At 44.2% G+C, this 128,580-nt stretch overlaps 6 protein-coding genes and 4 pseudogenes across 6 annotated transcripts; 4 read left to right on the top strand and 6 right to left on the bottom strand.

Moving 5' to 3' along the window:
- LOC121541345 overlaps positions 1-4,481 on the top strand; it is a 5,112-nt pseudogene extending 631 nt beyond the window's left edge.
- Positions 4,482-13,362: 8,881 nt separating this feature from the next.
- Positions 13,363-15,669, bottom strand: LOC121541990 (claudin-4). Its single transcript, XM_041851405.2, has one exon. It carries the CDS (start codon positions 15,234-15,236, stop codon positions 14,280-14,282), a length of 957 nt encoding a protein of 318 aa, XP_041707339.1. The 5' UTR covers positions 15,237-15,669; the 3' UTR covers positions 13,363-14,279.
- Positions 15,670-54,099: 38,430 nt separating this feature from the next.
- LOC121541344 (claudin-4-like) lies at positions 54,100-59,609 on the top strand. Its single transcript, XM_045208178.1, has 3 exons — positions 54,100-54,714; positions 58,618-58,619; positions 58,737-59,609. The coding sequence occupies exons 1-3, from the start codon at positions 54,232-54,234 to the stop codon at positions 59,371-59,373; spliced, it is 1,122 nt and encodes a 373-aa protein (XP_045064113.1). The 5' UTR covers positions 54,100-54,231; the 3' UTR covers positions 59,374-59,609.
- A 4,406-nt stretch (positions 59,610-64,015) lies between these two features.
- LOC121541985 (claudin-4-like) lies at positions 64,016-84,269 on the top strand. Its single transcript, XM_041851402.2, has 2 exons — positions 64,016-64,615; positions 83,349-84,269. Exons 1-2 carry the CDS (start codon positions 64,133-64,135, stop codon positions 83,979-83,981), a joined length of 1,116 nt encoding a protein of 371 aa, XP_041707336.1. The 5' UTR covers positions 64,016-64,132; the 3' UTR covers positions 83,982-84,269.
- Positions 77,885-78,854, bottom strand: LOC121541986 (claudin-like protein ZF-A89). The gene has a single exon (XM_041851403.1). It carries the CDS (start codon positions 78,451-78,453, stop codon positions 77,896-77,898), a length of 558 nt encoding a protein of 185 aa, XP_041707337.1. The 5' UTR covers positions 78,454-78,854; the 3' UTR covers positions 77,885-77,895.
- On the bottom strand, positions 80,458-87,300 carry LOC121541989 (annotated as a pseudogene).
- A 3,539-nt stretch (positions 87,301-90,839) lies between these two features.
- Positions 90,840-100,271, bottom strand: LOC121541987 (annotated as a pseudogene).
- Positions 100,272-112,660: 12,389 nt separating this feature from the next.
- On the bottom strand, positions 112,661-113,474 carry LOC121541343 (claudin-4-like; the record flags this gene model as incomplete). The annotated part of the gene is made up of 2 exons (XM_041850320.2): positions 112,661-112,862; positions 112,960-113,474. Coding segments are annotated over 2 exons (717 nt in total), but the record flags the coding sequence as incomplete, so codon positions are not given.
- Positions 113,475-115,486: 2,012 nt separating this feature from the next.
- Positions 115,487-116,303, top strand: LOC121541983 (claudin-4-like). Its single transcript, XM_041851401.1, has one exon. The coding sequence runs from the start codon at positions 115,507-115,509 to the stop codon at positions 116,140-116,142; it is 636 nt and encodes a 211-aa protein (XP_041707335.1). The 5' UTR covers positions 115,487-115,506; the 3' UTR covers positions 116,143-116,303.
- A 3,851-nt stretch (positions 116,304-120,154) lies between these two features.
- Positions 120,155-122,461, bottom strand: LOC121541342 (annotated as a pseudogene).
- Between the last annotated feature and the right edge of the window lie 6,119 nt (positions 122,462-128,580).

The raw sequence follows: 128,580 nt of genomic DNA, 5'->3' as shown, positions 1-128,580 counted from the left end.
ACCGGAACGGTCGCATCACTGGTAAAACACAAAACCACACCCACTATGTTAGGACAGTAGGAGGATGATTGACAACACCTCAATTCAAACATATCTTCTTCCCACTTGCTGTATAACTTGTATTGCAGCTTTGAAGTGAGTGGTGATGTCTGGTGTCTGGTATGCAGCTGAAGAAGATGGGCTTCAGGCATTTTGTGGGCATTGACGGGAGCAAAGGCATGCTGGAACTGGCCAATAAGATGGGCCTCTACCAGGATCTCAAGCAATGCATGCTGGGAGACTAACCACTTCATAAACAAGCTGGTACCACACAATCTTGAACTTGATATAACTTTAAAATATGGGTGAAATCTTTGAATTGAAACAAAGTGGGACACAGAAAAGGAAGGAAGCTGATGTGTTGATTTGAACGAGCTACACTTCTCTTCCCCCTTTCATTATTTTAATCTCTCTCTTCATCCTCTTGTTACATGCTATTCCCACTCAGAAGCGAGAGCTATGGAAGTTTCCTTCCAAATTATCCCATTCACTCTTTAAAGGGGCGATCTGCAGTTGCTACATCCATTTTTTGACGTATAAATGAAATTGGTCCTTCAGTCAGAAGAGCATGTCCTCTGGCAGTGAGGCCTCTCCTTACTGCTTCTCTCATCATCCTCCTGTCATCCTCTGGGCCACAGGCAACTTTAGCCTTCATCTGCCTAGAGTGGTACCTTAGGTGTTGCCGTGGTTTCACAGGATCTTGACACTCTCCTCCCTCTCCCTCTCTCTCCCCCCTCTCTCTCTCTCTCTCTCTCTCTCTCTCTCTCTCTCCCTCTCTCTCTCTCTCTCTCTCTTTCTCCTCCCTCTCTCTCTCGTTCCTCTCTTCTACCTCCCCTATCTCTACCACTCCCTGCAGGTGTGTTTGATGTGGATGTGATCGTCGGAGCTATGGCTCATGGTTATGCACCTGTGAGTGTCGTCAGAGAGATGTGTGAGGCCCTTAAACCAGGTGAGATTCCTCGTTATACTTTACTCATTCTTCTGATTTGTACTGTAGGCTTTATGCTGGAGCTAAATAGATAGATGGAACAATGCCGATAGAAATCAAAAGAAAACTCACAACGTCGTCTCTCTCTCTTGTTAACGTTGTGTTAGCAACGGTCATCAAAATTGTTTAAAAGGTTTTTAAAACAATTCTAATAAATACAACAGTTGGACAATGGATGAAGATACTGCAAACTTTTAGAATTGTTTAAATCCATCAGACATTGAGTGAACTATAGCACATAAAACATTTAACTGGCAAGGACAGATTTAGCCCAAGATGTCATCTTAAGGAGCCTACCGTTACTCCTTAAGGTCCAAGGATCTCATGTTATTTTCAGAGGTAGACTGGCTCTGGCAGACAAAACAGCCAAATACTCCATCTAAACCAGTGGAGGCTGGTGAGGGGAGGACGGCTCATAATAATGTCTGGAAAGGAGCAAATGGAACGGCATCAAACACATGGAAACCATCTGTATGATGTATTTGATACCATCCCACTAATTCCACTTCCAGGTGTTACCACGAGCCTGACCTCCCCAATTAAGGTGCCAACAACCTGTGATCTAAACATGAATCGATTCTAAACTGCGATCCGATACACACAGGTGTTCGGGGCATTCTGGATAGCTAATTAGCACAGGTGGTCCCTCTGCCTTCCGTAAACACGCACTGTAACATGGAGCCGTGTGGGGACCCTAAACCCTAACCCTATAAAGGTGTGTATCCATTTGTGTATCAATTTAACCAATTGAAATAATTTCTCGCTGATATGAAAGATAAGGTCCTTTTGCTTCCACAACCCGTACCGCAAGCGATGCATGTTCTGACCGAGCGTTCGGGCATCTTAACAAAACTCCCCGTACAGCAGACGCCTTCGTCCAATGACTCTTATGTGTAATGTAATGGAACTGAGAGTCGTGATCAAGGGCTAGGACTGATAATGAATTGAGTTCAGTGATTTAGGGGAGAATTCAGGTATTCAATGTATTGTCATATACAAATATTTTTTAGAACGCACTCATGTACAGTATACATTTATCTAATGGTATCAGGTATTTCTTTAAATATATTGTCTTAAAATAAAGAAAATGTTGCCTAATTTGCGTAAATACTCTGGGTGTAAGTTAAGATAAAGGGAGGAACAGGGCTGCAACCACCAAAAAACATGTTCTTTGTAGGCTTACCTGTGCTGTCTAGACTGCCTCATTAATTACTGTTGTTGTCACGTTCTGTTGCATAATTCAACAAGTGTGTCAATAGCAGGATACCCTCAGATTATTTATCTTTATTTCATCAGGGAGTCACCATTGAGACCAGTGTCTCTTTTACGAGGGAGCCCTGCTTATACAATTTAATAAAATACCTCAAAAATAAAATACAATATGAAACTAATAAAATACAGCATAACACATATTGCACATTTTTTTTAGTAGATTTTTTTATTGATGTAGTTCTGTCCTTGAGCTGTTCTTGTCAATTATTGTTCTGTATTATGTCATGTTTAATGTTTTGTGTGGACCCCAGGAAGAGTAGCTGCTGTTTTTGCAACAGCTAATGCGGATCCTAATAAAATACCAACAAAAATACCACAGACAAACATAAATATATACAAAACACAGTCAACTAAAACAAACACATTCTTCGTTATAAAAATCCTCTGTCTGCTTCCTTAACTGCCCTGGGGACACTAAAGCATCTATTTTAAATGTATTTTGGAGATCATTCCAAACGTGTGGAGCAAGACAACTAAAGGCTGACTTACCTAACTCTGTAGACACCAAAGGAGTCTCCAGAGTTAACAGACCCTGTGAACCGGTTTGATACCATGTCATGTTAAATCTTAACAGTGAAGTTACGTATGTCGGAAGTTTGTGGAGCAGGGCTTTGTAAACAAAAAGAGAGTAATGATGTGATCTACATGACTTCAAAGAGGTCCAGCCAAGCTTTTGGTAAAGAATACAGTGATGAGTAATACAACTGTCTCGTGTCATAACATTTACATTTTAGTCATTTAGCAGACGCTCTTATCCAGAGCGACTTACAGGAGCAATTAGGGTTAAGTGCCTTGCTTAAGGGCACATCGACAGATTTTTCACCTAGTCGGCTCGGGGATTAGAACCAGCGACCTTTCGGTTACTGGCACAACGCTCTTACCCACTAAGCTACCTGCCGCCCTAAAACGCCATAAAACGAAGGCCGCTATGAAAAATGAGAATATAAATAGTATCACCATAATCAAGAACAGGTAGAAAGGTTGGCTGCACAATCTACTTCCTGCTGACTAGAGAGAGACATGATTTGATGCTGTAAAAAAAAGCCCACTTTAAATCTTAGTTTCTTAACAATCTCATTTGTATGTTTTTTAAACTATAAATCATTGTCAATCCAGATTAGCCTCTACGAATCCGAGAGTGGAAGACTCCTCTCTCGTCTGTAACATGTAAGCTCACTTTTTGTGAACAGTCCCATCAGACTGTTGAATAAACTTAATTTGAACGTACTTTACCTGTGGTCTGCTAATTTTGTCCTTATGTAGGAGGTAATCTGAGACAAAATATCCACAGAATAGTGTTATTAACCCGACTTTCAGTACGCTGGTCTGAATGTTGGTTTCAATTTTTTTTGAAGCAATTCGCATTCCACATGCACAATATGTCAACAATTAACCGAAGCACAGACCAAACGTTGTCCCACGCAATCAGCTGGCAAATTTCACAAGCACTTCCAGCTGATTGCGAGGGAACGCGCTTTGGTCGACAATGTTCGGTTACATTTGGCTATTGTTTACATATTGTGCATCACGTGAAATGCGTCAGGAGATTGAAATACAAGCAACAGAAACTACCGGCGCGGCAAAAAGTCGGGTAATCTACACTTTCCTGTGGTTACCCTATCTCCACCTCCTACGCCAAAAGGACCAACAGCACAGACAACTGGTAAAGTATGTTTAAATATCATTGTATTCAACATTCTGGCTTGTAGAGACTATTGCATCTTTTTTACAGCGACTTCTTTCAGACTGATATCCATGGAGTAACCATGGTAACAGTTTAATGTTTAGACAACCCTCAGATAAGAAATCTACATGCCTGGCTCTAGGTTACACCTATCTATACATACTTTACATTGTTTGCGAGATCAGACCTTATATCACTATAATCCGAGTGTTCATTTTCGGAAGTTACTTTCATTTCAGCTAATCTAATTTGTAAACATTTCAACTGTATTAAATAATTACTTTTGTCAATTCCACAAAAAAATTAACACCCATCAAAATAAAGTTATCTTTCCTCTCTTTCTTGTGATGTAAGTGTCGAGATGATGCGTTAAATCCCCCTTCAAACACAGGAAATAGATGGCTGAAAAAGACAGGCCGGGGCATGCGCGTTGCTAGCTACATCTGCATGGCGATGAAAGCCAGCTGGGACAACATGAGGTGCATTCAGTTCGCTTGAACGTTTGCTGTGCTGCGTAATGGTTTGTACTGTCCCTATAACTTTCTTGTACGTTCTTGAACAGCCTTTGAGGTATGTTTGCTCCCGTTTGGTGGGTGTGGCGAGGTGTGTCTGTGACACTCTGGCTCCATGGACTTTGATTGTTGAGCCAGGGTTGTTCATTTTCATTATTTGGGGTGTATTTCTATGTTGGTAGTTCTGTTGTGTGTATTTCTAGGTTTGCCTTTCTGTTGGGTTCATGTCTAGGTTTGGTCTATGACTCCCAATCGGAGGTAACGAGTGTCAGCTGTCGGCTCGTTATCTCTGATTGGGAGCCATATTTAATCTGTATGTTTTCTTGTGGGAGTTGTGGGTTTTTGTTCCGTTTCAGTCATAGTCACTGTTGGACTTCACTATCGTCTTTTGTTTTGTATTTTACGTGCTTTTTTTCAATTAAAGTCATCATGTTCACTCAACGCGCTGCGTATTGGTCTGCTCCCTTTATAGACGATCGTGACAGAAAAACCCACCACAAAAAGACCAAGCAGCATGTCAAGCGGCAACAGGACCTACCTACACAGGATTTATGGACTCCCATAAAGGATTCATGGACATGGGAGGAGATTCTGGATGGTGAGGGGCCTTGGGATCAACCGGGAGAATATCGCCGTCCTCGTGAAGAGCTGGAGGCAGCTAAAGCCGAGAGGCGGCGATATGAGGAGGCAGCACGGAGGCAAGGCTGGAAGCCCGAGAGTACTACCCAAAAATTTCTTGGGGGGGGGCTAGAAGGGAGTGGGGCGAAGTCAGGTAGGAGACCTGCGCCTACTCCCTGGACTGACCGTGGAGAGCGAGAGTACGGGCAGACACCGTGTTACGCAGTAGAGCGCATGGTGTCTCCTGTACGCAGGCATAGCCCGGTTCGGTACATTCCGGCTCCACGTATCGGCCGGGCTAGACTGAGCATTGAGCCAGATGTCATGAGGCCGGCCCCACGCATCCGGTCACCAGTGCGTCTCCTCGGGCCGGCTTACATGGCACCAGCCTTACGCATGGTGTCCCCGGTTCGCCTACATAGCCCGGTGCGGGTTATTCCACCTCCCTGTACTGGTCAGGCGACGGGGAGCATACAACCAGGTAAGGTTGGTCAGGCTCAGTGCTCAAGGGAGCCAGTACGCCTGCACGGTCCGGTATTTCCGGCACCACCTCCTGTCTCCAGTCCAGTACCACCAGTGCCTACACCACGCACTAAGCCTCCTGTGTGTTCCCCGAGTCCTGTGCGTCCTGTTCCTGCTTCCCGCACTAGCCCTGAGATGCGTGTCCTCAGCCCGGTACCTCCAGTTCCGGCACCACGCATCAGGCCTACGGTGCGTCCCCAGGGTCCAGCATGCCCTGTTGCTTCTCTCCGCACTAGCCCTGAGATGCGTGTCCTCAGCCCGGTACCTCTAGTTCCGGCACCACGCATCAGGCCTACGGTGCGTCCCCAGGGTCCAGCATGCCCTGTTGCTTCTCCCCGCACTAGCCCTGAGATGCGTGTCCTCAGCCCGGTACCTCCTGTTCCGGCACCACGCACCAGGCCTACGATGCGCCTCAGACAGCCAGAGTCTGCCGTCTGCCCAACGGGGCCTGAACTGTCCGTCTGCCCAACGCCGTCTGAACTGCCCGTCTGCCCAACGGGGCCTGAACTGTCCGTCTGCCCAACGCCGTCTGAACTGCCCGTCTGCCCAACGCCGTCTGAACTGTCCGTCTGCCAAGCGCCGCAGGAACTGCCCGTCTGTACTGAGCCTGCAAAGCCGCCCGTCTGCCATGAGCCTTCAGAGCCGTCCGCCCGACCGGGAGCCGCTAGAGCTCTCCGCCAGACAGGAGCAGCCAGAGCCTTCCGCCAGACAGGATCAGCCAGAGCCTTCCGCCAGACAGGATCAGCCAGAGCCTTCCGCCAGACAGGATCAGCCAGAGCCTTCCGCCAGACAGGATCAGCCAGAGCCTTCCGCCAGCCATGAGCAGCCAGATCCGTCAGCCAGCCATGAGCAGCCAGATCCGTCAGCCAGCCATGAGCAGCCAGATCCGTCAGCCAGCCATGAGCAGCCAGATCCGTCAGCCAGCCATGAGCCGTCCAGCCAGGATCCGCCAGAGCCGTCCAGCCAGGATCCGCCAGAGCCGTCCAGCCAGGATCCGCCAGAGCTGTCCAGCCCGGATCCGCCAGCCAGCCAGGATCCGCCAGAGCCAGCCAGCCAGGATCCGCCATTCAGTCCGGAGCTGCCCCTCAGTCCGGTGCTGCCCCTTAGTCAGGTACTGTCCCTTAGCCCGGTGCTGCCCCTTAGTCCGGTGCTGCCCCTTAGCCCGGTGCTGCCCCTTAGCCCGGTGCTGCCCCTTAGTCCGGTGCTGCCCCTTAGTCCGGTGCTGCCCCTTAGTCCGGTGTTGCCCCTTAGTCCAGGTGGGGTTAGTTGGAGGGTGGTCATTGGGAGGAGGCTACTGAAGCAGGTTGTGACTGTGGTGGGGTGGGGATCACGACCGGGGCCAGAGCCGCCACCGTGGACAGACGCCCACCCAGACCCTCCCCTAGTCCTTATGTTGGTGCGCCCGGGGTTCGCACCTTTAGGGGGGGGTACTGTGACACTCTGGCTCCATGGACTTTGATTGTTGAGCCAGGGTTGTTCATTTTCATTATTTGGGGTGTATTTCTATGTTGGTAGTTCTGTTGTGTGTATTTCTAGGTTTGCCTTTCTGTTGGGTTCATGTCTAGGTTTGGTCTATGACTCCCAATCGGAGGTAACGAGTGTCAGCTGTCGGCTCGTTATCTCTGATTGGGAGCCATATTTAATCTGTATGTTTTCTTGTGGGAGTTGTGGGTTTTTGTTCCGTTTCAGTCATAGTCACTGTTGGACTTCACTATCGTCTTTTGTTTTGTATTTTACGTGCTTTTTTTCAATTAAAGTCATCATGTTCACTCAACGCGCTGCGTATTGGTCTGCTCCCTTTATAGACGATCGTGACAGTGTCTTGAAGCAATGAGTGACATATCTAAAGGGAAGTGGCCATGCTGTAAGCGTTCCCCAACCCACAACCCAACCCCTCCACGTTTTTCAGCTGGTCGTTCAGTACAGCACCATTTCCGTTCAATTGAATGTTTCAGAACATAAAAACATACTGAACGCAGCCCTGGAATACAAGGCGGCGCTAGGGAGCATGAGCTGGAGCTGATTGAGGGGATGGGGCTCTGGGGTCGTGTGGAGGTCAAGGAAGGGTTATACTGGATGAAAGGAGTCATGGGTAACTGCATACATGGCGTGGGAGAATCAACAGAAGTGGGTGTATGGAAAGCAAATCAGCTAATTGGGCAGATTTGTTGCGAATCAAGACTGTTTTGCGTGGCTGATTGGGCTGCACGACGAGTCGATTGTTGACAACTGTAGCATTTTAGCTAAGCCTAATCCTAACCTAAACCTCATTCTCCTAGCCTTTTCCTAACCTTAACCTCATTCTCCTAACCTGCCATGTTAATTATCCTAACCTGCTACGTTAGTTCTCTTAACCTGCTATGTAAACATGAAGCTGACCTGCGGTGCACCTGACTATGGCCGGTCTAACCAATAATGGAGCTCTGATGTTACACCCATCGCTGTTGATCCACCCACTGATGTTACACCCATCGCTGTTGATCCACCCACTGATGTTACACCCATCGCTGTTGATCCACCCACTGATGTTACACCCATCGCTGTTGATCCACCCACTGATGTTACACCCATCGCTGTTGATCCAACCACTGATGTTACACCCATCGCTGTTGATCCACCCACTGATGTTACACGCATCGCTGTTGATCCACCCACTGATGTTACACCCATCGCTGTTGATCCACCCACTGATGTTACACCCATCGCTGTTGATCCACCCACTGATGTTACACCCATCGCTGTTGATCCACCCACTGATGTTACACCCATCGCTGTTGATCCACCCACTGTGTGGTCCTCTGTAGCTCAGCTGGTAGAGCACGGCACTTGTAACGCCAAGGTAGTGGGTTTGATCCCCGGGACCACCCATACACAAAAATGTATGCACGCATGACTGTAAGTCGCTTTGGATAAAAGCGTCTGCTAAATGGCATATTATTATTATTATGTTACACCCATCGCTGTTGATCCACCCACTGATGTTACACCCATCGCTGTTGATCCACCCACTGATGTTACACCCGTCGCTGTTGATCCACCCACTGATGTTACACCCATCGCTGTTGATCCACCCACTGATGTTACACCCATCGCTGTTGATCCACCCACTGATGTTACACCCATCGCTATTTATCCACCCACTGATGTTACACCCATCGCTGTTGATCCACCCACTGATGTTACACCCATCGCTGTTGATCCACCCACTGATGTTACACCCATCGCTGTTGATCCACCCACTGATGTTACACCCATCGATGTTGATCCACCCACTGATGTTACACCCATCGCTGTTGATCCACCCACTGATGTTACACCCATCGCTATTGATCCACCCACTGATGTTACACCCATCGCTGTTGATCCACCCACTGATGTTACACCCATCGCTTTTGATCCACCCACTGATGTTACACCCATCGCTGTTGATCCACCCACTGATGTTACACCCATCGCTGTTGATCCACCCACTGATGTTACACCCATCGCTGTTGATCCACCCACTGATGTTACACCCATCGCTGTTGATCCACCCACTGATGTTACACCCATCACTGTTGATCCACCCACTGATGTTACACCCATCGCTGTTGAATATAAAATTGACAGCATATCAACAATTCCCTCTGGGCAAGTCTGGAGAATATATCTAAGGATAACCACACAATATCAGGTGAATGCAGATGCTTCTGAAGCTGAGAAAAATGAGTTGGCATGTGGGAAGAGTCTGACTTTTGGGAAATGCCAGTTAAAGACAAGTACACTGACTTAAGACTACCAAAAGCCTATTTAGACCCAATCACCATCTCTTCAAAGTAAATTACTAAATGTAGTCCAGTTTTTAACATTCTCTATGAAATGGGCTTTGAAATTATGTGTAATTCAATGTAGTGAGCTTTGAATTTGTTGATGTATGTCCATTTTAAAGTGGTTAAAATTCATAGAAATGTATGATAAACTAAAGAAAATATAAATTTTCATCAAGTTTTTGACATTTTTATGTTTACTTTTTGAAAATATTAATATTAATACGTCACTCATTGCTTCAAGCCACACCCTGCCACACCCACCAAACGGCGCAAACATACCTCAAAGTCTGTTAAAGAACGTTGAAGAACGTTTTGGGTTGATTGTCTTTGCAGGGTGTTCAAAGATCTTACATGATAAATGCCCATTCCCAAACATATAGATATTTGCTAACGTAGATACTATTCTTTAATAATAATCAAATAGATTGATCAAAACAAAACAAAAAAATACCTACAGTATATACAAAAGAGATTTAGCAGTAAGCCTATCTTGTTTTGAGGTTTTTGGACTGATGTCATGTCTATGCAAATATGGCTTCAATTTGCTAACTAGCTAACCAACAACTGTAACAATGTATTTGAGAGAAAACAAAATATACGTTTTTATTGTCACATACTACAAGTGCTCATTGTGCAAATATAGTTTACATGTCGCCAACAATCTAAGCCAACCCTGTCTGTTTTGCCCCATAGTTGCGCACGCGTCGGTTTTGTTACGAAACAACCAACCCGTCTGTGCTGGGAGGGGCATGTATCTGTCGTGCCTTCATTATCTTAAGGGGAAGACAATATTGATTGATTCTTGTTGATTCTATTCAATTGACAATTGAACAATATGAAAATAGTTCAGAATTTCCTGATGGTAACGCTTTGTTCAAAATGTATAAGTGAAAAACATCTGAATGTACTTTACAAATAGTCTCATTGAAAAATAATGACCTCAAGTATGGCTCGATCACCAATTGTGATTACAGCATTCCCAAGAGTCTAGATCAGATATACAATAGAAATATACTGTGCACACATCAAAAGATCTTCTGAATGTCCAGATGAAAAACCATCAGAAGATCTGACATTCTTGTCTCATGGCCTGATTACCACCTAACCTGGACTGCGTCAGAATGGGCATACTATCTTATTTAACATGTCACACCATGGGGACGGATGCAAAAACTCACTATATACTGTATATTCTGTGTCACTGCCATCTCTTTCCTGCCAAGTCATGCAGCGTGATCACTTGATGGCCCGTGGAGTACAGAGACTGAGCCTGATTTTTTTGGTCTGGTGATGGCAGTCTTCGGCATTTTGGGTTGCTTGGACATCAAGGACCACTATACCTGGGAAGTCACACGTGTTGATGGTAACATTGTCAAAGCACAGAGCTCTTGGAAGACCTGTGAAGCTGAAAGCTCCGGAGAACCGAAGTGTCGAGCATGATCCTGAAGCTTCCATCGTATGTGCGCAATGCTCAAGACTTGATCAATATAGCTATCATTACAGGTGTCAGTGGCATATTGTTTGGAATATGTGCCTTTGCTGAAGCCCAATAGAATTGAAGAAGAAAACATTGGTCTTACAACTGCAATTCATTTCATGCTCTCTGGACTCTGTGTCCTCAATGCTTCCTGCTGGACGGCCAATGGCCTCTCGAACAACCAGCATGAGCCGTCGGTGGCTGATGGTCAGATGTGGGAGTGGGGGGAACTGTCTCTACATCGGCTGGGCGGCTGCAATCTCACTTATCCTGGGAGGGGCATGCTGGTTAATATGCCACTTTGGACATTAAAGCATGCTTTCATTCGTTTCAATTATGTTCAGTCTATTAACAGTAAAATACATGTTGTCGGTGATGTAAACCTGCCAAGGACCGCAATACCTGGGAAGTCAAACGGGTTGATGGCAACATTGTCAAAGCACGGAGCTCTTGGAAGACCTGTGAAATTGAAAGCTCTGGAGAACTTTGTACAGAATGTGTTTTTGAGAAAAGATTTGATTTGTACTACTTTGTAAACAGTTCATCTACTAACCAGGAAGTCAGAGCAAAATACGTCACGGAAAATCGTATTTATTCTTATCTGAGTTTCAATAATTTAGGTAACTTTATGCATTCATTTTTTAATGTATTGTAGTCTCTTATATTGCTATATAATTTATCAAACATGGAATACAAGTACTTGTTTTTAATTTCCTTCCATCAATTCCAATAGTTTGTGGCTAATGTTACTTTTTGCCAGTTTGAAATCTACCCAATTTGTCAGATGGTTCTTATCCATACATAACAACATGGCAAAACAAATGAAAATCGTCGATGGTATTAGATTTAAATCATATGGTGTTGCTATAAGTCAACTCCTCTGTCCTTTTTTTCTTGTTAAAATATAAAACAAGTAACAGAATTTCATAACATTACTCTGGTGCATTACTCTATGTTTGAATTAATTTGCAGTTTAGTGTCTTTTCAATTTTACGTTGTTAATAATGTCCGAAAATGAATCTCATCTCTCAGAAGACCACAACAACAACATTCCCTAAAGTCTACATCAGATAAGTGAATACAGTAGATACTGTACATTCATAGAGAATGTATTTTCTCTTATCTAACACCATTCAGACAGAGTTGTACCATACTGTACCTTCTTCTTACAGGTTCAGTTTGAAAGGGATATGGGTGGTTAAAATATATTGTGTTTTTTTACCCCTTTTGACTAGGGGTTGCAAAAATCGATTAACTTTCCTAAAACGCCTAGGTTTTCCAGAAATCCTGGTTGGAAGATTCCGGATTTCCTGCTTATTCCCTCTTGATTACGGAAATCCACTAACCAGGAACTCTGAAAACCCTGGGAATTTTGAGAAAGTGAATTTTGCAACCCTACCTTTGACACTGAAACCCTGACTATATGTGAAAACAACCTTCTGTTTTGCCTTCTCTCAAATTCATGTTTGTCAATGAAGGGGTAGCTCACCCAAATTACTACATCACTTGTTTCCTTACCATGAAAGCAATATATGGACAAGGTGAGACCACATGTGGTTCCAACCATTTATTAATATTGTACATTCAGTCCTTGCGGCCTGAGGGCTTTCACCTGCTCATGAATACACCCATTAGTCAATGAGAGTTACTGTGTTTACTGTGGTCATGTACAAACCCATCCAGACACCAGAGGGCGCTCAATCCTACATTGTCATCCTAATTTGGCAAAACAGAGCTTGCGTTTGTAACATTCAGTTTAGTAGGCTAGAAGCATGTAGGCCAACAGCACATTTGATCCCCAGCTCATAGTAGATATATAATCTTCAGGGTAAACAGGAAAACATCCGTATTTGAATAAACAAAACCCAGACGTCACGTGTGCATCCTGTGTCCATGATCTGGTGAAACTCACATTTGAATCCTTCACAAACATCATGGACTGCATCACAAATGGCACCCTATTCCCTAGGGGCCCTGGTCAAAAGCAGTGCACTATATAGGCGATAGGGTGCCATTTGGGACACAGTCATGGTTTATCGCTCTCCAAAACAATGCAAACCATTGGTGTGAGCTCAGCCTCAACTCACTCTCTGTCAAACCGGTTCGTCCCGGCTGGGGCTTTCAATAGCGTAGCTGGTCTGGAGTTACAAAGCCTGCTGGGGGGTTCCTAGCCATATGTGCTTCTGCCTCTGCATTGCTTGCTCTTTGAGGTTTTAGGCAGGGTATCTGTAAAGCACTTTGTGACGTCTGCTGATCTAAAAAGGGCTTTATAAAATAAACGTGATTGATTGATTGATTCCTATATGAAGGACTCTGTAGCAGAAGCAACTATCTAGCCTCGTCCTGGTCTATTTGTGCTGTCTTGCCAACACCGCCAACTCCTATGGTCATTGGCTTGACAATGACCATAGTCAATGACCATAGGAGTTGACAAGACAGCACAAAGAGCTCTGGGGCCAGGCTACAGTCTACACAGAAACCTGATTCTGAGGAACAGTGTCAATTTTGAAAGTACTCGACTTGCTAGGGCACAAGGACAGTGTCCATTTTGAAAATATTCGACTTGCTAGGGCACAAGGACAGTGTCCATTTTGAAAGTACTCGACTTGCTAGGGCACAAGGACAGTGTCCATTTGGAAAGTACTCGACTTGCTAGGGCACAAGGACAGTGTCCATTTTGAAAGTACTCGACTTGCTAGGGCACAAGGACAGTGTCCATTTTGAAAGTACTCGACTTGCTAGGGCACAAGGACAGTGTCCATTTAGAAAGTACTCGACTTGCTAGGACACAAGGACAGTGTCCATTTTGACAGATAGTGCATGCCAGGGCCCAAGCACATCACACAGGCATAACATTTCTGAATTCACATACAAATTCATATTGAACTGACTTTGAGTGTTGCATGTGAAAGAGCTACATAAAGAGGAAATTGTATTTTAAATGTGTCAAAATGAAGCTATGTAACGAACTCAAACTGCAGAACCAAGAAGCTTCATATAAACACAAATCAATAGTCTTACTGTATATCATGTCTGGTTATTGTTAAAGGTACTCAAGGGACTGAATACATATTCATATCAAGGGGAGTAGACTTTTCTTTATATACATTATTACAGCAACAAAACATGGAAACGCTTTTACATGTCACAAACAAACCCAACTAGTAAAAAGCTAACCTAACTTTCAGTGCCAGTTATATCCTTCATCTAATATTAAAATGTCTAACATCACTTTACACACGAAACAAATAAACAAGTAAACATGTACATATAGGCAGAGTTAATGTCCATATTTGCCATAAACCATGCTGTGTGTGTGTGTGTGTGTGTGTGTGTGTGTGTGTGTGTGTGTGTGGTCTCAGAGATAGGTCTTAGTTGGGTTTGAGGATTCGTCCTCGCCGGGTTGAGACTTGTCTGCTAAACTCTCCTGAGACTCCAGTCTTTTCAGCTGAGACTTTGTAGATGGTGCCTTACTCCCCCCAGACTCCGGCCTGTAGCCCTGCTCCACCCCACCCAGCCCCTCCTCCTCCCAGGGAGGCCTGGTGTTCACCACTCCCCTGGGCTGAGACTTGGCAGATGCTGCCTGGCTGCTGTGAGACCTGGTGAAGGCCATTTTGCCGTTGGGCTGGGACTTTGTGGACGATCCCCTGCTGCGCTGGGAGGCTGCTGCCTGGCTGGAGGCGGCCCCGTTGGAAGAGCGAACCACCAGGTAGCGGACAGAGGGTCTCTTATCCTCATCGTGGGCCCTGAGGGGGAAGGAGGCGCTGATGAACAGCCCCCCTCCCAGGATGAGAAGGATGGATGCCCCCCAGCCGATGTAGAGACACGCCCCGATCTCCCTCCGCTGAGCGTCGGTGGTGGAGCTGTAGAACCCCTGCACCACCACCCCGGCAGCCCACGAAGTGGGGATGAGGCACAGCAACCCCGTGGCGATCAACACCGTGCCCGCTGCCACGGCAACCCGGTCTTTGACCCCGCCCCCTTGCTCATCCAGAAACCGAGTGCACTTCCCCCCGACGAAGGCCAGGAGGAGCCCGGCGGCGCCCGTGGCGATGGCGAGGATGGTGAGCGCTCTGGCGGCTTGGAGGTCGGAGGACAGGGCCAGGAGGGAGTCGTATGGTTTACACTGGATCTGGCCCGTACTCTCGACCACGCAGCTCATCCAGATACCCTCCCAGATGGTCTGAGACGTGATGATGGTGGCTCCTATGAAGGCCGTGACCCTCCACATGGGCAGGACGCAGGTCATGATGACCCCCATCCAGCCCAGCAGGCTCAAGGCGCTGCCCAGCATCTGGATCCCCACAGAGGCCATAGTGGTGGGGGCAGAGGAGAGAACACACTGGCTCTCTAGCTGCTTGCTGGTTGTTGTCAGTCAGAGTCCTTAGAAAGTCTGAAGTTCGCCCGCCTCTGTCTGTCTCTCGCGGTCCCTATCTACTTTATTGGCACTCCCTGTGGATCGTTCAGGGTCTGTGAGTCCTGAACTGAAACACTCTTTAGTCACATCCCTTTTCCTCCAGTCTCTCAGCTCTTTAATGGCTGACAGTGTCTTTTTTTCAGCTGACCCTTCTTCAGTTGCAGCCTCTTCTCTCCCTCCGCTAAGCTGCTGTTATGTGTAGTGAGTCACCAGAGATGACAGAGATTCCAGATCGCTGCCCTGCCCACCTGTTACAGGCCTATGCTCCTGCGTACTGTACCTACCTGACTGCCTCTGGGTGTATCTGTATCTGTATACCTGTTCTGCTACACCTGACTCTCTCTCTCTCTCTATTTTCTCTTTTTCTCCCTCCTCCTATCAGTCTTTCCTCTCTCTCTCTCTCTCTCTCTCTCTCTCTCTCTCTCTCTCTCTCTCTCTCTCTCTCTCTCTCTCTCTCTCTCTCTCTCTCTCTCTCTATCTCTATCTACGGTGGCCTCAATATTGTCTTCTCTCTCTCCTGAGTATCCACCTTGGTGACAGTGAGCAGGTGTATATACCCTACCTCCCTCTCGGGGGTGAGTGGGGGAGGTAGAGGTGCCTGTGACAACATTGACATCATCTTCTAGCCCAGCAGGGCCACGTTCAGTTGAAAAACCTTCTTGAACGTTGCAGATAGAAATGCCATGAATAGAGCCGACGTTATTCCTTATTCAACATGTCAGAGTGGCATGTTTGTTCTACATAACCAATTGCTATCTGATTGTTCCATAAAGTTGTATCCTGCTGAACGCGCCCCAGGTTCTTCTCTGGGCGATTAGGGCAGGGCATGATGCAAAGCATTATGGGTCGTGGAACATGAAGGACATTTAACAAATGCTCTAGATTAAGATAAGATAGTACTATTCAGTTAGTTGATGCCTTCATGAACATCTTATGCATTGTAACGTTTCTGATTTTGCCAGACTTTTTGATTTCATAATTTGGGTTTCATTTGATCACAACTATTACAATATGTGAGGGACAGAATGTGTGTCAGATTTTGCATGTGTTACGTGTATGTGTGGTGTGCATGTGTGGTGTGTTTGAAGGGACATATTGAGCAGAGTGTGACAGGCGCAAGAGTGATGTGACAGGGGGAGGAGGAATGTGACAAGGGAGGAGGGATGTGTGTAACAGGATCGGCTGAAAGAAAAGGCTTTTTGTTCAAACAAAAAAAATGGCATCTAGGAAAAAACTGTTTGTAACCATACTCCCCCACTCCCAGACTTCAGAAACACTTCCCTTTCTTGTGGAGCTGTGAAGGAGGCTTTGTGTGGCCAGGTTCAGATTACATGCTGTCAGTTATGAGATTATAAAGGACCATAGGAACTGGTATTGTGAATTACTGTAATTTAAAGTGTTATGGTGCAAATAATCTGACTGCTGCTGATGGTGATTCAGACAGTATGTCGTGTTTTTAAAGCTGCAATATGTAACTTTTTGGGCGACCCGACCAAATTCACATAGTACTGTGAGTTATAGATCTGTCATTCTCATTGAAAGCAAGTCTAAGAAGCGGTAGATCTGTTCTATGTGCGCTATTTCTATGCTTCCCTTTCTTAAGTTTCATTGTTGCATCTTTTACTTTCAGTTGTGTACACCATCTTCAAACAGCTGAAAATACAATATTTTTGGTTATTGAAAATATATTTCACAGCGGTTTCGATGGTACAATGATTCGCTACACTATGTATTGCTTGTTTTGTCACATAAACGGAAATTAGGCTAACTTTTAGAATTATAGCAACCAGTGATTTCAGCATATTGCACCTTTAACTGTGTTTGTGTGTGTGCCCTTATCTGGTAAATCTATGTTGTTGACACTGAAAACAGTATCCTGCTTGTTGCCAGTGTAATGCAAGGGACAGATCTAAATGTAAGCTGTGTAATGTAAGGGGGGAGGGGGGGCTGGTCCAACTCAAGGTGTCATAATAAATATGCCCCCCCCCCCCTCCACAACGTAAAAAATATTTTCACTTGACCCTCCCCTTGTACTGTAAAATATATTGAAAACCCTCCCCCTCATAGAATTAACTCAAAATAATGTTTACGAGCACAAATAACAATAACTGTAGCGACCCTGTGTTAATAAACGTTGATATTGACTTTGCCACTTCAGCATGCTTTTGTGGCACGGTCGATGCCAAGCAGGGCTACGGACCAGGAGGTTGAGAGTTCGCTGACCACCACAGCGAGCTCACTCTTCCTGCCTGTTTCATTACACTATGATCAACGATCAAAAAAAGGGGAAATTCGATTTTCTACATGATCAAGAAAAAAAACATACATTATTTTATCTTTCGTCTCTCTGTGTTTCATAATTTTCCTTCAATTCGTAAGAGGCTGAATGTATCTCACCGGAGAAAGCATCCGAGCGAGCGAAACAGCGCCCCTCTGTCTCTCTATGTGTAGTCCATCTATCCGATGCTGTCTGGTCAAAAAGAGTATGACATTGTTGCCGCCCGTAGCATTGAACGCAAGGGAAGCCAGCGAGCATTTGGCCTCCCTTGATAAAAAAAAGTATACAATAATAGCCAATCAACAAAGAGCTAAACTGAGTGAGCTCAACTTTTAATGGTCCTGGCTCACCAAAAAAAGTGTCAAAGGAAGCCAGTTTGGATTTGGCTTCACACAATCACATCACATCAAGCTAAATGTCACTGACAAAAAAAAATAACATTGAATTGTTATATCTCATTGTGTTGTCCTCCAGTGGCTAGCTAGCTAGCTAAAAGTGGCCCTTTCCTAAATTAGCTAATTATGGAGATAGCGATTTGGACTTGTGGTTTTACTTAATTCTCTGTACTGGCCAATGATTATAATGGTGATTCTGATCCAAGTGGTTTTATTTAATTCTCTGTACTGGCCAATGATTATAATGGTGATTCTGATCCAACCATACATTGTGCCCCTGGCCTGAGAGGATGGAAGTTCAAAATGTAGCTAGATGTAGTAGGCTAATGTTAACTAGCTGGCTAACCGTTGCCCATGAAATGAAGATGAAAGGAAATTGCCAGTATAATGCAAGCGAAGATCTAAATATAAGTGGGGCAACGATTAAATTGAATACCCTCCGCCTCAGAATTAACTCAAAATAATGTCAATGCAACACAGGTTGTAATATGGCTTTTTTGTATCCTGTCATGATTTCACCTATGCACCATTACTGTGGCACAGTAAATCACTCTAAGACGTGCTGTGAAATTGTATATGGTTATATTATGTAAGAACAATGGTGCAACTAGGGTTGCAAGATTACTGGAACTTGTAACTATGTATTATTTCACAGTTTTGATGTCTTCACTATTATTCTACAATGTAAAAATAAAGAAAAACGCTGGAATGAGTAGGTGTGTCCAACATTTTGACTGGTACAGTATATGGAAAAATACACGTTTAAAGATTTGATTGCTCTTAAGAAGAGATGACTCTCGGTCGACCAATATTTTTTGGGGTCGAGGACAGCCATACTCCCTACCTTGTAGGATTACCCATTATGGAAGGCTTGGCTTGATAATCTCCCAATGTCATTACATTTTTGGGTGTTTTGTAACAGATTAATGTCATTAAACTTTTGGGTGTTTTGTAGCAGATGTCTTCATCAAATGGCCACTTTTTTTGGGGGGAGGGGGTAGAAGGATTACTTTATCCTATCCCAGGTATTCCTTAAAGAGGTGGGGTTTCAAATGTCTCCGGAAGGTGGTGAGTGACTCCGCTGTCCTGGCGTCGTGAGGGAGCTTGTTCCACCATTGGGGTGCCAGAGCAGCGAACAGTTTTCACTGGGCTGAGCGGGAACTATGCTTCCGCAGAGGTAGGGGAGCCAGCAGGCCAGAGGTGGATGAACGCAGTGCCCTCGTTTGGGTGTAGGGACTGATCAGAGCCTGAAGGTATGGAGGTGCCGTTCCCCTCACAGCTCCGTAGGCAAGCACCATGGTCTTGTAGCAGATGCGAGCTTCAACTGGAAGCCAGTGGAGTGTGCGGAGGAGCAGGGTGACGTGAGAGAACTTGGGAAGGTTGAACACCAGACGGGCTGCGGCATTCTGGATGAGTTGTAGGGGTTTAATGGCACAGGCAGGGAGCCCAGCCAACAGCGAGTTGCAGTAATCCAGACGGGAGATGACAAGTGCCTGGATTAGGACCTGTGCCGCTTCCTGTGTAAGGCAGGGTCGTACTCTCCGAAAGTTGTAGAGCATGAACCTACAGGATCGGGTCACCGCCTTGATGTTAGCGGAGAACGACAGGGTGTTGTCCAGGGTCACGCCAAGGCTCTTCGCACTCTGGGAGGAGGACACAACGGAGTTGTCAACCGTGATGGCGAGATCATGGAACGGGCAGTCCTTCCCCGGGAGGAAGAGCGGCTCCGTCTTGCCGAGGTTCAGCTTGAGGTGGTGATCCGTCATCCATACTGATATGTCTGCCAGACATGCAGAGATGCGATTCGCCACCTGGTTATCAGAAGGGGGAAAGGAGAAGATTAGTTGTGTGTCGTCAGCGTAGCAATGATAGGAGAGGCCATGTGAGGATATGACAGAGCCAAGTGACTTGGTGTATAGCGAGAATAGGAGAGGGCCTAGAACTGAGCCCTGGGGGACACCAGTGGTGAGAGCACGTGGTGCGGAGACAGCTTCTCGCCACGCCACTTGGTAGGAGCGACCGGTCAGGTAGGACGCAATCCAAGAGTGAGCCGCGCCGGAGATGCCCAGCTCGGAGAGGGTGGAGAGGAGGATCTGATGGTTCACAGTATCAAAGGCAGCAGACAGGTCTAGAAGGCCAAGAGCAGAGGAGAGAGAGTTAGCTTTAGCAGTGCGGAGAGCCTCTGTGACACAGAGAAGAGCAGTCTCAGTTGAATGACCAGTCTTGAAACCTGACTGGTTTGGATCAAGAAGGTCATTCTGAGAGAGATAGCAAGAGAGTTGGCTGAAGACGGCACGCTCAATAGTTTTGGAGAGAAAAGAAAGAAGGGATACTGGTCTGTAGTTGTTGACATCGGAGGGATCGAGTGTTGGTTTTTTGAGAAGGGGTGCAACTCTCGCTCTCTTGAAGACGGAAGGGACATAGCCAGCGGTCAAGGATGAGTTGATCAGCGAGGTGAGGTAAGGGAGAAGGTCACCGGAGATGGTCTGGAGAAGAGAGGAGGGGATAGGGTCAAGCGGGCAGGTTGTTGGGCGGCCTGCCGTCACAAGTCGCAAGATTTTATCTGGAGGGAGAGAGGAGATTGAAGTCAAAGCATAGGGTAGGGCAGTGTGAGCAGGACCAGCAGTGTCATTTGACTTAACAAACGAGGATCGGATGTCGTCAACCTTCTTTTCAAAATGGTTGACGAAGTCATCCACAGAGAGGGGGGATTCAGCAGGGAGGAGAATGTGGCAAAGAGCTTCTTAGGGTTAGAGGCGGATGCTTGGAATTTAGAGTGGTAGAAAGTGGCCTTAGCAGCAGAAACAGATGAAGAAAATGTAGAGGGGAGGGAGTGAAAAGATGCCAGGTCTGCAGGGAGTCTAGTTTTCTTCCATTTCCGCTCAGCTGCCCGGAGCTCTGTTCTGTGAGCTCGCAATGAGTCATCAAGCCACGGAGCTGGAGGGGAGGACCGAGCCGGCCGGGAGGATAGGGGACATAGAGAGTCAAAGGATGCAGAAAGGGAGGAGAGGAGGGTTGAGGAGGCAGAATCAGGAGATTGGAGGGAGAAGGATTGAGCAGAGGGAAGAGATGATAGGATGGAAGAGGAGAGAGTAGCGGGAGAGAGAGAGTGAAGGTTGCGACGGCGCATTACCATCTGTGTAGGGGCAGAGTGAGTAGTGTTGGAGGAGAGGGAGAGAGAAAAGGATACAAAGTAGTGGTCGGAGACTTGAGGGGAGTTGCAGTGAGATTAGTAGAAGAACAGCATCTAGTAAAGATGAGGTCAAGCGTATTGCCTGCCTTGTGAGTAGGGGGGGACGGTGAGAGGGTGAGGTCAAAAGAGGAGAGGAGTGGAAAGAAGGAGGCAGAGAGAAATGAGTCAAATGTAGACGTAGGGAGGTTGAAATCCCCCATAACTGTGAGGGGTGAGCCATCCTCAGGAAAGGAACTTATCAAGGCGTCAAGCTCATTGATGAGCTCTCCAAGGGAACCTGGAGGGCGATAGATGACAAGGATATTAAGCTTAAATGGGCTAGTGACTGTGACAGCATGGAATTCAAATGAGGAGATAGACAGATGGGTCAGGGGAAAAATTGAGAATGTCCACTTGGGAGAGATGAGGATTCCTGTGCCACCACCCCACTGACCAGATGCTCTCGGGGTATGCGATAACACATGGTCAGACGAGGAGAGAGCAGCAGGAGTAGCAGTGTTTTCAGTGGTAATCCATGTTTCCGTCAGCACCAAGAAGTCGAGGGACTGGAGGGTAGCATAGGCTGGGATGAAGTCTGCCTTGTTGGCAGCAGAACGGCAGTTCCAGAGGCTGCCTGAGACCTGGAACTCCACGTGGGTCGTGCGTGCAGGGACCACCAGGTTAGAGAGGCAGCAGCCACGCGGTGTGAGGCGTTTGTGTAGCCTGTGCGGAGAGGAGAGAACAGGGATAGGCAGAGGCATAGTTGACAGGCTGCAGCAGATGGCTACAATAATGCAGAGGAGATCGGAATAAAATGAACTAAACATCTGGGAAAGGAGAGAGCGGGGCCTCCCTCACCACAACTCCCAAATATAACTCTCCCAACTTCCACCTCAGAAACTATAATTGTTGTAAACTGTTCTTGAGTCTCTTTCAAAAAGTAGTGTCGTGGAAATTCACCACTAAGGACTCAAACTCAACGTAAATGAATCAATCTTTATTATCATGGCCGGAGAGGTTCACTAACTCTGACAAGGGCGTTCTCTTTCAGTCCTTATATACGGCTACACAAACAAGTCATATAAGCATGATTTACATTATTCATTATTAATGTTGGTTCCTGCATGTGACTGAGACGTTGAAACTGAGATACTCCTTTTGGTCCCCATAGCAATGTTCTGGGCATACTGCCAATTGGTCTGAGGAGGAGGTCACAGTCACCTACATGAACCAAGATGGAATGAGAAGAGATGCTGTGTACAATTCAAGGCTATCTCTTCAGACAACAACATTTTCCCTCACATTCCCTCTTTTAATCACTCTGTGATAATTATTGTAAAATGTTAAGGTAAGCATTAGATTATGGCTTAAACTATCAAAAGAGGTTATATACTTCTATTAAAGTAAGTGAAATGAACACATAAAACCATACACTTTATCGTTTCAAACCCTTCACTCTGGGTTGTACAATCTAAAATACACACATACACAAGGGATCTGTAGACTCAGAGGTAAATACATCTCTCAATGTTTAACCATTGTTTCCATAGCTCTTACCACAATCAGGTTGCATTGACCTGTTCTGTACTAACTGTCCCTGGGACATCGACTAGTCAAAATATAAAAACCTGTTGTTTAACAAATACAATAGGGCCTTCAAAAAGTTGGTGCTGACTTATCAGCTCAGTATTCTGTACTAAAATATTTACTTGGATCTACTTCAATTCTGGACAATGTTCCACGTAATGGAAACAGATTATTGTTTTAGATGACATTACCTTCTTATATAAATAACTGGTATATTCAAACTATCAAATTGAGAAATAATAATTGGAAATTGTCAAAAACGTAATTTACTCAATTATTCATACCTGTGTCCCTTACAGCCTGAGTTCAGTGAGTACCACTCACTTTCACTGGCGGCCTATCTATTGGTCCACAGGAAGCTTATCTTTAACCCAAACACCAGATGGCAGCCTCTAATATAATATCAGTCCCAAGGCTCAATCCCGCTGTTCGTCAAGTGACCTTGTATTGAAACATTTACTTCTTCAAATTACTAAGATATTGCATTATTAGAGTGCGATCTGAAAGCCACTAATATTAGCATTCACATACTGTCAACACTCATTACATTTGACATCAACTGACTGACCATGAGTACCATGAATACTTTCCATTTTACTGTATTTATCCCTGTCATTGTTACTTTCACTAGTCTCTACATCGGTTTCCTTCAACTAGAACCCCTCTACTCTTCCCAATAGGAAAACCGTCTCAATCACTACTGCTAATGCACACGGATCACTCTCAAACTATGTTCTGCTTTTACCCCTATTGTAAGGTTTAAAAACAAACAAAACAAACATAACTTTCTCCTTATTGGAAGGCATTGTTTGCATTTTAGTCTACCCTAACAATGTTACTCTTAATATTTAATACCAATTTCCGTTGGATATGCACTTTCTGCTTCACACTCATTAAATGTCTTATTTTGAGATTCATATGTAATGCTCCAAAATTATAAAATACATCGGCCAATTCAGAAGGGGAAAGAAACTTTGGAGGGAGCTTCCTTTTTAAGGTACTGTAGCTCTCGAGACTAGAGTTTCTTTCTGGGATCAACAGTTATTATAACTGGGCTAGCACTGCCTATCAGTTCACTGTGATTGGAATCTTCTGTCCATAAGATTCTGGCACCTGAGACAGAATAGACTGGGAGGCAGTGTCAGACCCCCACTTCTCCTGGGGGAGTGGTTCAATTTGCCTGCTTACTCATTGGTTTAATATCTCATCGTTTGGGATATCAACAAAAACTCCAACTGGGTACAATACATTTTAGCATTAAGTTTAGTTAGCAAGTCTCTACCTAGCAAGTTAAACGGTTGAGTGGTCCTAGTTAAACATTCATTGGTCCTATTGAATAGGGCATGGGTTTTGTTTCAACATGTATTACCGGGGTGGAGGAAACCCCATAATAGTTTAAGCACCTGTATCTACCAACATAGGAATTCCCTTTCCCTGTATGTTTACCATAATGTTTGGGCCAGATTGGTTTGCTTTTATCTGTGGGTATTGCTGTATTAAAGATGTTGTTTCCCCTGAGGGGCATCCCTATTGTGGCTGGTTAATTTCATTTAATTCTTGACGAAGCTACTGATTTAACATGGTGATAATTTTTTGCGTTGGAAGCTGTTTTAAAAGCATAGCAAATATGCCAATCTTTGTCTGAGGCTTTATTTCCCAGACCCTTTAGACAGTCATACTCATCAGAAAACTTGGTAGTGGCCATTCCATCAGTCCTCTTGGTTATGAGGGCCCAGCAGGGCTCTCCTTCTCCGATGACCATCTACTTCTGGGCCACTACTCCGGGCCTGCGTTGGTCCCTTTGGCTCAGAGTCATCTCACCCTCTGTCAGGTTTCCGCAGTGGGGGTGGTCAGAAGAACTTGGTACGGCCCTCTCCAACGGGGGTCCTTCCAACTCTTTCTCCTGAAGTCTTTGACCACCATGAAATCACCTGGGTTCAAACAGTACTCAGCTCCACCTGCCAGGTTCGGCAAAGACGCCTTCACCCGGGGGGAAAGAGTTTTAAGAACACTGTTAAGGGTGACACAATGCTCAACCATGTCTTCCTCCATTCCTTGCAGGGACAACCTGTTCTGGGGAAAAGGTGTATTAGTCATCCTAATGGGACGGCCAATCAGTGCCTTGTGTGGAGAGAGACCAGTGACTGTGTGGGATCCGCCTCTGATACTCATCAATGCCAATGGAAGCACCTTTACCGATGTCAGGCTTGTTTCACCAATTAGTTTAATCCATTTTATTTTCAGAGTTTGGTTCAACATTGTTAGTCATGCAAATCAAACATTGTACAACCCCACCACCAGAGAAATATTCTGCAAACACAGTAAAACCTGCTGTACACCAATATTTATTTACAAGATCCACCATCCCTCCTTTTGACACATGATTTTGACCATGTGACAATTTGGCAAGGAAATGGAAAGTACAACGGGGCAAGGCTGGTCTGCTCCACTCATCCAGCCATACACCCGAGGCGTCCTTCTCTGATGCATCAGCCTTTGCCTGCAGAGCAACAATGTCATTAACAGAGAAAGGGTTAGTGGAAGCAGGAACTGCTGCCATCTGTAGGAGGGGGGAAACAGAAGACGAAGCAGCGAATTTAGCTGCGCAGTCAGCCTTAGCGTTCCCCAGAGAAATGTTATCTTCAGAGGAAGTATGTCCCTGACATAGCATGTAATAGACTAAACAAGATTTCTGTGTGCAATCTGTTTTCCAAACAAGGTCAAAAACCCTCTATTCTTCCACAATGTTCCAAAATCATGCGCTACACCAAACGCATATCTACTATCAGTGTAAATGTTAACAGAGCTGTCCTTTGCCAAAATACAAGCTCAAGTCAAGCCAAATAGTTCTGCCTGTGTAATCTACAAAAAACTAAAAGTCCGGATTGTCTAACCGGGGTCTCACAAGTCCAACCGAAGGCTACAGTCAACTTCAATAGCTAAGTTACAGTCATGGTCTTCACCGGCATCTGCTGTAGGGAGAAGAGTTGAACGGTTAAGAATTTTACATCGTATCAGAGTAACATGGGACATTGTCAACAGAATGTTCTGATAGTCTAGCACTCTCTCAGGCGTCAAATGAGCCGTTCTTGCCTGTGTAATAATTGCATGCACAGCACGGGGCACATGTAACTCCTGAGTGGCGCAGTGGTCTAAGGCACTGCATCGCAGTGCTAACTGTGCCACTAGAGATCCTGGTTCGAATCCAGGCTCTGTCGCAGCCGGCCGCGACCGGGAGACTCATGGGCGGCGCACAATTGGCCCAGCGTTGTCCAGGGTAGGGGGAGGGAATGGCCGGCAGGGATGTAGCTCAGTTGATAGAGCATGGTGTTTGCAACGCCAGGGTTGTGGGTTCAATTCCCACGGGGGGCCAGTATAAAAAAAATAAAATAAAAATGTATTCACTAACTGTAAGTCGCTCTGGATAAGAGCGTCTGCTAAATGACTAAAATGTAATGTAAGGTTAGTGGAGACATTGCCACAATATCAAAACAGCTTCAGTAGCAGCCGCTACCGATCTGATCACAGTCTCCAGTCTTTTAGAATAATAACCAACAGGTCTATATCCCACACCATGATACTGTGTCAATACTGCTGACATAAACCCACCCGTCTCCGAAACAAAGAGGTGGAAGGGTTTAGTATGGTCTGGCAAACCCAAGCAAGGGGTAGACTTTAATGTTCGTTTCAATTTTACCAATGCCACCTCGGGCTCATCAGTCCAAACCACAACTTCACTCACCCTCCATCTTTCTCCCATAAATACAATCCTGCAGCGGTTGAACTCTCTCTGCATAGTCTTTCAACCACAGTCAACAGTAACCAGCCACACCCAACAAAGACATGTGCTGCTTGGTAAAAGTTTTAGGCAAAGCTTTAATTGCGTGGCTTTAAACGTCTAGGGTGGATGGACAAGAGACCCATAACATAATTCATGCAAATTAGAATCGTGACAGGGAAACAGTGAGAACAAAAAAATACACCGACAACCATAAGCTACCGTCAAACATAAAATGTTTATTTTGAACACACGGTAAAGGTTTGGGAAAAAGGGCTGAGCAGAACCCAAGGAATGAAACAATAATGCAAAAAAAACCTAAACTGATCTTGCCTGTCTCAAGAACCGCTAAGCTACTGCTAATCATACAAAAATTACAGTGGGTGGTCCGCTCAGGTCTAACTAGTGTTTTTAGACAATTTTCTTCCTACGGGTAATGTATGCCCAAGGGCAACTTGCTTAAATCCCCCTTTCCCCAGAAACATACAGCAAAGTTACCAAACAGAGTAACCAGCAAATGAGTGAGTACACAAAACACAGGACACCACAGTATCCATACTCACATACGGAAATAGTCTCTTCCAACAAACACAACTGACTGGCTTTTAAACAATGGGAGATGTAAGTGGGAAACCAGAAACAGGTGGTGCAATACAGAGGAATGTCCACTGATTGGTCCACCTTAGCAATCAGCAGCCAAACGGATGTCGGACAGGTGGGACACCCCAACGACCACCAATCAGGAACATAAAGGACACCTGTGATTAGGGCAGAAGGAGAGGAAAAACACAAAAACACACACAGGATACCTGTATCCGTAACGCAACCTGACAGCAGAGAAGAATGGGAGAAACTCCCCAAATACAGGTGTGCCAAGCTTGTAGTGTCATACCCAAGAAGACTTGAGGCTGTAATCGCTGCCAAAGATGCTTCAACAAAGTACTGAGTAAATGGTCTGAATACTTATGTAAATGTGATATTTAAGTAATTAATTTTTTATAAACTTGCTAAAATGTCTAAAAACCTGTTTTTGCTTTGTCCTTATGGGGTATTGTGTGTAAATTGAGAAAATAAATAATGTATTACATTTTGGATTAAGACTAACGTAACAAAATATGGAAAAAGGGAAGGGGTCTGAATACTTTCTGAATGCACTGTATCTTACATTTACATTTACATTTTAGTCATTTAGCAGACGCTCTTATCCAGAGCGACTTACAGGAGCAATTAGGGTTAAGTGCCTTGCTCAAGGGCACATTAACGTCATTTAGCAGACGCTCTTAGCCAGAGCGACTCACAAATTGGTGCGTTCACCCTATAGCCAGTGGGATAACCACTTTATGGATTCCTTTATCCTATCCCAGGTATTCCTTAAAGAGGTGGGGTTTCAAATGTCTCCGGAAGGTGGTGAGTGACTCCGCTGTCCTGGCGTCGTGAGGGAGCTTGTTCCACCATTGGGGTGCCAGAGCAGCGAACAGTTTTGACTGGGCTGAGCGGGAACTATGCTTCCACAGAGGAAGGGGAGCCAGCAGGCCAGAGGTGGATGAGCGCAATGCCCTCGTTTGGGTGTAGGGACTGATCAGAGCCTGAAGGTACAGAGGTGCCGTTCCCCTCACTGCTCCATAGGCAAGCACCATGGTCTTGTAGCGGATGCGAGCTTCAACTGGAAGCCAGTGGAGTGTGCGGAGGAGGGGGTGACGTGAGAGAACTTGGGAAGGTTGAACACCAGACGGGCTGCGGCATTCTGGATGAGTTGTAGGGGTTTAATGGCACAGGCAGGGAGGCCAGCCAACAGCGAGTTGCAGTAGTCCAGACGGGAGATGACAAGTGCCTGGATTAGGACCTGTGCCGCTTCCTGTGTAAGGCAGGGTCGTACTCTCCGAATGTTGTAGAGCATGAACCTGCAGGAGGCGGGTCACCGCCTTGATGTTGGCGGAGAACGACAGGGTGTTGTCCAGGGTCACGCCTAGGCTCTTCGCACTCTGGGAGGAGGACACAGCGGAGTTGTCAACCGTGATGGCGAGATCATGGAACGGGCAGTCCTTCCCCGGGAGGAAGAGCAGCTCCGTCTTGCCAGGGTTCAGCTTGAGGTGGTGATCCGTCATCCATACTGATATGTCTGCCAGACATGCAGAGATGCGATTCGCCACCTGGTTATCAGAAGGGGGAAAGGAGAAGATTAGTTGTGTATCGTCAGCGTAGCAATGATAGGAGAGACCATGTGAGGATATGACAGAGCCAAGTGACTTGGTGTATAGGGAGAAAAGGAGAGGGCCTAGAACTGAGCCTTGGGGGACACCAGTGGTGAGAGCACGTGGTGCGGAGACAGCTTCTCGCCACGCCACTTGGTAGGAGCGACCGGTCAGGTAGGACGCAATCCAGGAGTGAGCCGCGCCGGAGATGCCCAGCTCGGAGAGGGTGGAGAGGAGGATCTGATGGTTCACAGTATCAAAGGCAGCAGACAGGTCTAGAAGGACAAGATTGTGAGCAAACCAACAAATCATCAACATACTGAAACAAAATACTCCCTCCAGGAGCAACAAAAGAAGAGAAGAGAAAAGAAAGAAAGCATGAGCTAAATCAATTACTGAAAAACCTGGAGGCACCTGGGATAAAATGGTAACAGTGTTAGGCACCATGTGTGCTCTAGCATGTACAGCATTGTTTACTAATCTAAGGTCTTGCACAAAACGATAATCACCAGATGGTTTCCTAACAGGTAAAATTGGTGTGTTACAGGGCGAATTCGGGCCGGGAACCAGAGCGCCTCTTTCAACTAACGCACTATGAATGGAAATGATACCCCTTTTGGCTACTTTGCTAAGAGGGTACTGAGCTTTTTATGGTCTGTGGGTGCTTTTTGGAACGACCACAATTGGCACAGCTCCTTTCATGTGTCCAATGTAATTATTTGATTTAGCCCACAGTTCTTCAGGTACATATTTTAGCCAATCAATGTGTGAATTATCTTGTAATACCACAGGCATGGTTTCAACAGGAATTGGTTATTTTACATTTACATTTACATCATTTAGCAGACGCTCTTATCCAGAGCGACTTACAAATTTGTGCATTCACCTTATAGCCAGTGGGCTTTACGATATGTTTTATTTGGGGGGTGGGGTGGGGTAAGGGGGGGTAGAAGGATTACTTTATCCTATCCCAGGTATTCCTTAAAGAGGTGGGGTTTCAAGTGTCTCCGGAAGGTGGTGAGTGACTCCGCTGTCCTGGCATCGTGAGGGAGCTTGTTCCACCATTGGGGTGCCAGAGCAGCGAACAGTTTTGACTGGGCTGAGCGGGAACTGTGCTTCCGCAGAGGTAGGGGGACCAGCAGGCCAGAGGTGGATGAACGCAATACCCTCGTTTGGGTGTAGGGACTGATCAGAGCCTGAAGGTACGGAGGTGCCGTTCCCCTCACAGCTCCGTAGGCAAGCACCATGGTCTTGTAGCAGATGCGAGCTTCAACTGGAAGCCAGTGGAGTGTGCGGAGGAGCGGGGTGACGTGAGAGAACTTGGGAAGGTTGAACACCAGACGGGCTGCGGCATTCTGGATGAGTTGTAGGGGTTTAATGGCACAGGCAGGGAGCCCAGCCAACAGCGAGTTGCAGGACCTGTGCCGCTTCCTGTGTAAGGCAGGGTCGTACTCTCCGAATGTTGTAGAGCATGAACCTACAGGATCGGGTCACCGCCTTCATGTTAGCGGAGAACGACAGGGTGTTGTCCAGGGTCACGCCAAGGCTCTTCAAACTCTGGTAGGAGGACACAACGGAGTTGTCAACCGTGATGGCGAGATCATGGAACGGGCAGTCCTTCCCCGGGAGGAAGAGCAGCTCCGTCTTGCCGAGGTTCAGCTTGAGGTGGTGATCCGTCATCCACACTGATATGTATACAGAGATGCGATTCGCCACCTGGTTATCAGAAGGGGGAAAGGAGAAGATTAGTTGTGTGTCGTCTGCGTAGCAATGATAGGAGAGGCCATGTGAGGATATGACAGAGCCAAGTGACTTGGTGTATAGCGAGAATAGGAGAGGGCCTAGAACTGAGCCCTGGGGGACACCAGTGGTGAGAGCACGTGGTACGGAGACAGATTCTCGCCACGCCACTTGGTAGGAGCGACCGGTCAGGTAGGACGCAATCCAAGAGTGAGCCGCGCCGGAGATGCCCAGCTCGGAGAGGGTGGAGAGGAGTATCTGATGGTTCACAGTATCAAAGGCAGTAGACAGGTCTAGAAGGACAAGAGCAGAGGAGAGAGAGTTAGCTTTAGCAGTGCCTCCGTGATACAGAGAAGAGCAGTCTCAGTTGAATGACCAGTCTTGAAACCTGACTGGTTTGGATCAAGAAGGTCATTCTGAGAGAGATAGCAAGAGAGTTGGCTAAAGACGGCACGCTCAAGAGTTTTGGAGAGAAAAGAAAGAAGGGATACTGGTCTGTAGTTGTTGACATCAGAGGGATCGAGTGTTGGTTTTTTGAGAAGGGGTGCAACTCTCTCTCTCTTGAAGACGGAAGGGACATAGCCAGCAGTCAAGGATGAGTTGATGAGCGAGGTGAGGTAAGGGAGAAGGTCAACGGAGATGGTCTGGAGAAGAGAGGAGGGGATAGGGTCAAGCGGGCAGGTTGTTGGGCGGCCGGCCGTCACAAGTCGCAAGATTTTATCTGGAGAGAGAGGGGAGAAAGAAGTCAAAGCATAGGGTAGGGCAGTGTGAGCAGGACCAGCAGTGTCATTTGACTTAACAAACGAGGATCGGATGTCGTCAACCTTCTTTTCAAAATGGTTGACAAAGTCATCCACAGAGAGGGAGGGGGGGAGGAGGATTCAGCAGGGAGGAGAAGGTGGCAAAGAGCTTCCTAGGGTTAGAGGCAGATGCTTGGAATTTAGAGTGGTAGAAAGTGGCTTTAGCAGCAGAAACAGATGAAGAAAATGTAGAGAGGAGGGAGTGAAAAGATGCCAGGTCCGCAGAGAGTCTAGTTTTCCTCCATTTCCGCTCGGCTGCCCGGAGCCCTGTTCTGTGAGCTCGCAATGAGTCATCAAGCCACGGAGCAGGAGGGGAGGACCGAGCTGGCCGGGAGGATAGGGGACATAGAGAGTCAAAGGATGCAGAAAGGGAGGAGAGGAGAGTTGAGAAGGCAGAATCAGGAGATTGGAGGGAGAAGGATTGAACAGAGGGAAGAGATGATAGGATGGAAGAGGAGAGAGTAGCGGGAGAGAGAGAGCGAAGGTTGCGACGGCGCATTACCATCTGACTAGGGGCAGAGTGAGTAGTGTAGGAGGAGAGCGAGAGAGAAAAGGATACAATGTAGTGGTCGGAGACATGGAGGGGAGTTGCAGTGAGATTAGTAGAAGAACAGCATCTAGGAAAGATGAGGTCAAGTGTATTGCCTGCCTTGTGAGTAGGGGGGGACGGTGAGAGGGTGAGGTCAAAAGAGGAGAGGAGTGGAAAGAAGGAGGCAGAGAGAAATGAGTCAAAGGTAGACATAGGGAGGTTAAAGTCACCCAGAACTGTGAGGGGTGAGCCATCCTCAGGAAAGGAACTGATCAAGGCGTAAAGCTCATTGATGAACTCTCCAAGGGAATCTGGAGGGCGATAAATGACAAGGATGTTAAGCTTGAATGGGCTAGTGACTGTGACAGCATGGAATTCAAATTAGGAGATAGACTGATGGGTCAGGGGAAATAGAGAGCATGTCCACTTGGGAGAGATGAGGATTCCTGTGCCACCACCCCGCTGACCAGATGCTCTCGGGGTATGCGAGAACACATGGTCAGACGAGGAGAGAGCAGTAGGAGTAGCAGTGTTTTCAGTGGTAATCCATGTTTCCGTCAGTGCCAAGAAGTCAAGGGACTGGATGGTAGCATAGGCTGAGATGAACTCTGCATTGTTGGCAGCAGAACGGCAGTTCCAGAGGCTGCCTGAGACCTGGAACTCCACGTGGGTGGTGCGTGCAGGGACCACCAGGTTAGAGAGGCAGCAGCCACGCGGTGTGAGGCGTTTGTATAGCCTGTGCGGAGAGGAGAGAACAGGGATAGACAGAGGCATAGTTGACAGGCTACAGAAAATGGCTACAATAATGCGAAGGAGATCGGAATGAAATGAACTAAACATCTGGGAAAGCGAGAGAGCGGGGCCTCCCTCAATTACGTTTCACTGAAACACCCAAATATAACTCTCCTAACTTCCACCTCAGAAACTATAATTGTTGTAAACTACAGCGGTTCAATGTTTTCTAGGAATAGACTAACTTAGTTTATTCAGCTAGCTAACTTGGTACAGTATTATTCCTTGAAAATCGTCCAGGGCACCTAGTCATATGACGCCACAGCCAACTAGCATGCCGGACTCCAACAACACGGTTTAGCACCAATACTCGGCCACAACAAACCACCAGTGTGTCAACACGCCAAACAGATCATTTGTGTCCGTGTCTAACGCTGTGGGTTAGTCCCGACAGCTTGAGCGAGTCCGTCGTCAACTTACTCAGCCAGTTAGTTAGCTAGAATAGTTAGCATACTAGCTAGCCATTGCTTTCAGACAAAGAAGAAACCCCTCCTCCCACGGCACGAACACACAGAGAGAGCCAAGCTAACGTTAACTAGTCACCCATGTCCCGAATTCCCTTGAACGACTCTGGCTACCAGTATGTAAAAACAAAACACAAATGTAGGTTATAACTTACCCCTAGCAGCTACTGTTAGCTAGCCAAGTGCAAAGCTAGCCACTGAATTGACTCAGCCAGTTCGCGTCTGTTCGCTAGGTCGTTCCAGCTATTGTTTACTAGTAGCAATCCAGGTAGCAACAAGCTAGCTAAATTTCAAGCACAGTAGCCACTTACTACCTAACATTAACACTTCAGACAATGAGGTTAGAAAAACAGCTGAATGGTAGGCATTATTGTATGTAATTATTCTAGGCAGCTAGCTGGCGTAATTACAGGTACTCTCAGGCGTGAAACAACTATCCACAGTTGCTAATAGTTACCAGTAGTTACCCGCCAGCTAGTCCAGGTAGTGGGTTAGCTAGCTTCGTGCTTCACCGGACTCAGCCGAATACAATACTAACCTACAATAATTACATACAACAACCCACGATAACTACCTACAATACCTAACTACAATCTAAATACATAGTTTAAGCTTTACTCGACAAAGCCCAAACTATGTATATAAGCCATATAAGCCAAGCTTACCTATCGCCAGAGAGAGACACAACCTCACCCGACGACGACGACTACCAGGTATTGTCATTGCAGTAGCCCAGTATGGGGAATAGAAAGTTGCTGTTGAAGCTGACCACTTTCCGTCTCCCTTCCAGGCCACCCGATCAGTTGCTTCCATCACTTCATCCAAATACCCACATCTTTCCATTGTTTTCTAGGAGCTTTTGATAAGCTACAATGGGGAGCAGAGCCAGGGACTTCATACAGACTCATACTAGCATCCATCAGCAACACTTCAGCTGCTACCAAGTCTTCTCCTCTGTATATCCCATTCATGGTTATCTCAACTTTGTCTTTTTCTTTACCCTCTCTGTTGGTATTCAGGGTCATCTTCGCATGAGGGATCAGCAACAGCACAATGTAGGTGTTCAGACACTTCCCAGTTAGCATGCAACGGGGAAAAGAAGGATTGCTCTCTCAGCTCACCCTCAACATGTTGATCATTCAGTTGCCAAGCATAGTAACAGTTCATCAGGCACGGCAAGATTCCATTTTCTCTCGATCCCAATGACAATCCTTCTTCAGGGAATTCCATATGTTCCAGCTGTGTGCATTGTTTTCTTTAAGGGGGGGGGACAGACAGGGCAGACATTTTCAACACTGAGACCACGTCCCCGTTGTCCACCAAAAATGGAATTGTATGTTTATTAACTAAAATGTCAATAAGGGGGTTTTGGGTTGACAAGGTGGTCAATTTTAGCATGACAGGTTTTTCTGGTTCTTCATCATTGTTTTCATCGTTAGTTACGTCTTCTGTTTCTGCCTCATCCTATGTTTGGTAGCCCCCTCGTCCACCTCCTATTCCAAATGGGTTGTCCACCTGCACGCCAACAGGTGGGGACGGCCACACTCCTTGGCCTTCTCCTGCTCCAGGACAGTGTCTTGAGAAATGCCCTAACTTCCCACAATTGTAGACAGCTTCAGTCTCTCCCTCCGTCAGCTCCAGCAGAAGCCCCTCGTCCTCGTCCTCTTCCTCTGCCTCTGCCTCTTTGCTCTGGTTCTTGTCTTGACTGGTTGCTTTCTGTCTTCAGCTCCAGCACCTTCTGCAGCTCCTCCAACAGCTCCTAATCTCACGGCTCCTCCACCTGGCACAGGCCCACCCCCAAATGGGTTATGAGGGGGTTGGAAGCCACCATCTCTGTATGCTGGTGGAGGATTTGGCAGTAGCGGATACAAGGGCGCCCCATGAAAGGGTTCCCCTTGGAGAAAGGCCAGCCAGGCTTCTTCTTTTTATTTTGTCCTTCTTCCTCTTCAAGTTGGCCTCTCACAGTCTTTTCTGTCCTCAGTGTCCCATCAGCAGGGAAATCTCCATCTGTCCATCTTGTTCAGTATTCTGTTTGGTTCAGTACACCCCAACCATTTTTTTTTTTGCCATTACATTACACGCCCCTTTTGGTTCCCAGCATGGATCCTCCATCCTACTCTTACTTATTTCCCTTTCCCATACTAAATCCTTTGTTGAACTCATTAAAAAATGAATAAGCTTAATAAGTCATCTCACACAACTCTCACACCGGGGCTAAACCCCTGTTCAGTCAATTAGTCAATCACACAATACTCACATCCACATTCACTTAGTACTATTCCCAAACACACTCAGTAATCTCCCTTATTACTCCTTATGCATCTTCAATGATTCTCTTGTTGTTTCCTCCTATGCATACAGTGAGGGAAAGAAGTATTTGATCCCCTGCTGATTTTGTACCTTTGTCCACTGACAAAGAAATGATAAGTCTATAATTTTAATGGTAGGTTTATTTGAACAGTGAGAGACAGAATAACAACAACAAAAATCCAGAAAAACACATGTCAAAAATGTTATAAATTGATTTGCATTTTAATGAGGGAAATAAGTATTTGACCCCTTCTCAATCAGAAAGATTTCTGGCTCCCAGGTGTCTTTTATACAGGTAACGAGCTGAGACTAGGAGCACACTCTTAAAGGGAGTGCTCCTAATCTCAGCTTGTTACCTGTATAAAAGACACCTGTCCACAAAAGCAATCAATCAATCAGATTCCAAACTCTCCACCATGGCCAAGACCAAAGAGCTCTCCAAGGATGTCAGGGACAAGATTGTAGACCTACACAAGGCTGGAATGGGCTACAAGACCATCGCCAAGCAGCTTGGTGAGAAGGTGACAACAGTTGGTGCGATTATTCGCAAATGGAAGAAACACAAAATAACTGTCAATCTCTCTCAGCCTGGGGCTCCATGCAAGATCTCACCTCGTGGAGTTGCAATGATCATGAGAACGGTGAGGAATCAGCCCAGAACTACACAGGAGGATCTTGTCAATGATCTCAAGGCAGCTGGGACCATAGTCACCAAGAAAACAATTGGTAACACACTACGCCGTGAAGGACTGAAATCCTGCAGCGCCCGCAAGGTCCCCCTGCTCAAGAAAGCACATATACATGCCCGTCTGAAGTTTGCCAATGAACATCTGAATGATTCAGAAGAGAACTGGGTGAAAGTGTTGTGGTCAGATGAGACCAAAATGGAGCTCTTTGGCATCAACTCAACTCGCCGTGTTTGCCTATGACCCCAAGAACACCATCCCAACCATCAAACATGGAGGTGGAAACATTATGCTTTGGGGGTGTTCTTCTGCTAAGGGGACAGGACAACTTCACTGCATCAAAGGGACGATGGACGGGGCCATGTACCGTCAAATCTTGGGTGAGAACCTCCTTCCCTCAGCCAGGGCAATGAAAATGGGTCGTGGATGGGTATTCCAGCATGACAATGACCTAAAACACACGGCCAAAGCAACAAAGGAGTGGCTCAAGAAGAAGCACATTAAGGTCCTGGAGTGGCCTAGCCAGTCTCCAGACCTTGACCCCATAGAAAATCTGTGGAGGGAGCTGAAGGTTTGAGTTGCCAAACGTCAGCCTCGAAACCTTAATGACTTGGAGAAGATCTGCAAAGAGGAGTTGGACAAAATCCCTCCTGAGATGTGTGCAATCCTGGTGGCCAACTACAAGAAATGTCTGACCTCTGTGATTGCCAACAAGGGTTTTGCCACCAAGTACTAAGTTATGTTTTGCAGAGGGGTCAAATACTTATTTCCCTCATTAAAATGCAAATCAATTTATAACATTTTTGACATGCGTTTTTCTGGACTTTTCTGTTGTTATTCTGTCTCTCACTGGTCAAATAAACCTACCATTAAAATTATAGACTGATCATTTCTTTGTCAGTGGGCAAACGTACAAAATCAGCAGGGGATCAAATACTTTTTTCCCCTCACTGTATAAGCATGTATATAAGCATTACGTTATTCATTATTCATTATTAATGTTGGTTCCTGCATCTGACTGACGTGCCTTCTTCTCTCAAAGCTGAGACCTTGAAACTGAGATACTCCTTTTGGTCCCCAGAGCAATGTTCTGGGTTTACTGCCAATTGGTCTGAGGAGGAGGTCACAGTCACCTGCACGAACCAAGATGGAATGAGAGAAGATGCTGTGTACAATTCAAGGCTCTCTCTTCAGACAACAACATTTCCCCTCACAGTAGTATCATGTGCACATTGCGAAGGCGAGGGTTGTTAGCGTTCCTCTGCTGGAAGCGTTCTAAACATTACTATGTCTGGCAGGGCGAAGACATAGTCATGCTAGGGGGCAGAAAATCCCAGTTCCTTCTTGATGATTTGTCTGCTGAAATGGACTCTGTCCATCTCTAAGTTCTCTTGAAGTTCAAATTCCACTTTGACATTATGGGGTATTGCGTCTAGGCCAGTGCCAAAAACAATCTCAATTTAATACATTTTAAATTCTGGCTATAAGACAACAAAATGTGGAAAATGTCAAGGGGTGTGAATATTTTCTGAAGGCACTGAATGATTCGTTCAGAATTTGTCTGGTCCGGATCGACCAAATGTGTACTTGTTTGGGGGCAGATACCGTTAGAATAATACCTGGCATGCATTACAAGTGTTTGATTTAACATTTACATTTTGGTCATTCAGCAGATGCTCGTATCCAGAGCAACTTACTGTTATGTGGGCAGCTTGTCTCTCCCTTTTCTGTTTCCCTTCCTCCTTGTTTTGTCCTTGTTTTGTCCCCTCTTTGTCTGTTGTATCTGTATGTGTGTTTGTCCCCATTATGTTGGTGCGTCTGCCGGTGTGTGTCTGGAGTGGATCGGGGGGCGTGCTCAGGATCTGCCTCTCCTGTGCAGCTGCGGGTTGTTTCCAGTGATTCCTGCCTACGCAGCTGCATCCTATTCTCTCATCAACCTGCACTACTAATTCCTGGGCATGGCTCTCCACCGGCGCCAGATCGTTGTTCTTACTAGATAACTTGGCTCACCAGTAGAGTTAAATTGTCTTTGTCTTCAGCCTGGCTCTTTACTCTCCTTAACCTGTCGTTTGTTTTGTCTTCAGTTCAGACATACCTCCCAACCTGCCTGCCTGCCTGCCTTCCTGCCTGCCTGCCTGCCTGCCTGCCTGCCTGCCTGCCTGCCTGCCTGCCTCAGCCTCTCCTTCCTCCGGCGCCGACTAGCCCACTCTGTTCCTTTTCTTCAGTTGTTTTTGGACTAAGACAAATTGAACTTTTATTAAAATAATTTTTGTTTCTTCCACTCCCTTAGTCGTGTTTTGTTTCTCTGAGTGCTGGGTTTAACCATAGCCTAACAGAACGATCTGGCCATGGACCCAACAGAGAAACAGCACGGGGCAAACAAAGACAGCTTCCAACAAGCTATCCAGGCTCAAGGAACGTTGCTAGGACAGCATGACCAATTGATTCGGACTCTTTTGGAAAATAATCATCAACTGCTGAACCAGGTGACTCAGTTAACAACACAAGTCTCTAAATTGTCTGTTATCAGTTCTCCATCTCTCTCTGACCCCCAGTTTGATGCACCCCAAGTTGTTTCCTCGGACATTATGCAGGCTTCGTTCCATCGGGAACCCCCTGTCACTTCGCCTGAACCGTTCAATGGAGAATTGGACAAGTGCCGGGGATTTTTGCTTCAGTGTGACTTGATTTTTCGGCAGAGACCACTGTCGTTTTCTACTGATTCCTCTAAGGTACATTATGTTCTGGGGCTGTTAAGAGGGAGAGCTCTGGTTTGGGCTGAGGCTGTGTGCTCAAATCAAACTTTGACTGGATTGACCTTTGCTGATTTTTCTGCTAAATTGAAGACTGTTTTTGACCATCCTGACCATGTGGGTAATTCCTCCAAGATACTTTTTAATTTGAGGCAGGGTTCTAACAGTGTGGCTGAGTACTCTATTGAGTTCTGGACTTTGGCAGCGGACTCCAAGCGGAACAATGTGGCACTTCAAGGAGCATTTCTAAACGGTTTGAATGAAGCCATTAAGGATGAACTGGCTGCTCGTGACGAGCCACATGATTTACATTCTCTCGTTTCCCTGTCCATTAAGCTAGACAACCGGTTGCGGGAGAGGCGTCGGGAGAGAGGCGGTCGGCCAAATCTAGGAGGACGAGTTCCCCAGCCTTCAACCACTCGAGTCTCGCCTCCCCGGAGCCGGCAGCTTCTTGTTCCTGATCCCATCCCGAGCACAGAGGAGGAACCAATGCAAGTGGGTCGAGCTCGACTACCTCCAGCAGAGCGGCAACGGCGCCTCCAGGCGGGTGAGTGCCTGTACTGTGGAGACGCCACACACATTCTGGCTACATGCCCTAAGCGACCAAAAGACAAGGCTCGCTCGTAACGGTGGGTCTACTTGCGAGCCCAGAGTTAGATCCTGAACCCATCATTCCCCGATTACAAGTACCTGTAACCTTACGTTTCCAGAGTCATTCCCTGCCACTCTCAGCTCTCATAGACTCAGGTGCAGAAGACAACTTTATTAGCCACCAGTTCGTTACACAAGCTCGTATCCCCGTGGAGCCACTACCTACCCCCATTCGAGTCACAGCCCTTGATGGGCGCCTCCTCGCGGAGATAACTCATCAAACCACCCCCGTTTCCCTAGTGGTTTCTGGCAATCATTGTGAAAGCATTCAGTTAAGAGTTATGTCTGGCTCAGCTACCCCCCTAATCCTTGGCTTCCCCTGGTTGGCTCTTCACAACCCACAAATTGATTGGTCACGTCACACCATTCTCAGTTGGAGCACTAACTGCCATTCAGAGTGCCTTAGGTCAGCGGTTCCCCCCACTAAGTGCAACCCAACTCATCCCTCAGCTCCTCCCGATCTGTCATCTGTCCCCAAAGAATACCATGACTTAGCTGAGAATTTCAGTAAGGACAAGGCTCTGTCTCTACCACCACATAGGCCTTGTGATTGCCCTATTGAACTGCTTCCTGGTGCTCCCTTGCCCTCTTGTCGCTTATACAATCTGTCCCGACTGGAAAGAGAGGCAATGGAGCAGTATATTGGTGATTCTCTGGCCTCGGGCATAATCCGTCCCTCGTCGTCTCCTTTGGGTGCAGGTTTCTTTTTCGTTGAAAAGAAAGACAAGTCGTTACGCCCCTGTATCCATTTCAGGGGTTTAAACAACATAACTGTTAAAAACAAGTATCCCCTTCCACTCATCAACTCAGCTTTTGAACCTCTGCATGGCGCCACAGTTTTCTCCAAGCTCGACCTCAGGAACGCTTATCACCTTGTCAGAATCCGAAAGGGAGATGAGTGGAAAACCGCTTTCAACACTCCACTGGGGCATTTTGAGTATTTGGTCATGCCCTTTGGGCTCTCAAACGCCCCTGCTGTATTCCAAGCCATGGTGAACTATATTCTTAGGGATTTTTTGAACCGTTTTGTCTTTGTATACCTGGATGATATTCTTGTTTTTTCCAAGTCACCCGAGGAGCATGAGTCACACGTCCGTCAAGTCCTTCAACGGCTCTTGGAGAATAAGCTGTACGTCAAAGCAGAAAAGTGTGAGTTCCACAAACAGTCTACATCGTTCCTTGGTTTCATCATTGAGAGCGGGCAGGTGAAGGTGGACCCCGAGAAGATCCGGGCAGTGACGGAATGGCCCACACCCACCACCCGTAAGCAACTTCAACGATTTTTGGGCTTTGCTAACTTCTACCGTAGATTCATTAAGGGTTTTAGTAAAGTGGTGGCACCCCTTACTAGACTCACATCCCCAAAAGTCCCTTTTCTGTGGTCCCCTGAGGCGGAGCAGGCGGTAGGGGTTTTGAAGGAACTGTTTTCCACCTCCCCCGTGTTGATACACCCCAATACCTCTCTGCAGTTTATTGTGGAGGTGGACGCGTCTGACTCAGGTGTGGGAGCAGTCCTCTCCCAGCGCTCCCCCACTGACCAAAAGCTTCACCCCTGTGCTTTTTCTCCAAGAAATTGTCACCCACAGAACGGAATTACGACGTTGGAAACCGGGAACTGCTGGCGGTCAAGCTAGCACTGGAAGAATGGCGGCACTGGCTGGATGGAGCTGAACTGCCGTTTGTGGTCTGGACAGACCACAAAAACTTGGCTTACATCCAAGCCACTAAGAGACTCAACTCACGCCAAGTCAGATGGGCCCTGTTTTTTAGTAGGTTTAACTTTATTCTAACATACAGACCGGGGTCAAGAAATGTTAAACCAGATGCTTTGTCCCGCCAGTTTGCTGACCCTTCGGAGACCAGCGACCCTGAGGCAGTCCTACCTTCCTCATGCGTCGTGGCGGCAGTACAATGGGAGATCGAGTCTCTTGTGAAGACTGCACTTGCCACGGATCCGGGACCGGGTGATGGACCTCCCAACCTACTCTTTGTTCCCGAGACGGTCCGGTCTCAGGTGTTGCAGTGGATTCACACCTCCCGTTTTGCTGGTCACCTTGGGATGAGACGCACGTTGAGCTGCTTAAGAGACATTTTTGGTGGCCTTCAATGGAAACTGACGTTCGGGCTTTTGTGGCAGCCTGTTCAACCTGTGCTCGGGGCAAAGCCTCCCATCAGTCCCCTTCGGGGCTGCTGCTACCCCTCCCAGTTCCCAGCCGTCCCTGGTCCCACATAGCCATGGATTTTGTCACCGGCCTACCCAAGTCTGAAGGTAATGATACTATACTTACCATTGTGGACAGATTCTCTAAATCTGTTCACTATATAGCATTACCAAAATTACCGTCTGCCAGTGAGACAGCGGACCTCCTAGTCCAACATGTATTCCGTCCCCATGGAATACCTGTGGACATCGTATCTGATAGAGGCCCACAGTTTACTTCCCCGTGTTTGGAAGGTTTTCTGTTCTGCTTTGGGTGCTTCCGTTAGTCTGTCCTCAGGGTTTCATCCCCAGACCAACGGTCACACAGAAAGAGCCAATCAAGACCTCAAAGCAACCCTTCGTTGTGTGGCTGCTCAACATCCATCATCCTGGGCCAAACATCTGCCTTGGATAGAGTACGCCCACAACTCCCTCACCACCTCTGCCACCGGCCTTTCACCCTTCGAAGTAACCATGGGTTATCAACCCCCTCTGTTTCCTGCTCAGGAGAAGGAATTGGCTGTTCCTTCGGTTCAGGAGAACCTCCGCCGCTGCCAGAGAGTGTGGAGCGACGCTCGGGAAGCGTTAGCCTGACCACCGACAGGAACAAGACGACAGCGGATAGGAGCAGGACTCCCGCACCTGTGTTTCATCCTGGTCAAGAAGTTTGGCTGTCATCAAAGAACGTACCTCTTCGTACCAAATCACGCAAGCTGTCTCCTCGGTACCTGGGTCCGTTTGTGGTGGAGTCCATCGTTAACCCCGCTGCGGTTCGTTTGAAGTTGCCTTCAGCCATGAAGATACACCCTACTTTCCACGTCTCCCAACTGAAACCTGTGTCCTCCAGCCTTTTGTGTCCGCCGGCAGATCCACCTCCACCTGTTCGCCTCATTGACGACCATCCGGCCTACACCGTCAGTAGGCTCCTGGACTCTCGGAGGCGGGGTAGGGGTCTCCAATACCTAGTCGATTGGGAAGGTGATGGACCAGAGGAGAGGTCTTGGGTCCCTAAGCGTTTTGTGTTGGATCCTCAACTGATCACGGACTTCCATCACAACAACCCTGACAGGCCTGGTGGGTCGCCAGGTGGCGACCATTGAGGGGGGTACTGTTATGTGGGCAGCTTGTCTCTCCCTTTTCTGTTTCCCTTCCTCCTTGTTTTGTCCCCTCTTTGTCTGTTGTATCTGTATGTGTGTTTGTCCCCATTATGTTGGTGCGTCTGCCGGTGTGTGTCTGGAGTGGATCGGGGGGCGTGCTCAGGATCTGCCTCTCCTGTGCAGCTGCGGGTTGTTTCCAGTGATTCCTGCCTACGCAGCTGCATCCTATTCTCTCATCAACCTGCACTACTAATTCCTGGGCATGGCTCTCCACCGGCGCCAGATCGTTGTTCTTACTAGAGCGGTAACTTCTTACTAGAGCGGTAACTCACCAGTAGAGTTAAATTGTCTTTGTCTTCAGCCTGGCTCTTTACTCTCCTTAACCTGTCGTTTGTTTTGTCTTCAGTTCAGACATACCTCCCTGCCTGCCTGCCTGCCTGCCTGCCTGCCTGCCTGCCTCAGCCTCTCCTTCCTCCGGAGACGACTAGCCCACTCTGTTCCTTTTCTTCAGTTGTTTTTGGACTAAGACAAATTGAACTTTTATTAAAATAATTTTTGTTTCTTCCACTCCCTTAGTCGTGTTTTGTTTCTCTGAGTGCTGGGTTTAACCATAGCCTAACACTTACAATCAGTGCATTAAACTAAGGTAGATGAACAACAACATATCACAGTCATAGCAATAAATAATGAACTCTGTAACTGTTACTGAGAATGTTATTGTAGTTAAAGTGGCCTGTTGGTTTATTCAGTAGGCTACTTCAAACATCACTGCTGCCAGTTCTAAAGCTTTTGTAAAAAGTTAAAATAAGTGCATGTGACAGATGGGATAAATAATACAAAATTGTATGTTGCAATCTGAACGACATCTTTTCAACTTACATTCAAACCTAAAATGAACCTAACTTCAACGTCTGAAAAATATGTATTTTAAATGTAATTTTGCTTACTGGGATGGCTCTCTGAGATGTGCATGCCAGAATCTAAGGAGGAGGCTTTAATGTGTTTTTCCTCAGGGCTGCTAACACTTAAACACTCTTAAAACGCACGTATATGGACGCACGCATGGACACACACTCAAAGCCCCTCTCCCTCTCCCCCTCTCTGTTTCTACCTCTTCTTCATCTCCCCCTCTCCCCCTCTACCTCTTTTCCCTCTCCCTCCCTCTGTCTGTGGTTTGATTTGTAGCATCCACTCTGAAGTAGGCCACATTGTCACATCTCTTAGTAACATACAGTGGCTTGCGAAAGTATTCACCCCTCTTTGCATTTTTCCTATTTTGTTACCTTACAACCTGGAATTAAAATGGATTGTTGGGGGTTTGTATAATTTGATTTACACAACATGCCTACCACTTTGAAGATGCAAAATATTTTTTTGTGTGGAACAAACAAGAAATGAGACAAAAAAAAACAGAAAACTTGAGCTTGTGTAACTAATCACCCCCTCAAAGTCAATACTTTGTAGAGCCACCCTTTGCAGCAATTACAGCTGCAAGTCTCTTGGGGTATGTCTCTATAAGCTTGGCAAATCTAGCCACTGGGATTTTTGCCCATTCTTCAAGGCAAAACTGCTCCAGCTCCTTCAAGTTGGATGGGTTCCACTGGTGTACAGCTATCTTTAAGTCATGCCACATATCCTCAATTGGATTGAGGTCTGGGCATTGACTAGACCATTCCAAGACATTTAAATGTTTCCCCTTAAACCACTCAAGTGTTGCTTTAGCAGTATGCTTAGGGTCATTGTCCTGCTGGAAGGTGAACCACCTCTGGTGTTCTCGGGGTGATGAGAGGTGTTGGGTTTGCGCCAGACATAGCGTTTTCCTTGATGGCCAAAAAGCTCAATTTTAGTCTCATCTGATCAGAGTACCTTCTTCCATATGTTTGGGGAGTCTCCCACCTGCCTTTTGGCGAACACCAAACGTGTTTGCTTATATGTGTCTTTAAGCAATGGCTTTTTTCTGGCCACTCTTCCGTAAAGCCCAGCTCCGTGGAGTGTACGGCTTAAATTGGTCTTATGGACAGATACTCCAATCTCCGCTGTGGAGCTTTGCAGCTCCTTCAGGGTTATCTTTGGTCTCTGTGTTGCTTCTCTGATTAATGCCCTCCTTGCCTGGTCTGTGAGTTTTGGTGGGCGGCCCTCTCTTGGCAGGTTTGTTGTGGTGCCATATTCTTCCATTTGTAATAATGGATTTAATGGTGCTCCGTGGGATGTTCAAAGTTTCTGATATTATTCTTTATAACCCAAACCCGATCTGTACTTCTCCACAACTTTGTCCCTGACCTGTTTGGAGAGCTCCTTGGTCTTCATGGTGCCGCTTGCTTGGTGGTGCCCCTTGCATAGTGGTGTTGCAGACTCTGGGGCCTTTCAGAACAGGTGTATGTATACTGAGATCATGTGACACTTAGATTGCACACAGGTGGACTTTATTTAACTAATTATGTGACTTCTGAAGGTAATTGGTTGCACCAGATCTTATTTAGGGGCTTCATAGCAAAGGGGGTGAATACATATGCACGCACCACTTTTCCGTTATTTATTTAGAGAATTTTTTGAAAAAAGTTTTTTTTTTCATTTCACTTCACCAATTTGAACTATTTTGTGTATGTCCATTACATGAAATACAAATAAAAATCAATTAAAATTAGAGGTTGTTGTGGTGTCGAGAAAACTATGCTGAGATGCTGTGAGAACAAGAATTCCGCTGACACTGTCCTTTGATTATAAAGGTTTATTATATTAAAGTATTTCAGCGTCAATTTACAGATATCTGCAGACATCTGGAGAACAACGACCCAATCTGTAATATGTTGTTTCTGTCCTCCTTTGTTTTAACCGTGGTATTTATATCCTATGCCCTATGTAACATAATATGGGTGTTTTCCCTACAGACCAATCCCAGGAGGCCACCTAACATACTTCCTCGGCTTTAGGGTGCCCCTATAGAACTACTCCCCAGATGCTCCCTTTAAGCTGAGTCAACATCCTCTAAAACCATTTGAAACCATTAGCAAAGTCATAAATTTCTCAGATACCACATATTTCCCCCCTTCGAGACAAATTAAGTCTCGAAAACAAAAAGAATAGGTTTATGACAAATAACAATTTTTCTCTTATTGAGTAACTTTAACAATAAAGCAAAAACACATTTTTCTATGGAGTGTAAATACATTTCTATGAAATATGAACAAATCTCTATGGAGTGTGAGAGCGAAAAACCTGTCTGGCAGCTTTCTTTCCAAATATCCCTCAATCAATCAAGACAGTAAAATTCTCTCACGGCCCCTCTGCCCCAGGCAACCACTTAAGTACTTAAATACATCTTTATCAATGCATTTTAAACTATGATGCAATTTGAATACACATGACAGCCTCAGCAAACGAAATACAATCAAAAATGTCCACATTCAGGCTGGTCAACCCATCGGACCCTCCTGTGGATTCTCTCTATCCCTGCCTAGACCCAATATCCCTAAGCATCCACAAAATAAACAAAAACATCTGAGATCCCCACATGTACCCAATAACAGCAAATATAATTCTTCAAAAATTAATACTGAAAGAATATGACACAAATTATGTATTACACATGCAAATATGTCTATATATCATTGCAGACACTGGAATGTAGTCCACTACACTTCATCTCCTCAGCAGTGTCGACTTCCAATGCAACGTCGATGGTGGAATCTGAACATTTCCACACCTTCCTTGTTCCACTTCCTCCAGTCCCTTCATATTGTCCCTTCATATTGTCCTTTCATATTGTCCTTTCATATTGTCCCTGTTTGAGTATTTGAATCCACTCTACACATTCCCCCATATGCTTCTGGAAGAAAAGAAAAGACCAAACAGTATCTTTTGCAAAACAACACATTCAAATTAAAACATCAATATCAACTAAAAATATAAAAATGATACATAAAATGAATCACATACCATTTCCCCCCTTTGATTCATCACAAAATACTAAAATCACCATAATATTTAAAACCCATGTGAAATTATTGGATATTCAAAATGGATATCTATCAATACTCCTTTGAGTCTTGACAGAAGGTTAAACCCTCTTATCGTTTCATTTGCAAAACCCTTCAAATTATAGGTAATATTATCTATGTTATCTTCCCAAATTTTACACCATACCATGGAAAAAATCCAAGTCCCCACTTCTCTCCTAGACTTATCCTCCAATGGTAGGCTTCCCAGACTATGAAACTTCTCTCTTTCAGAATCAGATTTATCTCTTTCCCCGTGCTTCCCCTCTTTTAATTTTAAAACCCTCATATGGAAGCTTCAACTTCAACATGTAACAACATCCTTTCCATCCATAGGGTAAGAATATATTCTCTCTCACCACAAACCCCAGATGTTTCTAAAATCCCCAATAGTCACATTACCATGCAAAACTTCTCTCTCCATCAAAGTCCTTCTCTTCTTACTAACTGGAACATCAAAAGTTACATTATATTTCTCATTACTAACCTTATGTTCCTGCGTACCCCAAAGTCATCATATAATCATCACCATCTGATATTCCCCTAAACATCCCCTTTCCATCATATGTTTTATTTCAACAAAAACAGCTTTTAGCCCTCACTGGTTTCACCTCCAATGCTTCATGAAGCGCTGTTAACTGATTTTCCTTCCCATCTAACAAATTCACATAGGTTAATTCACTTAACCAAGAACAATTAAACCTAGGCCTAAACAAATGTTTCCACAACTACATTATTTTCTCTCTTAATGATTGTTGCTGATACAACAGCCATGATAAAGCATAAGATTGACACATACTTGATAGAGGTTTAGCTACCTTCTCTAAGATTCAACCCCATGTTCCTAGTGCTGGAATTCTCAACAGACATGGACCCTCAAGATTCCTCACTGATCTTACAGTATGAGTTAACTTCTCGAACCAAAGATTCCTACCTGCCCATCCATCTTTAATTTCCAAACAGAAAAATCAAATCCATATGCCTTCCATTTAGTTTCTCTCTTCCCTAACGAACAGTATTGATCAGATATATCTTCTTGTCTTCCATCAAAATCAAAGAACTCATCCTGTATCTCCATGATAGTATTATCCCTAATCTTTCCCTCTAAAATTACTCAAAATAAGTTAGCAATCACTCATAACCCTCTTCCACTTCATATCATTTTACAAAATATACTTCCTTTCACTAGGTGAAACAGCTTCTACTTCTTGTCCTCATAACAACACTTCTTCTCCATAATTATCTCTCCACATGAGAGGAATATCACCTCTACACATTCCTTCTCTCACATCTACATGGAAGATGAGCTGTACCACCCATCCTAACTGTAAGGGATCGGGGGTTGGCAGGGTCTAGACAGAGTCTGACACTTCCCCGATCTACAGAGAGGGGGAGTCATCAGACTTGTTCTGAGCACACCTGTCAGTAATTAGTGTAGGATTTAAGGTGTGCTCAGAAGCTCAGTCGGCGCGAGGTATTGTTCCATTGTGACTTTCTAAGCGTTTTGTTCCGAGAGAGAGAGAGAGTTTGTTGTTTTTGATTACCCGTGTATCCGACCTGTGCTTTGTTGTTTGACTCCCCGAATTGCTTAATCCTCTGCTTGTCTACCCCAGTGATTACCGTCCTCTGATCCTGTGCCTGTGCCCTCGACTACGACTAAGCCCGCTCCATTGGTACCTCTGCCTGTCTATGCCTGGCCTGGTTTTGACCACAGCCCGCCCGACCACGATTAAGCTATTCCCTTTTCTGTACTCTAATAAAGCATCGCTATTCTGCGATTGGATCTTACCACTCTGTCCGAGTATTCATTACACTAACCCTAATGACAGTCTTTTCCTCTAAAATTGGTGCTGGAGCAATTGGCTCCCTTGTAATCAAATGTGATACATTTATAGCTTTAATAACTGTCAATGTTGAAAGAGTTGAATTGCTTCTCACTGTTGTTATAATATGCTGAAGTGTTGATGTTATTGTTGTTGATTCATCCATTCTCCCTAAAGCTTTGAACTCTTTACTTGTATTTCCATCTATCACTACTAGTGTCACTACATCAACTCTCAGTCCCAACTCTAATCCCTCACTTTCAAACTGTTGATTATAAAAAATACATTTATAATCACCTTGATCCCCCTGCTGGGAATTGTAAATATAGATACTGCAATCACCCTCAATCTTCACTCTTCTCTTATCATTCAACAACGCATACTTTCTCAATGCATCTGCTCCTAACAGATCTAAACTCCTACCATATCTATCTTCCCACTGAACTCTACATTTCCCTTCACCACTGTTCTCTCTCTCTTCCTACTAACATTGAAGCTTAGCTGACTGTCCTAGAGTTCCTTCAATTCTAGCTTTCTTAACTTTTTAATCTGACTTTTCTCCTAACTTTTAAAAACCATTTCACTGATTTATCCACAAATTCCTTTCCCTCTAATTTTAGGATATGTGATCGGGAAGTCCCCACCTGCTTATGACTTCTTTACACAAAAACTTGGCAAACGATTGAACATGTTTTAGCTTAGTTTGAAATCTTATTCCCCTCTTGGTGTAGGAATGTAACCAAGAATAACAGTCACCCCCTGTAAACATCACTTTTCAGACAGATTGTCCTCCTTCCTATGATATAGTCAATATTTTCAAGCAAATCTGATTCTCAAAAAATCCTACTTCTTTATGATCTGTCTCCTAATCTCCCCCCTTGCAACATTAGCTAACCCCTAGCTTCCTAAATCATCAGACCTAATAGGTCTAGAGGCGCTACTATCAACCCCTCATGGTTTCTCCCAAAATAATAAACATTCTTACTCTAAGGATTTTTTCTATTGTCTTCAAAACACCTGCTTTTGAAAGCCCTTCAATTTCTGGTTCAATCCCTTGGATTGCTTCATCTTTCAATGGATACTGATTCTTCCAAGGAGGTCTGCCTCCTCGTCGAAGTTCAACTTTCACCTCAATTGGGCTGATTTCACAAATCCAATATCAGTACTACTTTGATATCACAAACATTCTTGAACTTTTTGCAACATCTCCTCTTTAATAGATTCTCAATCCATCTTCACACTTCAAACAGATTCATTTGTCTTCCGTACAGCTTATGACTCTCCTTGTCCTTGAGCCAAAATCTTCATTTTCAGAAAACGCTGATCTTCACTCCTCCAAATCCCCCAATTCTCTTTCATCAGTACAAAAACAGCTTTCTCTGCTTCTGTCTTCATTTCTCCTATTTGCTTCTGCTCATGGCCTTCAGAAACCAACTAGATTACATGTTGCACTCTTCTCAATCTCCAATTCTTTATCCAGATAATAATCTGTGTTTATCTTCATAATTGCTCCTTGTGGTCCTAAATTATTCAACATAAGCTGAGTTGAACTTTCTTCAGTTGATGACTCAACCATTCCTCTGAGTTCAATTCGGCAGCATTCTTGAAATACTCCAGCTGAGTTGAAATGGATATTCCAGAAGCCTCGCATCTGGCATTTTTCCCCTTAAATTTCTTCCATATCTTAGCCTGCTTCAAAAATCTTCACTGAGATTTCCAATCCAGAATACTGAAGACGAATCCATTTCTGTCATCATCAACAATTGGTAAACCTTTTCCTTTGGCACTTCTACCAGACAGCCGTCTGGTGTACATCTTATTTTACAATTCAATTTCCACAATGCATCTCTTCCCAACAATGCAATAGGTATATGTTCTGATACCAGTATGGGTATTGTAATTTTCTCATTTTCATAGCAGAGCTCAATTGGTTCCTTAAGAGTAATCAACTGTTTTACTCCCTCAAATCCCTATCCTAATTAGTTAATTTTACATAGTGATATGTGTAACCTCTTCAGGCTGAACACAGATAAAAGCCTTTCCGCTATCCATCATCACTTCCCATAGTCCGTTGTTTATTTTCACTTCAATTGTTGGATCTTTTTTCCCTAACTTGGTGCTACCAGCTGACACCCCCATTTCGGATCTTCTAGGCACCCCTAGAATCCTTGCTCCTTGCCCCTATAAGGGTTCACCTGTCCTCGAGATGATCTTACACTCACAGCAAAGTCACCAACCTGTCCACAATCATAACACACTTCTTAAGATTGCTGGAAGTATGGCTTAAATATTCCTCCTCTTCCTCTTTCTAAGCCTTCTCGTCCTCTTCCTCTCCAATTCTTTTTCTTTCCAGAAACTATCTATGGATATGAAACAACTTGTACCACTAGTTGTGGCTGGTACAATTGCATTTGACCTTGTTCAGTTGATGCTGTGGCAGTGATTGTTGATTTGGTGCACACTGATTCTTCATAACCAAAGCTTTTCTTCTCCCCCAGTTGTATTTCATCAAGTTTTCTGAGAGTTTCTTGGTCCTGTTCTTTCTAGTTGTTGACATATCGGTATTCTTCAAAGGCTTATATTCTAGGTTCTGTCCTCGAATGATCACTGGCATCATCTTCTTACTGGTGCCCTCTTTCCTTGGCCTCAATGTATACTTTTTTTCAAATTCTTGGGATCCTTTTCTCAGCAGTTTTTCTTCTCTTCTGTATCTTCAGCATCTTGAGTTGTTCTTTGCAGTTCTTACTTCTTCTAAATTATTCCCCTTATCCAGGCATAATACGCATCAGTCTATATCTCTTTTTATTTATTCTGTGCTAGTCATTGTAGGATAAAATCCTCTTGAACATAAAGCACCTTTAATCTCCAAATCTTCATTGCTTTCTCCATCTTCACTTTCCTAAGAGATTGAATCTCTCTTGCAAACTTCCATCTGATCACAGAATCATATCCACCCATGATCTCTTCTCAATCACTCTGATCATCATCATCATCATCTTCTTCATCTTCAAGTTCCATCTTCCTGAACTTCACTCCACCCTTAGTTTCCAGACATCTCGTTTTCTTCCTACTTTTGGAGTTTTGGATTCATCTTTATGGTCGTTTCTGCTTTTCCTCTCTCTATTATTCAATCACTTTCATCATGTTGATGACGTCAGGGTTAAAAGTCCCTTCCACTAGCCATGGTTGTTCAATGTCAGGCCAACGTTTATTCCCTTTCCAGATAACCTTGCAATACCATTAACTAAAGGATTACTATTTTCTACTACATAAACAGGAGTAATTACTTTCATACTTTTTATGTCCTTTTTCCCCCTTGTAACAACTCTTTTATATTCCTTTATTGTAACTTATTTCATTATTTTAGACTATATAGCTTATAGTTCCCTCTTTTTTTTTCTTCCCCAAATTAATTAATTAATCAATTAATTTATTACTGTATTCATCAATTTATTTATTTATTCATTTTATTTTATTTTAATTTACAAAATTTTTGGTTAGTGGCAATCTTACCACATCCAATCAGGAAAGTAAATGAAAGTAGTCAACTTCAGAGCAATCCAAAAAAGAAAGACCTCTAATCCAGCAACACTACAGTACTCACAAACCCCATTGCTTAATAAGCACCCAATTACCTTAATTTTACAGAATAATGTCAGTACTCGATTCCCCCTCATCTCTAATCAAACCCACTCATGCACAAAAACTCCAAAATGCAATTCTTATTTTCATCAATTGATCAGTCTGTTGCCAAGTCCTTGTCAAATTGTCATAACATCAAATATGCTAGGCACCCAAAATATCCTCTATGGGAAGGTAAGTTTTGTAAATAGAACAGTACTAGCCTTAATTTGACTTGATCCGTTGCAGCACACCCTGTCGCATGATGCACTCGTCAGCACTTCCTCTCTCTCTCTGTCTCCTCCTTCTTATCGTCTCTCATATGACAGAAGAACAAAGAAACAGACAATAATTTAGTAGTTTATGCACTCACTGAGTTATTTCAACCATTCAATATTCCTTTAGTCACATTCGCTCTAAGAAATAAGCAAACAACTTAACTCAAGAATAGTATAAATAGCTCAATAACATTTTATTTAATTTCTTTATTTAATTTTTTTATTTTTATTAATCCGTCAACATCTCTCTCATTTATCAATTCAACAGCCTATTTAACAAACAGAACATTCTATTCGTGTTCAAATCCCCCACTCCTCTCTGTCTGCTCTGTCTGTTCTGAGTCTGCGTCTCCCAGCAACTCAGTGCAGGCAGAGGAGTGGCACATTTGCCCTACGTAACTCTAAAGTCATAAAATCACACGCATGCGTAGTACATTCACCAGTGCGATTTCAGAGTGGAGGGAGCTCTCTCCCAGCTCTCTCCCAGCTAGACAACAGAAAGTAAACAGTCCCGCTGTACTTCCTCTCTTTTACCCCCCGTAGACAAACAGTAACACTTTTACAGAGCTCACAAAACATAGAACACAAATCCTACTCTCTTCTACACACATACACATACAGTTTAAGAGGCTTATCCCATTCCTATGGACCTCTAAGGCCATTGTTCCTAAATTTCTGCTACCACGAGTTCCGTGGACATTCGATGAGCGGTCACATCAATCATATAATTCGTCAACCATAAGTTGAGCGGTAACTTGCAACCGAATATATATACCACAACCTCAACTCCCCGGGACTTACCTAAATTCACCTAACGTGCTTTTAGGATTTTTCGGGCCATCCTAATGATCGCCTCGTTAGAGGGCTTTCCTAGATTCGCAATGTCCTAATTTGTATACATTTACCTTATTTCCTGGCCTTTCCTTCATTGTATTATTTTTTAATTTTATTCAAGCAAAATATCCCTATAGACACTCCCCCCTGTTTGCGTTGCTTTCATCGGTAGTAACACTTCTTAGAAATACATGAAAATTTACCAACTTCCTCACTAATGTTCTCCAAAATGTTTGCAGACAAACTACTCACTATGTGTCCATGCTGGAGAGGGGTGCAATCTCATAACCTGGTGATATTTGTAGGGGTGTGGCTTAAGGCACATTCATTCTACAGTCTTTTAATGTGTGTGTTTTGGTAGTGACATCACCAGGTGGGACTGCATTCTTTTGAGAAAGATGCTTAAAAATAAACAAAACTACTAATTAGATCAGTATCTTTTAATGTAATAATAGAACAACTCAAGATGTTCTATTGAAATAATAGTGTTAAATACAAAAATCAGGAGTTGTTTTATTTTCAAACGAAGTTTCGGAGTCAGCGTTTGGGACAGAAATAAATGTATAAACAATAGGAGAGTTTCTGGTCAGGTGACATACCTTAGGAAACCAGTTTCACTTGGGAGAGAGAGAGAGAGAGAGAGAGAGAGAGAGAGAGAGAGAGAGAGAGAGAGAGAGAGAGAGAGAGCGAGAAAGAGAGACAGACACACAGAGAGAGAGAGAGAGAGAGAGAGAGAGAGAGATGAAAAAACTCCTCCCTATTCCGTCACTTTTTCACAGTAAACCCTATAAGTCAGAGACGTAGAGGAGGTGAGTTCTTCATTGTCAACATCTACCCTGTTCAGGCTATACTCTCCTGCCTCTCTCTATCTCTCCTTCCATCAGCTCAATTTGTCCATACTACCAGGGCTCCATCAGGATGGTGTCGGCTGGGCTACAGATGCTGGGCACGGCCCTGGCGATCGTCGGCTGGCTGGGAAGCATCATCATCTGTGTTCTGCCCATGTGGAAGGTGACAGCCTTCATTGGAGCCAACATCGTCACCGCTCAGGTCATCTGGGAAGGGTTATGGATGAACTGTGTGACGCAGAGCACGGGACAGATGCAGTGTAAGGTCTACGACTCCCTCCTGGCCTTGCCCCAGGACCTGCAGGCTGCCAGGGCTCTGATCATAATCGCCATAATCGCTGGCGTGTTCGCCATCCTGCTGGGCATCGCTGGCGGGAAGTGCACCAACTTCGTGGATAACGAGAGGTCCAAGCCCAAGGTTGCCATCGCTAGCGGAATTGTCTTCCTCATTGCTGCCCTTCTGGTCCTGGTCCCTGTCTGCTGGTCGGCCAACACCATCATCCGAGACTTCTACAACCCCCTTTTGGTCGAGGCCCAGAGGAGGGAGCTGGGAGCCTCACTCTACATCGGCTGGGGCTCCGCAGGGCTGATGATCCTGGGCGGGGCGCTCCTCTGCAGCTCCTGCCCCCCCAGCGATGAGAACCACGATGTCAAGTACTCCAAGGCTGCTAGCTCCGTGGCTGGCAGCAGCAAGGCCTACGTCTAGAGGGTTAGACACACCACAGACCAGACCACCACAGACCAGCACCAGGGGATGAGGGGATGGACAGCCAGCCTGGTGAGAGGACTGAAGGGAGGTGGTGTTGAAACTCTCAAGGTTGTTCACTGTTCTGTTTTAATGTTTTTACTGAAGCTTTTGCCACATTCTTCGCACTATTGAAGTTTCTCTCGTGTGAATTTGCTGATGGAGTTTTTTTGCTTTTACTGTCGTGCTCGACTGTGGTACCAAAGTGAAATATAAGGGTCAATGTATGAGTGTGTTGACAGTGTGTTGGCTAAAGTATGTACTTTTCTAGTTAGTGTAAAATGTGATGTCAGTTGCTGTGCAAATCATTTATTCAAATGTAGAAGAATCCTTCTCTAGGACCTCAGAGAAAAAGTATACAATCAAGCATCGTAAAAACAGAATTCCACTCAATCTTGAACAACATTGTTATCATTTTTAAAGCATGGTTTTGGACTTTCCAGAATGTAAGTTTTAAAACAACTGGCACGTTCATGAACTAGGGAAGGTTTAATTTAACTGTTCTATTAATATTGTTTTATGTTTTTGTATGTCGCCTTCCGACTGTCACATGGATATCTTTTGTTTTTTTATCACTCAGTACTACCATATATTATTATTCATATTCATATTATTATTATTATTATCTGCATCCTAAGGCATATTTTAAACCAATATATTAAGTATTCTATTATTCCAAATAAATGTTTTTAATAAACAGTTATATTTCCAAGTCAGACCTTTATTTCAGGTTTTAAAAAATGTAGATATTTTTTAAAACTTTAACTCGTAATGACAGTTTATTTTCCTGAGGGGAATAGCACAATGTGTATGTATGTGTGTCACACACACACACACACCGAAAGTCTGTGTAGTGTGACACACCGAAAAACAACTTGTTGGGCAGTGCTGAACTCAAATAATTGTGCATGAAGGAATCTGTGCAAACAGGTATGTTATTAAGAGATGTGACGATGTGGCCTACTTCAAATTGGATGCTACAAATCAAACCACAGACAGAAGGAGGGAGAGGGAGAAGAGGTAGAAACAGAGAGGGGGAGAGGGAGAAGAGGTAGAAACTGAGAGGGAGAGGGGCTTTGAGTGTGTGTCCATGCGTGCGTCCATATACATGCATGTTAAGAGGTTTCAAGTAGTGTTAGCAGCCCTGAGGAAAAACAAATTAAAGCCTCCTCTTTAGATTCTGGCATGCACATCCCAGAGAGCCATCCCAGTAAGCAAAATTACATTTAAAATACATATTTTTCAGATGTTGAAGTGAAGTTCATTTTAGGTTCTGAATGAAAGTTGAAAAGATGTAATTTACATTGCAAAATTGTTTTATTTATTATTTTTCACATCTGTCACACGCACTTATTTTAACTTTTTACAAAAGCTTTAGAACTGGCGGCAGTGATATTTGAAGTAGCCTACTGAATAAACCAACAGGCCACTTTAACTACAATAACATTCTCAGTAATGATTACAGAGTTCTTTATTTCTTGCTATGACTGTGATATGTTGTTGTATATATAATTACATTATTTTATGTTTTTCCATTGTTGGACATAAAAGACTAAAGACACCAGGAAATCAGCTCCAAGTGATTTTGATTTAATAAATCTGTTCCCAAGTATTCCCATGTATAAGAGAGAGCCACGTGATGGTTACAAATGTAAGCAAGGTTTGAAATGATTATGTTTTAGTCAAACATATCTCTTTGGGCTTCTGGAGGTCAATTTGCAGTCCACAAATTATTTGTAATTATGTTCCGGCCCTCTGACCATCCGCTCAAGAAAAAAAATAACCCACGGCTGAATATAGTTGATGATCCCTGGTGTAGATGAACAGGAAGAAACAGGTTAAAGAAGGATTCTTGAGCCTTGGTGCAACTCAATAGTAGGAAGGTGTTCTTAGTGTTTTACACAGTCAGTGTATGTGGGTCCTTCTACAGAAGCTGTGCAAATTGGGGGTTGGAAGAAGATTATAATTTGTATACTTTCTTCCCCAAACTTTCAGCACACATATCTTCCAACATACAAGTACTGTACACATACAGTGAGCTATAAAAGTATTGGGACAGTGCCACATTTTGTTTTGCTTTGTACTCCAGCACTTTGGATTTTAAATGATACAATGACTATGAGCTTAAAGTGCAGACTGCCAGATTTAATTTGAGGGATTTGCCATCCATATCTGGTGAACCGTTTAGAAATTACTGGACAAAAGTTTAGTATTTGGTCCCATATTCCTAGCATGCAATGTCACAAGCTTGATGTAGTCATTGCGCCCTATGAATATGGGACCAAATACTAAAATTTGTACTACTTTAATACACATATACTGTCAGTGAATTTGTCCCAATACTTTTGGTCCCCTAAAATTGGGGGACTATGTACAAAAAGTGCTGTAATTTCTAAATGGTTCACCCAAAATGGATTAAATTAAAGCTGACATTATGTACTTTAACCTCATAGTCATTGTTTGATTCAAATCCAAACTTTTGGAATATAGAGCCAAAATAAGAAAATATGCTTCACTGTGCCAATAATTACGGAGGGCACTGTATCTCTATGGGGTGAATTGTTTTGTTTGTGACCGTTTCGTTTGGATAATTTTGACTTATTTTGGACTGTAAAGAATCCCATAGCTAACATATGGCTGGCTAGCTTTCTTTTGGACAGATGTACATTCAAGCAAACATAGATTTGAGTCCCCAAACCCCACTTCACATATTTCTTGATATATTAGCTGTTCGTTAGTGACACTTCTTAGAAATACATGAAGATTTACCAACTTCCTCACCAATTTACTCCAAAATGTTTGCAGACAAACTACTCACTATATATCCATGCTGGAGAGGGGTGCAATCTCATTACATTTACATTTACATTTTAGTCATTTAGCAGACGCTCTTATCCAGAGCGACTTACATGAGCAATTAGGGTTAAGTGCCTTGCTCAAGGGCACATCGACAGATTTTTCACCTAGTCGGCTCGGGGATATCACCTGGTGATATGTGTAGGGGTGTGGCTTAAGGCACATACCTTCTACAGTCTCATCACCAGGTGATATGTGTAGGGGTGTGGCTTAAGGCACATACCTTCTACAGTCTCATCACCAGGTGATATGTGTAGGGGTGTGGCTTAAGGCACATACCTTCTACAGTCTCATCACCAGGTGATATGTGTAGGGGTGTGGCTTAAGGCACATACCTTCTACAGTCTCATCACCAGGTGATATGTGTAGGGGTGTGGCTTAAGGCACATTCATTCTACAGTCTTTTAATGTGTGTGTTTTGGTATTGACATCACCAGGTGGGACTGCATTCTTTTGAGAAAGATGCTTAAAAATAAACAAAACTACTAATTAGATCAGTATCTTTCAATGTAATAATAGAACAACTCAAGATTTTCTATTGAAATAATAGTGTTAAATACAAAAATCAGGAGATGTTTTATTTTCAAACAAAGTTTCGGAGTCAGCGTTTGGGACAGAAATAAATGTATAAACAATAGGAGAGTTTCTGGTCAGGTGACATACCTTAGGAAACCAGTTTCACTTGGTAGAGAGAGAGAGAGAGAGAGAGAGAGAGAGAGAGAGAGAGAGAGAGAGAGAGTGAGAGTGAGAGAGAGAGAGAGAGAGAGAGAGAGAGAGGACAGAGAGAGAGAGAGAGCTATGAAAAAACTCCTCCCTATTCCATCACTTTTTCACAGTAAACCCTATAAGTCAGAGACGTAGAGGAGTTGAGTTCTTCATTGTCAACATCTACCCTGTTCAGGCTATACTCTCCTGTCTCTCTATATCTCTCCCTCCATCAGCTCAATCCGTCCATTCTACCAGGGCTCCATCAGGATGGTGTCGGCTGGGCTACAGATGCTGGGCACGGCCCTGGCGATCGTCGGCTGGCTGGGAAGCATCATCATCTGTGCTCTGCCCATGTGGAAGGTGACAGCCTTCATTGGAGCCAACATCGTCACCGCTCAGGTCATCTGGGAAGGGTTATGGATGAACTGTGTGACCCAGAGCACGGGACAGATGCAGTGTAAGGTCTACGACTCCCTCCTGGCCTTGCCCCAGGACCTGCAGGCCGCCAGGGCTCTGATCATAATCGCCATAATCGCTGGCGTGTTCGCCATCCTGCTGGGCATCGCTGGCGGGAAGTGCACCAACTTCGTGGATAACGAGACCTCCAAGGCCAAGGTTGCCATCGCTAGCGGAATCGTCTTCCTCATTGCTGCCCTTCTGGTCCTGGTCCCTGTCTGCTGGTCGGCCAACACCATCATCCGAGACTTCTACAACCCCCTTTTGGTCGAGGCCCAGAGGAGGGAGCTGGGAGCCTCACTCTACATCGGCTGGGGCTCCGCAGGGCTGATGATCCTGGGCGGGGCGCTCCTCTGCAGCTCCTGCCCCCCCAGCGATGAGAACCACGATGTCAAGTACTCCAAGGCTGCTAGCTCCGTGGCTGGCAGCAGCAAGGCCTACGTCTAGAGGGTTAGACACACCACAGACCAGACCACCACAGACCAGCACCAGGGGATGAGGGGATGGACAGCCAGCCTGGTGAGAGGACTGAAGGGAGGTGGTGTTGAAACTCTCAAGGTTGTTCACTGTTCTGTTTTAATGTTTTTACTGAAGCTTTTGCCACATTCTTCGCACTAATGAAGTTTCTCTCGTGTGAATTTGCTGATGGAGTTTTTTTGCTTTTACTGTCGTGCTCGACTGTGGTACCCCCCTCCTCCGCACACTCCACTGGCTTCCAGTTGAAGCTCGCATCCGCTACAAGACCATGGTGCTTGCCTATGGAGCAGTGAGGGGAACGGCACCTCTGTACCTTCAGGCTCTGATCAGTCCCTACACCCAAACGAGGGCATTGCGTTCATCCACCTCTGGCCTGCTGGCTCCCCTTCCTCTGCGGAAGCATAGCTCCCGCTCAGTCCAGTCAAAACTGTTCGCTGCTCTGGCACCCCCAATGGTGGAACAAGCTCCCTCACGACGCCAGGACAGCGGAGTCACTCACCACCTTCCGGAGACATTTGAAACCCCACCTCTTTAAGGAATACCTGGGATAGGATAAAGTATTCCTTCTAACCCCCCCCAAATTGTAAAGTGGTTATCCCACTGGCTATAGGGTGAACGCACCAATTTGTGAGTCGCTCTGGCTAAGAGCGTCTGCTAAATGACGTTAATGTGCCCTTGAGCAAGGCACTTAACCCTAATTGCTCCTGTAAGTCGCTCTGGATAAGAGCGTCTGCTAAATGACTAAAATGTAAATGTAAATGTAAATATAAGGGTCAATGTATGAGTGTGTTGACAGTGTGTTGGCTAAAGTATGTACTTTTCTAGTTAGTGTAAAATGTGATGTCAGTTGCTGTGCAAATCATTTATTCAAATGTAGAAGAATCCTTCTCTAGGACCTCAGAGAAAAAGTATACACTCAAGCATCGTAAAAACAGAATTCCACTCAATCTTGAACAACATTGTTATCATTTTTAAAGCATGGTTTTGGACTTTCCAGAATGTAAGTTTTAAAACAACTGGCACGTTCATGAATTAGGGAAGGTTTAATTTAACTGTTCTATTAATATTGTTTTATGTTTTTGTATGTCGCCTTCCGACTATCACATGGATATCTTTTGTTTTTTTATCACTCTGTACTACCATATATTATTATTCATATTATTATTATTATTATTATTATTATCTGCATCCTAAGGCATATTTTAAACCAATATATTAAGTATTCTATTATTCCAAATAAATATTTTTAATAAACAGTTATATTTCCAAGTCAGACCTTTATTTCAGGTTTTAAAAAATGTAGATCTTTTTTAAAACTTTAACTCATAATAACAGTTTATTTTCCTGAGGGGAATAGCACAATGTGTCTGTATGTGTGTCACACACACCGGAAGTCTGTGTAGTGTGACACACCGAAAAACAACTTGTTGGGCAGTGCTGAACTCAAATAATTGTGCATGAAGGAATCTGTGCAAACAGGTATGTTATTAAGAGATGTGACGATGTGGCCTACTTCAGAGTGGATGCTACAAATCAAACCACAGACAGAAGGAGGGAGAGGGAAAATAAGTAGAAACAGAGAGGGGGAGAGGGAGAAGAGGTAGAGACAGAGAGGGGGAGAGGGAGAGGGGCTTTGAGTGTGTGTCCATGCGTGCGTCCATATACATGCATGTTAAGAGGTTTCAAGTAGTGTTAGCAGCCCTGAGGAAAAACAAATTAAAGCCTCCTCTTTAGATTCTGGCATGCACATCCCAGAGAGCCATCCCAGTTAGCAAAATTACATTTAAAATACATATTTTTCAGATGTTGAAGTGAAGTTCATTTTAGGTTCTGAATGAAAGTTGAAAAGATGTAATTTACATTGCAAAATTGTTTTATTTATTATTTTTCACATCTGTCACACGCACTTATTTTAACTTTTTACAAAAGCTTTAGAACTGGCGGCAGTGATATTTGAAGTAGCCTACTGAATAAACCAACAGGCCACTTTAACTACAATAACATTCTCAGTAATGATTACAGAGTTCTTTATTTCTTGCTATGACTGTGATATGTTGTTGTATATATAATTACATTATTTTATGTTTTTCCATTGTTGGACATAAAAGACTAAAGACACCAGGAAATCAGCTCCAAGTGATTTTGATTTAATAAATCTGTTCCCAAGTATTCCCATGTATAAGAGAGAGACATGTGATGGTTACAAATGTAAGCAAGGTTTGAAATGATTATGTTTTAGTCAAACATATCTCTTTGGGCTTCTGGAGGTCAATTTGCAGTCCACAAATTATTTGTAATTATGTTCCGGCCCTCTGACCATCCGCTCAAGAAAAAAAATAACCCACGGCTGAATATAGTTGATGATCCCTGGTGTAGATGAACAGGAAGAAACAGGTTAAAGAAGGATTCTTGAGCCTTGGTGCAACTCAATAGTAGGAAGGTGTTCTTAGTGTTTTACACAGTCAGTGTATGTGGGTCCTTCTACAGAAGCTGTGCAAATTGGGGGTTGGAAGAAGATTATAATTTGTATACTTTCTTCCCCAAACTTTCAGCACACATATCTTCCAACATACAAGTACTGTACACATACAGTGAGCTATAAAAGTATTGGGACAGTGCCACATTTTTTTTTGCTTTGTACTCCAGCACTTTGGATTTTAAATGATACAATGACTATGAGCTTAAAGTGCAGACTGCCAGATTTAATTTGAGGGATTTGCCATCCATATCTGGTGAACCGTTTAGAAATTACTGGACAAAGTTTAGTATTTGGTCCCATATTCCTAGCATGCAATGTCACAAGCTTGATTTAGTCATTGCGCCCTATGAATATGGGACCAAATACTAAAATTTGTACTACTTTAATACACATATACTGTCAGTGAATTTGTCCCAATACTTTTGGTCCCCTAAAATTGGGGGACTATGTACAAAAAGTGCTGTAATTTCTAAATGGTTCACCCAAAATGGATTAAATTAAAGCTGACATTATGTACTTTAACCTCATAGTCATTGTTTAATTTAAATCCAACCTTTTGGAATATAGAGCCAAAATAAGAAAATATGCTTCACTGTGCCAATAATTACGGAGGGCACTGTATCTCTATGGGGTGAATTGTTTTGTTTGTGACCGTTTCGTTTGCATAATTTTGACTTATTTTGGACTGTAAAGAATCCCATAGCTAACATATGGCTGGCTAGCTTTCTTTTGGACAGATGTACATTCAAGCAAACATAGATTTGAGTCCCCAAACCCCACTTCACATATTTCTTGATATATTAGCTGTTCGTTATTGACACTTCTTAGAAATACATGAAGATTTACCAATTTCCTCACCAATTTACTCCAAAATGTTTGCAGACAAACTACTCACTATATATCCATGCTGGAGAGGGGTGCAATCTCATTACATTTACATTTACATTTTAGTCATTTAGCAGACGCTCTTATCCAGAGCGACTTACATGAGCAATTAGGGTTAAGTGCCTTGCTCAAGGGCACATCGACAGATTTTTCACCTAGTCGGCTCGGGGATATCACCTGGTGATATGTGTAGGGGTGTGGCTTAAGGCACATACCTTCTACAGTCTCATCACCAGGTGATATGTGTAGGGGTGTGGCTTAAGGCACATACCTTCTACAGTCTCATCACCAGGTGATATGTGTAGGGGTGTGGCTTAAGGCACATACCTTCTACAGTCTCATCACCAGGTGATATGTGTAGGGGTGTGGCTTAAGGCACATACCTTCTACAGTCTCATCACCAGGTGATATGTGTAGGGGGTGTGGCTTAAGGCACATACCTTCTACAGTCTCATCACCAGGTGATATGTGTAGGGGTGTGGCTTAAGGCACATACCTTCTACAGTCTCATCACCAGGTGATATGTGTAGGGGTGTGGCTTAAGGCACATACCTTCTACAGTCTCATCACCTGGTGATATGTGTAGGGGTGTGGCTTAAGGCACATACCTTCTACAGTCTCATCACCAGGTGATATGTGTAGGGGTGTGGCTTAAGGCACATACCTTCTACAGTCTCATCACCAGGTGATATGTGTAGGGGTGTGGCTTAAGGCACATTCATTCTACAGTCTTTTAATGTGTGTGTTTTGGTAGTGACATCACCAGGTGGGACTGCATTATTTTGAGAAAGATGCTTAAAAATAAACAAAACTACTAATTAGATCAGTATCTTTCAATGTAATAATAGAACAACTCAAGATGTTCTATTGAAATAATAGTGTTAAATACAAAAATCAGGAGTTGTTTTATTTTCAAACGAAGTTTCTGAGTCAGCGTTTGGGACAGAAATAAATGTATAAACAATAGGAGAGTTTCTGGTCAGGTGACATACCTTAGGAAACCAGTTTCACTTGGTAGAGAGAGAGAGAGAGAGAGAGAGAGAGAGAGAGAGAGAGAGAGAGAGAGAGAGACACAGAGAGAGAGACAGAGAGAGAGAGAGAGACACAGAGAGAGAGAGAGAGAGAGAGAGAGAGAAAGAGAGACAGACACAGAGAGAGAGAGAGAGAGAGAGAGAGAGAGAGAGAGAGATGAAAAAACTCCTCCCTATTCCGTCACTTTTTCACAGTAAACCCTATAAGTCAGAGACGTAGAGGAGGTGAGTTCTTCATTGTCAACATCTACCCTGTTCAGGCTATACTCTCCTGTCTCTCTCTATCTCTCCTTCCATCAGCTCAATTCGTCCATACTACCAGGGCTCCATCAGGATGGTGTCGGCTGGGCTACAGATGCTGGGCACGGCCCTGGCGATCGTCGGCTGGCTGGGAAGCATCATCATCTGTGTTCTGCCCATGTGGAAGGTGACAGCCTTCATTGGAGCCAACATCGTCACCGCTCAGGTCATCTGGGAAGGGTTATGGATGAACTGTGTGACCCAGAGCACGGGACAGATGCAGTGTAAGGTCTACGACTCCCTCCTGGCCTTGCCCCAGGACCTGCAGGCTGCCAGGGCTCTGATCATAATCGCCATAATCGCTGGCGTGTTCGCCATCCTGCTGGGCATCGCTGGCGGGAAGTGCACCAACTTCGTGGATAACGAGAGGTCCAAGCCCAAGGTTGCCATCGCTAGCGGAATCGTCTTCCTCATTGCTGCCCTTCTGGTCCTGGTCCCTGTCTGCTGGTCGGCCAACACCATCATCCGAGACTTCTACAACCCCCTTTTGGTCGAGGCCCAGAGGAGGGAGCTGGGAGCCTCACTCTACATCGGCTGGGGCTCCGCAGGGCTGATGATCCTGGGCGGGCGCTCCTCTGCAGCTCCTGCCCCCCAGCGATGAGAACCACGATGTCAAGTACTCCAAGGCTGCTAGCTCCGTGGCTGGCAGCAGCAAGGCCTACGTCTAGAGGGTTAGACACACCACAGACCAGACCACCACAGACCAGCACCAGGGGATGAGGGGATGGACAGCCAGCCTGGTGAGAGGACTGAAGGGAGGTGGTGTTGAAACTCTCAAGGTTGTTCACTGTTCTGTTTTAATGTTTTTACTGAAGCTTTTGCCACATTCTTCGCACGAATGAAGTTTCTCTCGTGTGAATTTGCTGATGGAGTTTTTTTGCTTTTACTGTTGTGCTCGACTGTGGTACCAAAGTGAAATATAAGGGTCAATGTATGAGTGTGTTGACAGTGTGTTGGCTAAAGTATGTACTTTTCTAGTTAGTGTAAAATGTGATGTCAGTTGCTGTGCAAATCATTTATTCAAATGTAGAAGAATCCTTCTCTAGGACCTCAGAGAAAAAGTATACAATCAAGCATCGTAAAAACAGAATTCCACTCAATCTTGAACAACATTGTTATCATTTTTAAAGCATGGTTTTGGACTTTCCAGAATGTAAGTTTTAAAACAACTGGCACGTTCATGAATTAGGGAAGGTTTAATTTAACTGTTCTATTAATATTGTTTTATGTTTTTGTATGTCGCCTTCCGACTATCACATGGATATCTTTTGTTTTTTTATCACTCAGTACTACCATATATTATTATTCATATTCATATTATTATTATTATTATCTGCATCCTAAGGCATATTTTAAACCAATATATTAAGTATTCTATTATTCCAAATAAATGTTTTTAATAAACAGTTATATTTCCAAGTTAGACCTTTATTTCAGGTTTTAAAAAATGTACATCTTTTTTAAAACTTTAACTCATAATGACAGTTTATTTTCCTGAGGGGAATAGCACAATGTGTATGTATGTGTGTCACACACACACACACCGAAAGTCTGTGTAGTGTGACACACCGAAAAACAACTTGTTGGGCAGTGCTGAACTCAAATAATTGTGCATGAAGGAATCTGTGCAAACAGGTATGTTACTAAGAGATGTGACGATGTGGCCTACTTCAGAGTGGATGCTACAAATCAAACCACAGACAGAAGGAGGGAGAGGGAAAATAAGTAGAAACAGAGAGAGGGAGAGGGAGAAGAGGTAGAAACAGAGAGGGAGAGGGGGAAGAGGTAGAAACAGAGAGGGGGAGAGGGAGAAGAGGTAGAAACAGAGAGGGAGAGGGGCTTGAGTGGCGCACTGGTCTAACTCCTGAGTGGCGCAGTGGTCTAAGGCACTGCATCGCAGTGCTAACTGTGCCACTAGAGATCCTGGTTCGGATCCAGGCTCTGTCGCCGCCGGCCGCGACCGGGAGACTCATGGACGGCGCACAATTGGCCCAGCGTCGTCCAGGGTAGGGGAGGGAATGGCCGGCAGGGATGTAGCTCAGTTGATAGAGCATGTGTCCATGCGTGCGTCCATATACATGCATGTTAAGAGGTTTCAAGTAGTGTTAGCAGCCCTGAGGAAAAACACACATTAAAGCCTCCTCTTTAGATTCTGGCATGCACATCCCAGAGAGCCATCCCAGTTAGCAAAATTACATTTAAAATACATATTTTTCAGATGTTGAAGTGAAGTTCATTTTAAGTTCTGAATGAAAGTTGAAAAGATGTAATTTACATTGCAAAATTGTTTTATTTATTATTTTTCACATCTGTCACATGCACTTATTTTAACTTTTTACAAAAGCTTTAGAACTGGCGGCAGTGATGTTTGAAGTAGCCTACTGAATAAACCAACAGGCCACTTTAACTACAATAACATTCTCAGTAATGATTACAGAGTTCTTTATTTCTTGCTATGACTGTGATATGTTGTTGTATATATAATTACATTATTTTATGTTTTTCCATTGTTGGACATAAAAGACTAAAGACACCAGGAAATCAGCTCCAAGTGATTTTGATTTAATAAATCTGTTCCCAAGTATTCCCATGTATAAGAGAGAGCCACGTGATGGTTACAAATGTAAGCAAGGTTTGAAATGATTATGTTTTAGTCAAACATATCTCTTTGGGCTTCTGGAGGTCAATTTGCAGTCCACAAATTATTTGTAATTATGTTCCGGCCCTCTGACCATCCGCTCAAGAAAAAAAATAACCCACGGCTGAATATAGTTGATCATCCCTGGTGTAGATGAACAGGAAGAAACAGGTTAAAGAAGGATTCTTGAGCCTTGGTGCAACTCAATAGTAGGAAGGTGTTCTTAGTGTTTTACACAGTCAGTGTATGTGGGTCCTTCTACAGAAGCTGTGCAAATTGGGGGTTGGAAGAAGATTATAATTTGTATACTTTCTTCCCCAAACTTTCAGCACACTTATCTTCCAACATACAAGTACTGTACACACATGGGCGGTGTGTTCAATAGGGCGATATGGGCGACGCACTGCCAAACGGGAAAAGGAAGGGATTTTTTTTCTAATCAATTATATCACGGCAACAGTAGTTCAGTGTTCACGTCTGATCTGCCAGCCACTAAATGTCCAATCAGGCTAAAGTCGTGCTTCAAATGTCCCCGCCCGTTTTGGGGCGATTTCAGTCAGGTTGAAAATCGCCCAGAAGTCTCTCATAGCCTCTAATGTAAAATATTTTTTTTTCAAATTTCAGAGCTTTCAATACAATCTCTATGGGTTTCTGAGGGCTTGCACTTACGCGCTTTCGTCATACGTAACGTAACCATGAACGTAACTAAGAAAATAGCGGGTAGCAGCATCAATCAATTCACGTACTACTGTCAAGATGGCTATAGCGTTCAGTGCAACTCGATTGTCTCTTTGAAAGAAGTTCACATCAAAGAGACAACCACAAAGTGCAGGAGCGCTTTTTTGAGTTCCTTCCCATCTCGGAATTAACCTCAGTCTCAATCGCCAGTGTGCTTTTGGAGAGACTGAACGGTCTTTTTGCCGACGACGTGAAAGTCAAACTCATTGCGCAAGCGTACGATGGAGCCAGTGTGATGAGGCGAGAGAAGGCAAAAGGTGCGTGAGCATTTCAAGAATGGCCATTACGTGCATTGCTATGCGCATCAGCTGAATTTGATCATGCAGCAAGCTAAAAAGTAACTAGTAAACTAGTCCTCAGCATGCCTGATTTCAATGAGAAAGTCATTGACCGCTTTGCTGCATTGAAAGAGAGAAGAGAACAGTTTCAGTACAAGTAATGTAGCCTCTCTCTCTCTTTGTCCCTCCCTGTCTGTCTCTTTAACACACACACGCCCAAATCAGTTCACAGTTGATGTTGTTTAAAATAGTTATTTTTCATTTAAAAAAAAGTAAACAATTTTTTTTACAAATCTATACAATTGGCCAGAATATGGTTGTTCATATTTACAAAGCCATACAGATAGCTGTGTTTACCTTTTCTAGAAATTATTTTCAAATTCTGTTTTCAGGCAAAATGTCTATCACTGTTCATTTTCACAAATATATACAAGAGGGCAGAATATGGAAGTCTATAAAAATTTCTTATTACCAATAACTTGCATCAATGTTTTCAGTAGCCTCTATCAAAAGCTCCTGCTTGCTCAGGTGCACATATTTCCAATTCAACCATGAGGCCTTTTTGAAGCAAGTAATGTGTATATCAGTATTGACTTATATGCTGCCCCTGTCTTCATGTTGTTGCTGGACATATCTTTTTTAAAATGTGTGTAGGTCACCTAAATCATCAGAAAAATTGCCCCCCCTGAGAATTTTTTCAGGAGCCGCCACTGTGTACACATACAGTGAGCTATAAAAGTATTGGGACAGTGCCACATTTTTTTTTGCTTTGTACTCCAGCACTTTGGATTTTAAATGATACAATGACTATGAGCTTAAAGTGCAGACTGCCAGATTTAATTTGAGGGATTTGCCATCCATATCTGGTGAACCGTTTAGAAATTACTGGACAAAAGTTTAGTATTTGGTCCCATATTCCTAGCATGCAATGTCACAAGCTTGATGTAGTCATTGTGCCCTATGAATATGGGACCAAATACTAAAATTTGTACTACTTTAATACACATATACTGTCAGTGAATTTGTCCCAATACTTTTGGTCCCCTAAAATTTGGGGACTATGTACAAAAAGTGCTGTAATTTCTAAATGGTTCACCCAAAATGGATTAAATTAAAGCTGACATTATGTACTTTAACCTCATAGTCATTGTTTGATTCAAATCCAAACTTTTGGAATATAGAGCCAAAATAAGAAAATATGCTTCACTGTGCCAATAATTACGGAGGGCACTGTATCTCTATGGGGTGAATTGTTTTGTTTGTGACCGTTTCGTTTGGATAATTTTGACTTATTTTGGACTGTAAAGAATCCCATAGCTAACATATGGCTGGCTAGCTTTCTTTTGGACAGATGTACATTCAAGCAAACATAGATTTGAGTCCCCAAACCCCACTTCACATATTTCTTGATATATTAGCTGTTCGTTAGTGACACTTCTTAGAAATACATGAAGATTTACCAACTTCCTCACCAATTTACTCCAAAATGTTTGCAGACAAACTACTCACTATATATCCATGCTGGTGAGGGGTGCAATCTCATTACATTTACATTTACATTTTAGTCATTTAGCAGACGCTCTTATCCAGAGCGACTTACATGAGCAATTAGGGTTAAGTGCCTTGCTCAAGGGCACATCGACAGATTTTTCACCTAGTCGGCTCTGGGATATCACCTGGTGATATGTGTAGGGGTGTGGCTTAAGGCACATACCTTCTACAGTCTCATCACCAGGTGATATGTGTAAGGGTGTGGCTTAAGGCACATTCATTCTACAGTCTTTTAATGTGTGTGTTTCGGTAGTGACACCACCAGGTGGGACTGCATTCTTTTGAGAAATATGCTTAAAAATAAACAAAACTACTAATTAGATCAATATCTTTCAATGTAATAATAGAACAACTCAAGATGTTCTATTGAAATAATAGTGTTAAATACAAAAATCAGGAGTTGTTTTATTTTCAAACGAAGTTTCGGAGTCAGCGTTTGGGACAGAAATAAATGTACAAACAATAGGAGAGTTTCTGGTCAGGTGACATACTTTAGGAAACCAGTTTCACTTGGTAGAGAGAGAGAGAGAGAGAGAGAGAGAGAGAGAGAGAGAGAGAGAGAGAGAGAGAGAGAGAGAGAGAGAGAGAGAGAGAGAGAGAGAGAGAGAGAGAGAGAGAGAGAGAGAGAGAGAGAGAGAGAGAGATGAAAAAACTCCTCCCTATTCCGTCACTTTTTCACAGTAAACCCTATAAGTCAGAGACGTAGATGAGGTGAGTTCTTCATTGTCAACATCTACCCTGTTCAGGCTATACTCTCCTGTCTCTCTCTATCTCTCCTTCCATCAGCTCAATCCGTCCATACTACCAGGGCTCCATCAGGATGGTAGTTGTCACATCTCACATTGTCACATCTCAGGCCACATTGTCACATCTCTTAGTAACAACCTGTTTCCCTCTGAAGTAGGCCACATTGTCACATCTCTCAGTAACATACCTATTTCCCTCTGAAGTAGGCCACATTGTTACATCTCTTAGTAACATACCTGTTTCCCTCTGAAGTAGGCCACATTGTCACATCTCTTAGTAACAACCTGTTTCCCTCTGAAGTAGGCCACATTGTTACATCTCTTAGTAACATACCTGTTTCCCTCTGAAGTAGGCCACATTGTCACATCTCTTAGTAACAACCTGTTTCCCTCTGAAGTAGGCCACATTGTTACATCTCTTAGTAACATACCTGTTTCCCTCTGAAGTAGGCCACATTGTCACATCTCTTAGTAACAACCTGTTTCCCTCTGAAGTAGGCCACATTGTTACATCTCTTAGTAACATACCTGTTTCCCTCTGAAGTAGGCCACATTGTTACATCTCTTAGTAACATACCTGTTTCCCTCTGAAGTAGGCCACATTGTTACATCTCTTAGTAACATACCTGTTTCCCTCTGAAGTAGGCCACATTGTTACATCTCTTAGTAACATACCTGTTTGCACAGATTCCTTCATGCACAATTATTTGAGTGCAGCAGATAATATAGAATAAAAATATTAATAATAATATATGGTAGAACTGAGTGATTAAAAAAACCAAAGAAATCCATGTGACAGTCGGAAGGCGACATACAGTGGGGAAAAAAACTATTTAGTCAGCCACCAATTGTGCAAGTTGTCCCACTTAAAAATATGAGAGAGGCCTGTAATTTTCATCATAGGTACACCTCAACTATGACAGACAAAATGAGGAAAAAAAATCCAGAAAATCACATTGTAGGATTTTTTATGAATTGATTTGCAAATTATGGTGGAAAATAAGTATTTGGTCAATAACAAAAGTTTCTCAATACTTTGTTATATACCCTTTGTTGGCAATGACACAGGTCAAACGTTTTCTGTAAGTATTCACAAGGTTTTCACACACTGTTGCTGGTATTTTGGCCCATTCCTCCATGCAGATCTCCTCTATAGCAGTGATGTTTTGGGGCTGTCGCTGGGCAACACAGACTTTCAACTCCCTCCAAAGATTTTCTATGGGGTTGAGATCTGGAGACAGGCTAGGCCACTCCAGGACCTTGAAATGCTTCTTACGAAGCCACTCCTTCGTTGCCCGGGCGGTGTGTTTGGGACCATTGTCATGCTGAAAGACCCAGCCATGTTTCATCTTCAATGCCCTTGCTGATGGAAATGAGGTTTTCATTCAAAATCTCATGATACATGGCCCCATTTATTCTTTCCTTTACACGGATCAGTCGTCCTGGTCCCTTTGCAGAAAAACAGCCCCAAAGCATGATGTTTCCACCCCAATGCTTCACAGTAGGTATGGTGTTCTTTGGATGCAACTCAGCATTCTTTGTCCTCCAAACACGACGAGTTGAGTTTTTACCAAAAAGTTATATTTTGGTTTCATCTGACCAAATGACATTCTCCCAATCCTCTTCTGGATCATCCAAATGCACTCTAGCAAACTTCAGACGGGCCTGGACATGTACTGGCTTAAGCAGGGGGACACGTCTGGCACTGCAGGATTTGAGTCCCTGGCGGCATAGTGTGTTACTGATGGTAGGCTTTGTTACTTTGGTCCCAGCTCTCTGCAGGTCATTCACTAGGTCCCCCCGTGTGGTTCTGGGATTTTTGCTCACCGTTCTTGTGATCATTTTGACCCCACGGGGTGAGATCTTGCGTGGAGCCACAGATCGAGGGAGATTATCAGTGGTCTTGTATGTCTTCCATTTCCTAATAATTGCTCCCACAGTTGATTTCTTCAAACCAAGCTGCTTACCTATTGCAGATTCAGTCTTCCCAGCCTGGTGCAGGTCTACAATTTTGTTTCTGGTGTCCTTTGACAGCTCTTTGGTCTTGGCCATAGTGGAGTTTGGAGTGTGACTGTTTGAGGTTGTGGACAGGTGTCTTTTATACTGATAACAAGTTCAAACAGGTGCCATTAATACAGGTAACGAGTGGAGGACAGAGGAGCCTCTTAAAGAAGAAGTTACAGGTCTGTGAGAGCCAGAAATCTTGCTTGTTTGTAGGTGACCAAATACTTATTTTCCACCATAATTTGCAAATAAATTCATTAAAAATCCTACAATGTGATTTTCTGGATTTTTTTTCTCAATTTGTCTGTCATAGTTGACGTGTACCTATGATGGAAATTAGAGGCCTCTCTCATCTTTTTAAGTGGGAGAACTTGCACAATTGGTGGCTGACTAAATACTTTTTTTCTCCACTGTATAAATATATACAGTGAGGGAAAAAAGTATTTGATCCCCAGCTGATTTTGTACGTTTGCCCACTGACAAAGAAATGATCAGTCTATAATTTTAATGGTAGGTTTATTTAAACAGTGAGAGACAGAATAACAACAAAAAAATCCAGAGAAACGCATGTCAAAAATGTTATAAATTGATTTGCATTTTAATGAGGGAAATAAGTATTTGACCCCTCTGCAAAACATGACTTAGTACTTGGTGGCAAAACCCTTGTTGGCAATCACAGAGGTCAGACGTTTCTTGTAGTTGGCCACCAGGTTTGCAAAAATCTCAGGAGGGATTTTGTCCCACTCCTCTTTGCAGATCTTCTCCAAGTCATTAAGATTTCGAGCCTGACGTTTGGCAACTCGAACCTTCAGCTCCCTCCATAGATTTTCTAAGGGATTAAGGTCTGGAGACTGGCTAGGCCACTCCAGGACCTCAATGTGCTTCTTCTTGAGCCACTCCTTTGTTGCCTTGGCCGTGTGTTTTGGGTCATTGTCATGCTGGAATACCCATCCACGACCCATTTTCAATGCCCTGGCTGAGGGAAGGAGGTTCTCACCCAAGATTTGACGGTACATGGCCCCGTCCATCGTCCCTTTGATGCGGTGAAGTTGTCCTGTCCCCTTAGCAGAAAAACACCCCCAAAGCATAATGTTTCCACCTCCATGTTTGATGGTGGGGATGGTGTTCTTGGGGTCATAGGCAGCATTCCTCCTCCTCCAAACACGGCGAGTTGAGTTGATGCCAAAGAGCTCGATTTTGGTCTCATCTGACCACAACACTTTCACCCAGTTCTCCTCTGAATCATTCAGATGTTCATTGGCAAACTTCAGACGGCCCTGTATATGTGCTTTCTTGAGCAGGGGGACCTTGCGGGCGCTGCAGGATTTTAGTCCTTCACGGCGTAGTGTGTTACCCATTGTTTTCTTGGTGACTATGGTCCCAGCTGCTTTGAAATCATTGACAAGATCCTCCCATGTAGTTTTGGGATTCCTCACCGTTCTCATGATCATTGCAACTCCACGAGGTGAGATCTTGCATGGAGCCCCAGGCCGAGGGAGATTGACAGTTCTTTTGTGTTTCTTCCATTTGCGAATAATCGCACCAACTGTTGTCACCTTCTCACCAAGCTGTTTGGCGATGGTCTTGTAGCCCATTCCAGCCTTGTCTAGGTCTACAATCTTGTCCCTGACATCCTTGGAGAGCTCTTTGGTCTTGGCCATGGTGGAGAGTTTGGAATCTGATTGATTGATTGCTTCTGTGGACAGGTGTCTTTTATACAGGTAACAAGCTGAGATTAGGAGCACTCCCTTTAAGAGTGTGCTCCTCGTTACCTGTATAAAAGACACCTGGGAGCCATAAATCTTTCTGATTGAGAGGGGGTCAAATACCTATTTCCCTCATTAAAATGCAAATCAATTTATAACATTTTTGATATGCGATTTTCTAGATTTTTTTGTTGTTATTCTGTCTCTCACTGTTCAAATAAACCTACCATTAAAATTATAGACTGATCATTTCTTTGTCCGTGGGCAAATGTACAAAATCAGCAGGGGATCAAATACTTTTTTCCCTCACTGTATATATTTTATATATATATATATATATATATATATATATATATATATATATATATATATATATATATATATATATATATATATATATATATATATATATATATTTATATGTATACTACCAGTCAAATGTTTGGACACACCTACTCATTAAACGTTTTTTTGTTTATTTTTACTATTATTTACATTGTAGAATATTAGTAAAGACATCGAAACTATGAAATAACACACAAGCCAACAAGTGCTCAGCATATATGGGAACTCCTTCAAGACGGTTGGAAAAGCATTCCAGGTGAAGCTGGTTGAGAGAATGCCAAGAGTGTGCAAAGCTGTCATCAAGGCAAAGGGTGGCTATCTGAACAATCTCAAATATAAAATATATTTTGATTTGTTTAACACTTTTCTGGCTACTACATGATTCCATATGTGTTATTTCATAGTTTTGATGTCTTCACTATTATTATACAATGTAGAAAATAGTAAAAATAAAGAAAAACCCTGGAATGAGTAGATGTGTTCAAACCTTTGACTGGTATTGTATATATTAAAACACTTGCTCAGAAAATGTATATATAATGTATTTTATCTATTTTTCATTGTTGAACGTAAAAGACTAAAGACACCAGGAAATCAGCTCCAAGTGATTTTAATTTAATAAATCTGTTCCCAAGTATTCCCACGCATAATAGACAGACACGTGATGGTTACAAATGTTAGCAAGGTTTGAAATGATTATGTTTTAGGTAATCAATATATCTGTTTGGGCTTCTGGAAGTCAATTTGCAGTCTACAAATATAAAGCCTTGCACACCTAAATTGTACAATATTTGCCCATTATTATTTTCAAAATTCTTCAATCTCTGTCAAGTTGGTTGTTGATCATTGCTAGACAGCCATTTTCAAGTCTTGCCATAGTTTTTCAAGCCGATTTAAGTCAAAACTGTAACTAGGCTACTCAGAAACATTCAATGTCATCTTGGTAAGCAACTCCAGTGTCGATTTTTAAACATCTACCAATCAGTGTCCTTCTTTGCGAGGCATTGAAAAACCTCCCTGGTCTTTGTGGTTAAATCTGTGCTTGAAATTCACTGCTCGACTGAGGGACCTTACAATTATCTTTAAGTGTGGGGTACAGAGATGGGGTAGTCATTGTTGAATACAGAATGAGTCCATGCAACTTATTTGATTTGTTAAGCACATTTTTACTCCTGAACTTAGACTTGCCTTAACAAATGGGGTGAATACTTATTGACTTTTCATTTTCTATTAATTTGTAAACATTTCTAAAAAAACAAAATCCACTTTGACATTATGGGGTATTGTGTGTAGATCAGTGACACAAAATCTCAATGTAATCCATTTTAAATTCAGGCTGTAACACAACAACATGTGGAAAAAGTAAATGGGTGTGAATACCTTCGGAAGGTACTGTAAGTACATACATACAGTATATACATACAGCCCACTGCTGGCTTGCCTCTGAAGCTAAGCAGGGTCGGTCCTGGTCGGTCCCTGGATGGGGGACCAGATGCTACTGGAAGTGGTGTTGGATGTCCAATAGGATTTCATTTAATTTCCCTCTGGTCTAAGGAGATCCCAATGCCTCAGGGCAGTAAAGGGGGCATTGCCCTGCATTGGGTGCCGTCTTTCAGATGGGATGTTAAAATGGGTGTCCTTACTCTCTGTGGTCACTAAAGATCCCATGGCACTTATCGTAAGAGTAGGGGTGTTAACCCCGGTGTCCTGGCTAAATTCCCGATCTGGCCCTCATACCATCATTGCCACCTAACCATCCCCAGCTTCCAAATGGTTATTCATCCCCTCTCCTCCCACCGGTAACTCTTCCCAAGGTCGTTGCTGTAAACGAGAATAAACTGAGTCTCAGTCATCTTACCTGGTAAAATAAGGGTCAATAAATACATTAAATAATTATTACATTGAATGTCAACACTGCCTTTAATTGATATAAATATCACAATATTTCTGCAAAATAAATAAAACAAACATTTTGCATTCTTAAATGTGTCATTTTGTGTGTCTACACTTCATACAATCAGACAAATGCTCAGCGATATAGGAGAGCAGTTTATTGATAATGTTGTCCATCACATGACTCATCATCATTACAAGGTCAAAGGAAGTTACTATTAATCAATTAGTTTACCTAACATAATCTATATCAGATTTAGGTTTTGATCAAAGACAAAATGCATTTTATTACTAACCTGACCTAGGTCACCTAGTCTGATCTAACCTGACCTAGTCTGTTCTAACCTGACTTAGTCTGTTCTAACCTGACCTAGTCTGTTCTAACCTGACCTAGTCTGTTCTAACCTGACCTAGTATGTTCTAACCTGACTTAGTCTGTTCTAACCTGACTTAGTCTGTTCTAACCTGACCTATTCTGTTCTAACCTGACCTAGTCTGATCTACCCTGACCTATTCTGTTCTAACCTGACCTAGTCTGTTCTAACCTGACTTAGTCTGTTCTAACCTGACCTAGTCTGTTCTAACCTGACCTAGTCTGTTCTAACCTGACCTAGTCTGTTCTAACCTGACTTAGTCTGATCTAACCTGAGTCTGATCTAACCTGATCTAGTCTGTTCTAACCTGACCTAGTCTGTTCTAACCTGACCTAGTCTGTTCTAACCTGAGTCTGATCTAACCTGACCTAGTCTGTTCTAACCTGACCTAGTCTGTTCTAACCTGACCTAGTCTGTTCTAACCTGACCTAGTCTGTTCTAACCTGACCTAGTCTGTTCTAACCTGACCTAGTCTGATCTAACCTGAGTCTGATCTAACCTGACCTAATCTGATCTAACCTGACCTAGTCTGATCTAACCTGACCTAGTCTGTTCTAACCTGACCTAGTCTGTTCTAACCTGACCTAGTCTGATCTAACCTGAGTCTGATCTAACCTGAGTCTGATCTAACCTGAGTCTGATTTAACCTGACCTAGTCTGATCTCTGTCACATATACTGTATAGTCACATACTGTAGCTCCGGTGTACCGTCTCACTTTACCCTGCAATATTATGCAGGGATTCAGTCCTACAGCAGTATATCTATCTGTGTACTCTATGGTTAAAACGCTCTGATGATGCTGGTGAATAAAGAGCTGTCCAGCAGATACCAGCCTCTCATTGCTTGACATTCTTGTTTACAAGCAATTAAAAAACATGTATATCACTCAGAACTAGTCTTCTGTCTGTCCTCCACAGACAGCCATGATGGAACACTCTGCCTCTCTGATGCTGCAAAACCTTGTCTGGAGTGATGGAGGATGTTGTAGACCACACACAGGCTACATCCCAAATGGCACCCTATTTCCTATATAGTGCTCTAATTTTGACCAGGGCTCAGGTCAAAAGTAGTGCACTATATTGGGTATAGGGTCCCATTTGGGATGCAATCACCGCATCTGTCCTGTGCATTTCACCATAAAGTCACTACACAGTTAATCTACAGGCCTCACCTAATACATCTCCACACAAGAACATCCTCTAGGTGGGAGCAATGTGGACTAAATCATCCTAAACTTAGCCCTGTCTTTAGGGGAGTGAGGAGAGAATGTGTTATCCTCTCTCATCCATTCCTCCCCTCATCCATTCCTCCCTTCATCCATTCCTCCCCTCATCCATTCCTCCCCTCATCCATCCAGGACAAGGCCAGCATTTGATATCCTCTCTTCTCTCTTTTGGCATCCATAACTAATGTCCTCCTCCTTTCTCCTCTCCTCTCCTCTCCTCTCCTCTCCTCTCCTCTCCTCTCCTCTCCTCTCCTCTCCTCTCCTCTCCTCTCCTCTCCTCTCCTCTCCTCTCCTCTCCTCAGCACCTGTACGTGCTGCAGAGCATCCCCCCTCCGATCATGAGCAGAGCTCCAGACACCCAGCCCACGTAGATGGACGCCCCCAGCTCTCCTCTCCTCTCCTGGCTGGCCAGGGGGTTGTAGAAGCCCTGGATTATGGTGTGAGCAGACCAGCTGACAGGGATAACACACAACACCCCCGCCGCCATGAACACCGCGCCCGCCGCAATGCCAACCTTTTCCTTGGCCAGCCAGTCGTCATGGAAGAAGTTGGTGCAGCGTGCCCCGACTACAGTCAGCCCGATGGCGAGTACACTGACCCCGAGGGAGACGCAGATGAGAGCCCGGGAGGCCTGCAGGTTCTGGGGTAAGGCCAGGAGGGAGTCGTAGGCTTTACACTGCATCTGGCCCGTGCTCTGGAACACACAGTTCATCCACAACCCTTCCCAGAACACCTGAGCGGTGACGATGTTGGCTCCGATGAAGGCTGTGACCTTCCACATGGGCAGGGCACAGATCACGATGGTCCCCAGGAACCCGATGAAGGCCAGGACAAAGGCAAGGATCTGTCGGCTCATTGTTCCTCCCCGGAATAGTTGAAAGTGTCCACAAGGGGGTTCTGGAAGTATTCTAATGATTATGTTGTCGTTAGCTTGTTGTATCTGACGTGGGGTTGACTTCGCCTAGCTTGTATTTCCTACACTACAAAATGAGACTGGTCTTGGAAAAAGGCCTGATAGTTCAGATGCGGAAAAATCAAATTCTCTATTCTATCTATAAATGTCCATGAATCCAAATGTTGCAGCTAATCCAAGGCAGCTGTGAGAGCAGAGCAGAGCAGAGCAGAGCAGACCAGAGCAGAGCAGAGCAGACCAGAGCAGACCAGAGCAGAGCAGAGCAGAGCAGACCAGAGCATCCCCTTTCTCCTCTTTGAAACTAACAACGATTACAAGTCCACCAGCCAAGGCAGCCGTGAGAGGGGAACAGTGTTGTCGAATGAGAGCTAATTTCCTTGTGTTAGTTACACTGCAGGTATTGTGAAAGGAAATAGAACAGGGAGGGGATTGAGCTAGTTTGTGGCTCAGGTTACCGGCTTGTCCTGATTCCCCAGTATGGGAATGTGTGAGGGTGGACAGTGGTTACCATGGAAATACACTGAAAAAATATATAAATGCAACATGTAAAGTGTTGGTCCTATGTTTCATGAGCTGAAATAAAAGATCCCAGAAAAATTCAATATGCACAAAAAGCTTATTTCTCTAAAATGTTGTGCAGAAATGAATTTACATTCCTGTTAATGAGCATTTCTCCTTTGCCAAGATAATCCATCCACAATCCATCCACCTGACAGGTATGGCATATCAAGGAGCTGATTAAACAGCATTACACAGGTGCACCTTGTGCTGGGGACAATAAAAGGCCACTCTAAAATGTGGTTTTGTCACAAAATGCCACAGATATCTCAAGTTTTGAGGGAGCATGCAACTGACATGCTGACTGCAGAAATGTCCACCAGAGCTGTTGCCAGATAATTGTATGCTAATTTCTCTACCATAAGCTGCTCCAACGTCGTTTTAGAGAATTTGTCAGTACATCCAGCTGGCCTCACAACTACAGACCACGTGTATGGCTGATGTCAACGTTGTGAACAGTGCCCCATGGTTGTGGTGGGGTCATGGTATGGGCAGGCATAAGCTACGGACAACGAACACAATTTGATTGTATTGATGGCAATTTGAATGCACAGAGATACGGTGACGAGATCCTGAGGCCCATTGTCGTGCCATTCATCCGCCACCATCACCTCATGTTTCAGCATGATGATGCACAGCCCCATGTCGTAACGATCTGCACACAATTCCTGGAAGCTGAAAATGTCCCAGTCCCATGGTCACCCGTTGAACATGTTTGGGATGCTCCGAATTGACATGTACCACAGCGTTCAAGTTCTCCACAATACCCAACAACTTCGCATAGCCATTGAAAAGTGGGACAACATTCCACAGGCAACAGCCTGATCAACTTTATGTGAAGGACATGCCGAGGCAAGTGGTCACCCCAGATACTGACTGGTTTTCTGATCCACACCCCTACCTTTTTAAAAAGGTATGTGACCAACAAATGCATCTGTATTTCCAGTCATGTGACATCCATAGATTAGGGCCATATGAATTTTTCCAATGACTCCTTTCCTTATGGATTGTAACGCAGTGAAATTGTGTATTCTAGCCTACTGAAGTTTCAAATTGTTAATGGAAGAAAATTGAGCCATTGTTTGTTTCTAGATACACAGCAAATAACTTCCCATGGAGAACCATTACAATGAGTTACCCTACTTAAATTATGCTTCAGGGAAATATAGGAAGTGGTGCTTATATTCATGTTCACTGTATGTACAAGTGGGTAACCTGCACAAGTAGGAAAATCAGCCAATTAGGGTTAATTGCCTTGCTCAAGGGAAGAATGAAAGATTAGTATATTCTAGCCTAACATTGGAATTGACCTTCAAGAGATTGAGGACTCAGTTTTAAACGCTTCTATACCATAGCCTACTTGAAACAAAAAAGTATTTAAGAACGAGAGAAATTAAAATACAATCATTTATTAAAGCAATAAATCGTTAAACCATTTCATGAAAACACGAACTTTAAAAAAATATAAATCACTCGAATTACAAGGTGCACTGCAGTTAAGCGAAGACATTCACATTCAGGAATAATTTAGATTACATCAATAGTCTCCATTTAAGACAAAACAGGTCCATTTCAGAGTTAATCTTGTCAGACGTAGGCCGCTCCACTGGCTGCAGAGCGCGGGGCAGAATATTTGGCAGAGTACCCCCTCTCCTTGCGCTGGGGGCACTGGCAGCAGAGAAGTGCGCCCCCGATGAGCATCAGGCCAGCAGAGCCCCATCCGATGAACAGCGACGCGCCCATCTCTCTCCTCTGCGCGTCAGTGAGAAGCGGGTTGTAGAAGTCCTTGATGACGGTGTTGGCGGACCAGGACACCGGGATCAAGCAGAGGATGCCGGCGACCAGGAAGAACACGCCGGATGCGATTGCCACCTTGGACTTGGCCGCCTCGTCGTCGATGCAGTTTGTGCACTTTCCCCCGGCCATGGAGAGCAGGATGCCGATCACGGCCACGAGGATGGAGATTACGACCAGAGCCCTGGCTGCCTGAAGGTCCTGGGGTAAGGCCAGCATGGAGTCGTAGACCTTACACTGCATCTGGCCCGTGCTCTGGATCACACAGTTCATCCACAGGCCCTCCCAGAAGATCTGCGCGGTCACGATATTATTGCCGATGAAAGCCGTCACCTTCCACATGGGGAGTGCGCAGATGATGATGTCACCGATCCAACCGATGATAGCCAGGGAAATGCCCAGAATCTGGAGACCGGCGGAGGCCATAGCGTTCTATCTACTCAGACTGACGTAAACCGGGCAGGACTAGAGTTTAGCAGTGGAGATGCTAATTGTTTTGATGAGGATACAGACTCCAACCTTTATACCCACCTACCAGGGCATGGTTACTAATTGGGACGATTGAAAACACCTGTTTATGTTTATTGGCCGATACACACCCACGGAACTAATAAGTGTGCCCAATCTACCCAAATGTCATGCTGCGTTCATATGCTAGTCGGCCTAGGAAACTCAGAAATATCCGAAATGGTTGTAGTTATACACGTGCCGCGTTCAACCAGTTAGCACACGTGTCAAACTCATTCCACTGAGTGCCGAATGTCTTTGGGTTTTCCCTTCACCCGTGCACTTGATTGATGAATTAAGGTAACTAATTACTAAGTAACTCCCCTCACCTGGTTGTCTAGGTCTTAATTGAAAGGAAAAAACAAAAACCTGCAGACACTCGGCCCTCTGTGGAATGAGTTTCACACCCCTGAGCTAGCAAGTCAGACATTTCCTAGTTTTCTAGTTCCGACTAGCACGTGAATGAGGTATCATTCCCATTTCTGCCACCACGTGCTGAACATAGCCTACGCAATTTACTATCACTGATACCAGCTGTCAGTCTATTAGACCCAGTCCGTTCATGTGCAGCATGTTAACTAAACGCAGTTGTATCCACTGATCTCCAAATAACTGAATGGCCATGCTTGGAGAGTATTGAAGGTGCGCCTAGCCTTGGCTGATTCTTATGGATGAGCTGTTGGTTTCTGTGATAAATTGTCCTTCAAACATCCAACAATGGAAATCAAATTCCCACGTGGGCTATTGCCGCTTTCACGTGCTACTCGAACTAGGAAACTAAAATGTCCAACTTGCTTACTGGTTGTAGTTATAGGCCTACACTACACGTGCATCGGATATTCCGAGTTTCCTAGTTCCGACTAGCATGTGAACGCAGCATAAGTCCCTGCTATAATGCTTCTCTTTCATTTCTTCATTTTTTCTTTCCTTCCTTCCCTCTTTTTTTCCTTTTGTATATAACGCGACTGGAGAAAAGCTTTTCAAAAGTAAAGTATCGGCCTACAAAGCAATGCTTTTCTAGATCTCACATAAAATGTGAACAACCTATGTAACGTTTTTTGAGATCTTGGTTGTTTCCAATTTTGTGTTCTTATTTTGTTTACTTCACATTTCATTGGGAAGGCTATTTTATTGGATAACAGCATGCTTTACTGTATTCTGATAAAGACCTTTGCTGAGTTTCGACCATCTGGCATGGCTCCAAAGTTAGTGTCAATCGCAGTGCAGGGTAGTAAAAAAAATACCGTTTGTGATAACAGCGTCCTAATTATTTCATGTTAAAATAAATGACGTTCAAGGTTTTGGATGTAAAAAAAAATTGTGCAATAGTGCAAATATAAAAATAAATCGTGTAACATCTTATTATTTTAGTTATAATGTGTAATTCTTCTTTACGCACTCCCCTGCTCGCTGAATAAGATAAAAGGCTCAGATAGTGTCTGATTAATTAATCAGCCATAGATGACACTCAGTCTGTGTATTGGCCTGTAACCAGCCACGAAACCCTGTCTTATGTATCACACACCTATCCACCTGTGGCAACACTGCAGAGACCGTTAGAAGTCGAAACCTTCCCAAATAAACGTTTGCACAATAATTGTTGCAATACGTGTATTTCATCATTTAGTAGCCTACTTTTGCAGATTGGAGCTGTCTATTTTTTAGCTTCGAAATTATAAGAATTAAAATGTGGTGCATATCTCTTGGCAACGGCCCACGACACATTCAGGTTATCTTTCCAGGATTTTGTACACAGCTTGGTACATTGAGGGGCTTCCTGTGTGGGAGGAACATTCCAGAACTCCAGGACAGCCTGATAGATGTGTGAATCTCTTAGTAACGGAGCCAAAGCCCACCTCGAGGATGGAGGGGGCTCAGTTGGCTCTCTATATAACCTTATTGCGCTATAGGGGTCACACACTCGGTGCGCTTTTTGGAGGAGAAGAGGGAGATCCATATAGGAGCAACAGTAGCAGTAGCCGGAAACGATGGTATCTTTGGGGCTGCAGATTCTGGGCGTCGGGCTAGCGGTGCTGGGCTGGATGGGGAACATCATCATCTGCATCCTCCCAATGTGGAAAGTCTCGGCCTTCATCGGAAACAACATTGTGGTGGCACAGACCATCTGGGAGGGTCTGTGGATGACGTGCGTGGTGCAGAGCACAGGCCAGATGCAGTGTAAGGTCTACGACTCCCTCCTGGCCTTGCCTCCGGACCTCCAAGCGGCCCGGGCCATGGTAGTCATCGCCATCCTCTTGGGCCTGTTCGGGCTCCTGCTCTCGGTGGTCGGGGGGAAATGCACCACCTGCGTCGGGGACCAGTCGGCCAAGGCCCGGGTGGCCATCACTGCGGGGTTGTTCTTCCTTGTGGCCGGGGCGCTGTGCCTGGTCACTGTGTGCCTGCCTGCTAACGCCGTCATAAAGGACTTCTACAGCCCCCTGGTACCCGAATCGCAGAGGAGAGAGCTGGGCGCGTCCCTGTACGTCGGCTGGGGCGCGTCAGGACTGCTCCTGATCGGGGGCGCGCTCCTTTGCTGTCAGTGCCCGTCGAGGGGAGACCGCTATAATGGAGCGAAGTACACCGCGCCCAAGTCCTCTGCGTCGGGGAAATAATTTGTATGAGTTTGTTCGTTTGATATTCGTTTGTTAAAAAAAAAAACACAAAAAATATGGAAAAGGTGTTTAGATTCTTTCGTTTTTGTAAATTGTTTGTCTTGCATGGTGTTACTAATTTATTTGACTACTGTTTTTGGAACGTTCGTTTCAAAAGAGATGTGTGCCTTAGCCCAGTCCGGAAATCAGTCTGGCTTTAAATTTACTCTTCAAAGTTGTAATAGTAGATTGCACAAGGAGCAATTTCGAAATTGGGTAGTGCATCATCAGTTCCTCTTGTCATGTTAGTCATTGCATACCTTAGAGAGCTATTTATAACTTGTCAGAAATGTCCAGATCAACTAACCCATCTCAGCTAACGTCTTTTATTTATTTATTTTAGCCCATAGATATTGTTGTAATTTTGTAGTCACTCAATTATCACATGAATACACATTAGGGGGCACGGGATGTTCCCCAATGCTGGAAGGGGGGAGCGAGTGAAAAGGTTTGGGAACCTCTGCCTTAGCCTATGCAATATTATAGCCTAGTTTACTCTATAGCCTATATTTTGCCTTTTATTTTGCTTGTGCATTTAGAATGGCTATCGATCACTATCGATCACATCAGGAGAGTAATTGAATAATAATTTAAACCTGTTGTTATGAATTTTGACTGAGTTTTGCTCGAACTGTAAACAGACACCATCGTGTTTTTGGGGATTTTCCCTGATTTCTTTCCCTTTTGGAATTACTTGCACATTAGCCTACTTTTACTTAAAATCTGCAAGGACATTGAGCAACAGAAGCACTTCAGAAAACTAAAGGCACTTACTATTTGCTCTTAGAGTGTTGTTAATTAATATTTGGAGTCTTTTTTTGAAATAAACATATTTTCCCCAACGAATTGTGAGAACTGAATAATTAGGGTTGCTCAGCACATACATTATGTTAATGTTCATTTTCAGAAACCCGTCTGAAGGGAAAATGGGTGGTGGGGAAAAGCCTTTTTCGTTTGGACATTTATTTTAACCTGAAAAGGAATCGGTAGATGTGCGATCTGTAGCCTACTGTATGTGAAAAGAGGCGCGCTCCCTGTAGCCATTAACCGGTCATAGCTAGAAGGGATCCATCTTTTTTCAAATTAAAGTCGAAGTGGATTTGTTTAGCATTTTAGCGAACCCAAACCCTTTTCCTAACAACCTAATTATCCTAACCTTCTACTTTAATTCTCCTAACCTGCTGCGTAAATTCTCCTAACCTGCTACGAAAATTCAAATCAGACGTCAATTTGACAAAAGTTGGATTCCTTCTGGCCATGACCCCATAAAACCTGGTCCTCGGCAACGTGTTTCCAGGCGCGCTCAGACGGATTGTCTCGAGGTGTCTCCGACATCTGTTGTATTCAGGGATCCTTCTGTAGAACATTGTCACCCCACGAGGACAGTCAATTTAACAATGTCAAACAGCCCAACGGCGAACTGCACTTGCCCATAGAAATTCCCCTTAATCAATCAACCTAGGTCTATGCGCCTACTTTGCGCAACTTGAATGAACAGAGAACAATAATGTCGCTTAAACAGTGATGCAAAATAAGATTTCTATTCAAACAGAACATTTATTTTCCTTTTCAAATCAACTTTTATTTAAAATGTGAATATTTGTGAAATGAAGGGGAAATGTTTTCACATACTGAAAAGCATACAAAATAGAGTACTCTGATTATAGGATACAGACATAATAATATAACAGTCAATTTGAGCAGAAAAAAAAAAACATTTCAGTTATCACAAGAGGACATCAATGTAAAAGTCACCTAGCCTATTGAAAGTCAAATATCTACAGTGCATGTGGTTAGAAATGGCCTTCGTGCCCTACACATCATAAACAGCGGGACAATACGTCCATTCAATGCCCCCCTCATCTTATTATAGTAGTCTGTTCAGTGGGATGCAACATTCAGAATATAGAAATATACCAAGCGGAGCAGACCAAACATCATATCATGTCATAAGATATAATATATATTTAGTACATAGAGCTGGCAATATATAGAGCAGACAAAACTTAGTGTCGGATGCAATAGAGAATCGGACAACTCAACTCAATAACAGCATCAACATTTCATCTGTAACACTGAACGTTACACCCCAACCAGCTCCTATATCACCAGTCCCATCTTCTGGAAGCATCTGAAACCTCTTCAAAGAGGTTCTTAAATAATGCCCCTCCTCACCTCAACCCCCCTTACTAGCTCTGACTTTGCTGATAGCTACTTTATCTAGGAAAATGTACTTACTGTGACTGTGATATATGGTAGTCCCACCTAGCTATCTGAAGATGAATGCACTAACTGGAAGTGGCTCTGGATAAGAGCATCTGCTAAATGACTACAATGTCAATGTCAAATGTCCCCATATCCACCAGAGACTCTACTGCTCACTCAAACATAGTTCATGGATGGAGGTGTGGTCCGGACGGGGGCAAACTTAGCCGCCACATATGGCCTGCCCATGTTGCCCTCCTTGGGGGGGGGGCAGTTGCAGCAGAGCAGACCCCCTCCCAACAGCAGCAGCCCTGCGGAGCCCCAGCCAATATATAGAGCCGCCCCCAGCTCCCTCCTCTGGGCCTCTATCACCATGGGGTTATAGAAGTCTCTGATCAGCGTGTTGGCCGACCACGACACAGGGATGAGGATGAGGAGGCCGCAGATGATGAAGACGATCCCGGCAATGATGCAGGCTTTGGCTTTGGCAGCCTCGTCCTCCATGCAGTTGGTGCACTTCCCCCCGACGATGGCCATCATGACTCCGCAGACGCCCACAATCACTGCCACAATGACCATGGCTCTGGCAGCCTGCAGGTCCTGGGGTAAGGCCAGCATGGAGTCGTAGACCTTACACTGCATCTGTCCCGTGCTCTGGACCACGCAGTTCATCCATAACCCTTCCCAGATGACCTGAGCGGTGACAATGTTGGCTCCGACGAAGGCAGTGACCCTCCACATGGGCATGGCACAAGTGAGGATGGTCCCCAGCCAGCCAATCATGGCCAGCATTACTCCCATGATCTGGAGGCCCTGGGAAGCCATAGTTAAAGTACAGAAAGTTCAAGGTATACCAGTGCTGCTGGTTACTATGGCTGGTATGCTGAATCTACTGCTGCTGTTGTACAGATGATCGAATTACACCCATGCGCACGTTTTGCCTCTATACGGTTATTTATCAATGATTCGGTCAAGTCGGACTGTTTCTGTCTAGACAATACTGCACAGTCTGGAACACGGAAAGGTTGCAATGGAGGCTCTCCTCTTCTTCCTTCAGACTGACCTGGTGGTCTTCCTCCTTCTGGGATCTGGGATAAAAAGGAGTAAACAGGATCTTATTATATAGTTCACAGTTTGGAGGGAGGGAGGGAGGGTGGGGTTTGGGTTTCTGTGCTCCCAAACAATAGAGGAAAGCCGACACTGGATATCCCTGGGCCTTGTTTCCTGCTCTTTGTGTGTTTTGCTCTCCTGATACCAGCTTTTCTGAAGGACCTCAAGTATCGCTCCCAAACACAGTACAAGGTCTCTCTCTACAACCCCCACCTGGACACAGGCACGCACACACACACACACGCACGCACACACACACACACACACACACACACACACACACACACACACACACACACACACACACACACACACACACACACACACACACACACACACACACACACACACACACACACACACACACACACACACACACACACACACACACACACACACACACACACACACACACACACACACACACAGTATTAACTTCAGTATAGTATTTCCCAAACTATCTTTACAGAGAGTGACATAAACTCTGGATCTTGGTAAAAGACTGAAATGCAGTGGTGTAAAGTACTTAAGTAAAAGTACAACTTATGTAAGTAGTTTTGTGGGGTATCTGTACTTTACTATTTAGATATTTTTACAACTTTTACTTTTATTCCACTGCATTCCTAAAGAAAATATGTACTTTTTACACCCATACATTTTCCCTGAAACCTAAAAGTACTCGTTACATTTCAAATGCTCAGGCAGGACAGATTTATGGTCCAATTCACTCACCTATCAATAATAACGTGTCATCCCTACTGCCTCTGATCTGGCGGACTCACTAAACACAAATACTGCATTTGTTAATGATGTCTGAGTGCCCCTGGCTGTCCGTAAAAATAAATAAATAATAATAATAATCGTCAGTAAATAATAATAATAATAATAATAATAATAACAATAATTAGTAAATAATAATAATAATAATAATAATACTCGTCAGTAAATAATAATAATAATAATAATAATAATAATACTCGTGCAGTCTTGTTTGCTTAATATAAGGAATTTGATGTATAGCATTTACTTGGACTTTTACTCAAGTATGACAATTGAGTACTTCTTTCCACAACAAGATACTTTTAGACTTTTACTCAAGTAGTATTTTACTGGGTAACTTTTACTTTTACTTGAGTCATTTTCTATTAAGGTATTTTTACTTTTACTCCACTGCTGAAATTTAAATGTATCCTCATGAGACCAGAGTGTTATGCCTCCTCAGTGCAGTAGGAGGCAATGAATACATACATTTGAGTAGTTTTACCTTAAAGGAAAACTCAGCACAAAAACTATCTTTTGGTATATGTTTCATTAGTCCATTATTGACATAGTCCCACAATGTTTTGCTTGTCAGCACTCAAGTTTTCAACATATATAACTTTCAAAATATGATTGTCCTTTAAGGAGGAAATACACCTGTGACCTGTCTAAAGGGTCAAGAATAAAAAAAACAAGACAAACAGGTGTATTTCGTCACATGCCAAAAATAGATACTACTTATGTAATGTATGATTTACTGGCAGAATAATGTTCTCAAAGGCCCAACTTAGATTTTTGATTTGGTATTGAAAATGTGCACTTTTTGTTATAAATGTGAGCATTAAAAAGTAAACTAAAACAGTGAATACCTATTCACTTTGGGAGTCTGAGGATAGGACAGGAGCACTTTACTCTGCAAGAAAATGCCCCATACACCGGTTTTATTAACCTATCCATTACAACCCACTTCTCTCTCTCTCTCTCTCTCTCTCTCTCTCTCTCTCTCTCTCTCTCTCTCTCTCTCTCTCTCTCTCTCTCTCTCTCTCTCTCTCTCTCTCTCTCTCTCTCTCTCTCTCTCTTCCATGAAAACACCACCTGGGATTTCAATATTGACAGTGTAGACAAATTATACCAGATCAGTCAGTTGAGTACATACAATATTGTACTTATTCAAATACAACTGATTCAGACTTAGGAAACGTACGCCTCTCCTACACATGCCTTTCATACGCACTTCTCAGTAGTTGGTAATCAGAATTACCTTATGTATAATGTGCTTTCCAGGCGTGGTTCCCTTGCGCGCGCACTGAATAAACCGCTGAAAACCCTCCTACTTCTTGTGGAGTTTTTATTCAATAGGGTTTTCAGTACATTTATCAAAAGCCTTCCCTTTACATTTGGTGTACAGTACCAGTCAAAAGCTTGGACACACCTACTCATTCAAGGGTTTTTCTTTCTTTGTACTATTTTCTACATTGTTGAATAATAGTGAAGACATCAAAACTAAAGTGTGAAATAATACACGTGGAATCATGTAGTAACCAAAAAAGTGTTAAACAAATCAAAATATATTTTATATTTGAGATTCTTCAAAGTTTGCCTTTGCCTTGATGACAGCTTTGCACACTCTTGGCATTCTCTCAACTAGCTTCATGAGGTAGTCACCTTGAATGCATTTCAATTAACAGGTGTGCCTTCCTAAAAGTTAATTTGTGGAATTTCTTTCCTTCTTAATGCGTTTGAGCCTATCAGTTGTGTTGTGACTAGGTAGTGGGGTATACAAAATAACAGCTCAAATAAGCAAAGAGAAACAACAGTCCATCATTACTTTAAGACATGAAGGTCAGTCAATCCGGAAAATTTCAAGAACTTTGAAAGTTTCTTCAAGTGCAGTCGCAAAAACCATCAAGAGCTATGATGAAACTAGCTCGCATGAGGATTGCCACAGGACTGGAAGACCCAGTTACCTCTGCACACACTCAAAGCCCCTCTCCCTCTCTGATTCTACCTCTTCTCCCTCTCCCCCTCTCTGATTCTACTTCTTTTCCCTCTCTCCCTCTCTGTTTCTACCTCTTCTCCCTCTCCCTCTCTGATTCTACCTCTTCTCCCTCTCCCTCTCTGTTTCTACCTCTTCTCCCTCTCCCTCTCTGATTCTACCTCTTCTCCCTCTCCCTCTCAGTTTCTACCTCTTCTCCCTCTCCCTCTCTGATTCTACCTCTTCTCCCTCTCCCTCTCAGTTTCTACCTCTTCTCCCTCTCCCTCTCTGTTTCTACCTCTTCTCCCTCTCCCCTCTCTGATTCTACCTCTTCTCCCTCTCCCTCCATTTGTAGCATCCACTCTGAAGTAGGCCACATCGTCACATCTCTTAATAACATACCTGTTTGCACAGATTCCTTCATGCACAATTATTTGAATTCAGCACTGCCCAACAAGTTGTTTTTCGGTGTGTCACACTACACAGACTTTCGGTGTGTGTGTTTGTGACACACATACATACACATTGTGCTATTCCCCTCAGGAAAATAAACTGTCATTATGAGTTAAAGTTTAAAAAATATCTACATTTTTTAAAACCTGAAATAAAGGTCTGACTTGGAAATATAACTGTTTATTAAAAACATTTATTTGGAATAATAGAATCCTTAATATATTGGTTTAAAATATGCCTTAGGATGCAGATAATAATAATAATAATAATAATAATAATAATAATAATATTAATAATAATATATGGTAGTACTGAGTGATAAAAAAACAAAAGATATCCATGTGACAGTCGGAAGGCAACATACAAAAACATAAAACAATATTAATAGAACAGTTAAATTAAACCTTCCCTAATTCATGAACGTGCCAGTTGTTTTACAACTTAAAATTCTGGAAAGTCCAAAACCATGCTTTAAAAATGATAACAATGTTGTTCAAGATTGAGTGGAATTCTGTTTTTACGATGCTTGATTGTATACTTTTTCTCTGAGGTCCTAGAGAAGGATTCTTCTACATTTGAATAAATGATTTGCACAGCAACTGACATCACATTTTACACTAACTAGAAAAGTACATACTTTAGCCAACACACTGTTAACACACTCATACATTGACCCTTATATTTCACTTTGGTACCACAGTCGAGCACGACAGTAAAAGCAAAAAAACTCCATCAGCAAATTCACACGAGAGAAACTTCATTAGTGCGAAGAATGTGGCAAAAGCTTCAGTAAAAACATTAAAACAGCACAGTGAACAACCTGGAGAGTTTCAACACCACTTCCCTTCAGTCCTCTCACCAGGCTGGCTGTCCATCCCCTCATCCCCTGGTGCTGGTCTGTGGTGGTCTGGTCTGTGGTGTGTCTAACCCTCTAGACGTAGGCCTTGCTGCTGCCAGCCACGGAGCTAGCAGCCTTGGAATACTTGACATCGTGGTTCTCATCGCTGGGGGGGGCAGGAGCTGCAGAGGAGCGCCCCGCCCAGGATCATCAGCCATGCGGAGCCCCAGCCGATGTAGAGTGAGGCTCCCAGCTCCCTCCTCTGGGCCTCGACCAAAAGGGGGTTGTAGAAGTCTCGGATGATGGTGTTGGCCGACCAGCAGACAGGGACCAGGACCAGAAGGGCAGCAATGAGGAAGACGATTCCGCTAGCGATGGCAACCTTGGCCTTGGACCTCTCGTTATCCACGAAGTTGGTGCACTTCCCGCCAGCGATGCCCAGCAGGATGGCGAACACGCCAGCGATTATGGCGATTATGATCAGAGCCTTGGCGGCCTGCAGGTCCTGGGGCAAGGCCAGGAGGGAGTCGTAGACCTTACACTGCATCTGTCCCGTGCTCTGGGTCACACAGTTCATCTATAACCCTGCCCAGATGACCTGAGCGGTGACGATGTTGGCTCCAATGAAGGCTGTCACCTTCCACATGGGCAGAGCACAGATGATGATGCTTCCCAGCCAGCCGACGATCGCCAGGGCCGTGCCCAGCATCTGTAGCCCAGCCGACACCATCCTGATGGAGCCCTGGTAGTATGGACGGATTAAGCTGATGGAAGGAGAGATAGAGAGAGACAGGAGAGTATAGCCTGAACAGGGTAGATGTTGACAATGAAGAACTCACCTCATCTACGTCTCTGACTTTTAGGGTTTACTGTGTTAAAGTGACGGAATAGGGAGGAGTTGTTTTTTCATCTCTCTCTCTCTCTCTCTCTCTCTCTCTCTCTCTCTCTCTCTCTCTCTCTCTCTCTCTCTCTCTCTCTCTCTCTCTCTCTCTCTCTCTCTCTCTCTCTCTCTCTCTCTCTCTCTCTCTCTCTCTCTCTCTCTCTCTCTCTCTCTCTCTCTCTCTCTCTCTCTCTCTCTCTCTCTCTCTCTCTCTCTCTCTCTCTCTCTCTCTCTCTCTCTCTCTCTCTCTCTCTCTCTCTCTCTCTCTCTCTCTCTCTCTCTCTCTCTCTCTCTCTCTCTCTCTCTCTCTCTCTCTCTCTCTCTCTCTCTCTCTCTCTCTCTCTCTCTCTCTCTCTCTCTCTCTCTCTCTCTCTCTCTCTCTCTCCCCATAAAACACCACCTGGGATTTCAATATTACACTGTAGACAAATTATACCAGATCAGTCAGTTGAGTACATAAAATATTGTACTTATTCAAATACAACCCCAACCTCCAGTCCTGTTGAGAACTATCCACCCCAGGTTCCTTTACTGTGCCACACCTAGTACCGATGGGTGAGTCAAGACTATGGGTCCTTCTCAAGTTGTTTTCCAAAATGGCTTTTGTTCAATTGAATAAAGAGCAGTTCACACATAGTAGGCTATTTCCAGGTGCACTGAGAGAAAAAAACTATATTTTGAAAATGCAAAATTACAACACACTGGTTGGCTTATCTTGAATACGCCAAACAATTTGAATTCAAGATAACCAGTGGGTTGGAGTGAGTTCCGTCTTCTCCAAACAGGCTTTGTTCAAAATGGCTTCCTGTTAAATCCTGCTCTCCTATTTGACAAGGGAAATACTAGTTTATACCATGCAAAGCAACTTCCCTTAGGTTATAACTAATAGCCAGTAATTTAGGGCCTGATTCAGACTTAGGAAACGTACGCCTCTCCTACACATGCCTTTCCTACGCACTTCTCAGTAGTTGGTAATCAGAATTACCTTATGTATAATGTGCTTTCCAGGCGTGGTTCCCTTGCGCGCACTGAATAAACCGCTGAAAACCCTCCTACTTCTTGTGGAGTTTTCATTCAATAGGGTTTTCAGTACATTTATCAAAAGCCTTCCCTTTACATTTGGTACACAGTACCAGTCAAAAGCTTGGACACACCTACTCATTCAAGGGTTTTTCTTTATTTGTACTATTTTCTACATTGTTGAATAATAGTGAAGACATCAAAACTAAAGTGTGAAATAATACACGTGGAATCATGTAGTAACCAAAAAAGTGTTAAACAAATCAAAATATATTTTATATTTGAGATTCTTCAAAGTTTGCCTTTGCCTTGATGAAAGCTTTGCACACTCTTGGCATTCTCTCAACTAGCTTCATGACGTAGTCCCCTGGAATGCATTTCAATTAACAGGTGTGCCTTCCTAAAAGTTAATTTGTGGAATTTCTTTCCTTCTTAATGCGTTTGAGCCAATCAGTTGTGTTGTGACTAGGTAGTGGGGTATACAAAAGAACAGCTCAAATAAGCAAAGAGAAACAACAGTCCATCATTACTTTAAGACATGAAGGTCAGTCAATCTGGAAAATTTCAAGAACTTTGAAAGTTTCTTCAAGTGCAGTCGCAAAAACCATCAAGCGCTTTGATGAAACTAGCTCGCATGAGGACCGCCACAGGAATGGAAGACCCAGAGTTACCTCTGCTGCAGAGGATAAGTTCATTAGAGTTACCAGCCTCAGAAATTCCAGCCAAAATAAATGCTTCACAGAGTTCAAGTAACAGACACATCTCAACATCAACTGTTCAGAGGAGACAGAGTGAATCAGGCCTTCATGGTCGAACTGCTGCAAAGAAACCACTACTAAAGGATACCAATAATAAGAAGAGACTTGCTTGAGCCAAGAAACACAAGCAATGGACATTAGATCGGTGGAAATTTGTCCTTTGGTCTGGAGTCCAGATTGGAGATGTTTGTTTCCAACCACTGTGGCTTTTTTTTGGGGGGGGTGGGGTATACATACTGGCCCCCCGTGGGAATTGAACCCACAACCCTGGCATTGCAAACACCATGCTCTACCAACTGAGCTACACAGGGGTTTATGACCCAACACACCTCCAGGCTGTGTAAGGGCTATTTTACCAAGAAGGGGAGCGATGGAGTGCTGCATCAGATGACCTTGCCTCCACAATCCCCCGACCTCAACCCAATTGAGATGGTTTGTGATGAGTCGGACTGCAGAGTGAAGGAAAAGCAGCCAACAAGTGCTCAGCATATGTGGAAACTCTTTCAAGACTGTTGGAAAATCATTCCAGGTGAAGCTGGTTGAGAGAATGCCAAGATTGTGCAAAGCTGTCATCAAGGCAAAGGGTGGCTATTTGAAGAATCTCAAATATAAAATATATTTTGATTTGTTTAACACTTTTTTGGTTTACTACATGATTCCATATGTGTTATTTCATAGTTTTGATGTCTTCACTATTATTCTACAATGAGCAAATAGTACAAATAAAGAAAAACCCTGACATGAGTAGGTGTGTCCAAACCTTTGACTGGTACTGTACCTTTAATTAGAATATATGGAGAGAACTTGCAGAATATTAGGGATCAATGAAAGAAAGCCATGCAAATACACATCTCCTTTTCAGCACCAATTAGTAGATTTAAAAATACTCTGATCTTGTATATTATTTAGGGTTAGGAAAGCAATTATGAATTATAATTTAAAAAATGGTTTTGTAGAGCCTTTATGTGCTAGACATATTGGTGAATCAAAAATACAGTAGTTTGATTCATCCTGAAAGTTGCCAAATTCAATTGTTCAATCCGTGAAATATCAGAAGTTGAGAAAAGTGTACAATAGGGGTTAAACAGCAGTCTTATAAATCTACCCTAATAATCCTCACTAATCATAGAACTGTGATGACAACGGTCCAGTCGTCTTAAACCGTGCGCCAGGCTCCAGGTTTAAACCGCTATGTATGCGTTCCATAATGATTCAAATAGGCTGCATGTCCCAAATTATTGCACAACTTGTAATATGTTCGCCTAATATGATCCATTATTGCTAGTGATCCTCAGGAACAACCAGACAAACGAGACAGAGGAAAGAAAGGTAAACTAACGATGTAATGGAATGATGCAAAATGTAAGGAAACTAACACTTAAGTCACAGTTATAAATGTATGTGGATATAACTGATGGTGGCTACCGATAAATATATATTTAAATACAGTAAAAAGTCAGGGTATATAATTAAAATATTCTAGAAATCATAAACCAACTCGGTAGGTTTGGTGCTATACTGTCATTTGCGCATTGCTACAGAAGCCTATAGCTTGGGTCGCCACATTTCATCCCTTCAAATTATAAGGCCAGCATTTCATAAACTTCACTGTGGAAAAGGTGATATGTTGATATGCTTCAGTTTAAAACATTTGTCGTTTAGGCCTATGTTTACAACTCCCTTATCCAAGCTGCTTTCTCATTTACCTAGCTCTTACTACATTTTAGTCATTTAGCAGATGCTCTTATCCAGAGCGATTTAGAGTTAGTGAGTGCGTAAATTCTTCGTACTGGCCCCCCATGGGAATCGAACCCACAACCCTGGCATTGCAAGCGCCATGCTCTACCAACTGAGCTACAGGAGGCTCTTATCAATTTGTAAATTACAGTGCACGTAGAGTGGTGTTACTTCTATCGGAAACAATTAAGTAGATGTTGTTCCACTTGGAACCGACAGGATGCTCGACCTTATTCATCGTTTTTTTGCGCGTAAAGGTGGTGGAATTATGAGGGAATTAAGTCAAGGTCAGAATATGGCGTATCTGTAGACACACCTCCGCCACAACTTCATTTATTTGATCTCCACCCCAAATGAATAGCAGGTGAATAGCATGCTATTCTCATTCTTAAATTCAAGGTCAGAATACGTGTAGAGAGAAAAGTGCATGAGATTGTAATTACCCCACTGGGCAAAAACTGGTTGAATCAATGTTGTTTCCACGTCATTTCAACCAAACATTGAATCAACGTGGAAAACTGATTGGATTTGGAAAAAGTCATCAACATAAGGGCATTTCATGTTTTTGAACCCAACTTTGAACCTAAATCCAATGACATGGTGTTGTTTTTGTTGATTTCACATTGAATTCATGTTAGTTGACAACTCAGCCGAATGTAAATCAAAACTAGATGTTGAACTGATGTCTGTGCCCAGTGGGACGTTCCATTTACACGTGTTTAACTCAAATCAAATCAAATTGTATTTGTCACATGCGCCGATTACACCTTACCGTAAAATGCTTACTTACAAGCCCTTAACCAACAATGCAGTTTTAAGAAAAATAAGAGTTAAGAAAATATTTACTAGTCTGGGTAGCCATTTGATTATTTACTAAATAAACTAAAGTTAAAAAAAAAGAGAAAAGAGCAACAATAAAATAACAAGAATGAGGCTATATACAGGTTGTACCGAGGCTATATACAGGTTGTACCGGGGCTATATACAGGGGGTACCGAGGCTACTGGTACCGGTACTGAGTCAATGTGCGGGGGTACAGGTTAGTCAAGGTAATATGTACATGTAGGTAGGGGTGAAGTGACTATGCATAGATAATAGCAGCGAATAGCAGCAGCGTAAAAAAAGGAATGGGGTCAATGCAAATAGTCCGGCTGGCCATCTGATCAGCTGTTCAGCAGTCTTATGGCTCGGGGGTAGAAGCTGTTAAGAATCCTTTTGGAACTAGACTTGGCGCTCCGGTACCGCTTGCCGTGCGGTAGCAGAGAGAACAGTCTACAGTGGGGGAAAAAAGTATTTAGTCAGCCACCAATTGTGCAAGTTCTCCCACTTAAAAAGATGAGAGAGGCCTGTAATTTTCATCATAGGTACACGTCAACTATGACAGACCAATTGAGATTTTTTTTCCTGAAAATCACATTGTAGGATTTTTAATGAATTTATTTGCAAATTATGGTGGAAAATAAGTATTTGGTCACCTACAAACAAGCAAGATTTCTGGCTCTCACAGACCTGTAACTTCTTCTTTAAGAGGCTCCTCTGTCCTCCACTCATTACCTGTATTAATGGCACCTGTTTGAACTTGTTATCAGTATAAAAGACACCTGTCCACAACCTCAAACAGTCACACTCCAAACTCCACTATGGCCAAGACCAAAGAGCTGTCAAAGGACACCAGAAACAAAATTGTAGACCTGCACCAGGCTGGGAAGACTGAATCTGCAATAGATAAGCAGCTTGGTTTGAAGAAATCAACTGTGGGAGCAATTATTAGGAAATGGAAGACATACAAGACCACTGATAATCTCCCTCGATCTGGGGCTCCACGCAAGATCTCACCCCGTGGGGTCAAAATGATCACAAGAACGGTGAGCAAAAATCCCAGAACCACACGGGGGGACCTAGTGAATGACCTGCAGAGAGCTGGGACCAAAGTAACAAAGCCTACCATCAGTAACACACTACGCCACCAGGGACTCAAATCCTGCAGTGCCAGACGTGTCCCCCTGCTTAAGTCAGTACATGTCCAGGCCCATCTGAAGTTTGCTAGAGTGCAATTGGATGATCCAGAAGAGGATTGGGAGAATGTCATATGGTCAGATGAAACCAAAATAGAACTTTTTGGTAAAAACTCAACTCGTCGTGTTTGGAGGACAAAGAATGCTGAGTTGCATCCAAAGAACACCATACCTACTGTGAAGCATGGGGGTGGAAACATCATGCTTTGGGGCTGTTTTTCTGCAAAGGGACCAGGACGACTGATCCGTGTATAGGAAAGAATGAATGGGGCCATGTATCGTGCGATTTTGAGTGAAAACTTCCTTCCATCAGCAAGGGCATTGAAGATGTAACGTGGCTGTGTCTTTCAGCATGACAATGATCCCAAACACACCGCCCGGGCAATGAAAGAGTGGCTTCGTAAGAAGCATTTCAAGGTCCTGGAGTGGCCTAGCCAGTCTCCAGATCTCAACCCCATAGAAAATCTTTGGAGGGAGTTGAAAGTCCATGTTGCCCAGCGACAGCCCCAAAACATCACTGCTCTAGAGGAGATCTGCATGGAGGAATGGGCCAAAAATACCAGCAACAGTGTGTGAAAACCTTGTGAAGACTTACAGAAAACGTTTGACCTGTGTCATTGCCAACAAAGGGTATATAACAAAGTATTGAGAAACTTTTGTTATTGACCAAATACTTATTTTCCACCATAATAAATTCATAAAAAATCCTACAATGTGATTTTCTGGAATTTTTTTTCTCATTCTGTCTGTCATAGTTGACGTGTACCTATGAGGAAAATTACAGGCCTCTCTCATCTTTTTAAGTGGGAGAACTTGCACAATTGGTGGCTGACTAAATACTTTTTTCCCCCACTGTATGTCTAGGGTAGGAATTCCCCCTTTAGATAGTACAACTGCAGGGAAAAATACCTGAGAAATATGTTGCTATTTAGTTGCATGAAAGTTATTGCAGTTATTGCATATCCCTGATAGAAACAGTGCTGAAATACTTCTCATGTTGAAATGGTGTTGATGAAATGCCATCAAAACATAAATTCAAATACATAGGAAAATATCTATTTACATTTTCACAACTATCTACTGTAACTCATACACTTTAAGAAAAGATACACATGACAATATTAACAATAACATGTACATACACACACACACACACACACACACACACACACACACACACACACACACACACACACACACACACACACACACACACACACACACACACACACACACACACACACACACACACACACACACACACACACACACACACACACACACACACACACACACACACACAGAGAGAGACAGCCAAACCAGCCCAGGACAATGTTGCAGACTGCACAGGGTTGTTTTTAAGGAATTCAGTTCCTTCTACTGGTCTAGGTCAACAATATACAGGTTAGGAAAACATTTATGCAAACACTTATATTTTAGACCTAGCTTCAGCTGTGGTTCACTTTCAACTCTAACTTCCATGGACACCTCCTCTTTGCTCATCACGTTCAAATATCCTCTTTATCAAACCTTCCTAAATCAGCAGCACTATAGTGACCATAGTGCCAGAATACAGAGTCCATATATACACAGCTGGATCTCAGCTACAGACAGACGCTCTCTCATGACAGACCTCGCTCTCTTCTCTCCCTTTCTTGCTCTTCCATTCTTCTCTCTCTCCCTCTCTTCCCTCTCTTCCTTTCTCAGACGTAGTCTTTTCCAGAGGCTGCGCCCCGGGTCTCGGAGCGAGGGGTCTTGTTGTACCTGGCGGTGTACGATCCCTCGTCCTTGTCGGGGCAGTTGCAGCAGAGCAGGCCCCCTCCAATCAGCAGCAGGGCAGCTGCCCCCCAGCCCACGTAGAGCGCGCCCCCCAGCTCCCTCTTCTGAGCATTTAACAGGAAAGGGTTGTGGAAGTCCCGGATGATACTATGGGCCGACCAGCAGACGGGGATCAGACACAGGACCCCTGCAATGATGAACACCACCCCAGACGCCACGCCCACTTTAGCCTTGGACGCCTCGTCCTCCATGCAGTTGGTGCACTTTCCCCCGGCTACAGCCAGCAGGATGCCGATGATGCCGGATAGGATGGCGATGATGGTCATGGCTCTGGCAGCCTGCAGGTCAGAGCTCAGGGCCAGCATGGAGTTGTGGATCTTACACTGCATCTGGCCCGTGCTCTGGACCACACAGCTCATCCAGAGTCCCTCCCAGGTGGTCTGAGATGTGATGATGTTGCTGTCAATGAAGGCGGAGACCCTCCACATGGGCATGACGCATTCGATGATAGTGCCGATCCAGCCTATGATCCCCAGGGCCGTGCCCAACATCTGTAGCCCAGTCGACACCATCTTGGATCCGGTTGGCGTTGGTTTCTCTGTTTGTCTGTGTGTCTGAGTGAAACTGGACAGTCTTTTGTCTTCCTCTATGTGGCGTAGAGGTTCTTTGTTTTCTCTCAGTGTAATCTGAATACAGTGGGTGGTCGCCTCCGTGTGCTGCTCTAGGTCTGAGTCCAAGTGGGGGGAGGACTACCAAGAGTACAGGTACTTATAACCTCCACCTCAGGGTGGAGGTAGGGAGGAGGGGTAAGGAGGGGAGGGAGGGGGGAGGGAGGGAGGAGCATCATAAGACAATATAGTCTTAAACAGTTTGCCCTTACAAAAAAAAATATATATATCAAATTTGCAGTTTCACCTGTGAAATATCTGTATTTTTCACATTTGAGCTTAAATTTCACGTGAAACCATATTTTCACATCCATTAAATTTAGATTTCACATGTTAACACCACCATTTCACATGTGAGGAGAATAACATGTTTTGAAGTTCACATGTGAAAATAATTTACATGTTTTTTAAAATATTTATTTTAACAGGGAAAAAAAGACTGAGACCTGGATCTCTTTTACGGCTGTGCCCTGTGTAAACATGTTGACATGTACAGTTTTAGATATACAGACAAGAACATTTCAAACATACAAAACAAAAAACACAATTCAACAGAAACAATCACAGACAACATCATATTGATCCTCCATAACATTTTTTTAAATGGGCAAGGGACACCAGAGTGTCTAACTTAAGTTGGATCTGCAGTTTGTTCCATAAATAAGGTGCAAAGGAACTGAAGGCAGTTCTACACAACACTGTGGAGACCACAGAAGTCTCTAATGTAATCCACATCAGTGATCTGGTTTTAAAATTAGTACATTTTTTACATTTTTTTTGTACATCTAGTGGAAATTAATGATGATATATATGGAGGCAGTTTTAAAAGAAGTGCTTTAAAAACAAGAGAGCATGTTGCAAGAGAGCATGTTGCTCTCGCCTCACAGATAGAGAGGCCCAACCCACATGTTGATATAGGAAACAGTGATGAGTTTTGTAACTATGACCCGTGATAAACCTGAGTGCACAATGGTAAATAGCATCCAGTGATTTTAATGTGTTTGCCGATGCATGCATATAGATAATGTCACCATAATCTAAAACTGACATAAAAGTAGCCTGCACAATTTGTTTTCTATTTACAGAGGACAGAAAAGCCCTGTTTCTGTAAAGGAACCCTATCTTGAATTTGAGCTTTTTTCCCAATTCAGTAACATGTTTTTTAAAAGAAAGCCTATCATCTAACCATACCCCTAAGTATTTATATGCAGATACCTGTTTGATTTGAGTACCATCCAAGCTAGTGATTACAAAAGTGTTTCTAATTGAGAGTTTAGATCTAGAAAAAAACATGACGTTTGTTTTCTTAGAGTTTAAAACAAGTTTAAGCTGTAAAAGAGACCCCTGTAGTATCCTAAAATCAGACTCCAACTCCATTAAAGCTTGGTCCGCTGTTGGAGCAATAGAGTACATCACTGTGTCATCTGCATATAAATGGAATTTACAATATCTGATATCATCACCAATGTTGTTTATATAAAGTGAGAACAATAGTGGGCCAATTATTGAACCCTGAGGGACCCCTTTAAGTAACTGTAAGGGGTCAGACTTGACCCCGTTCCACTATGACGGCCTGAGTTCTATCTTTAAGATAGTCATAAAACCATCGACAGGCATCAGTGCCCAGTCCTATAGATGACAGCTTACTCAAAAGGATAGCATGGTCTACAGTGTCAAAAGCTTTTGACAAATCTACAAACAACGCAGCACAGTGCTTTCTATCATCTAAGGCATTTGCAATATCATTTACAATAAGCATAGTGGCCGATGTGGTACTGTGTTTAGATCTAAAATCAGATTGATTGGTGCTAAAAATACTGTTAACAGAAAGAAAAGATTGTAACTGTTTGTTGACTATAGATTCTAGGATCTTTGCCAGACAAGGGAGCCTAGAGATGGGTAGATAGTTATCCAAATCACTACCGTCACCTCCCTTATGTAATGGCAGAACAAAAGCTGCTTTCCACACCTTAGGGATATTTCCTGTGCTCAATGTTAGATAAAAAATGTGTGTCACTGAACCAGCAATGATAGGTGCAGCACACTTAAGTAAGTACGGGTCTAAATTGTCAGCGCCTAAGGATTTCTTAGTATCAATGGCGCACAGGGCAGCTGGAACCTCTGCTTCAGTTATTTTCTGGAAACTAAAAACAGGGTTACCATTTTTCAGAGTAACGGTTGAAAAGCAAGACGAAAAATCAACTAACTGGCCAGTACCACAATGGCCACTTTTCTTTTCAAATAAAAAACCAGCAGAGATGAAATGCTTATTAAAAGCATCACAAATATCATTTTTTTCACTTAGAATACAGGAGTCTGAGATAATTTGCTTAGGAAGAGAAACAGCAGAATTCCCCCGTTTCAGTGAATTAACGGTTTTCCAGACTTTTGCAGGATCTCCTGCAGAATCTGTCATAGCATTAAGGAAGTAATTTGATTTTGCCTTTTTGACAGCTGCAGTACATTTATTTCTCAATTGCCTAAAAAACAGCCAATCAGCTGGAGTACCTGTTTTCCTCGCCAAGGCCCAGGCCCGATTCTTTTGCAGAAAAATACCTGACAATTCAGGAGAGAACCAAGAACTGGTTCGGTTTCTTACTCTGTGCTTCTTAAGCGGGCGTGTTTATCAGACATAGAGGTAACAATAGAAGAGAAAAAAGCAAGAGCTAAAACCGGGTCCAGAAAGCAGCAAGTGGATAAAAGCTCAGAGTGATATAAGTCAAGGATAAAAGCTTGCTGTGAGAAATGTTTATAATTTCTCTTAGAGATTATACAGGGATCAGAGTGTTTCAGCCTGGTATCTCTAATACAAGCAATAGAGCAGTGGTCACTGATATCATTTGAAAAAACCCCACTGGCTGTGTATTTATGGGGGGTATTTGTTAGAATAATGTCTAGTAGAGTAGATTTTACTGGATTCTTAAAGTTGGGACGGGTTGGTTTAGTTATCAGCTGAGTTAGATTTAGCTCAGTACAAATATCTTTTAATTTATCGGATACTGGTGAAAGCCAATCCAGGTTAAAATCTCCCAAAATCAGTAATTCAGAGTTTGCATAATTAGACAGTATATCAGATAATTTGCATAGAGTACGAGGAGGAGCTGAGGGGGGGGGGGGTGATATACCCCTGCTAGAGTTAAATGAGCATTATTACCAAGTACCACATTTAAAACTAGACATTCATATTGTTTTGGGAAAGAGGTTGATATGGACACAGAAACATTTAAGCAGCATTTTACATAAATTGCGATACCACCACCTCTACCAACTCTATCAGCTCTATAAATATTGTACCCAATCAACTGATCATCTGAATCAGGCACAGAATCACACAGCCACGATTCAGATACAATCAGTAAGTCAACATTTGATTGTGAGACCAACATTTCAATAAAGTCCAACTTTTGGATCAGGCTTCTAGCATTCAAATGAATTATTCCAATGCCATTGCTAAGGGAATTCATATCAGATGGAGTATCCAAGGTAGCACCTGAAGCTGCACTGAATGAGCAGTAAACCATTTTCGAGCTATTGACAGAGCTCCATTTTATGGGGACAAGATTACTACTAACAATACCTCTCTGCATGTAAGTAGTATTCGCAATACGGTGATTGGACAATAATCTAGGAATTGCAGAAAGGTTGTTAGCTGAAGTTTGTTCCATATTTGCAATTGAGGGACTAATTAATGAAACTGGGAGAGGAGCATTGAACATAGTCTGATAGGGGAGCGTACAATCCCAAAAGTCAACCCCCGAAAATACACAACGTCAGGTATCAAAGGCTCTACATGAGGCAAGAGTAAGAGACATGTTGGTGGAGAGGATGCTGGAGCCATACCTGTTAAGATGTAAATTGTCCCGAAGAAATAGACCTGGTCGGTCTGTAAAAGCTGCAAAGTTATCCACAAAAGGAATTCCCATCGTGCAGCAGTATCCCTTAAGCCAGGTGTGTAATTGGCGTATACGACTAAAAACCATATCCGTGGGGATGGAAAAGGTCCGGAAACAACGCACTGCTTCCCAGATTCCAGCAGCGTATTTATCAATGTTTTTAAATCCTCTCTCAATTTCTCTGACTGCTGGAGTTTAATGTCATTTGACCCAACATGGACAATGACAGTTGAAGCGGCGGAGTGCTTGCTAATAAGTAGCGGTAGCATGGAACTTAGGGCAGGGATCCTAGCGCCAGGGTAGCAGAAAGTCTCAGCTTCCCGGATTGAAACGTTTCGGACCATGGATGAACCCACCACGAGAACGGAAGGACTACAGATGGGTTTATTGGGTAAATGACGGGGCCTCTCCCGGGTGATCTGCCTCCTAGCAGGTTGAGGGGGGCTAGCAGCTGAGACTGACGACCTAGCGGTAGGCAAGACCCAACACACACCAACACTAACTACACTGAACAAAAATATAAACACAACATGTAAAGTGTTGGTCCCATGTTTCATGAGCTGAAATAAAAGATCCCAGAAATGTTCCATACATACAAAAAGCTTATTTCTCTCAAATTCTGTGCACACATTTGTTTACATCCCTGTTAGTGAGCATTTTTCCTTTGCCAAGACAATCCATCCACCTGACAGGTGTGGCATATCAAGGAGCTGATTAAACAGCAAGATCATTACACAGGTGCACCTTGTGCTGGGGACAATAAAAGGCCACTCTAAAATATGAAGTTTTGCACACAATGCCACATATGTCTCAAGTTTTGAGGGAGTATGCAATTGGAATGCTGACTGCAGGAATGTAAACCAGAGCTGTTTCCAGATAATTAAATGTTCATTTCTCTACCATAATCCGCCTCCAACTTCTTTTTAGAGAATTTGGCAGTACGTCCAACCGGCCTCACAACAGCAGACCACGTGTAATCACGCCAGCCCAGGACCTCCACATCCGGCTTCTTCAGCTGCGGGATCGGCAGAGGAGGGAGGGAGGGGTGCTGAGGAGTATTTCTGTCTATAATGAAGCCCTTTTTGGGGGAAAAACTAATTCTGTTTGGCTGGGCCTGGCTCCCCAGTGGGCGATTTGGGACCCCCTACCACCCAAACAGACATTTCCACTGTAAATTAACTGCTATAATTATCATCGTCCCACAATTAAAAATACATCTTTCATATATGTTTATTTATTTTATTTCAGGCAATTATGGAATATAAACACCCTATAAAGCTTTGGCTAACACATTTGGGTAAAAACAACAGTCAGAATCAGTCGGTAAGGGCCCCATGACAGCTGTGTGCAAGTTACTTGTTGTTTTCACACGCTTCACATCCTCTCCGTGTCTGTCCTGCCAACCCGAGGCCAAGTTTACACCTGACATCTCTTATCGAACGCAGACACCAGCCTGAACTATTTACCATAAATGCTCAACTTCACGTCTGCTTCATTCATTTATAACTATGGTTTCCTGTAAAAGGGCAACAGAAATGGGTCTATCTAATAATACCAATTGATTTAGATTTAAACCTAACAGTTTTTTCCCCATTTGGTCACAGCTGCAGACATAACTATGAGTTCTTCCTCATATTTGATGGTAATTCTGACGTTGGGTTCACCTCCCCAGACTCCCCGTTTCTACCTAGTTCCTTATTGGTGTCTGTGTCTGAGTAGTGAGGAATTACAAGGACATCGTTTTGTTCTGGTTTTGTTAGCAAAGTCATTTTCAATAGAAATGAAAAAGTCAGGGATGAACGGCATACAGTGTTGTATTTTTGTTTACAGCTCCTTTATTGCAGTAGGGTCACCCAGGGATCTTATGAAATATACTGAACAAAAATATGAACGGAACATGCGACAATTTCAAAGATTTAGCTGAGTTACAGTTCATATAAGGAAATCAGTAAATTTAAATACATGAATTAGGCCCTAATCTATGGATTTCACATGACTGGGCAGGGGCGCAGCCAAGGGTGGGCCTGGGAGGGCATAGGCCCACCCACTTGGGAGCCCCAGCCTAACTACAGCGAGGCCCCCAGCTCAGTCTTCCCTCCGATCCTAGTGGAGGAGTCACTGATGATTGATCTGGCTACCATGGAAACAGGGATGAGGATGAGAATTCCGGCCAGGATGAAAAGTATTCCAGAGATAATTATCCACTTGGCCTGAGACGTTTCTTCTTTGATGCAGTTGGTGCACTTGGTTCCGACCACGTACACCTTGACCCCCAAAACCCCCAGGATTTACCAACAAAGTTCTAGAACAACATAACATTATCTTCCACATGTTCTCACCTTCTGATTCTACTGTAACTGGAGATCTGGGTTAGTCACAAGGCCACTACATCTACGTGATGCTGGGATGTCACTTAAATATGTTGTCATGAAAACAACCTATTCATTCAGATGTTGGGCAGTATGTGGTTGAGACCCACTTGAGGGAGATACTGGTGACATTCAGAGTTAGATTGAAACTACATGCTGAAAAACCCTTGAGTGTGAAATAAATCATTGTAAGGTTGGATTGATGGACTGAAATGAACTATACAATAGACTAAATAGACTGATGATACGTTTCATGGACATGGCTTGAAATAATTCTACACTATGATATATGTTTCAGTCAGAAAGTCCCACTCACTGACTGTAGCTTGTGGTTAACGTGGTGAACATAAACAGGAAATGCACGGAAACAACCAGGAAACGCTTTGCAGTCAGATACGTTTTTTATTTGAACATCTTTAACAGAGTTAAACAATCAACTTCTGATTCAATTCTTTCTCTAGTTAAATTCAACCCATTTTAAAGAAACATAAAGAGAAGTATCAATTCGGATATACGAAATCAGAGAGGTAACAGTGAGAATATGTCCCTTCATTGTAGTCTCCTCAGGAACTTCTCCTCACAGTCTAAATTAACTGAATATTTGAACACAATATGTCATAAACTCCCCTTTGACCTGTTAAAGAGAAGGTGGAACAATAACTATGTTGCTTTGACACCTATCTAGTCCCTTCCGATATTCTAACATTGAACAGATAGGATAGAGGCAATTTTTCCTCATAGAATTACGTATAGAATCACAATTATTGGATCCCTATGGTTTTATTACAAGAACGTACAGCTTCTGGACAGAGACATTAGTGGGAGGTTGATTTAGTCGTTGTCGAGTCTGGGTTCTTCCTCTTCAAGGTGCTGCAGCAGAGTATGGTCCCTCCTATCAGGAGCATTGTCAGGGCGTGTTGTAGGTGTAGTGTAAGAATCAAATGCAGGACGCAGACTGAATGTTCCAAACGCTGTATTACTGGCCCAACACAGGCAACAGGACAACTAAGCCCGACAGCAAAACCACGCACGAAGGCGAAAAGGCAAATGCGCACTAACAGGTGCGACAAAACGAAATGGTGCACACACAAGTGCAACTGAGCTCCAGCGCAGTGGAGAAAATACGCTCAACCGAGCAAAACACAACACTGACGGAAACAATCATACACAACACTAGACAAACACAACGAGAAACTTATAGGACACTAATTACGTAAAACAGAAACAGGTGTGGAAACAAACAGACAAAAGCAACGAACATGAAACATCTATCGGTGGCAGCTAGAATTCCGAGACGCACGAACGCCGAAGCCTGCCCGAACAAGGGAGAGAGGCAGCCTCGGCCGAAACCGTGACAGTACCCCCCTTGACGCGCGGCTCCAGACGTGCGCCGACTCCGGCCTCGGGGACGACCAGGGGGACGCGGCGCAGGGCGCGTCGGATGCCTCGATGGAACTCCGTCAGAGCGACGGGTCCAACACGTCTCTCCCTCGGCACCCAGCACCGCTCCTCCGGACCGTACCCCTCCCACTCCACCAGATACTGGAGACCCCCATCCGACGTCTCGAATCCAAGATGGATCTCACGGAGTACGCCGGGTGCCCCTCGATGTCCAACGGGGCGGAGGAGTCTCCAAGATCTCATCTTCTTGGAGTGGGCCCGTACCACCGGCCTGAGAAGGGACACATGGAACGCAGGGGTTAATACACTTATACTCCACAGGTAGCTGTAATCTATAACATACCTCGTTCAACCTTCTCAGGACTTTAAATGGCCCTACAAACCGCCGATCCAGTTTCCGACAGGGCAGGCGGAGGGGCAGGTTTCTGGTAGAGAGCCAGACTCGATCACCAGGTGCGTACACCGGTGCCTCACTGCGGTGGAGATCAGCGCTCGCCTTCTGACGTCGGAGGGCCCGCTGCAGGTGGACGTGTGCAGCGTTCCAAGTCTCCTCCGAGCGCCGTGCCCACTCATCCACCGCAGGAGCCTCGATCTGGCTCTGCTGCCAGGGTGCCAGAACCGGCTGGTAACCTAACACACATTGAAATGGAGTTAGGTTAGTGGAGGAATGGCGTAGGGAATTCTGGGCCATCTCGGCCCAGGGAACGTACCTTGACCACTCCTCCGGACGGTCCTGGCAGTATGTTCTGAGAAACCTACCCACATCCTGGTTTACGCGTTCCACCTGCCCATTGCTCTCCGGGTGGTAACCCGAGGTGAGGCTCACCGAGACCCCCAACCGCTCCATAAAGGCTCTCCAGACTCTGGAGGTGAATTGGGGACCCCCGATCAGCCACAATGTCCTCGGGTACCCGTAGTGCCGGAACACATGGGTAAACAGTGCCTCGGCAGTTTGCAGGGCCGTAGGGAAGACCCGGCATGGGGAGCAAACGACAGGCCTAGAGAACCGGTCCACAACGACCAGGATGGTAGTATTCCCTTGGGAGAGGGGAAGGTCTGTTATAAAGTCCACTGAGAGGTGGGACCATGGCCGTTGTGGAACGGGCAGGGGTAGCAACTACCCCTAGGTAGATGTCTAGGCGCCTTACACTGGGCGCACACCGAGCAGGAGGAAACATAAACCCTCACATCCCTAGCCAACGTGGGCCACCAGTACTTGGCACTAAGACAGTGCACTGTCCGGCCGATACCCGGATGTCCAGAGGAGGGTGACGTGTGAGCCCAATAGATCAATCGATCCCGAACCTCGAGCGGAACGTAATTCCGACCCTCCGGGCACTGTGGTGGACTAGGGTCGGTGCACGCTTCGCTCGAGTTCAGCATCGACCTCCCACACTACCGGTGCCACCAGACACGACGCAGGCAGTATGGGAGTGGGCTCCACGGACCTCTCCTCCGCGTCATACCGCCGAGACAGCGCATCTGCCTTGCCATTCTGTGACCCAGGGATGTACGTGATCTTAAAAGTAAACCTGGTCAAGAACATACTCCATCTTGCCTGGCGAGGGTTCAGCCTCCTCGCCGCCCGGATGTACTCCAGGTTACGGTGGTCCGTCAAAATGAGGAAAGGGTGTTGAGCCCCCTCAAGCCAGTGCCTCCACACCTTTAGAGCCTGTACCACGGCTAACAGCTCCCTGTCCCCTACGTCATAGTTCCGCTCCGCCGGACTGAGCTTCTTAGAATAAAAAGCACAGGGGCGGAGTTTAGGTGGCGCGCCAGATCGTTGTGAAAGCACGGCTCCTAAACCGGCCTCCGACGCGTCCACCTCTACTTGGAACGGCAAAGAGGGATCCGGATGCGCCAGCACCGGGGCCGAGGTAAACAGGTCCTTCAGCCTCCCAAACGCCCTGTCCGCCTCGGCCGACCACTGCAGACGCACCGGACCCCCCTTCAACAGAGACGTGATGGGAGCTGCCACCTGTCCAAAACCCCGGATAAACCTCCTGTAGTAATTTGCAAACCCCAAAAACTGCTGCACCTCCTTCACAGTGGTTGGTGTTTGCCAATTACGCACGGCCGACACCCGGTCTACCTCCATCTTCACCCCTGACGCAGACAACTGATAACCCAAAAAGGAGACCGTCTCCTGGAAAAACAGACACTTCTCTGCCTTCACATACAGGTCGTGCTCCACCAGCCTCCGCAACACCCTGCGCACCAGGGCCACATGCTCGACACGGGTAGGTGAGTACACGAGAATGTCATCAATGTACACCACCACCCCCCTGCCCCTGCATGTCCCTGAAGATCTCATCCACAAATGATTGGAAAACTGATGGAGCGTTCATCAACCCGTATGGCATGACCAGATACTCGTAATGGCCCGAGGTGGTACTAAAGGCTGTTTTCCATTCATCACCCTCCCTGATGCGCACCAAGTTGTACGCGCTCCTGAGATCTAGTTTCGTGAAGAAACGCGCCCCATGCAACGACTCAGTCATGGTCGCAATCAGCGGGAGTGGATAACTATACTTCACCGTAATCTGATTGAGACCACGGTAATCGATGCATGGGCGCAAACCACCATCCTTTTTCTTCACGAAAAAGAAACTCGAGGACGCGGGGAAGTGGACGGCCGTATGTATCCTTGTCTCAGCGATTCGTCTATGTAAATCTCCATAGCTTTCTTCTCCTCCTGAGACAGAGGATACACATGGCTCCGTGGGAGCGCAGCTCCTGCCTGGAGGTTTATCGCACAATCCCCCTGCCTATGGGGTGGCAACCGCTCGCCCTCGCCTTACTAAACGCAATAGCCAAATCCCCATACTCAGGTGGAACGTGCAATGCGGGCACCTGGTTTGGACTCTCCACCGAGGTAGCCCCCTACGGAAAACGCCCAAACATCTACCCACACACTGAGCAGACCACTCCATCAGAGCCCTCTCCTGCCACGAAATCACTGGGTTATGGGTACTCAACCAGGGCATGCCCAGCACCACCGGATACGCAGGAGAGTCAATCAGGAACAGCTGAATCATCTCCTGATGATCCCCCTGCGCACACATCCTAAGTGGCGCCGTGACCTCCTGATTAAGCCCGTACCCAACGGACGACTATCTAGGCGTGAACGGGAAAAGGAACATCAACCGGAATGAGGGGAATCCCTAACGCTAAACAAAACTTTTTATCAATAAAATTCCCAGCCGCGCCTGAATCTACCAGCGCCTTATGCTGGGAATGAGGTGCTACCTGTGGAAAACGTACAGGCATACAAAAATGGGCAACAGAGAGCTCTGGGTGAGTGGGGGCGCCTACTCACCTGGAGGGAATCCCCCAGTGCGGGACCTGTCGTCATCTCCCCTAGGAGGCCATCCCCAGCACCTAGCCACGGTGTGTCCTCCCCGACCACAGTTGGTGCAGTGGATGGACCCCCTAGCCTGCCGACTCCTCCTCTCTCTAGCGCCAGCGCCCCCGAGCTCCATAGGACAAGGCTCGGAGGCGCTGGAGGGTGGAATGGACGGACCCTCCGCAGGACGTCCGCGGGTAGCCAGCAGGTTATCCAGCCTGATGGACATATCAACCAGTTGGTCGAAAGTGAGACTGGTGTCCCTACACGCCAGCTCCCGACGGACGTCCTCTCGTAGGCTGCATCGGTATAGATCGATGAGGGCCCGATCATTCCACCCTGCATCTGCCGCTAGAGTACGGAATTCGAGCGCGAATTCCTGGGCACTTCTCCTCCCCTGCCGGAGGAAGACCAGACGCTCCCCCGCGCTTCCCCTCCGGGGATGGTCAAACACCGCCCTGAAGCGGCGGGAGAACTCGGTGTACGTAATCGTCGTGGCGTCGATCTTCCTCCACTCCGCGTGGCCCACTCCAACGCTTTTCCGGCCAGGCAGGAGATCAGGGCGGACACGCTCTCACGCCCTGAAGGTGCCGGGTGCACTGTGGCCAGGTATAGCTCTACCTGGAGCAGGAATCCCTGACACCCAGCCGCGGTCCCGTCGTAGGCCCTCGGGAGAGATAGTCGGACTCCTCGAGGTTCCGGCGCTGGAATGGGCGGGCTGGCCGATGGTGCTGGCAGGGCGGTCGGCGGTGGAGGCGCACCCCAGCCTCGGAGTGTGGTAATTACCTCCTGCAGGGCATTCCCCATCTGCAGGAGCTGCTCTTGCTGGTCCCGAACCTGGGCTTCCAGTCTCGTCTGGGCTGCTTCGGCTCCTGCTGATTCCATTGTAGGTGTATGATTCTGTCAGGGCGTGTTGTAGGTGTAGTGTAAGAATCAAATGCAGGACGCAGACTGAATGTTCCAAACGCTGTATTACTGGCCCAACACAGGCAACAGGACAACTAAGCCCGACAGCAAAACCACGCACGAAGGCGAAAAGGCAAATGCGCACTAACAGGTGCGACAAAACGAAATGGTGCACACACAAGTGCAACTGAGCTCCAGCGCAGTGGAGAAAATACGCTCAACCGAGCAAAACACAACACTGACGGAAACAATCATACACAACACTAGACAAACACAACGAGAAACTTATAGGACACTAATTACGTAAAACAGAAACAGGTGTGGAAACAAACAGACAAAAGCAAACGAACATGAAACATCTATCGGTGGCAGCTAGAATTCCGGAGACGACGAACGCCGAAGCCTGCCCGAACAAGGGAGAGAGGCAGCCTCGGCCGAAACCGTGACAAGCATAGAGGCGGACCATCTACAGAATTCAGTGGAAAATAACAAGACCTTCCACCGGTATTCTGGAATATTCTGTGTCAATTAATAGAAAAAGAAGATAGTGGTGAGCTGCAGGATACCTGCCAGGATGAAGAATATTCCAACGATGAACCTGGCCTTGACCCTGGTCCTGTTACTCTTGATGCAGTTACAGCACTTGGTCCCAAAGATGGACCCCATCACTCCTAGAGCTCCCATGATGGTGGAGATGGAGGTGATCTTCAGCATATCCATCCGTACATCCCTATAGGTGCCACAATCAAGTGATAAAACAGGGCACTAGAGAGACTCCCCATTCACAGATTCCCATCATCCATCCAAAGACTCCCACAGTGATACACAGTATGAAACCTCCAATCAGGAGCAGGGCGGCCGCCCCCCAGCCGAAGTACAGCGAGGCCCCCAGTTCAGTCTTCCCTCCGATCCACTTGGAGGAGTAACTGATGATTGATCTGGCTACCATGGAAACAGGGATGAAGATGAGAATTCCGGCCAGGATGAAAAGTATTCCAGAGATAATTATCAACTTGGCCTGAGACGTTTCTTCTTTGATGCAGTTGGTGCACTTGGCTCCAACCATGGAGACCGTGACCCCCAGAACCCCCAGGATGATAGCAGTGAGGATCATGGCTCCGGCGTACTCCATAACGGGGGTCCAATTCCCCGAGAAGTTGTCCATCTTACAATGTGTCTGTCCCGTGCTTTGGGTCAAACAATTCATCCACAGGCTGCGCAAGTTCACCTTTGTGGTGGTAAAGTTAGCTGCTATGAAGGTTGTCTCTATCCAGGTGGGGAGTGCACAGATCACGATGGTAAGTATTAATCCTATGACTCCCAGGGCAATGCCCACAGCCAATCAGAAGACCTCTATAACTGCTCAATGCTGTTATGTCACTTAAATATGTTGTCATGGAAACATAAATCCTATCAATACGGATGTGGGGCAGTGTGTTGTTGCGACCCAAATGGAGTCTGAGTATATCAGACATTAGGAACACCTTCCTAATATTGAGTTGCACCCCCCCTTTTGCCCTCAAAACAGCCTCAATTCAATGGGCTTGGACTCTACAAGATTTTGTATACTCAATGTATATGAAGACACTGGTATGGTGCTGGAGATAATGAATATGAGATTACAAATTACCAGTCCACCTTTAAGAAGTTTTAAGACCCACCAAAAAGCAGGTCTTCATGTAAAGCAGGTGATAATGGCATTTGAATTTGAGAGCGGAAGCGCAGCCTATCCAGCAATGAAGAACAGTGCCCATGGAAGGAGAGATGTGCCATTTGTGCCAGTTGATCTCGTATTTAGAAACATCAAAAACTATTGGTTTCCCCCCATTTCATTTAATTTGATTAAAAACCAAGCATAGCCTACCCTCCCCTTAATTAATCAAAGCTGGTTTAGCAGCTTCTTATAGGTACATATTTTCATCCTGGCCATACATTAGCCAAGTAACCTATGAATGAAGGGGTTTTAAATGGTCTGCTGAGAGTGCCTTGAAATATTTGGGAGTTTTTTTGCCCTCATGCTTTTTCATGATTCACAATTCACATACCTGCATACTTAATTTCGCTTGTTCAAGTAGGCTATCCATCCCCATTTTCAAAGAGCGCCCCTCGTCCGATTACCAAAGACCCGCTCCTCCAAACTATTCAGTCCTCCTATAATGCCATATTAATGGCAGATTGTTTTGACAATGTGTCTCGGACATAGACAACAATATAATTGACAGGAGCCTAGTATTTTGTATAGAAGTGTAAATGTTATGCGTAAAGACATTTAGGCCTAGGTGTGCACAGAATGCCATGGAACGAGAGAAATTAGATTAATGAAATCTTGCTTCTGACCCCATCCTATTTAGAAATGTTGTTGTTGTTTTTTATAATTACATTCCTTGTTTTTCATTTAATTTGATTAAAAACCAAGCATAGCCTCCTCAGTTAAGGCTTTTTTTTGTCCTGCCCAATGCATTCGCTAAGATTTACCATTGTGTTTTTTTAAAATAGAGCCCTAGGATATGTAAAGAAAGAAAGAACTGTTCACTGTTGTCATAAAAGGGTTAATAGAAATGCCTGACATGTCTGCAGCCATGGACAAGTAGCTTTGTTATATGTTCTTAAACTACAAATAGGAATGTTTTTAAAAACACTGAATCATGTTGCAGGTTCAATTTTATAAACTAGTTTCATTGAAGTACGAAGGCAACAGATATAAAACATAACAGCAATTAGATAGTGATTTTAAAGTAATGGAGTATGGAGCGCTGCATGCTGCCTTCGTACTTCAATGGGATCCACAGCACCTTTGTACAGCTGAACCAGTCTGACCTGGTCCTTGGCCTACAGGTGTTTGGGTTTAAACGTTTATTCACATTTATAAACTGCCCAGATGAAACGATTCAAACAGCACCAGTACTTACTTAGTCATATACTACCACATGCATGTCTGATGTTAGGGTTTGCTTCACAGCCTGCCAGGACTCTAGACACCTGACTGGTGAATGAAACCACTGCAGGGGTTGGTTTAAAGATATTAGGTCAGAGAGAGAGAGAGAGAGAGAAAGAGAGAGAGAGAGAGAGAGAGAGAGAGAGAGAGAGAGAGAGAGAGAGAGAGAGAGAGAGAGAGAGAGAGAGAGAGAGAGAGAGAGAGAGAGAGAGAGAGAGAGAGAGAGAGAGAGAGAGAGAGAGAGAGAGAGAGAGAGAGAGAGATGAAAAAACTCCTCCCTATTCCGTCACTTTTTCACAGTAAACCCTATAAGTCAGATACGTAGAGGAGGTCAGTTTTTCACTGTCAACATCTACCCTGTTCAGGCTATACTCTCCTGTCTCTCTCTATCTCTCCTTCCATAAGCTCAATCCGTCCATTCTACCAGGGCTCCATCAGGATGGTGTCGGCTGGGCTACAGATGCTGGGCACGGCCCTGGCGATCGTCGGCTGGCTGGGAAGCATCATCATCTGTGCTCTGCCCATGTGGAAGGTGACAGACTTCATTGGAGCCAACATCGTCACCGCTCAGGTCATCTGGGAAGGGTTATGGATGAACTGTGTGACCCAGAGCACGGGACAGATGCAGTGTAAGGTCTACGACTCCCTCCTGGCCTTGCCCCAGGATCTGCAGGCTGCCAGAGCCATGACTGTCATCGCCATTGTCCTGGGGATTCTAGGGGTGATGGTCTCCATCGTCGGAGCCAAGTGCACCAACTGCATCGAGGACGAACCCTCCAAAGCTAAAGTCATGATCATCTCCGTAATCTTCTTGATCCTGGCCGGTATCCTCATCCTTATCCCTGTGTCCTGGTCGGCCATCACCATCATCCGAGACTTCTACAACCCCATTTTGGTCGCGGCCCAGAGGAGGGAGTTGGGAGCCTCACTCTACATCGGCTGGGGCTCCGCATGGCTGATGATCGTGAGCGGGGCGCTACTCTGCTGCTCCTGTCCCCCCAGCGATGAGAACCACGATGTCCAGTATTCCAAGGATGCTAGCTCCGTGGCTGGCAGCAGCAAGGCCTACGTCTAGAGGGTTAGACACACCACAGACCAGACCACCACAGACCAGCACCAGGGGATGACGGGATGGACAGCCAGCCTGGTGAGAGGACTGAAGGGAGGTGGTGTTGAAACTCTCCAGGTTGTTCACTGTGCTGTTTTAATGTTTTTACTGAAGCTTTTGCCACATTCTTTGCCCTAATGAAGTTTCTCTCTTGTGTGAATTTGTTGATGGAGTTTTCTTGCTTTTACTGTCATGCTCGACTGTGGTACCAAAGTGAAATATAAGGGTCAATGTATGAGTGTGTTGGCTAAAGTATGTACTTTTCTAGTTACTGTAAAATGTGATGTCAGTTACTGTGCAAATCATTTAGTCAAATGTAGCAGAATCCTTCTCTAGGACCAAAAATAAAAGTCTACAATCAAGTATCGTAAAAACAGAATTCCACTCAATCTTGAACACACTGTTATCATTATTAAAGCATGTTTTTGGACTCTTGGCCTACAGGTGTGTGGGTTTATACGTTTATTCACATTTATAAACTGCCCAGATGAATTTATTCAAACAGCACCAGTACTTATTTAGTCATATACTGCCACATGCATGTCTGAGGTTAGGGTTTGCTTCACAGCCTGGCGTGCCAGGACTCTAGACACCTGACTGGTGAATGAAACCACTGCAGGGGTTGTTTTAAAGATATTATGTCAGAGAGAGAGAGAGAGAGAGAGAGAGAGAGAGAGAGAGAGAGAGAGAGAGAGAGAGAGAGAGAGAGAGAGAGAGAGAGAGAGAGAGAGAGAGAGAGATGTGTGCGTGTAATTCCATACCTGTATGAGATGGCAAGGTGAAGCTACTTTATGCATCTCAGATCTACATGATGTGCCTAGAGTGTGATTGATGGACAACCCCCCCCCCTCTATTCTGCCATATTGCTTTCACCTATCCATTCCTATCAGATCTGTGAACGGGAGGTAACTTAAGCAGAAGGGGGGGTCCTATTTTCCAGCCTTGATCTTATTAAAAGAACTCACTGCCAATCATCAACTAAACGGGTGTCTGTATTTTTTTCAAGCCAACCACCATAACACAATCAGTTTTCATGTTTTTCCTTATTAAGGCAGATTTACAGCAGGAGCCTATTGGCTATCTGGAAAATCAAACGGGGGAAATTGACACTTAATTCTGCCTTATTTACATAAGTATTCAGACCCTTTATTACGAGAGTCCAAATTGAAGTCAGGTGCATCCTGTTCCCATTGATCATCCTTGAGGTGTTTCTACAACTTGATTGGAGTCCACCTGTGGTAAATTCAATTGATTCGACATGATTTGGAAAGGCAAACACCTGTCTATATAAGGTCCCATAGCTGATAGTGCATGTCAGAGGAAAAACCAAGCCATGAGGTTGAAGGAATTGTCCTTAGAGCTCCGAGAGGCGCAGTGGTCTAAGGCTGTGCCACTAGAGATCCTGGTTCGAATCCAGGCTCTGTTGTAGCCGGCCATGACTGGGAGACCCATGGGTCGGCGCGCAATTGGTCCAGAGTAGGGGAGGGAATGGCCGGCAGGGATGTAGCTCAGTTGATAGAGCATGGCGTTTGCAACGCCAGAGTTGTGGGTTCGATTCCCACAGGGGGTAGGAAAAAAAAAATGTATGCATTCACTAACTGTAAGTCGCTCTGGATAAGAGCGTCTGATAAATGACTAACATGTAAATGTGAGACAGGATTGTGTCGAGGCACAGATCTGTGGAAGGGTACCAAAAATGGTCTGCAGCATTGAAGGTCCCCTAGAACACAGTGGCCTCCATCATTCTTAAATGGAAGAAGATTGAACCACCAAGACTCTACCTAGAGCTGGCTGCCCGGCCAAACTGAGCAATAGGAGAGAAGGGCCTTGGTCAGGGAGGTGACCAAGAACCCAAATATTAGGAAGAAGTCATAGTTGTGTCTGCAGCTGTGACCAAATGGGGAAAAAACAGTTATGTTTAAATCTAGGTCAGTTGGCGTAAACAGATAGACCAATTTATTTTGCCCTTTTACAGGAAACCATAGTTAGAAATTAATGAAGCAGATGTGAAGTTGAGCGTTTAAGGTAAATAGGTCAGGCTGGTGTCTGCGTTCGATAAGAGATGTCAGGTGTAAACTTGGCCTAGGGTTGGCAGGACAGAAACAGAGAGGAAGTGATGGGTGTGAAAACAGCAAGTAACTTGCACACAGCTGTCATGGGGCCCTTACCGACTGATTCTGACAGTTGTTTTTACCCAAATGTGTTAGCCACAGCTTTATAGGGTGTTTACATTTCATGATTGCCTGAAATAAAATAAAGAATTAATGCACATGAATAATTTTAGCGGTTCATTTATAGGGGAAATGTCAATTTTGGGGGGTAGGGGGTCCCCTCAAAGGCATTTTGAAATGGGCTCCCAAATCGCTAAGTCCACCCTAGCTTACATTGGCGATGATGGAATCATATTTTTGACCCATTAACATCTGGTTATCAACTCAGACCACGTACATACTACCTAGACAATGATAAGACCTTGGCCCTGTTCAGAATCAACCTCGGGGTAGGAAGAAGCACGAGGTTCCACCAAATGAAGTCAGGAGACAGCACAAGAGTTGCAATTTAAAAAGAGTTGCATTTTCAGAGTCAGTTGTCAACTCAGGCTTTTCTCATGAAGCAGCAGCAGACTATGGTCCCTCCTATCAGAAGCAGTGAAGAGGCCCACCTATTAAATTCAGCTGAGAACATCAGGTTATTACTCCGCAGGAAGTTCTCATGGTCCGAGTTTAGTGCAAGTCAAGGGCAACCAAGAAGATCAAGATCAGGTGGATGAGACCAGCCAGGATGAAGAATATTCCGCCAAAGATAATCACTTCAACTTTAGACATATTCATATTTCTCTGGGTACATTTGGTGCACTGTAGCTGAGATGGAGAGTATCATCCCTAGCAACCCTAGAATAATGGAGAAGTAGGTGATGATCTGAGTTAGTCTGACCTCTCTGTACTGTGGAAAGTCCATCAATCCCGATGTAAACAAAGCACAGGCCACTATGGAGACAATCCATCCCATTACTCCCATAGTGATGCCCACGATCTCCATGCCCATCAACATGCACTTCCTGGAAGAACAAGGATGTGACTCAACAAAGAGACTTCAGAACAGTGGAGATGTTATATTTCCAGAGAAGATCCCGGATGCTACAGGCCTACAGCTTCATTCTTTGCAAGCAAAGTTCTAAAACAGCAGATTGTTCAACGTTCTTTTCTCACAGATGTTTGTTGCAGAGTTCTTCTGTGATACTAGAGAGCCCGGCCAGTCAGAAGCCCAAGGGCGCTTGACGTCATCTGCTGCCATGGAAACACAACCTGTACAGATGTGGTGAAGTGTGTGGTCGTTACCGTGTGTGAGGAACTGGTGAGCCTGTTTCTACCCCAACTGTTTTGTTGTTGTCCTGTCAGAAGTAAGCAATATGGCAATATTGCACAAGCTCCCCTAAGACTTTTTGAAGACTAATTCTCTGCACTTCTATTGAGAAACACTGTGATATGGTAACATAAGATCATATAAGATACCAGTGATGGAATTTAAGTGAGTTGTTAAGTTGGGAATGTCTCTCTTAAAGCAGTAGCAGCAGCAGCTGCACCAGACTATGGTCCCAACCACAATATGACATAAACTCCTCTATGACCTTTTGCAGACAGAGCTGTTAGCAAGAGGTTGATTGAGTCGTTGTTGAGTCTGTCTGGATCCTCTTGAAGATGCAGCAGCAGAGTATGGTCCCTCCTATCAGAAGCATGGAGGCAGACCACCTATTGAATTGAGCGAAGTAACCCAAAACACTTGCCTGTGCCCATGCCCAGGAGCAGGGCGGCCGCCCCCAGCCGAAGTACAGCAAGGCCCCCAGCTCAGCCTTTCCTCCAATCCTAGTGGAGGAATCACTGATGATTGAAATGGCTACCATGGAAACAGGGATGAGGATGAACATTCCGGCCAGGATGAAAAGTATTCCAGAGATGATTATCAACTTGGCCTGAGAAGTTTATTCTTTGATGCAGTTGGTGAACTTGGTTCCGACCACGTAGACCTTGACCCCCAAAACCCCCAAGATGATGGCAGTGAGGATCATGGCTCTGGCGGCCTGCAGGTTCAGGGGCATGACCTCACACTGCGTCTGGCCTGTGTTATCGATATCACATTCCATCCACGGTTCATACCCAATAGTCTTTGCAGTCTTGGTGTGCATCACCCACATGGGCAAAGCACAGGCCGTTATAGAGCTGATTCATTCTATGACTCCCAAGGTGATGCCCACCATCTCCTTCCATACTGACTCCCTGAGTTACTCAACAAAGAGGTTTCAGAAAAGCTGAGATATTACACTTTAGAGAAGATACTATATCTCTAGGAGCTTCAGTCTTTACCAACAAAGTTCTAGAACAACATAACATTATCTTCTACATGTTCTCGCCTTCTGATTCTACTGTAACTGGAGATCTGGGTTAGTCACAAGGCCACGACATCTACGTGTTGCTGGGATGTCACTTAAATATGTTGTCATGAAAACAACCTATTCATTCAGATGTGGGGCAGTATGTGGTTGAGACCCGCTTGAGGGAGATACTAGTGACATTCAGAGTTAGATTGAAACTACATGCTGAAAAACCCTTGAGTGTGTAATAAATAATTGTAAGGTTGGATTGATGGACTGAAATGAATTATACAACAGACTAAATAGACTAATGATAACAGTTTCATGGACATGGCTTGAAATAATTCTATACTATGATATATGTTTCAGTCAGAAGGTCCCAGTCACTGACTGTAGCTTGTGGTTAACGTTGTGAACATAAACAGGAAATGCACGGCAGCAACCAGGAAACGCTTTGCAGTCAGATACGTTTTTTATTTGAACATCTTTAACAGAGTTAAACAATCAACTTCTGATTCAACTCTTTCTCCACTTAAATTCATCCCATTTTAAAGAAACATCAAGAGAAGTATCTATACGGGCATCGGATATCAGAGAGGTAACAGTGAGAATACTTCCCTTCATTGTAGTCTCCTCAGGAACAACTTCTCACAGTCTAAATTAACTGAATATTTGAACACAATATGTCATAAACTCCCCTTTGACATGTTAAAGAGAAGGTGGAATAATAACGATGTTGCTTTCACACCTATCTAGTCCCTTCTGATATTCTAACATTGAAAAGATAGGATAGAGGCCATTTTTCATCATAGAATTACGTATAGAATCACAATTATTGGATCCCCTATGGTTTTTATAACAAGAAGGTACAGCTTCTGGACAGAGACATTAGTGGGAGGCAGATTTAGTCGTTGTTGAGTCTGGGTTCTTCCTCTTCAAGGTGCTGCAGCAGAGTATGGTCCCTCCTATCAGGAGCATGGAGGCGGACCATCTACAGAATTCAGCAAAAAAGAACAAAACCTCCCACCAGTATTTTGAAATATTCTGTGTCAAGAAATAGGCCAAGAAGACAGTGGTGAGTTGCAGGGTACCAGCCAGGATGAAGAATATTCCAACGATGAACCTGGCCTTGACCCTGGTCCTGTTACTCTTGATGCAGTTACAGCACTTGGTCCCAAAGATGGACCCCATCACTCCTATAGCTCCCAGGATGGTGGAGATGGAGGTGATCTTCAGTATATCCATCCATATGTCCCTATATGGGCCCAATATAGAGATAGCAAAGGGCACTAGGGAGACTACCCATCCACAGATTCCCATCATCCATCCAATGACTCCCATCATCCATCCAAAGACTCCCACAGTGGTGCACAGTATGAAACCTCCAATCAGCAGCAGGGCAGCCGCCCCCCAGCCGAAGTACAGCGAGGCCCCTAGCTCAGTCTTCCCTCCGATCCACTTGGAGTAGTCACTGTTGATTGATCAGGCTACCATGGAAACAGGGATGAGGATGAGAATTCCGGCCAGCATGAAAAGTATTCCAGAGATGATTATCAACTTGGCCTGAGACGTTTGTTCTTTGATGCAGTTGGTGCACTTGGCTCCAACCATGGAGACCGTGACCCCCAGAACTCCCAGGATGATGGCAGTGAGGATCATGGCTCCGGCATACTCCATAATGGGGGGCCTGTACCCCCTTAAGTTGTGCACATTACACTGTGTCTGTCCCGTGCTTTGGGTCACACAACTCATCCACAGGCCGCGCAAGTACACCTCTTTGGTGGTAAAGTTAGCTGCTATTAAGGTTGTCTCTATCCAGGTGGGGAGTGCACAGATCACGATGGTAAGTATTAATCCTATGACTCCCAGGGCAATGCCCATGACCTCCACCATTTCCACGATATCCACGATATCCATGCCCATCAAAATGCTTTATCACTGACTGCATCTCGCTCAGCAGATTCGTTCACTCTGATGTTCGGTGCTGAGGTCTTCTATAAGATTGGAGAGCTGAGCCACTCAGAAAACCTCTATAACTGCTCAATGCTGTGATGTCACTTAAATATGTTGTCATGGAAACATAAATCCTGTCAATACGGATGTGGGGCAGTATGTGGTTGCGACCCAAATGGGTGAAAAGCTCTACTTATTTTCAAACTCTCAAGGTTTTCAGATAAATTTACACCCACGGCCTGTTCTGAGAATAAATGATAAAGGTACGTGTCACACCTTCCTAATATTGAGTTGCACCCCCACTTTTGCCCTCAAAACAGCCTCAAATCAACGGGCATGGACTCTACAAGATTTTGTATACTCAATGTATATGACACTGGTATGGTGCTGGAGATAATGAATGTGAGATTAGAAATTAGCAGTCCACCTTTAAGAAGTTTTAAGACCCACCAAAAAGCAGGTCTTCATGTAAAGCAGGGGATAATGGCATGGATTTTGAGAGCGGAAGCGCAGCCTATCCATTAATGAAGCACAGTGCCCATGGAAGGAGAGATGTGCCATTTCTGCCAGTTGATCTGGTATTTAGAAACATCAAACAGTATTGGTTTCCCCCCATTTCATTTAATTTGATTAAAAACCAAGCATAGCCTACCCTCCCCTTAATTAATCAAAGCTGGTTTAGCAGCTTCGCAAAGGTACATATTTTTATCCTGGCCATACATTAGCCAAGTAGCCAATGAATGAAGGGGTTTTAAATGGTCTGCTGAGAGTGCCTTGAAATATTTTGGATGTTTTTTGCCCTCATGCTTTTTCATGATTCACAATTCACATACCTGCATACTTAATTTTGCTTGTTCAAGTAGGCTATCCATCCCCATTTTCAAAGAGCGCCCCTCGTCCGATTACCAAAGACCCGCTCCTCCAAACTATTCAGTCCTCCTATAATGCCATATTAATGGCAGATTGGTTTGACAATGTGTCTCGGACATAGGCAACAATATAATTGACAGGAGCCTAGTATTTTGTAAATTAGTGTAAATGTTTTGCATAAAGACATTTAGGCCTACGAGTGCATGCACACAATGCCATGGAACGAGAGAAATTAGATTCATGAAATCTTGCTTCTGACCCCATTCTATTTAGAAATATTGTTGTTGTTTTTTAAAATTACATTGCTTGTTTTTCATTTAATTTGATTAAAAACCAAGCATAGCCTCCTCAGTTAAGGCTTTTTTTTGTCCTGCCCAATGCATTCGCTAAGATTTACTATTGGGGTTTTTAATAGAGCCCTAGGATATGTAAAGAAAGAAAGAACGGTTCACTGTTGTCATGAAAGGGTTAATAGAAATGCCTTACATGTCTGCAGCCATGGACAAGTAGCTTTGTTATATGTTCTTAAACTACAAATAGGAATGTTTTAAAAAACACTGAATCATGTTGCAGGTTCAATTTTATAAACTAGTTTCATTGAAGTATGAAGGCAACAGATATAAAACATAACAGCAATTAGATAGTGATTTTAAAGTAATGGAGTATGGAGCGCTGCATGCTGCCTTCGTACTTAAATGGGAGCTACAGCACCTGTGTACAGCTGAACCAGTCTGACCTGGTCCTTGGCCTACAGGTGTATGGGTTTATACGTTTATTCACATTTATAAACTGCCCAGATGAATTTATTCAAACAGCACCAGTACTTACTTAGTCATATACTACCACATGCATGTCTGAGGTTAGGGTTTGCTTTATAGCGTGGCGTGCCAGGACTCTAGACACCTGACTGGTGAACGAAACCACTGCATGGGGTTGGTTTAAAGATATTAGGTCAGAGAGAGAGAGAGAGCGAGAGAGCAAGAGAGCGAGAGAGAGAAAGAGAGAGAGACAGAGAGAGAGACAGAGAGAGAGAGAGAGAGAGAGAGAGAGAGAGAGAGAGAGAGAGAGAGAGAGAGAGAGAGAGAGAGAGAGAGAGAGAGAGAGAGAGAGGTGTGTGCGTGTAATTCCATACCTATATGAGATGGCAAGGTGAAGCTACTTTATGCATCTCAGATCTACATGATGTGCCTAGAGTGTGATTGATGGACAACCCCACCTCGATTCTGCCATATTGCTTTCACCTATCCATTCCTATCAGATCTGTGAACGGGAGGTAACTTAAGCAGAAGGGGGGGTCCTATTTTCCAGCCTTGATCTTATACAAAGAACTCACTACCAAGCATCAACCAATCGGGTGTCTGTATTTTTTTCAAGCCAACCACCATAACCCAATCAGTCTTCATGTTTTTCCTTATAAAGGCAGAATTTTCAGCAGGAGCCTTTTGGCAATCTGGAAAAACGCACGGGGGACTTTGAGAGGATGAATGAAATACAAACTATTAAATTAAGAATGCCCAGAAACTGTATCTCAGATCCACTCTATAGACCACACATGTCCAGTCTGTTGTAATACCAGGCATGGAAGACAGACAGAGTGTTGTTCAGAGGAGTGCACTTAGAGCTAGCAGTCAGCAAGTGGGAAGTTGGTGGGGGAGTTAAGGTTAGGGTTAGGTTAAGTGTTAGGGTTTAGGGAAAAAAGGATTTTGAACGGGAATCAATTGTTTGATCCCAACAAGGAGAGTAAAACAAATACAGTGGGGAAAAAAAGTATTTAGTCAGCCACCAATTGTGCAAGTTCTCCCACTTAAAAAGATGAGAGAGGCCTGTAATTTTCATCCTAGGTACACGTCAACTATGACAGACAAATTGAGGAGAAAAAATCCAGAAAATCACATTGTAGGATTTTTAATGAATTTATTTGCAAATTATGGTGGAAAATAAGTATTTGGTCACCTACAAACAAGCAATATTTCTGTCTCTCACAGACCTGTAACTTCTTCTTTAAGAGGCTCCTCTGTCCTCCACTCGTTACCTGTATTAATGGCACCTGTTTGAACTTGTTATCAGTATAAAATACACCTGTCCACAACCTCAAACAGTCACACTCCAAACTCCACTATGGCCAAGACCAAAGAGCTGTCAAAGGACACCAGAAACAAAAATGTAGACCTGCACCAGGCTGGGAAGACTGAATCTGCAATAGGTAAGCAGCTTGGTTTGAAGAAATCAACTGTGGGAGCAATTATTAGGAAATGGAAGACAAGACCACTAATAATCTCCCTCGATCTGGGGCTCCACGCAAGATCTCACCCCGTGGGGTCAAAATGATCACAAGAACGGTGAGCAAAATCCCAGAACCACACGGGGGGACCTAGTGAATTACCTGCAGAGAGCTGGGACCAAAGTAACAAAGCCTACCATCAGTAACACACTACGCCGCCAGGGACTCAAATCCTGCAGTGCCAGACGTGTCCCCCTGCTTATGCCAGTACATGTCCAGGCCCGTCTGAAGTTTTCTAGAGTGCATTTGGATGATCCAGAAGAGGATTGGGAGAATGTCATATGGTCAGATGAAACCAAAATAGAACTTTTTGGTAAAAACTCAACTCGTCGTGTTTGGAGGACAAAGAATGCTGAGTTGCATCCAAAGAACACCATACCTACTGTGAAGCATGGGGGTGGAAACATCATGCTTTGGGGCTGTTTTTCTGCAAAGGGACCAGGACGACTGATCCGTGTAAAGGAAAGAATGAAAGGGGCCATGTATCGTGAGATTTTGAGTGAAAACCTCCTTCCATCAGCAAAGGCATTGAAGATGAAACGTGGCTGGGTCTTTCAGCATGACAATGATCCCAAACACACCGCCCGGGCAACGAAGGAGTGGCTTCGTAAGAAGCATTTCAAGGCCCTTGAGTGGCCTAGCCAGTCTCCAGATCTGAACCCCATCTTTGGAGGGAGTTGAAAGTCCGTGTTGCCCAGCGACAGCCCCAAAACATCACTGCTCTAGAGGAGATCTGCATGGAGGAATGGGCCAAAATCCCAGCAACAGTGTGTGAAAACCTTGTGTTAATTTACAGAAAACGTTTGACCTGTGTCATTGCCAACAAAGGGTATATAACAAAGTATTGAGAAACTTTTGTTATTGACCAAATACTTATTTTCCACCATAATTTGCAAATAAATTCATAAAAAATCCTACAATGTGATTTTCTGGATTTTTTTAGGCCTCTCTCATATTTTTAAGTGGGAGAACTTGCACAATTGGTGGCTGACTAAATACTTTTTTTGCCCACTGTATACTACAGCTCTGGGTGGTTCTAGAAGAGTGACCCTCTGAACTACCAGATATCTACTTGGTATTCATACTACAGCTCTGGGTGGTTCTAGAACATTGACATCACTTAGCGTTGGATGGGCTTTTTCTCCTCTGTGTTTATGTCTCTATAAATCTCACAGGAGTTTATGAACACCATTATTGTTGCACACAGGTATGATAGAGACAGGTAGGTGAGTATTGAACACAGGTAAGATAGAGACAGGTAGGTGAGTATTGAACACAGGTAAGATAGAGACAGGTAGGTGAGTATTGAACACAGGTAAGATAGAGACAGGTATGTGAGTATTGAACACAGGTAAGATAGAGACAGGTAGGTGAGTATTGAGCACAGGTAAGAAAGAGACAGGTAGGTGAGCATTGAACACAGGTAAGATAGAGAAGGGTAGGTGAGTATTGATCACAGGTAAGAAAGAGGCAGGTAGGTGAGTATTGAACACAGGTAAGATAGAGACAGGTAGGTGAGTATTGAACACAAGTAAAATAGAGAAAGACAGGTGAGTATTGAACACAGGTAAGATAGAGAAAGGTAAGTGAGTATTGAACACAGGTAAGAAAGAGACAGGTAGGTGAGTATTGAACACAGGTAAGATAGAGACAGGTAGGTGAGTATTGAACACAGGTAAGAAAGAGACAGGTAGGTGAGTATTGAACAGAAGTAAGATAGAGACAGGTAGGTGAGTATTGAACACAGGTAAGAGAGACAGGTAGGTGAGTATTGAACACAAGTCAGAAAGAGACAGGTAGGTAGGCTAAGTGTCTATGTGCTTTATACAACTGGTGCAGTGGCACTAAAGCAGTTCATGTTGTTCTGTGTAAATCCCAGTGTCGTTGACAGACAGCTAATGGTCAGTCGGTCAGTCAGTCAGTGCTGAGACATCACTAAAGACCTTGGCCTTGCTGTTACCCACTTGGCCATTTACAGTGCATTCAGAAAGTATTCAGACCCCTTGACTTTTTCCACATTTTGTTATATTACCTACTTGTTCTAAAATTGATTAAATTGTTTTTTTCCCTCATCAATCTACACACAATACCCCATAATGACTAAGCAAAAACAATTATTTGAGATTTTACCAAATTTGTAAAAAAACATTAAAAAAAAAAACATACCTTGTTTACATAAGTATTCAGACCCTTTGCTACAAGACTCCAAATTGAGCTCGGGTGCATCTTGTTTCCATTGATCATCCTTGAGATGTTTCTACAACTTGATTGGAGTCCACCTGTGGTACATTCAATTGATTCAACATGATTTGGAAAGGCACACACCTGTCTATATAAGGTCCCACAGCTGACGGTGCATGTCAGAGCAAAACACAAGCCATGAGGTCGAAGGAATTCTCCTTAGAACTCAGAGATAGGATTGTGTCGAGGCACAGATCTGGGGAACGGTACCAAAAAATTTCTGCAGCATTGAAGGTCCCCAAGAACACAGTGGCCTCCATCATTGTTAAATGGAAGAAGTTTGGAACCACCAAGACTCTTCCTAGAGCTGGCTGCCCTGCCAAACTGAGCAATAGGGGAGAAGGGCCTTGGTCAGGGAGGTGACCAAGAACTCGATGGTCACTTTGACAGAGCTCCACAGTTCCTCTGTGGAGATGGGAGAACCTTCCAGAAGGGCAACTATCTCTGCACCACTCCACCAATCAGGCCTTTAAGGTAGAGTGGCCAGACGGAAGCCACTCCTCAGTAAAAGGCACATGACAGCCCGCTTGGAGTTTTCCAAAAAAGGCACCTAAATACTCTCAGACCAGGAGAAACAAGATTCTCTGGTCTGATTAATCCAAGATTTAACTCTTTGCCTGAATGAAGCATGGTGGTGGCAACATGTTTTTCAGCGGCAGGGACTGGGAGACTAGTCGGGATCGAGGGAAAA

Source organism: Coregonus clupeaformis, chromosome 27 (genome assembly GCF_020615455.1).
Source record: "Coregonus clupeaformis isolate EN_2021a chromosome 27, ASM2061545v1, whole genome shotgun sequence".
NCBI classification, from domain to species: Eukaryota; Metazoa; Chordata; class Actinopteri; order Salmoniformes; family Salmonidae; genus Coregonus; species Coregonus clupeaformis.
Note: the sequence above shows the minus strand (reverse complement) of the source record. Positions and strands in the feature narration are given on the sequence as shown.

Coding starts and splice junctions, on each gene's coding strand:
- LOC121541983 (XM_041851401.1), top strand. CDS start 115,507: ATGGTGTCGGCTGGGCTACAGATGCTGGGCACGGCCCTGGCGATCGTC.
- LOC121541344 (XM_045208178.1), top strand. CDS start 54,232: ATGGTGTCGGCTGGGCTACAGATGCTGGGCACGGCCCTGGCGATCGTC.
- LOC121541986 (XM_041851403.1), bottom strand. CDS start 78,453: ATGAGCCGACAGATCCTTGCCTTTGTCCTGGCCTTCATCGGGTTCCTG.
- LOC121541990 (XM_041851405.2), bottom strand. CDS start 15,236: ATGGCCTCTGTGGGGATCCAGATGCTGGGCAGCGCCTTGAGCCTGCTG.
- LOC121541985 (XM_041851402.2), top strand. CDS start 64,133: ATGGTGTCGGCTGGGCTACAGATGCTGGGCACGGCCCTGGCGATCGTC. Junction 64,616..83,348: donor CCCAGAGGAGGGAGCTGGGA/GCCTCACTCTAC, acceptor CAGTAGCAGTAG/CCGGAAACGATGGTATCTTT.